Genomic DNA, 140403 nt, shown 5'->3' with positions numbered 1-140403 from the left:
CAATGGTGATTTTTCATATTTATGGGCTGATGTTTTGAGTTTGATGTTTTGGCTGATGAGGAGGAGAGACCCAGCCGCCGGTCCGAGTGTCAGGTGAACTGAACTTCAGGTAAGAAGTTATGACCTGCAGTCTATCTGGGTCAGATATAAACCAAGTTTAGGTGCAGTTTATTTTCGTTATGCTGACTTTTTACAGTCAGTTACAATAACTCGTACTGCATGCTAGCTAGCATGACAGAGTTTCTATACACCTGGGTGGGTGCTGTGATGTTACTGATAGTGAACTTTATTTTATTCATAAGGTTAGTTAGTAGAGTTGCCAACCGTCCCGTAAAAAACGGAATCGTCTTGTATTCAGAGAAAATATTACGTGTTTCGTATTGAGCTGAAAAGAAACACAGTTTGTCCTGTACTTCAGCTAGAAAGACACAAAGCTGGAGTTACTGTCTTTATGCTGTCAGCTGCCTCTTCTTCTCTCATTCTCCCCCCTCCCTCTCCTGTTGCTACGTCAAACATGAAACGGATCAATGATCAGCTGATTGGCTTTTCTCTCTTGTTTGTTTATTGCCCACTTTGCGCCAGAAAGAGGAAACCAGCGGATGTCGCGCTAAACAGCAGCAGCACGTTTAGGCTTGATCAGCTGTTGTTAGAATTTATTTAGTGTTTAATATATTTAATATTTTTCACAATGAAATACAAGAGTACAAAACATAAAAGAAAAACCCACCCAAACAAACAACACCCCTGTTCGCTGTCAAGTAATCAAAAGTTTAAAAGGAAAAACAATTCACATCAATGCAAAATAACACCAGCCAAGGTATACAGAATAAGAAGGAAGAAAAATAAGTAAACAAATATATTTAAAATAAATAAATAAAGGTCACTCCTGAACCTGTGTTGTCATGATCCTGGGTCGTTGACCCAGCGTTTTGTGTTTCATTTTGGTTTCATCTTGTGTTTGGTGTTTATTCTGATTCTGTATTAATTCTTTGGGTTGGTTGTTGTGTTTATTATCCCTACCTGTGTCTCCCCTCTGTGCTCCATTCAGGTCCCTGCGTTTTTTGTTGTAAAACAGTCTGTGTGTTTCCGGTTTTACTTTGTAGGTCTGCTTCTCATCATGTCCATTAATGTCAGCTGTGTCCACCCCTGCATGTCATCTCCTCATTACCTAGTGTGTATTTATAGTGTGTGTTGGCTTCTGTTCGTCATCGGATCGTCTGTGTTTCACGGTGTCCTGTTCCTCGTCTGCGTCTCTCTGCCTCTCACCCTGTTCGTATGATCTCCGATTTGTTATATTAGTTTTCCCAGTTTAGGTTTATTCTGTAAATCCCCTTCCCTCACTGCCTGTTTTTGCCACTCCACCACTTGTAAATAAACGTCACTCGAATCATCAGTCACTGCTTGCATTTTGGGTCCTCCTTTTCCTCCAACACAAGAAAAAAAAAAAAGAAGAAAGCTTGAACACTGCTAGCATAATGGACAGGTTTTTGACGGGGCTCCCACACAAACGCAAAGCAGGAGATGAAGCATCGCCAAATATGTTTCCAAACCAACTTCCTTCCAAGCCAAAGACTAGAAAATATGGTGAAGCATATCTTCCCTTTGGCTTCACCTGCACAAGTGCCAAGGTAGGTCTCCCCTGCAGAATTAATTTTCCCTGAGTCGGGAGCAGCGCTGGGCTCTCCAAATCACGGACAAACAGTATCCCACATTCTTGATTTTTAGTTCACAAACTACTCCTGACATTTTGGACATGTTAGCTCTTTATGCAGTAAAGTTACAGCGGGATACAAATAATATCAGGCTGATCCTGCCGTAATTTGTTCCCCCGGTTCAAATCACGGACAAACAGTATCCCACAGCTGTTTTTGTTTTTGAAACCATTTTGCACAGAGAGGCATTTTTTGAAAAATGTATTGACAGCAATGTTGAAAATTATTACACAGGAAAAAAAAAACAACTACACGTAAAATAATCACACCGTAACGCCTCTGCCTTTCTAAATGGAGGGACAGTAACTGCGTGTGTATTTGTAAGCGTGTAAAACCTGAAGATAGTCAGATTAACAGTAACAGTATTTTGTCTCTATCTGCCATTCTGCAATTCATCTCATGTAAACAATAACGTGGCGCACAGCGTGACGTGAAAAGAGGCACATACTTTTGTCGTTGCGTGACGAACTCTGTAATCCTCGTCCACACATAAACGCAAAAAAAGGAGTTTTAAATAATCTCCGTTTTCGATGAATCGCAACGCCGTTTACGTGTGGAGGAAAGACCCAAACGCATAGAAACAGCTGCATTTTCAAAAATACCCGTGTAGGTGTGGACGCAGCGTAAAAGAGTTAGTAGTATATTTTATTACTACCTGTAATTTATTGCCGTTTACTTGTATTTGCTTAATTGTTTACTAAATGTTTGAGGTGTGAAATAAACCGCAATGGAGCAAAATATGATCCCATTCGATCCCTATACAACCATTGCAAGAGTTTGGTTCGCATTGCCGGCAATAAGTCGGACTCGTTCCCGGTGGGTGATGGGCTCCGCCAGGGCTGCCCTTTGTCACCGGTTCTGTTCATAATTTTTATGGACAGGATTTCTAGGCGCAGCCAAGTGGCGGAGGGCTTTCACTTCGGTGGCGGATGATGTGGTTCTGTTGGCTTCATCAGGTGATGGCCTCCAGCTCGCACTGGAACGGTTCACAGCCGAGTGTGAAGCAGTGGGAATGAGGATCAGCACCTCCAAATCTGAGGCCATGGTTCTCAGCCGGAAAAGGGTGGAGTGCCCACTCCGGGTCGGGGATGAGTTCCTGCCCCAAGTGGAGGAGTTTAAGTATCTCGGGGTCTTGTTCGCGAGTGATGGGAGAAGGGAGCCGGAGATCGACAGATGGATTGGTGCTGTGGCTGCAGTGATGCGGACGCTGCACCGGTCCGTCGTGGTGAAGAGGGAGCTGAGTGTAAAAGCGAAGCTCTCAATTTACCGGTCGATCTACGTCCCTACCCTCACCTATGGCCACGAGCTGTGGGTAGTGACCGAAAGAACGAGATCGCGGATACAAGCGGCAGAAATGAGCTTCCTCCGAAGGGTGGCTGGCCTCTCCCTTAGAGATAGGGTGAGAAGTTCGGCCATCCGGGAGGGGCTCAGAGTAGAGCCGCTGCTCCTCCACATCGAAAGGAGCCAGTTGAGGTGGTTCGGGCATCTGACAAGGATGCCTCCTGGGCGCCTCCTGGGTGAGGTGTTCCGGGCATGTCCCACCGGGAGGAGGCCCCGGGGCAGACCCAGGACACGCTGGAGAGATTATATCTCTCGGCTGGCCTGGGAACGCCTTGTTGTTCCCCCAGACAAGCTGGAGGAGGTGGCTGGGGAGAGGGAGGTCTGGGCTTCTCTGCTTAGGCTGCTGCCCCCGCGACCTGGCCTCGGATAAAGCGGATGAAGATGGATGGATGGATGGATGGATGGAGCAAAATATGGGTGTGTGTGTTTGGAGGATGTGTTTGTGCGGTGGGGGGGCGCGAACATTTTTCCTGTAAAACAAAGGGGGGCCTGGCAAAAAAAGTTTGGGAACCACTGTTCTAAACTATGATTTGTTCGGGTTTTTGAGTTGTGCTGGTTTGATTTTATGCTGTCCTCACTAAAGTTTGTTGCAGGCAACGTAATTTCAGCTATACAGCTATCTTAACATTCTTTATTCCCAGCACTTCATACTCCAAGAAACAGGCCGCTTGTTGTGTTTGGCAGGATTTAATGATGAAAATAAATTCTCTCTCGCTCTTTTTTGTAAAACTGTACAAAGAAAAGGAATACAAAATACACAATGAAGACATGTTCCATTACACTGGGAGAATAACATTGCTCTGGTGAAAGATACATGACCACAGATGAAGCATCTGCTGAAAAAATACAAGCATCTACCTGCCTCCATATGATTTAACTCAAAATAGTGTCAAAACTTACTAATACACATTAACTGTATAGTAACTTATGGATGAAGCCGATATTGTGGACTTTAACACCAGGATTGCAGAGATTGCCATCAGATTACAAATGTTTTCACTGCAGCAGCTAAAGAGCACACTACTTCCTGTAGACCACTTCCTCTACAAAAAAGACATTCTGCTTAGTTACCACTAGGTGGTAGTAACACTTCTTAAACAACTATAATATGTCCGTTCTATGACACTCCCCGCCTGGCATGTTAAAGATATGCCACGTTATGCCACAGTCTTAATCCCCTAGGTTACTGATGAGTCATTGTCCTGTGGTGAAAACAACAAGATTACTTGAGAAACTGGTCTAGAGAAGACCTTCGCTGTCTGGTTCCGTATCACCTTAACTTCGACTTTCCTGACAAGTCCACCTCTGCTGGGAACAACCTTGACAATAATTCCCATAGGCCACTGATTCCTCTTGGGTTGATCGTCCCTGAGCAGAACAATATCTCCTTCTTTGAGATTAGGTTTCTGAGATTGCCATTTGTGCTGACTCTGTAATGTGCTCAAATATTCACGGCGCCACCTAGCCCAGAAGGTATCTGCCAAGGCCTGAACTCTTTTCCACTGATTCTTCAGCAGATCCCCTTTTGAAAACTCAATTACAGTAGGAGAGGGAACGCCCCCCTTCTGGGTCAGCAATATGGAAGGTGTTAGAATGAAAGGCGCCTCAGGATCAGTAGAAACTGGTATTAACGGCCTTGCATTGACAATGGCACTCACCTCAGCCATGAAAGTGGTTAAGACCTCATGAGTGAGTTTTACATGTCCAACCTGAAGAAGCATAGAATCTAAAATCCGTCTTGCCACTCCAATCATGCGCTCCCAAGCGCCGCCCAAATGAGAGGAGTGAGGTGGATTGAAAACCCAAGTGCATTTTTGTTGAAGAAGGTAATCCTCTACGCTCTTATTGCCAGGATCCATCTTCAGCTCTTTGAACGCTCCAGTGAAATTGGTCCCACAGTCCGAGCGAAGCTGTTTGGCATGACCCCTAATGGAGAAAAATCTTCGGAGCGCATTTATAAAGCTTGAGGACGTCATTGTTTCAATAACCTCAATATGTATGGCTCGAGTGGACATACATGTGAAAAGGACAGCCCACCTTTTGTCTTGTGCTTGACCACCTCTGGTACGGCGTGTCACCACTTCCCATGGTCCAAAAACATCAAGGCCAACGTAGGAAAATGGAGGGTCAGCCTGAAGGTGGTCTGTGGGTATCTCTCACATTTGTTGCTGCTCGGTTCTTCCTCTTAGTTTCCTGCATGTAACACACTTGTGAATAATGCTGCTGATGAGATGTTTCCCTCCAACAATCCACAGACCACTGTTGCGAATTGCACCTTCAGTGAAATGCCTGCCCTGGTGCTTTACAGCCTGACGATGATGACAAACAAGCAAGCTTGCTACATGGCTGCGGCTTGGTATTATTAGGGGATGGACTTCACCACCTTCAAGTTGTCCTCGGCCAATGCGTCCACCTATTCTTTACATACCTTCGCTGTCAAGAATGGGTCGAAGTTTGTACAGAGTGCTGGTTTTCGAAAGGTCATGTTTCACTTTGATGCATTTCAGTTCTTCTGAATACATTTCTTCTTGCACACATTTTATGATGATCTGTTCTGCTCTGACAATGTCAATGACTGACAGGCCCCTTTTGCACATATGCCATCCAACACACCTCTGATTCTTTGAGGAGTGAGAGAAACACTGAGCAATATGACACAGACGTGCCACAGTCTTACTGTGTGGTCCAGCTAGAAAAACGCTGGAAGCGTTTTGAGCCAAGCTTGTCTCTACTAACTTGTGTGGTGAGTGAGGTTACTTCAGGACGTACCACAGAATCAGCATCTGGGTTCACAAGGTCAAATGTTGATCCATTATCGCCACTGGCAGCTACCTTTGGTTGTTTCATTAGGAATGCTGGTCCTGTTAGCCATGTGGTGTCGGCAAGCTCGGCGGCTGGAACAGAACGTGACCCATGATCAGCCGGATTTAGTTCTGAAGGAATGTAGTTCCATTGCTCAGGTCGTGTTGACTGCCGGATGCGCTGCACTCTATTGTTCACATACACATAGAACCTCCTAGTCTCGTTGTGTATGTATCCCAATACAACTCTGCTGTCAGTGTAGAATTTCACTGTCTTGAGATCTAGATCAAGCTCCCTGATTACTAGATCGGCTATCTCAACGGCCATGACAGCAGCACACAACTCCAGTCTTGGGATTGTGAGGCCTGGGTTGGGAGCGAGCTTGGATTTCCCAAAACCAAAGCCCACCTCCTGGAGACCTTGTTCATTCGTTGTCTTAAGATAAGCAACTGCAGATATTGCTTTGACAGAGGCATCACAGAAAATCAATAATTTGGCGTGCTGTGCTTTGGAAACAGAGAAAGAGGCATATGCTCGTGGAACATCCAGGTTTTGTAGTGCTGACAATGATTCATTCCATCTTCTCCAACTTTCTTTTTTAGCTTCAGGGAGTTCTGCGTCCCATTCTGCATTCTCGGTTGTTAGCTCTCTTAGAATCAGTCTCCCTGTCACCGCAACAGGAGCTATGAACCCCAAAGGATCAAACAGACTGTTTACTGTTGACAGGACACCACGGCGTGTAAATGGCTTTTGATTCTCAGTAATATTGAATCTGAAAGTGTCAGTCATTATGTTCCAGCTGACTCCAAGACTGCGCTGGACTGGTAAGTCATCCACAAAGAGGTTAAGGTCTTTTACATTGTCTGCTCTTTGATCTGCAGGAAATGCGTTCATTACTTCTGCTCGATTTGAAGCTATTTTGTGCAGAGTGATGTTAGATGCTGCCAACATCTGCGGTGTTCGACGCAGAACATCAGTGGCCTCTGCTGCTGTAGCAAAAGACCGGAGGTCGTCATCTACATAAAAGTCTCTTTCTACAAAGTGCCTCGCATCACTGCCATATTGAACTTCTTGGTGATCTGCTGCTTTCCTCAGACCAAAGATTGCCACTGCAGGTGATGGACTGTTTCCGAAAACATGAACACGCATGCGATAATCCACCACATCCTTACTCAGATCGTTATCCTGGTACCACAGGAACCTAAGGAAATCCCTGCAGTCCTCACGAACAACGAAACAGTAAAACATCTGCTGAATATCTGCAGTTATGGCTACAGGCTCTTTTCTGAATCTGAGGAGGACACCGACGAGACTGTTGTTAAGATCTGGTCCAGACAGCAGCACCTCATTTAGTGAGATTTCGTCATACTGAGCACTGGAATCAAATACCACTCGAATCTTGTTTGGTTTTTTGGGATGGTAAACGCCAAATGTGGGCAAATACCAGCATTCTGCCCCCTCCTGGAGTGGTGGTGCAAGTTCAGCATGTCCCTTGTCTAACACATTTTGCATGAAGTCTGTGAAATGCATTTTCATTTCAGGCTTCTTATCTAAAGTCTTCCGCAGTGACATCAGACGGTGATGAGCATAGCATCTTTTATTTGGTAGACGTTTACCTTGGTGCCGAAAGGGAAGAGGGGCAACCCAGCTTTTTGTCTCATCCTGGAAGAATTCCTCTTCCATGATCTGTAGGAAGACTGAATCCTCAATGGAGTGTGCTAGCTGGTTGTCATTTTCTGTGGCATTGAAGACTGTTTCTCCAAGATTAGTCACTGTCGATGCATTTTGGATGTCTCTATTGGGTGGGGTTCTCTTTTTCTCATCTTTGCCATTAGGACTTTCTTTCACCTTTATCTTATTCTCACACGTGGCAAAGTGATTTGGTCTGCCATTTTCCAGGATGCAGGTTTTCATAGCACTCACTGTAGTCATGTTGTATGCACCTCCTATGCACACCTCTCCAACAATGCCCCACCCGAGGTCTAAGCGTTGGGCATATGGGGCGTTTAGTGGACCATTATACTGGTCTCGAACCTTATGCGCTCTGATAATGTCTCTTCCCAATGGAAGAAGAATGTCTGCATCTGGGTCAAGCGGTGGAACCTTATCTGACACTCTTTTAAGCTGACGGTGGTGACATGCAGCCTCGGGTGTGGGTATCTCTGACCTGTTGTTTGGGATATCATTACACTCTATCAGATCTTTGAGCAGGATTTCCCTTGAAACCCATCCCCACATACCTGGGTACATCTGGATGTGACACTCTGTGCCTCTGTGTCCGACCTCTCCCCGCCATTCTCTGTTGAGGAAGTAGGAACTGCAACTGAGCGTGAAGCTGGTCTGGGGTGCAGAGCGGAAATGTGTTTATCGCTGTCACAATCCCTGCATTTAACGGTGGCCTCACAAGATTTGGCTTGAGGAGTCGTAGAGGCGCAGCAGCGAAAACATATGTTGTTTTCCTGTAAGAACCTTTTCCTCTCTTCCATGAGCATTTTTTGAAAACCTCTGCATTTTTGAAGAGAATGAGGCTTGTGGTGCATGGGGCATAGCTTCTCTGGATTTCCTATTTTGGGCTCTGAAGCCATAGATATGTTCGTCTTGTGCACGGAGACAGGTCTCACTTGACTTGACTTGACTTTTCTTTTCTGTAAGAATTTGTGAAAAGATCTGGATAGTTAAAACTGGGATCATTTCTCTCTTCTGCCTCTCTGCAGATGAATTCTTTGAAGTAGGAGAAAGGAGGAAAGGCAACATGATGATCTCTCTTGTATTTGCACCCGTGTGACAGCCACTTGTCTTTGAGATATAAAGGGAGCTTTTCCACAATTGGCTGCACACCTCTTGATGTATCAAGATAGGCTAGACCTGGCACGTAACCCTCTCGTTTAGCAACGTCAAGTTCAGTAAGCAAGTCAGCCAGTTCTTGTAGTTTTTGACTCTCTCTGTTGTGGATCTTGGGAAAACTCTCAAGTTTACAAAAGAGAGCTCTTTCTATCACCTCTGGAGCACCATATTTTTTATTTAGTCTTTCCCAGATCATTCTAAGTCCCACGTTAGGCTGTCTGATACTCACAGACCGTATTCTGATTGCATGCTCACCAGATTCTTTACCCAGCCATTTGATAAGCAGAACCATTTCTTCACTTGCTGATAGACTCAGACTTTCGATTGTGTTGATCAACGTTTCTCTCCAGGCTTTATAGTGTTCGGGTAAGTCATCAAACTTTGTTAGGCCTGAAGAAACCAGCTGGGATTTAGCAAGGAACTTGACAAGATCTGTAGATGAGTCATTATTGTGGAAGCTGTTTGGATGTGGTTGATTGTCGGGCAGTACCCTGTGCTGGTAGCGCTCATCTTCTTGCTGTGGAAAGTTCATATGGAGTGGCTGAGCATTATTTTGAGGGAAGCTGGCTCCGTTGTCGATGAGCTGGGGATGTGCATTCTGATTGTAGCTTGGAAATGGAGTGGATGTTGGCAGTAAAGTCGAATCATTCTCTACTTTGTGGGAATTGATCTTGTGTCTGCTGTGTAACATAGTGATCAGTCCTTTTCAATGCACTCTCTGGCAAGGGCAGAAAGTCAAATTCTTTGTTGTTGGATTCATTCACATCTCCTGCAGCTGCCTCCAACACCTCAGCTTCAGCTTGGGCAGCCTCAGCTTCTTTCTGTAGATTAATATAATCTATCTTGGCTTCTAGTCTGGCCTTTTCGACTCTTAGTTCACCTTCCTTTTCCGTGAATGCTAGTCTGGTTTTCGCCGCCTCTGCTTTGGCTCGCGCCCTGGCTGCTTCATAGCTTACTCTGGAGCTTCTTGATGAGCGTGAAGAGCGTGACCTCTTTGAGCTGTGGCGTGAATAAATAGACCCCGATTCAACTTCATCTCGTGAGCCTTCAGCTCTGTCTTCCTTTGAAGCTTGTGCTGAGGCGCTTGTGGCCTCCATTGCAGTGTGATGCAGACTGACATTCCTTCACTCTTCTTAACTTCCACGTTGAGTGGTCATCCTTTTACTATACTGTCCTCACTAAAGTTTGTTGCAGGCAATGTAATTTCAGCTATACGGCTATCTTAACATTCTTTATTCCCAGCACTTCATACTTCAAGAAACAGGCCGCTTGTTGTGTTTGGCAGGATTTAATGATGAAAATAAATTCTCTCTCGCTCTTTTTTGTAAAACTGTACAAAGAAAAGGAATACAAAATACACAATGAAGACATGTTCCATTACACTGGGAGAATAACATTGCTCTGGTGAAAGATACATGACCACAGATGAAGCATCTGCTGAAAAAATACAAGCATCTACCTGCCTCCATATGATTTAACTCAAAATAGTGTCAAAACTTACTAATACTCATTAACTGTATAGGAACTTACGGATGAAGCTGGTATTGTGGACTTTAACACCAGGATTGCAGAGATTGCCATCAGATTACAAATGTTTTCACTGCAGCAGCTAAAGAGCACACTACTTCCTGTAGACCACTTCCTCTACAAAAAAGACATTCTGCTTAGTTACCACTAGGTGGTAGTAACACTTCTTAAACAACTATAATATGTCCGTTCTATGACAGATTTTGTATTAAGGGTTATTCTTTGTTTTGTTCTCTTTACATTATTTGGTGTTCTGGCCTTTAGCTTAAGTCACTGTCTTCTGTTTTATGTGTTATATTCTTTCTGTCTACCTCTCAGTGTCAAGTTTGCGTTTTTGTAATTTGTTTCTTTTTTCCTGTTTTACTTTGAAACTTCATGTCTCATGTCAGTGTGTTCAGTTTTACTTCTCCCCTGTCTCGTTAGCCTAATTTTCCCAGCTGTGTCTCCCTCCTGTTGCCCATTCCCTGATTACTCCCCTGTGTATATAAGCCCTGTGTTTTCCTCTGTTCTCTGTTGCGTCGTACCCTCTACATGCTGTGTGTTTGCCTCCTGCGCATGTTCAGTTTCTTTGTCCGTATTCTTAGCACCTTTGTTCAGAGTTTCGATGTGGAGGAGCAGCGGTTCTACTCTGAGCCCCTCCTGGATGGCCAAACTCCTCACCCTGTCTCTAAGGGAGAGTCCAGCCACCCTTCAGAGAAGCCCAGTTCCGCCGCTTGTATCCGCGATCTCGTCCTTTTGGTCACTGCCCACAGCTCGTGACCATAGGTGAGGGTAGGGACATAGATTGACCGATAAATTGAGAGCTTCGCTTTTACACTCAGCTCTCTCATCACCACAACAGACCGGGACAGCATCTGCATCACTGCAGTCGCAGCACCGATCCATCTGTTGATCTCCAGCTCCCTTATCCCGTCACTTGTGAACAAGACCTCGAGATACTTAAACTCCTCCACTTGGGGCAATAACTCGTCCCTGATCCAGAGTGGGCACTCCACCCTTTTCCGGCTGAGGACCATGGCCTCAGATTTGGAGGTGCTGATTCTCATTCCCACTGCTTCACACTTGGCTGCAAACAGCTCCAAAGCAAGGTGGAGGCCATCACCAAATGAAGCCAACAGAACCACATCATCCATGTAAAGCAGAGATGAGATCCTGAGACCACCGGACTCCTTCTTCAGCTTGGTGGCTCCCCACACCTCTGGTGTCCACCATTTGGTTCAGGGGTTACCACCATGACAGGCACCTTGCGGCTGCAGTGCAGTGAAACAGCTTTGGCAATGGGGGTGCTAAACATGGTCCATTCAGACTCAATGTTACTGTTGATGAGGAGGACCCCAAAGACTCTGAGGTCAGATGCACACAAGAGAATTTATTTACAAAGTCCACTGGGTGTATATACAAAAGGTGAGGGGACAGGGCTCCAGGGAAATCAAGGGGCAAAGCACTCGTTCCTCTTCAAACAATTCACACACGCGACCAGACTCTCTCTCCGACACTCACTACACAGGAAACACAGGGGACACAGTCCAGGGAGTCTGTACACAGAGAAACACTGGTTAATACAAAAGCACTAAGACACGAGAGAAAACTTGCTGAGGTTTGACTTAACACGAGTCAACACAACGATCCAGCGAAAAACAGCAGTCACTCCCCGGCTTAGATGTTGGCCACAATAATGAGGCTCAGGTGTTTCTTCCTCCGAGGGCCATGAGTTCTGCTCAAACGAGAGAGAGAGAGAGAGAGCGAGAAAGGCAGAAACTGCTGATCAGTGCCCTGCTGACCCTCCAGGCCGTGACACTCAATGTCCCCAGTCTCCCTCGGAAAGCTGTTGAAGCTCTGCTGGAGGTGTGCGCTGAAGACCTTGTGGACTGAGGCTTCTGCCACGCATTCCCAGCACACCCTCACTATACGTTTAGGCGCGCCAGGTCTGTCGAGCCCCCCCCCCCACCTGATCCAACTCACCACCAGGTGGTGATCAGTTGACAGCTGAGCCCCTCTCTTTACCCGAGTGTCCAGAACATATGGCCGCAGGTCTGGTGATACGATTACAAAATCGATCATCGACCTGCGGCCTTGAGCGTCCTGGTGCCAATTCAAAAATCTGTTTTATTTGTTGTCATCTTTCATTCACCTGGGCCTTACCCACAGTTTCTATTTGACTTCTCAGACTTTTTCTCTCATTTAGTGACCATTTCAGGTAAAAATAATTATAGTTGTTAATGTTAACATCCATGTAGATGCTAAAAATGACAGTCTAAACCCGGCATTTAATCTGTTATTAGACTCAATTGGCTTCTGTCAAAATGTAAAAGAACCCACCCACCACTTTAATCACACTCTAGATCTTGTTTTAACATATTGCATAGAAACTGAACATTTAACAGTGTTTCCTGAAAACCCTCTGCTGTCTGATCATTTCCTGATAACATTTACATTTACAATAATTGATTACACAGCCGTAGTTAGTAAATTTCAACACAATACATGTCTGTAACTACGTTTAAGGAGCATAACAATCCTTAAAATCCCTCCGATGTTGTCCTCTTAAATGCCATGTGTCAACACAATGCAGAGCAGCTATGTGAATTCTACTCCCACAGAGGTCGATTATCTTACATCTTCACTGCATACGACTCTGGATACTGTAACTTCTCTTAAAAAAGAAAGCCTCAAATCAGAAGAATTTGACTACCTGGTATAACTTTCAAACATGCACGTTGAAATAAACAACTTGTTAGCTGGAGAGGAAATGGCATCTCACTAATTTACGAGGTCTTCATTTGGTGCTCTTTAAAAAAAATCCCCCTGTAATGCTAGAAAATCTTACTATTCGTCACTGATTGAAGAAAATAAGAACAACCCCAGGTTTCTCTTCAGCACTGTAGCCAGGCTGACAAACAGTCAGAGCTCTACTGAGCCAACCATCCCTTTAATGTTAACTAGTAATGACTTCATGAACTTCTTCACAAACAACATTTTAACCATTAGAGAAAAAATGACTCATAGCCATCTCTCAGAAGTAACATCATGCACAGATACTATCACTGATATTTATTGAGACTCTTTTTCTCCGGTTGATCTTTCTGAATGTCCAAGAAACTGACCTCACTGCCCATTGTTCATTCAGTGGTGCTAGTTTCAGTCATTGTGCAAATGAGTTAATACAAGTCATACTATTTTGTGTTTTCACTATTAGTGTTTTTTAAACATGGTGCTAAATGTTAAATGTTATTATTTAGGTTACTATAAAAACATGACAATTATGTGCATGTTGACTTTTATTGCAGTGTTCACGTTTATTGCTGTTTCTCTCTTCACAATAACTAATGTAACTTTGTCTTCATAGTTTAGTATATGCCAGTCTTCCTCATTTGTCTCTTTCTTATTCTCATCTCCTTTCATATTTGTCCCGTGTCAGTCCCCCCCAGCCCCCACCTCCACAGGATAATCTGCAGCAGTAATCTACCATCATCTGTCATTGTTTCTCTGGATGGAACATTTGCAGTAAGGCCAGATTAACATCCCATGCTGTGACCTGAGCAGAGAGGAGAGGGTAAAATACGCCCACTCATATACAGATAGATACAAACATAGAGTCATGTTTCAGTCACTCCCAAGGACATGTTAGGCACTTTGTTACTAGCAGCCTATAACAAAAAAATGTTCCAATTTCTTTAGTTGAACCTATGAAAAGGAGCATAAACCTGGTGTAGGACCAGGAAGATGCACTGTTCCCTGAAGCATCATCAGAAATGGTCTCAGTGGCTGTTGAGAAGCTAGAGAATGACTTTAGTGCAGTACTATAAATCATCACCATGAAATGTATTGATATTACAGTCACTAGCCACTTCATTAGGTTCAACCTGCTTGTACTGGGTTAAATCCCCCTATGCCGTGAAGCTCTCTTAATTCTTAATGGCACAAATAGTGCAGGAAACATTACTCAAAGACTGAAATGACCGTCATAGATGCTAGGACTCAAGGTTATCACATTTAGGTGTGCATTTATTTACAGTGCAATCACAAAGTGCTATATACAGTGGTGCAGGTGGGGGGATCGAGACTCCAGGGATCCAGGGAGAGGTAAGAAACATCCAGTCTTCACACACTCTTCACTGGCAGCCACAGGCTCACCAAAGTCCAAAGGAGGGAAAATCCAGGGAGCTCTGCACAGGGAGACTGGGAACATGTTAGCATTCAGAGGCAAGACAACTAGAGCAGATGATGGTCAGTAGCCGGGGCCACACTAACTGGAGAGAGTTTAACGATCCAGCGAAGACTGCAGCTCAGCCACCACCTTGAGTAATGGCTGCGATGATGAGGTCATGAGTCGCAGGTGGCTGATTGTCGGCAGGTGTGTTGGCAAAAGGCAGACCAGCGGCGGAGTATCCTGCTGTATGACGCTAGTATTACCACAATAATCATTGAAGACAGAAAGTCATCACAAAATGAATCATTAATGATCTCATAATTTCATGCAATGTGTCCCTCTCTTTTCTTGAGAACCCCAGTTTCATTATATTAAATCTTAATATATAAAATGAGTAACAGTAGGGTGGACATTAGGTAAGGCTGCACTTTTTGCAGCGATCTCGTATAGAAAACTATTTCTGGTATCAGTCATAGGTTTTCTTTCTGTCTGTTAATAATCATTTGAAATTGCACATGATTATTTGCAGCCAGCAGGTTGTTAATGCTATCCATCAAGTCTAAAAACAGCATGTTAAAACGTCAAATATTAATCACAATTAAATTACGAGGGGATTGCTGCAAAAACTGTGTATACATATATATATATATATATATATATATATATATATATATATATATATATATATATATACACAGTAGTGTGAAAAAGCAAACCACAGTGAGATCCATTAACTAAAATTACCCCAAGAGCACAACAACGACTTCTCAAACGACTTACAAAAGAGCCCAGAACAGCATCCAAAGAACACTTGCCTCAGTAAAGGTCAGTGTTCATGACTCTGCCATAAGAAAGAGACTGGGCAACAATGGCCTACATGTCAGAGTTCAAGACGAAACCCACTGCTGAGCAAAGGGAACATAAGGGCTTGTCTCAGTTTTACCAGAAAACATCTTGATGATCTCCAACACTTCTGGAAAAGCACTCTGGAGTAAAAGTAACACAGCATTTCAGAAAACATCATACCACAGTAACATATGTTGGTGTTAGTGTGGTGGTCTGAGGCTGTTTTGCTGCCTCAACACCTGGAAGACTTGCTGTGGTAAATGGAAGCATGAATTCTGCTGTTTATAAAAACATCCTGAAGGAGAATGTCCGCACAACTGTTCATGACCTCAAGCTGAAGCTCACCTGGTTCTGCTGCAGGAAAATGATCCAAAACACAGCAGAATATCTAAGAATAAGAATAAGAATAACTTTATTTATCCCGAGGGAAATTCTTTTGTCATGTACATGCTCACAGCAGCAGGAGAGACAGAGGAACAGGTGAATAAGATGATATACAATATATACAATAAGAATAGTAGTGTACAGTAATATACAGTAGGATAGTGCAAGACATAGTATCAAATAACTCTAACGAAGTAATACAAATGACTGTATCCTGGAGAATAAATAACTGAACTATGAGTGCAGGCGATTCTAGAAAGTGACAAAGTATTGTGCAATAGAATGAAGGGAGTAGCAGCATATGATGGGGGGATGAAACAAATATTCAATAAGTACTCTTGGGTAATATTGCACGGTCTGACAAGGAACAGAATAACATAGGTAATAGTCTCAGGAGAATCACCTACAGAGTGAGGAAGAGTTAAACAGTCTTATTGCCACCGGTACAAAGGATTTCCTGTGGCGGTCAGTTCTGCATTTCGGGGCAATGAGTCTTTTGCTGCATTTGCTCCGATGGTCCAGCATGGGGGCGTGCATAGGGTGGGAGGGGTTGTCCATGATAGAAAGAAGCTTTTTTAGCATCCTCCTCTCAGACACCTCCTCCAGGTTCTCCAGTCTGACACCCAGGACAGAACCAGCCTTTTTAATCAGTTTGTTCAGCCTGTTGGCATCAGCTGTCTTCACCCCACTTCCCCAGCACACAGCTGCAAAGAACACGACGCTCTCCAACACCGAGTGATAGAACATGGTCAGCATTTTCCTACCAACATTGAAGGAACTGAGTCGCCTCAGTAGGAAAAGCCGACTCTGCCCTTTTTTGAAGATAGCATTGGTGTTCTTGGTCCAGTCCAGTTTACAGTCCAAGTTCAATTCAATTTTCAATTCAATTCAATTTTATTTATATAGCGCCAAATCACAACAAAAGTCGCCTCAAGGCGCTTTATATTGTACAGTAGATAGCACAATAATAAATACAGAGAAAAACCCAACAATCATATGACCCCCTATGAGCAAGCACTTTGGCGACAGTGGGAAGGAAATACTCCCTTTTAACAGGAAGAAACCTCCGGCAGAACCAGGCTCAGGGAGGGGCGGGGCCATCTGCTGCAACCGGTTGGGGTGAAAGAAGGAAGACAGGATGAAAGACATGCTGTGGAAGAGAGACAGAGATTAATAACAGATATGATTCGATGCAGAGAGGTCTATTAACACATAGTGAATGAAAAGGGTGGCTGGAAAGGAAAAACTCAATGCATCATGGGAATCCCCGGCAGCCTACGTCTATTGCAGCATAACTAAGGGAGGATTCAGGGTCACCTGGTCCAGCCCTAACTATATGCTTTAGCAAAAAGGAAAGTTTTAAGCCTAATCTTGAAAGTAGAGATAGTGTCTGTCTCTTGAATCCAAACTGGAAGTTGGTTCCACAGAAGAGGGGCCTGAAAACTGAAGGCTCTGCCTCCCATTCTACTTTTAAATACTCTAGGAACAACAAGTAGGCCTGCAGTGCAAGAGCGAAGTGCTCTAATAGGGTGATATGGTACTACAAGGTCATTAAGATAAGATGGGGCCTGATTATTTAAGACCTTGTATGTGAGGAGCAGGATTTTGAAATCAATTCTGGATTTAACAGGAAGCCAATGAAGGGAAGCCAAAACAGGAGAAATATGCTCTCTCTTTCTAGTCCCTGTCAGGACTCTTGCTGCAGCATTTTGGATTAGCTGAAGGCTTCTCAGCGAGTTTTTAGGACTTCCTGATAATAGTGAATTACAGTAGTCCAGCCTGGAAGTAATAAATGCATGAACTAGTTTTTCAGCATCACTCTGAGACAGGATATTTCTAATTTTAGAGATGTTGCGCAAATGGAAGAAAGCAGTCTTACATATTTGTTTAATATGTGCATTGAAGGACATGTCCTGGTCAAAAATGACTCCAAGGTTTCTCACAGTGTTACTGGAGGCCAAGGTAATGCCATCCAGAGTAAGAATCTGCTTAGATACCATATTTCTAAGATTTTCAGGGCCGAGTACAATAACCTCAGTTTTATCTGAATTAAGAAGCAGAAAGTTAGCGGCCATCCAGGTCTTTATGTCTTTAAGACATTCCTGCAGTTTAACTAATTGGTGTGTGTTACCTGGCTTCATGGATAGATAGAGCTGCGTGTCATCTGCATAGCAGTGAAAATTTATGCTATGTCTTCTAATGATGTTGCCTAGGGGAAGCATGTATAATGTAAACAGAATTGGTCCTAGCACTGAACCCTGTGGAACACCATAATTGACCTTAGTGTCTGAAGAGGACTCTCCATTTACATGTACAAACTGGAGTCTGTTAGATAGATATGATACAAACCACTGCAGTGCAGTACCTGTAATACCTACAGCATGTTCTAATCGCTCTAATAGGATATTATGGTCAACAGTATCGAACGCAGCACTGAGGTCTAGCAGGACAAGCACAGAGATGAGTCCACTGTCAGAGGCCATAAGAAGATCATTTGTAACCTTCACTAAAGCTGTTTCTGTGCTGTGATGAGCTCTGAAACCTGACTGAAACTCTTCAAATAAGCCATTCCTCTGCAGATGATCTGTTAGCTGTTTGACAACTACTCTTTCAAGGATTTTTGATATGAAAGGAAGGTTGGAGATTGGCCTATAATTAGCTAAGAAAGCTGGGTCTAGAGATGGCTTTTTAAGTAAAGGTTTAACTACAGCCAGCTTGAAGGCCTGTGGTACATAGCCGATTATTAGAGATAGGTTGATCATATTTAAGATCGAAGAATTAATTAATGGCAGGACTTCTTTGAGCAGTTTTGTAGGAATGGGGTCTAAAAGACACGTTGATGGTTTGGAGGAATTAATTATTGAAGTTAACTCAGAAAGATCAATTGGAGAAAAAGAGTCTAACTTAACATCGATGGTACTAAAAGTAGCTGTAGATAATATTACATCTGTGGGATGATTATTGGTAATTTTTTCTCTAATGATAAAAATTTTATTTGTGAAGAAGTTCATGAAGTCATTACTAGTTAACGTTAAAGGGATGGTTGGCTCAGTAGAGCTCTGACTGTTTGTCAGCCTGGCTACAGTGCTGAAGAGAAACCTGGGGTTGTTCTTATTTTCTTCAATCAGTGACGAATAGTAAGATGTTCTGGCTTTGCGGAGGGCTTTCTTATAAAGCAGCAAACTATTTCTCCAGGCTAAATGATGATCCTCTAAATTTGTGACACGCCATTTCCTCTCCAGCTTACGAGTTATCTGCTTTAGGCTACGTGTTTGAGAATTATACCACGGAGTCAGGGACTTTGGATTTGAGGCCTTAGTTTTCACAGTGTACCCCCAGGTACCGGTAGTCCTCAACGATCTCCACATCAGCCCCTCTGATGGTGACAGGGTTAGGAGGAGGAGCCTACCTCTGCATGGCTTAGGAAAAACAACATGAAGACTTTGGAGTGGGCGGGTCAAAGATGAGTAAGCCTAAATTACACTTTTTATGTTTACTTGTGTTATTGTTGTCTACTAGTTACATTTGTTTGATGATCTGAAATGTTTAAGTGTGACAAACATAAAGAAAAATAGGAAATCAACAAGGGGCCAAACACTTTTTCACACCACTGTGTGCTCCAGTTTGTGCGATGTATAATGTTAATATGTTTACATGGTTACATACAGTACATGGTTACTGACTTCGACTGGTTATATTCCAGTTTATTGTGACAAAGCCAACACACAGCCATGGTCTTTTCCTTTTTGTTTCATCAAAGTTCTGCTGAACTGTGCCAATGAGCATGGCTGTCTTCTGTTTGCTTTCCACCTCAGCACATTTACAGTTTCCATTCACAGAAAGAGTGATGGTGTCAGAGCAGGGCTGTTTTGGCTAGCAGGGAGGACAAGGCTTTGTCTGGAGCGTTTCTACATGGTTTGAGTGATTATACGAAAGATGGATTAGTTGCTACAAACTTACCTGTTCAACTCGTGTTGCCATTGGCTGCCACCAGGCCTGAAATGGTAATCTGACATGCCAGGTATTTGCCAGGTGGCATGAAGAGCATGTAGGGCAATGGGTCAATATAGTTTTTTTTCTTTCTCAATATAGTTACACAGGCTGCAGGCTAGGTTATAGTGGTCCTGCGCACCAACCCTACAACCACTGACAGCAGCCCATTTGTTCATTTTCATTACTGACACTGGATTACCCAAATCTCTTAACACAACCAGCCCCTCCCCTACCTCCTGTGTGTGCTCATGCATCTTTTGAGTTTATTGTTGAAAACGTGGTTGATACAGATAGACAAATAAAAGTGAAAAGACAGAGAAAGAGAAAGAGAAAAAGAAACTATACATAGATACAGCAAAATGCATGTGATTGGCACATGAGTCAGTACCAACACGACTAAAGGAATGAGGTGACCTTTTTGGTCCAGTGGTGTAAAAATAACAATCAATATTAAAAACATAAGAGCAGTTTCCAGCTGGTTCACCAACTGGCCATTCTGGGCAGGATCCACCCCACCAGCATACATGCCCCCACATGCTCGGCCTGCAGCCATCATCACAGTCCATGGAGCCGATCCCAAGCTCACCTGTCCCAGCCCCACATACTTGTCTTCCTGTGCAGTACCACAGTTCATTCTGTTATAGTTTTCTCTGCATTTATGCCACATTATAAATTTTGAAAAAAGAAATAATGCACGATGCATTACTATTACTAGTTGTATTACAATACTTAGAGTTATTTCTTCTTGTTCAGTATACAAATTCCTTATTGGAAGACTTTTATTCTTATAAAGCTTTTATTTGGTATATCATTGGTTAGCTCTTTAAGACCACATGATGACAAAATGGCATTTAAAAAACTCTATTTAAAATCTGCAACACAAAGTGTGTAGAAATGGTGATTGTGAGGTTATAGGAGAAAGCACTCCTCTACAGTGACATCACTAAAGTTTTTATCAGTAAGAAGCTTTTGGTTCAAATCCTTTCAGTGGTAGTCCAGACATTGTGTGACGACAAACAGATCAACCCTCAGCTCTGACTTCACCACACAGGAGATGGAAAAAATGAGCATAATGAACAAGGAAGGGCTGATAGAAATGCGAAGACAACATGAGAGAGAGTTAATGAAAGACAAGAGGGAAGACATACAGATTGCACCAGAAATAACACAAACAGGAAGCTGGTGTCAACGGCAAAGGAAACCACATCTCTGCACTCGGTAACCACCTTCATCCCTGTCTCTCCCCATTTTCTTTGTCTTTCTGTCTTCTTTAAAATCAACAAAATGTTCAAAGAAAACAATCAGGTCAACTTGGTTGAATCATTTTACTTATGACAAAAAGTTGCACTTAGTATTACAAACAGTACTATATTACCATGTTACACTCCAATTGTTCTTCTTCTGAAAATCTTTTGATGAGGAGAATATTTACAACATGTTGAAGATTGTTCCTGCAGTTCTCAGGGTCATCATTGGTTATTCATACACAAAGAATTCAAGTTGTGAAACTTGTAAGCAAGCAAAGTAAAAAGTATTCAATAAGTGAAAAGTACTGTGAAGCCGCTGAGGCCACTAACTGCACTAACACTAAAGTTATACTCGAACAGACACAACATTTAATAGAATAAAGCACAGAAAGAAAAACATTTATCTGGAAGTTACCATTTAAAAAACTGGAGTGCTTACTTAAAATAGCATTTTCTGTTTTCCATCCTTCTTGATGACTAACTTTCATATTAAACAATAAATAAAAAAACAAAAAACAACTTTAGACATTTCTAATTGCTTAGTGGATTCTTCTGAATCATTGAGTGACGTGAGCCTGACTAAGCCCAGGAGAAGACAGGTTGAATTTTATTTGTTGTTTATGAACACGTCAAAATGTGATGCAATTCAAAACTTTATTCAATTCAGTTATATTTAAACACAGAAGTTGTCTTAAGGTGCTTTACATTGTAAGGTAGAGACCCTTAATTAAAAATGTTTATGTGTTTGAGATATTAATAGATTAAGTGGATTAAACTGAACTAAAACTAAATGGACTGTGATGGAGATAAGGCTCTGCAAAACAGGACAAAGGATTCGGTTAAAGTTTGAGACGATGAGGGCGACAACTCACATGTCAGAGATGTAGAAATGATTTAAATGGTCCTGTCTCTGTCTTATATTTATTTATGGTTAAGTTACAGGCTTTGTACAACATGTATAAATGTGTAACGCCATCTGTTTCAGTGCCGAGAGTCATTTGGACACAGCTCACAGAAACATAGTTACATTCAGACACACAGAAACATGGGGAGCTTTGAACTAAGGTTATATATGACTATTTTGGAATAGATGTGATTTTATAGCTGTGTGATTGAGAAAAAAACTCAACTACATTAATGTAAACTTGGAAATCTAGGTGTGTGTAGACGCACAGCCCTGTGGTACATCCTGTATGTTTTATTGATATAAACTTTACACGACTGGCACGTAAAGCTAAATTCCAGTAAAGCAAACTATAAACAGATGTCTGATTTGATGAAGCTCCTTTTAATGACTTCTTTGTTCTTTTCCAGGGTGGAATGACTGCACAGCATACTCTGACATGACTTTCAAAACAAGAACTGGGTGAATTGATTTGGATTTTATCTACTACAAAATTGTGTGCTGTACAGTCATTCATGAATATTGTGTGTGTGTGTGTGTGTGTGTGTGTGTGTGTGTGTGCTCTACAGTTTTTGGGTTGGTGTTGTAGCTGCACTCTGTAAGGCAAGGATGAGACCCTGTGCAAAGTTTTTGTTCTCTCACAGTGGATCTCTCACAGTGGATCTCTCACAGTGGATCTCTCACAGTGGTGAGGCCACAATGAAACTCACTTTTACATAACTTTGAACCTAAATTTGTGACTTCTTGATAGACTCACAAAATAGGTGAAATATAGCTACAAATGAAAACATACTACATTTCCAGCTCACATAAGACAATGATGACATTGATGTTGATTATGACGGAGGAAGATGATGGAGGAAGATGATGGAGTAAGATGCAAGTCAGAGGTTGTAGTCACTGTTCCTATTGGATGAAGGCTCTCTGCTGTCAGAGATTACCAAACGATCCAGAGCTGTCGGCACACAGGAGAGACGTCAGATTTAAAGCAACAAAATGAACCCTTGTGTACTCTTGTGAACTCGTGTGTGTGTGTATTTATGGCCTTGTGGTGACATCTCATTGACATAATGCTTTCCCTAGCTGCTAACCCTAACCATCAAAAATGAATGCCTAACCCTGACCCTTACCCTAAACCTAACCATAACCTGACTGTAATCCTGACACTAAAACCACATTTTGACTCTCAAAAAGGCCTTCAAACTTGTGGGGACCTGGATTATGGTCCCCACAAAGATGTTAATACCCATCTACACACACACACACACACACACACACGCACACGCACACACACATGTTATTGTTCAGTGCTCCCCTTTTACAGACTGGACCAATAACTGATTTGGACAGTCCTAAAGTTTCCTCTACCTGGGATATTTTTCTTCTGTTTAGCCTAATTATGACCTCTTTTATGACCTTATCAGTGACTTGTCCTATTACTTTTGCACTTGTAAAAATATGTACATGTATGTAACAATGAAATTCTAAAATTTGAAATGCATTTTTGTCAGATATTGTAAAGAATTAAAGGAGGAAATAATCATATATATTTTTTGACTTTGTGTGTGTTACCAGGGTAGGAGTGTCTCTTATCTCCATCATTATTTTTAACTGCAGTTTTCCCTCGATGATAAGACACTGAAAGAGACATAGAGATGGGATATCCATTACTTTTTTATGTCTACATGTTTTTCCTTTATTTTTCTGATCATCAACAAAGCACACAAGCCACCCATGTACATTTATGAGTGCAGTCCTATGAATAAGAAAATTACATAAACTTTATGAGTCAATAGCTTGTGGAACCACCTTTAGCAGCAATAACCTTAAGTAATCATATTGTGTATGACTGTCTCTTGCAGATCCTTATCCTGCCTCTATATTCTTTACAAAGTTGCTTTAGTACACTGAAGGCCTTCAGTGTATTTGCATAAATGTTTCTCTAAGGTCCTGTCACAGAATTTAAAATTCAATTCAATTCAACTTTATTTATATAGTGCCAAATGACAACAACAGTCACCTCAAGGCGCTTTATATTGTACAGTAGATACAGAGAAAAACCCAACAATCATATGACCCCCTGTGAGCAAGCACTTTGGTGACAGTGGGAAGGAAAAACTCCCTTTTAACAGGAAGAAACCTCCGGCAGAACCAGGCTCAGGGAGGGGCGGGGCCATCTGCTGCGACCGGTTGGGGTGAGAGAAGGAAGAGAGACAGAGATTAATAACAGATATGATTCGATGCAGAGAGGTCTATTAACACATAGTGAATGAAAAGGGTGGCTGGAAAGGAAAAACTCAATGCATCATGGGAATCCCCGGCAGCCTACGTCTATTGCAGCATAACTAAGGGAGGATTCAGGGTCACCTGGTCCAGCCCTAACTATATGCTTTAGCAAAAAGGAAAGTTTGAAGCCTAATCTTGAAAGTAGAGATAGTGTCTGTCTCTTGAATCCAAACTGGAAGCTGGTTCCACAGAAGAGGGGCCTGAAAACTGAAGGCTCTGCCTCCCAGTCTACTTTTAAATGCCGCCCCCTCGGCCTGTGCTTCGAGGTTTCTGGTAGAGTGACTCAGGGGTGTTGATTCATTTAAACCAACACAATCATCCTGCTGCAACCAGGTTTCTGTAAAGCAGAGTAAATCGATTTGTTGATCAATTATTAAGTCAGGTACTAACAGAGACTTGGGGGAGAGAGACCTCTTCAAATGCTTTGAAGTCTGGACTTTGTGCCATTGCAACACCTTGATTCTTTTCATAGTAGACCTTTCAGATTTTCTGTTTTCCTCATATTTGACCCAATTTGAGTCACGCTTTACCTGTCATTCGATGGCCTCACATTTGACTCTAGAGTATTATGCTATACAGAGGAGGTTGTGGCGTGGTGATGTGATCGTTTCCATTGTTCTCTCATAGCAAGAAGGCCCTAAGTTATAATTTACTGGCTGAATGGTTGTCTGTCTCTATATATTACAATCAGTCTTATACAGAGTGTTCCCAACCTCTTGCCCTGTGACCAGTGATGGGAATAACGGCGTTACTTTTTTCAGTAACGAGTAACCTAACTAATTACTATTCCTATCGTTACAACGCCGTTACCGTTACTAACAAGAAAATGCGGAGTGGTCGTGTTACTGTTTTCCAACAAACAGACGGTTGAAGCTGTGTTTAGCTTACAGCATCTTATATCAGCTGCATGGAAGTAGCCATAAGTAATCTGGGCGCTACAGCGGCTGATCGCGCTCCCGTGGACGGCAATCACTTTCTGCCTGACGATCACTTTTTGGCACAACACCTGGAGCTAAGGGGGCAAAACAATCGCATGAGTGCTGCTGTTTGACTGAGGAAGAATAAAGTAGTCGTGGTAAGCCAATCACATGACCACTTCAAGATGACAAAGCAACACAGTGATATATACCAGTTTTTAAATTGTGCTGATAGGCCACGTAAAACCAGAGTCATGATAAACAATATGTACGCGGCGTTTTTTCATGAATGGTTTCGTCACATTTAACGTCTAAGCACAGCGCTAGCAAGCACTCTCTGCTTATGACCAAAAAAAACAAAATAAAAAAACCCACCCCTTTCGTGTTGGTGGAAAAATGCACAATGTCGACCAATCAAAAAATGATAGGGCAACCTGACCTTTGGTTGTTTAGGAAGAGGGGGAAGTTTTGGTGATGGTGAGAGAGAGAGAGAGAGAGAGAGCGAGTTTTGAGATGTGAGAGATTTGTGACGTTTAGCGTGTTTGGAGTGTGTAGTTAATGTGTTGTCTTGTGTAGTTAGTGTGTAGTGTTGTGGATAGTTTTGTGTTGTGTGTCAGAATAATGAGGCGACTGCTGTCTCCAGGTAGAAACAGGAGTGATACACCTGCTGCTGTCAGACCTGCAGGTATCAGGCTGTGATGTTCTCCTTTGTAGTGGACACAAAATATTTTTTTGGAGTGGCACAAATAATTTGTGTGGCATCTTATTGAAGAACAGCTGATTGTTCTGTAAATAGTTTGAAATGGTTATTTTAAAAAAGGGTCAAATGTAAATGGCTGCAAATAACTTTGTTTGCGATTTTAAAATTGACAATTTATATTCGCATTTAAAGTTATGAAATATGATTTGTGGTTGTTACAGTAAAAAACCTTTTCTACTTGGAATTTATGTTTTTTGTCTGATTTTAGATCAATTGTGTTAATACAGTATGTCAACATGAAAACATAACTGTAAATTCAGACACGTGAGGTTGTGCTGAAAAGGATGATACCAAACAAGGCAAAGTAAATCGTTTTTATAGGTGAAATGGCCAATTATACCCTGGACCCCAGAGGGTTAATTTTTTTTTTTTAAAGTAATGCAATAGTTACTTTTTAAGTAATTAATTACTTTTAGAATATTGTAATACTAACTCAGTTACTCTTTTGAAGAAGTAACTATAATTAATTACTTTTTCGACGTAACTTGCCCAACACTGCCTGTGACCAATGGAATAAGCCTCTGATTTGGATGGATGGATAGATATGGCTTAGATAGTTCATGGTCCACTCGAGGACTGCAAGATGTCTGGGTTTGCTCAAAGAAATGTCAAAACACCCAGGAGCAACATCTCAGATTAATCTACAGGCTTGTGAAGGCTGATAATAGTACAATATGAAAAAGACTCAACAAGTATAGGTTCTTTGGAAGGATTTCCAGGTAAAACCTCTTTTCCTTTAAAAAGGAACTGTTCCTTCTGGAACAGTATTTGGATCAATGAGACCAAAAATGAAATCCTGGCCACAATGCACAATTCCATATTTGGGAAAAACCAAACACAGCAAAAGTCTGGAAACAATCTAAAGCAACATTGTTACAAACAGGAGTTCCACAAGCCATTGAGTCCTGTGAAACACTTTTTACATGACCATATATCAAACAGGGCACTATTTTGAAATACAGTATGTGATCAATGATATTAGAGCTGAGACTTAGAGTTCATGACTCACCGCTGTGACTCTGTGTAGGTCCTATCCAACGATTCTGCCTCCTGTCTGACACTGGAAATCAACAGTGAACATGTGTGTCAGCACTTTAGCTATGCCATATTCTGGTTTCTCTGTTGTGTACCAATTAAAAACACTGCCAGAAAGTTGATTCTATTCATCAGTACATTTACAAAGTGACCAAATCTAGCACCACTGGCTAACAGTGGGCTTTGAGGTCAGTTTCATGATCATTAATATGCAAATTGTCAATATTCACAGAGAGTTGGGGAATGGCTGCAATCACATCATTGTAAGATGGTGACAGATGTACCCTTAGGCCCCCTCTTTGATTCAGAGATGGTCTTTTCTGGAGATGGTCTCCTTGACTCCTTGATCCTCCTGGCACTTACCAGTGTACTCTATATTACTCTGTTTGTGCCAATGGAACTGATCCTTGGGGTGATTTTTTGCAAAATGATCCTATTGGTCATTGTGCAAATGTACTGTTTATAATGTTGGGGAAACCTGGAGTCAGCTGAGACTAAAGAAGTCACTTGAATTGACGAAATGGTCCCCTCATTGTGATGTGCTGAATGAACTTTCTTGGATTTCATTATCTGAATGACTGAGTATGCATCAATTTGAATCTGAAGTCTTCCAACAGCACGTCATCTATTCTATTTTATTCTGACAAAAACCTGTGGACTGTGTGTGTACTCACATCTCTTCTGCAGGGCTTTTACAGTAGGTCTGGTGAAGCGCATCAGGAAAAGGATGAGCAATATGCAGAAGAGCAACGCTGTCATCACTTTGTAGGTCTTCAGCTGTGTCGCGTCCTTCTCAGCTGGACACACACAAACATGCAAACACACACGTTATCTGAATAGTACATATACTGTATGTATAAAAGCTATACAAATAATAGTTTAGTACAAATAATAGTTTAACGCAATAATATACAGATAATTTATTTACTTGATAATAGTACAAAGGTGTGGCATCATCTTTTTGAAACATGTAACATTTTTGTGAAGAATCTGCATGGAAGCGTATGTTGCTCCTAAACCTGCCATGTAGCATTAATGTGGTTTTACACAGACTGCTCCAAGTTTTTATCAGAGTACAGCATGAAGCCAGTTATACTTTTGGGAAGCTGCTCTGATCAGTTAAGTAGTGGAGGGGGTCATTAATTAGTTTCAGCTGCTATTGTGTTCATGAAATTACCAACATGTTCACTAGAGGGACGACAATGAGACAACCTCCAAAACATGAATGGTTTTACAGGTGGAAGCCAATATTTTTCCTTCCTCATCTTTTCTGACTGTTTTTTCACTAGTTTTGCATTTGGCTAAGGTTAGTGCCACTACTGGTAGCATGAGGTGATACTTGGACCCCACAGAGGTTGTGCGGGTAGTCCAACTCCTCCAGAATGGAACATCAATAAGTGCTACTGCCAAAAGGTTTGCTGTGTCTCCCAGCACAGTCCAAGAGAAAGGCAGATAGGGCTGTAGAAGGGCCTTAATCCAGCAGGAGGACTGGTATCTGCTCCTTTGTGCAAGGAGGAGCAAGATGAGCATTTTACAGAGCTGCAAATGATCCTTCAGCAGGTCACAGATTCTGATTGTTCTGATCAAACAATCAGAAACTGACTTCATGAGGGTGCCCTGAGCAGGCGACATCCTCTAGTTCGCTCTGTGCTCACTGCCTGGCACCATGGAGTTGGACTGGTATTTGCCATAGAACACCAGAATTGGCAGGTCCACCACTGGCACCCTGTGCTTTTCACAGATGAGAGCATGTTCACTGAGCACTTATGACCAATGTGAGAGGGTCTAGAGAAGCACGATGCCTGTAACATTCTTCTGGATGACCGATTTGGTGCTGCATCAGTGATGGTCTAGGGACAGATCTATGTGATATCACAGGCCTCTACAGGCTTGGCAACAGCACCCTGACTCCCATTAGCTATCAGCATGAAATGCTTGGACCCTTGGATCCTACGCTGGTACACATTCCTCCTCATAAGGAGCATGTCGCAATGTTGTCAGGCATGCATACAAACACATGGGGGCTTGTGTGCATGCTTTATTGCTGCAAAGAAATCTAGGTAAAATGGACTAGCCCGCAGCACCCGTCTTTGAATTCAGCCCTCTGTAGGCTGATAATTTACATTTCCATCAAACAGTGTGGGATCCTCTCACTCCCTGGTCCATATCAGTTTAGATATCCAGCATGCTTTGTTTCCCCACCATCACAGAGAGGGTGCCTCCTCTCCTCAGGTCAGAGGACATGGCATTCATGGTTTTCATTCAGTGAAACCACAGCATCATTTCCACCCTAAATGTGTTTGTGAGTGCAGTGACGACCCATGTTTACAGGTAATGTTTGTTAGTGTTTCTGAGGCCTGGCAATAATTACCAATACAGAATCAATATAGAATCCTGTATTTATTTTCCCTCAGTGCTGCCTAGACTCCAAGATCACAACTGGTTTCAATTGTTGATCATAAATTTAAGAGTATCACATGTGTTGCAGTTCTTAAATGCACCACTTGAAGTCTGCAGCGATAGACAGCGGACCAGCCTTTGACCCACAGCACAGGCTGGCATGTTGTTTGCTACTCTCTCAGTAACGCTGTCACCTTGATGATCTCTCCCTTCAGTCCGATCCAGCTGTGTCTCTCTGATCTGACACACATCTTTCAAATGATGCCTGAATTGCGTTTGTTTGTTTTTTTTGACCAAACAGGAAGCAGTGGATAGAAAATGCAGGATTCCCACAACATTACCTTTACATTTGGTTGAAGAAGTGAAGTTATCCACGAAGTTTGTACTTTTAGAGGTGGTGGCAGTTGTCGCAGGACTGCTAGTCAGGGAAATGGAGCTGACAGTGTAGTTTTCAGTTTGGTTATAATCTGGAGTTTGGGTATTTCCTGGAGGACACATATCAGTTAGTATATATAACAAAAGTACAACAATAATGAATGTATCCCTCTGTTGTGGACTTCAGTATGTGGACTAGAGATGCTGTGAATCAAACCTTATACAGACGACCTGCAGGGAAGAATAAAGTTACAAGAAACATGGAACAGAATCACACATTTACAAGAGAAACAAAGATATTCTTTAAGATTAAGTTTGTGTGAAAATAAAAAACAACAAACGAAAAGATTTTTCAAGGAACGACATTCTTAAAGTTTATGTTCCATTGGAAGGTCATTGCTGCGAAGTTGACTATGACCCAGCTAAGCTGCTGCAGTTTACAGCACTATTATGTTTTATAAACCTTGGATCAATAACTGCAGACGCACATTCAGGACCTGCTCTACTCAAAGCACTTTGGAAATTGGTGAAACCAGAAGAAAAGACTTGATGTTACAAATTTTGTAAAGTTTTGTGAATTTTGTCCTGCATGTTGGAAATTTGTGCGAGATGGTTGGTTAGAGATGATTAGAGCCGTAACAAACTGTAAAAAATGACATCAAAGTTCATTGATTGGATATTTAGTTTTTAATCAGTGATGACTTTCTTAGTAAACTAGTAGCAGGGGTACGTGAGCTCTGATGTGTTTTTAGATATCACCTTCTTATTGTCGAAACACCAGAAACTATCTTCTATTTGGTGCCGCTGAGCTGTAGTGGTGACACAAGTTTCAGCGGCATGGATTTCAAAGCCTCTGCAAACAGAAGTGAAACTATGTGCACGACTAAACCGCTGTAGGGAAACATGTACAGATAAGACCTTTTTATATAAAGATGAACAGTACAGACTGACCCACATTTCAAACTTATCTTACTAATAAAATATAATAATTTTATCTGGAATACATACAAAACATTTCATATGTATGTAGGTTATTTTTTATTTATTTTTACTGGTGTTTTTTCTTATTTATTTTATAATCTGGCTTGTGTCACGGTCGAGGTCTGTGTGGATCAGAATGAACAGGAAAGCTAAAAAGCAATCATTTTTAGGGACAACTGGTGGAAGAAACTCTGAGATCCTTTCGGCAGCATCAGAGCAGAAAGAGTAAAGTGTAAATTTACAGTAGTACTACCATTAAAATGTACCCGACGTATCAAACCAGTAAAATTACCCTTTGAGTATATCATACACAGTATCAGTTCATTGGGTGCTACTCCTAAAGCATAATTCAGTGCCCATTTGAATGTTAACTCTACTGTATTTTTGCTAACGATAACAACGACTGTTCGCGCTACGACAAGCAGATCAAAAATGGCCGAAGAGGCTGACGGCCACTCTGAAGCATTTTCTCTTTATTTTCTGCAACAGTGTCGGGCAGTGATCATCCGAGGCCGCCTGTGAGGACCCTGAAAGCACCACAGGTGACCTTTGTAGACGGTCTAAACTAATATTACATCTTGAATTCACCTTGAATTTATTCCCTCTTCCTGTTAAAAACGAGTCTTTGTTAGTATCTCCAACACATTGTCTCATGTTATCGATCCATCGCTCAGGATTATTGTGCTGCTGAAGTATCTGTGGAGGGCATTTAAGTACGTTCTACTTTTCCAGCACTCGCTTTTACACTACAAGCCCCAAACTGTACATTCATACAGTGTTTTCTTCTTCTGTTACCTTTACTACACACACTCGCACCAACAGATAATCAGCAGACTGGGGTTCAGTAACTTGCTCAAGGACATGAAGGAACTCTGCAGAAACCGGGGAGCGATACTCAGATTAGTGGACGAACGCTGTGCTAAAACGTATCTATCAGTAAAACTAGTGTTTAATAAGAGTGTGCTTCTCTCTGTCAGTTAAAGCAGGTTTCAGACTCACTGATGTCATTTCTAGTTTTTGTGTATGAAGAATTCGTTCCAGGTAAATCATTACCTGTAAAAATGGCTCACAGCACATCGCTATCTCTATATATTTACTTTAGTAACTAAACTCATAAAGATTTGTAGACTAAATAAGATCAAAACTTCAGCTGATGGTTGTTTCTGGAGCGCATCATTGATGGCCTGAAATAGGGCAGCTACACCACATCGCACAGGCTGTTAGATGGCTGTAACTGCGCTGTGGTGTCAATGTTGGTGATTACTCAGTTGGTTGTAATAAAAATGAGTTTATGACCTTTTTACAGTTCACAGCAGTTTACCATTAATTTCTTGCATTGGTGTTATGACAGCATTTTTTATTTTGGTTAGAAAAATAGCATTTTCTCATTACTATCCATTCCAAACTAGCGATCGTCACAATAGTGAGCATCACCCTGAATACGCAGTCAACGGTGGACAAACGCTATCGGCCCAGCTGCTGGAATATCACAATATCAGCATGTTGGTGAAGACAAAAGAGTCATGCGAACAGCACGCATTAATGACGAGTCGGCCTCAGAAATACTTTTCCTGTGCTCTGATTAAAATCAGTCCCAAATAAAAGAAAGATGAACTTCTGAAGACAAAGTATGATTTGGGCGATACTTCACTAAAAGCTTCCTAGTTCACTGAGATAACGATGAAGGTTTTGACGCTGAGTAAAACCGGCAGGATTATAACTGCAGGGAGGATTTGTGCTTGTGTCAGTGGCCTTTTTATTTAGCTGTGCTCTGTATTGTTTCCTGCTGAGCTTTGCATCATCACGTACTGCATGAAATAATGTGCAGCACACAACTTGGAATCATCAACATTTAAACTTTGAAATCTCTTATTTTAATGGATGTGAATAACCTGCATCTGGTCTCTTTATTATCATGTTATTTGTAACTATCTTCTGTCTGTTTTTAAAGTGTTATTTTATTTTATTTGTTTTTTACTTCTTTCCCCGTTTAAAAGAAGTTTAAAACCATGTTGCAGTCACGCTTGCTTGGTGCAAACACACAAAATAAAACATTAAAAGTGTAAAATCTATGCTTGAAACTTCCTGCATGCAGTGTGGGTGTCTCCTGTAATTTATATTCAGCATTGTTGTTGCATAATGTTCACAGAACCTAAACGACCATAAAGCAGGTCAAATCTCATTTAAACATCCCACATTGATAGTTTTCATTATTTTTCCAATCGTGTGAGCAATGATGGTTCTAAAACAGACATGAATTAAATGTTTAATAAGAGGCTAAAATATATATTTTAATTTTATTTTAATGTTCAAGTGTTCAACAGTAATTTTCTTATTGTCTTGGTGTTATCGATCTCACGGCTTTATAAGAAAAATAATGCATTTCTCAAGTTTATGACAAACTTTGCAGTGCTTGAATTCAAATACACGCTTCTGGCAGCAGTTTCAGGTCAGGTAACAGCTCTTCATTAAAAAGAAGATTTTAGGTGATGGAAAGATGATGAAGGCCAATCAGACCTGTTAGGCTGTGGCGACAGTCGGCACAAAATCACCTGGATAAAAAGGTGAACTGGAAGAAATGAGTTATGGTCTCAGAGAGCGGGTCAGACGCCACCCTAACCCTAACGTCTTCGTTGGAACAGCGCTCTGCACTCCCATCAGCAGCAGCAAACGGACTGACGCTGGAAGGACAGAGCCACTGACACCGTGCTGTTGTGTCTCTTGTCTGTGTTTTATTTCCCAGAAGCAGTTTTTGTTGCAGTGCATCGTGAGGCTGACTGGGCCACACCGATCATTGATGCTCCTGCATGTTTTCACTGACTGATGGCAAATGACGTGACGCACAGTGTGAGCGTTCCTCTCCAACGCCTGACGTGTGATATGTTAAAATTACTTTGTTGTTGAAAAAAGACTAAACATGCTCAGTACTAGCTTCCTGCTGTTCCTTTTGTTTCCATGTCTACAGTATTTGTGAGTGTTTAGGGTCCCTGGACCACAGCTTTGTGCTGCTGGGAGACACTGAAGCCCACGGCGTCAGTGCACATGTTAAACTCGGTGAACAAATAGGAGTGGGTGGCCAGTATTCACATTATCTTTACTATAATTTTAAGTTTGTGGGGTGAAAATAAGTGTTTGCTGCTGCGGAGGTCTACTTCACGTTTTGAGGAAGCACCTGCTAGTTAAGTTCAGCTCCACAAAGAGGCCTTCAGCAGAGGAGCAGGACGCTGCTGCTCAAAGCTTTGAGTTCTTAGTGACGGTGACAGTATTTAGCTCATTGTTGGTTGTGTGGTATAGGAGACGCTGCCAGTTAGGTGAAACCAATACGATGAGATACAGCAGACTGTCCGGACTGTAAAATATCCAAGTTAATTTTTGGTGACACGGACGTGTTCCCGTGAGTTAGTGCTGGAGCCATGCTTTAGTAACACAGTGACCGCTACCTTTATTCTCATTTAAGCTAAGAAGTTGATCTAAAGGTTACAGTGCAGGTCATCAGCTCAGCTTCAGCTGAAGACTTGAATGTTTTCAGCACAAAGGCAGTGACAGCACACACAACAACAGGGCTGATACTGTAAGCTGGTCGTGTTGTGATAAGGGTTCAGTGCTGTAGTGTGATGCAGTGATCACAGAGTCATCCACGCGCTTACTGCAGCTTCACTCTTTACCTGATGTTTGTTACCATAAAATCAGCTCCAAGTGTTCATTCATCCTCATGGTGAATATATGAAAACATGTCGTTCAGCTGTGACAAACCACGAGCTCCACATTACAGCTCTAAGCTCTCGATTATTGCTCGATCATCAGGGTTTGTCTGATGAAAGCAAAGTTTAATGAAAGGACGGACTTTACTGACCACTCGCACCAAAGTGAGGAGTTTATCTTGTGCCCCTAAGCACTGCGTCTACAATGCATCCACAGTTACAGCAAAATGAGATGAACCGGTCTGACTGAGCTGGGCCTTCTTTGCTTTTAGTATTCAGTTTGCCCCAAAATAAAGCAGACTTACCATTAGTCACAAGAGCGAGCGCCGAGATGATCACAAGAGCCCTCAGATCCATCACAGTATCAACGTGCCACCAGAAGGTAAGTGAGAAGGCAGACAGACGACACAAATCAGATCAAGGCACCAACAACAGCAAACCTCATGTGAAAGGAAATGATGCAGAAGTGTCAAACTCCTCTGCCCTACCCTCCCTCCCCCTTCTCCATGCTGTGAATCACTTCATCCCCAGCCTGCTGCTGCTGCTCGTGCTTGTGCAAAAGTGCAAATTTCCTCCCTTCAAAGCGAGCAGAGTGAAGAAAGGCAGAAAGGGGTGGGGAAAGTAGCACGATAAGAAGGGAGGAAGAAGGAAGGGGTAGGAGGAAGAGGTGAAGGGAAGAGTTACATGCATGTGTGTATTCATTTTCACTTCAGCAGTTCTGACTCACAAGTCTCTGTCGCCCGCCGAGTCCGACTGCAGCAACATAAACCTGTTTTTGGGCGGCGGCGCTCTCTGTTGCTTCAAGCTTTAACAGAAGGTCTGAGGCTGAAATGGAAATCTTACACTAGTGTGTGTCACTCTGATTTTCATAAAGACACCAACACACACACACACACACTGTGAAAGCTTCCTGCGACACCTGACTCAGGTGAATGCCTGACTTTAGGGGTAACAAGCCCACACGTGTTAACATCTATATGTAAACACACATAAAGTACATGTTTACAGTTATGGTCAGACGTTTACATGCACTCATCACATGCTCGAATGTCATGTTAATTTGGGGCTTTTCTTTTTCCAGGGTGGAACGATTGTTCAGCTTTACAAAGAAGAGTTTATTTTGGATTATCCAAAATACATTAACTGTTTCAAAAGTATATATACATACACCCCACTAACATTTGGTTAAGTGTCTCTTAGAAGGTTGTAACTTGACTGGACATTTTTGTAGTCATCAACAACCCGCCTGACATTCGAGGTCTTAAGCAGAGTTCTTTTAAAGTGGCTGGTTTCCCGGCACAGAGCCGGCTTTGGGAAGGCCATTCCAGAAAAACGTGTGGTGAGCTTTGACTGTAATGAACCTGTATGTTGTTCCTATGGCTGACTAACTGATTCAAATACAAACAACACAGTTTACAATGTCTACATTCAGTTCATTCTTTGGACCTTGTCTGCATCTTTTTTCTCCCCCTTGGAAAAATATCCATGCACACAGCACACTTGTAGAAGTAAAATTTATACAACACATTATTCCTGAATAAAGTAGGATTAGCGTGAGGACACGAATCACAGGTTTCCTTTCTGTGCGGGCAGGATGGCTGCGTTTCTGCACCTCCCACATTAAACAATGCTCAAAATAAAATCAATACAAAACACAGAACAGTAGCTGTGTGCTATTCTAAGCTAAACATAGAGGATGAGGTACAGGCATGTCTTTTCTTCACTACCTGTGTTTGACAGATAGTATCATACATGATACTGCACATTGTACATAATCTAATGTATAACAGGCTTACAGCAGTTTTAAGATAAATTTAAATTCTTAAAACACAGCATAAAGTCACATGATGTCTAAAATTCACACAGCATATTTATTCATTTTTATTTTTTCTTCTCTGCATCTTTGTTGTGCATTTATTTATTTTAGTGGTATTTCACATTGTAAAGTACTTTGTGCAGCCTGTTGGTAATGTAAACTTGACAATAATAAAAATATATATTAGAGTAAAATCAAGTGTTGACTTTTTTTAATTCTCTATTTTTAACATGTTTGATTTTATTTTCTGTTTATGTTATTTGTCTATGTTTAGCACAACGTTTGACTTTAAAGTGCTTTATAAATAGAGGTGCTGAGAGTCGTTCACCGTCACCCTCCAAAGGGACGCTGCAGCATGAAGAAGAATAAAAACAGTACAGCCATGTTATTAGCAAACTGTAAAGACAAAAAACCAAACTTACTACAAAGTTTTGACACAAAGTACAAAGTGCTCACAGTACGGCACACTCAGTATGTGTCAGGTGTCAGCACACCATGCTGTGTGCAGACACAGACTGGGGGTGAATACAGTTTGGCTGCTGGAGCAGAGCCGAGCATCAAGTTGGCTGTTTGTGGTCATGAATGTAAACGTTTTCACACATGACAAATTAAAATGTTTATACCAGGTTATAATAAATGTAATGTGTTTATTATAAATATCTATCTATACATATATATATTTACATTTTATTAACAGTGAGCTCTCAGAGTACACGCTGATATGAAGAACTGTAATCGGCTGCACTGGAGAAACACGAGAGCTGTGCTGCTTACAGCGAGCTACAGCTGCAGAACGTAAATATCAAGCACATTGTCAGAAATCTTTCAGTATAAGACATGAAGGCAGTTACAATGTTCCAACGTAAAAATTCATATAATATAAATAGTACAGGTAGGGACGGGGTGGCTGTAGCTCACCAGGTCGAGCTACTCATCTGCTAATGGGACGGCTGGTGGTTTGATCCCGGCTGCTGCCGTCTGCATGCTAAAATGATTTCATCAGAGTGTGAATGTCAGATTCACATAGAGGAAAGTGAGACATGGTGTATAACGTGCTATAATCACTGCGGCTTTTTAAACAATGATGTGTTGTGTACATGTGACAAAAACATCTACATTTCCTCACACAGCCTAAACGTGAGCAGTGACTATCACACAGCAGTATCTGGAGGCCCTTATTAGTGTGTGTGCCGTCATGTTAGCAGCAGATTAGCGTTTCCTTAGACTTCAACATGCGCAAAGATCCGAGCATAAATTATGACACAACAAGATAAGATGATAAGTTTCCACAAACACTGTGAGCGGAACCATGTTTGTGCAGGAACTGTGACTAAGTGAACTCAGACATCATCCTTTGGTTCTGTGACAAACAAAAATATCTTGTGTTGTTGATTCATTTCGGCGTGGACTTTGCACACTACTTTACTCAGTCATCTTCGTCACTCTCGTTTTCTCTCATTCTCCGCCTCTGGTTTACGGCGCCGTAGATACGACAAAAACCCCACAACTTTCAACTCCTACTCCTCTCTGCACTGAATTTCCCAAATGTCTGAGCATTTTCCCCTCACAGGAGCTGGCGTCATGTGCTTCACAAACCATCAACCACAGCACATCCACGAGCTCGTATCAATCTCTTAGGCAAGAACGTGATGTTTGGGAACAGCGTTAGCAGCGTATACAACAAAACTCACTAACCCTTCCATCTCAAAAGAATTGTAAATGAAAAAGTCTTTGAAAAACCGTACTGAAGTGAAGGATGTAACATTTATTGACATATTAGTTCCTCAGACATGATCAGAAGAATGTTTTTTGCACATTGACACTGATCTATGAATCATTCAAGCATGAAAATTGCACCATGTATCATTTTTAAATGTATCTTTAGTAACTTTGTCAAAAAACACATCATGTGTTCCCATTTCTGTACTCGAGTCTATGAGAAATGAAAGAAAACACTTTGACAGCCATAAAATAATAATTTTACACCAATAAGGTGAATCCCAAAGTGCTAAAAAGGGAAACTTGTGAAGTACATCCTTAAAATATCTGAGGAGGCTCTGGCGTCCTTAAGACTGTTTGAGTCCAGCCGCTGTCTGTGAGTGGTGCATGCTGTGGAGTCTTGCGTCCTTCCACAATGGCTCCTCTCCTTCATTCTCAGGTTTCTGCTGTCAGTAAGAACACTACACTTGGACGCCATCTTCCTGTGTTTGTGTTTCCATCCCGGATCCTCTCCAGTCCTCGGCCTCCTTCCTTCCACTTAGCGTGCAGTCTCATGGTCCTGGTGTAAAACCCTCCACTCATGGTAAGGAGCTTCCTTGTCTTGATATCAGTGGCTCCTCATTGATCCAGTTAAAACAGGGTTTTCTTGGTATTAGAGAACTTTACACTCCTAACTTTGTGATGAGTGAATGTTTGGATAACATTTAAGATTCATTTTCATTCTCTACAGCATCCCAACCTTTTGTTAGACTCGATGCACCACACAGAAATTCAATGAATCCTAACGTAATAAAGACTCTGAGCATTTTACTTCAAATCAACTTGTTTAATTATTCACAACCAAAACAAGAAAGAAAACATTGTTTCTCTTTTTCCATCTACATCATCAGTAATATAGAATTCCTCCAGATCAGAACCATTAAATCAATCTGATATTTCCCTCCAGAATATTAATGCTAACTATATTAAGACATCTGCCTTGTGCTTTTTCTAAAACACTGTAAAACTATTATTATTATTGTTGTCATTTTTCCTAACAACACTGAAGTCCTCAGGACAAAGCCACCACCACCATCATCATGTCTTCATTGTATATGAAAGCTCGTCATGCTCGGGGTATTGCAGCATTTCTATGTGAAGCAGTCACCTACTCGTGTTCACGTAAAACCAACTGAAACCAGTGAGACATCTGCTGTTTGTGTGTGTGTGTGTGTGTGTGTGTGTGTGTGTGTGTGTGTGCGCAGTAAGACCCCACAGGTAACACAAGAGGGCGACGTTAGCACCAAGAGAGGTGCAGCATCGGGACGTCAGCTCTCATCCAATCAGACGGCGCCAGTCTGTCAGCTGGTGCCACTGTGTGGACGTCTGAGGTACTGAGAGCTGGGTTCAGGTGAGCCATCACATGCACTCTGTGTCAGCTACAGCCCATATTTACCTATGAGGAGTAAGGCACCCTTTATAAAAGACAAATTCACCTAATGCTGAAATATTTGTTTATATGTTAGTTTCTATCAAGCATTTAATAAATTCAGAGTCCGCAGTAATCTTAAAACCAGGAAAAACAGTGAACTGCCAATTCCATCTACTACTGCCATGAAACATTTAAAACACATTTCCAGTCACTGCCCTCGGGGTACATGGTTCCCTGCAGAGGAGCTAATGCTGGTCTCTTTCCTTCAGTGTCTTTGCTCTGTGACAGACATCAGCATGGTGAGCGAGCTGTTTATAAAGAGAACCTTACTGCCATGGGTTAGCGCTCTGTGGCTAGTAACAGACAGGGCAGGTCACAGTTACACTCAACAGCTGACTGTACCTGTGCCTCACAGTGTTTTCTATGTGCAGATGGTATACGAGTGACCGTTTCATCAGACTCCCTCCTTCTTGTTCAGAACAGCAAACCTTCCATCTTTGTTTCCAGCAGACCTTACAGCAAGTCTGATGCTCGTCTCTGTGGTGGAGCATGTTCTCCTTCACCACAGCGAGCCGTTTTATATTTCTGCTTTCTTTCTGACAGTCAGCCGTCCATCACAGGCTCTTTCAGACAGGCGGAGGACCGAGGTTGGTTATACTAACCTGGTTAAATAAAAAATAAATGACCTCTCCAAACACCATAGAAACCTCTGTGTCACTGAGTGTACAGTGACTGCTCCAGACTTAAGAGTGTTTGCTGACTGACTGAACACAGCACCTGCTACTGCCACTGTAAAAGCCTTTGTGCTAGCAGTCTTAGCGACAGCTCTTAAACCAGGAAGAATGAACAGTGATCTTTGACCTTGGCAGGGAAGTCAGCTGATATCCAACTTCTTCTAAATCATGTGACATCTGAAGAAGCGTGGCTCACACTGGCTACTACGGTAATGACTGAATGTATCCGCACAGTGCTCGCCCTAGCATTAGCCAGCTCTCAGCTGAAGCCTGCACAGCCTGTCTTGAGGTACTGACTGCACAGGTCCGGCCTGCAGCTATGATGCAGATTTACTGTGTTTTGATTAACAGCTGCATCTCGATTAAATAATCCAGCAGGTTCAACTTTGCTCTAAAAGGAAATCTTTAAGTCTCTGACATGCACTGAAACAAAAAGGATTTCTGCATACTGCTCTCCGCTGCACAACCACACTGGGATTCCTCCCCCTCTTTAACAGCATCATCATCATCACTCAGTCGCCTAAACTCTGAGCTCGCTTCACTAATGCAGCTTTCTGGAGCGTTAATAGCGGTGCAGTGTTTCTGAGTCCCAGATCACTTTAGATTCAGTTCAATCACTTCGAGGGACATAAGGTACAGCTCGTCACCAAAGAAATGTGAGATTTACGCGTTTGTCTGTCACAATATTGGCACTTCAGTTTAAAAATACACCCATACTAAATTCCCTTCAACACCTCCACCTCACCTACGATGGTCTACAGCGCCAAAGTGTTTGAAGCCAGCAGGCACACGTACACAAAGCTCGACTTTGGAGAGCCTCCACGGACCAATCAGAGAGGTGCAGGGAGTGCACAGCAACATGAGTGACACCAACTAATCCCTTTGTGTCAGCTTCTCCATGATAAGACATGCTTATAAGGAAATTAAGAGTGTGACCGTTAGTCTCCTGTTAGTGACCGTTCTGACAAGCGACCCTTCCTGGGTTTCCCTTTCAATTACTTATTGGAAACAAAACAAAACAAAGGATCATGAAGATGTGCGGAGAAAACCAGAAACCTGCGTACAGTGTCGGTTCTCCAGCTAGTGCTGCACAAACCAGCCCTGTGAGTCATCTCCAGCTAGGCTTCCACTCACAGAAACAGACATGTTTGTTGACTGTACAGAAAAGTAGGAAAGGACATCACAGTCGGGATCAGGAATCTGAAGAATTTTCCCAAGTCTGCCTGTTTCCTCTTCGAGTGTTTTAAGCAGGGCTGAAAGGAGAAGACGCTGACACAGCTGCAGCTGGGGACGTCACAGCACCAATGTTTACAGTAGCTTCCATACCAAATGCTGTACATGTACTGTGACCTGAAAATACACTTGGTATTTTCTATGTAGTGTACTGTAGGGAACACACTGTGGGCTCTTGTTTTAAAGGGGCAGTGCACACTGAGCAGTGCTCTCGTCTGTCCTTACAAACACTGCTGCTGCTGCTGTCGAGATAGTCACCGGGTGTTTTTACTTGGGTATCTAGAATGCTACTGGCATTGGTGTGCACTACTACAAACGTAGTACTGTGACATCTCTTGCTGCAGTTTGCTTCCTCTGTCAAACACTAATGAAAGGAAGAGGAATGAAAGCAGTGTCATCAGCAGAAGTTTCTTTGGTTAACGGAAACAAAGTGGCCGCATTCACATTCGCCTGCAACTGGAAGAGCTGAATATCCGGGCAGCTACAGATAAGAATATGGGAACTTCAGACCCTGCGCTTTAACTTCATGTAAGAATCTTACTGTGTACCGGCCTTCTCCTTTTTAAGGGCATCGTTTGAGCCCAGAGGTCATCAAAGCAGAACATAAAGCTTCCATATCTCGTCGGTGCTCACAGAAAGCAATGTGAACCACACAGATTATGGCAGGGGATGGGGACACTGTCAGAGTGTGATTCTTGCCATGTATTTGTCATAAGGGGGAGTGCACTTGTGTCTATAAGGACTTTCTGATTGCCAAACAGCAACACACACACACTAATGACACGGAAGAGGAGGGAGGAGACAACGATGTGCAGAAGGAAGAAGGTGAGTGAACCAGAGACAGTGTTTGAACACTTAAACACAAACGCAACAACCTGAGACCAGAGTGGGGGGAGTTAGTGGGTCGACAAAGGAAGGGCAAAGAAATAAACAGAGACAGACTGATATTAGAGAAATAGTGCAACAAAGTAAAGCGAGAGACCTTTTGAGTCTGGGAGCATCGGAGAAAGGACAGGGAGAGCAGGATTAGGGCAAGGAGAGCAGGAGTGAGGGAAGAGAAAATGGTGAGACAGCAAAGGAGGAAAGATTTAAGAAGAAGAGAGACAGTGGAGCAGTAGTGCTTTCAGGAGTACGGCTGTGGAACTCCATATCCCGGTCTGTACATGGGTCTCCCTGGTGCTGACTGAGAATTGGAATAGGCAGGCCCGGATGGGTAGCTGTAGCCCCCGTAGCTGTAGGAGGCCGGGTAGGGCGCAGGGCCACTCTGAGTGTGGCTCGGGGTGTACTGGCCAAATGCTGAGCCCGGATGTGGCGAAGGAAAGGAGGGCTGGGCCGGGTAAGGGCAGCTGGCCGAAGCTGGAGGCCCAAAAGGGGGGCTAGGGCCAGAGTAGCTCCCTGCCGGAGGGAAAGGTGAAGTGGGACCTGGGTAAGGAGGGAACTGTGACGGGGCATTGGCTGGAACAGAACCTGCTGCTGCCACTACAGCAGGAGGAGTAGGGCCCGACACAGGGTATGGACTGTAGGGGAGCCCAGAGGAGCCCCCTGCAGACGCGGACACAGGCTGAGAGGCGTTCTGAGGTTTGGAACTCGGCTGCTGTTGGTTCGTCGTCGTTGCTGTTGTCGTCTGTTGATCCCACGGTGACAGTGGGGTAGCAGAGTCCTCTTTCAGGCATGCTGACGACGTCATGGCGGTGGTATTGCCCTCGCTCCTCTGTCGCAGGATTTCTTGGAGTTTCTCTATCCGTACGCGTCTTTTGTGAGCGAGTGAGCGTAGGGAGAGGAATCGGTCGAGGAAGGAGTCCAGTGGAAGAGATCCCTCCAGAAACTCATCTGCTAGAGCCTGCGGAACGAGACAGGTAAGACGAATGAGCGATGCTTACTGCTGAGCAGGTATCAAACTACCTCTAAGGTCAAATAACTTATAGGAGCCACAGACTAATGATGTGGGCTGTGGGGTGGGACCCACTGCTTCACAACCTGCACATCTAAACTCCATTTAGTGAGAATGTGACGGCACCCTGAAAACAAGCCCAAAGCCGGCCACAGCCCAGATAAACAGCAGCCGCTGTTAAAGGAAGTGCAAAATCCTTCAAAGTAAAAGCATTTCTAGTTCGGATAGGTCTGCACTGCTGAGCTGCCCAACTAGATAACACAGTGTGCCCAGGGGCGCACTTAGTCCAGCTAGTCTTTAGTTGAATTTCCTCATGAATGAAGCAACTAATCCAAAACACAGCACAGAGACACAAGCTGTTCAAACAACACCACAGGTCTCCACTAGGGTTGGGCAATTGGATGAATATATCGACTATCGCCGATAGGCTGAGCCCATTGGCAATCGTTTTCACACGGACGACTTATGTATTTATTTGCCCATGAGTAGGCTTGCTAATAATGATGGAGCTAATAGAAGCAGTCAACAGAAAAAAAAAATAATAATAGCGCTGTTTTAACAGCACCCTCTTTCATCTGTCAGCAAATGCCCACTCCTCAGAGTGCGCCCAAATGCTTGTTGGAGCTGCAGAAGCTGGTGATAGCCCAGCATACTCAGCTGGATGGTGGACACGTACATGCTCATGCAAGTTAGTCATGTTTCAGTACTTTGCTCACACTATATGTCTGCACAAGTGACACACCGCTTTGGTTACATCCTTAGGTTTACCCTTTTCATCCCAAATTGGTGATTTTATATTTTTTTATTGCTGTCAGCGTTAATGCGCTGTCATCACAACAAACGCGATTGTATGACAGACTGAGTCAAAATCCCTGAAATGTCTCTGTCAACGCATTTCGGGCAGTTTGTCCAAAGTTTGTTCATTCTGCACTCCAGATTTTAATCGCGTTAATCATGATGACCGCGTTAATGCAGCGTTAACGCTGACGGCCCTAATTGTTTTTGGAAATTAGTTCGTCCATGTTTGGACTTCTGTGTCGTAAACACGCAAATCAGTCCGTGCATATTTACATTGCTGCGCCCATCAAAAAGTCTGTGCATGCGTGAATATATCACCCATCGTCGATTATTGGACTGACGATTGTCGGTTGGAAAATTTTTACATATTGCCCAACCCTAGTCTCCACCATCCTACCACAAACAGGTGGGTCACATATTTACAGGCATCAGGAGGAGGAGCAGAGATCATGTCGCACACAGTCATCAGGAGGTCACGCGGACCCTCACACTCGCTGCCTGATGGTGACGTTTACGTCATTCACATCTGACTGGAGCATAGTGAGCTCTTGGGAAGTATAATCCCAGCTCACCCATCCATTGCTGCTTATCACGGGCTGGGTACCAGAGGCAGCAGCTCAGATGCCCATCCCTCCAGCTCTTCCACGGGGACAACAAAGTGTTCCCAAGCCAGTTGTAGTCTGATCACTTCAGTGAAAGCTGACCACATCCTGACACCTGTGGCTGTAGCTCAGCTGGCAGAGCAGGTCACCTCCTAAACAGACTAACTAACTTTATACTGGCATAGATGTTCACAGGCTGAGACCTTCTGAACCAAAGACATCATCTGATGGTGATATGTGTGATTCCAAAACCTGCATTTATGTGTCAGCATTAATTGGCTCTTCACTCAGGAGCAAATCACCGTACCATGTGCACTAATGCACAGCCCATCATAGATGCAGAATGCATTGTGTAATGATATCAGACCAGGTGGTCTATCTGTTCCATCTCAGAGACGGTGGAATCAAAAATCATTCTGATTGGTCAGACCACAGAACAGTTCAGTCCATCTGAAACAGCCTCAAAAATCCAAGTTAAAACTCATCAATGTTTCATCAAGTGGTACATGCATTAGTGGGCGAAGCAGGAAACGCTGCTCCTGAGCCCACACACTGACTTCCACCACACTGTCATGTCTGCATGCATGCAGAAACTCATAAGAAACAACACATCCCATCTTCAGGAAACTCTTTAATCTATTCGTGATCGTCGTCGTTTAGAACTGAACTTTAAACTGTTGCCTTTCGTTCATATTACCTGAACATGCTGACCCCACGTTAAAAACATCGAAGCGTCTGCCTGTACATTAAATGATGCACCTGCAACATGTTTGACAGTCCATCACTGACCTCTGACTCTTCTTCTGTTTTGCTGCCCTCTGTCTGTAGTCTTGAGAACAGTGCTTCTGGAGACACCTGACCTGCCATGCCATCTGAGGAGAGCAAGAGTTAGAAAGAGACTGAGTATGAGCCTGGGCGTGTCTGATGATGGAAGCATTAAATCCTCAGACTGATGAGAGCTGTGGAGTCACATTATTATAATGGTGAGAGATTAAAAACAAAGGCAAACTGAGAGGCATGCTGGGAAATTCCCACCTGTGTGTCCCACAAATAGACTTTACCTGGGTGGGCTGCACAGGTACAAGTCCACCTGTTAAGGACAGAGATTCTGCAGGCTGTTTCCAAACAAACATTCAATAACAGTGCTGAAGTGCACACTTTCAGCTTTGAATCAAGAGGGTTTATACAAATTCTGAATGAACCATTTTACACACAGTGCCTCGCTCACTCTGGCTCGGTGGCTGTACACAGACTCAATACTAAAGAGGTACCATGGACTGGACATGGTCCCCTCATGTATTGATCCATCTATCTGACAGCTCCTGCACAGCACTGTGCAGGTGGAGGAAGAACTACGACTCACTACAACACTGCACATTCATCTGGTGCCAGTTTATTAGGATTTGTATGTATTCGGCACATATAGACTGCTTTGCCCTTGACTCAGCTCTCTGAAACTGGCGCTCCCTGCTGTTTTTGATTGGCTTTTTTAAACACAGACACAGATAACCATGTACTGTCACACAATGAGCCACTTTCAAATCACCAGTTAGCCTCCCAAGCAGGTTTTTCATCAGGTTCAAACTGGGAACCCTTCTTCACTGAGGTGATTGTTTATTACTGACTCACTCATTTAACTGCATCTGACTACACTATCAGGTCCATAAGGTTTGTCCCACCCGGTCTTAGTTTAGCCCATGGTACATGGTCTGTCGTTTATAAGGTGTTTTTCACTCTCACCTAACACTTCAAGGACATTTGAACTTTGAGCTGCATCCATGGACACATTTTAACACCCTCACATGCAAACGTAGATGGATGCATGAAAGAGTACCTGGGGTATCTTCTCCAAAGGCACTTCAAACATACGGATGCAGGAGAGAAATGCATCAATAATAAAATCCTGAGTGACATAAAGCAAGGCTTTTAGGGGCCACGGTGAAGAATGGGTCCAGTCCCCACACTGTGTGTACTACTACTACACCCAGGGCCCTGTCACTGCCAGCCTCCTACTAGGAGCACCTGTGGAATAAATGCGAAAATCTTAGGTGATTTTCAGAAAAGCTGACCTCTGATTTTGAGAGTCAAGGTCACCGGGATTCAGAGTCATCTGAGACTTTAATTTTAGTAGATGTCAAACTCATTTTACATTATCACCTGACCCTGACCAGTGACACTCCACTTTGTGTGTTTAACTACACATTAAACGATAGAGAAACACTGCTGTAGTAAATGATGCACGACTCTGAAATTGTCAGAAATAAATGTGTAAAATGACACCAAGTGTACCTATGTAAAAAAAAAAAAGAGAGAGAGAGAAATCCTATAACAGACCGAAAAATAGGAACAGTTTGACAACCACACCCCATCAGATGAAAAACAAAAACAGAGAAACACTTCTCAGTGACACTATAGGTCACTTACTAACCAGAAGATTGGTGGTTCGATCCCTGCCTCCTCCAGTCTGCACGCCAAGATACTCAACCAGGTTCAAGTTCATCCATCAGAGTGTGAATGTGTGTGAATGTGTGTGAATGTTGTATTAAGAGCTCCGAGAGAGGAGAAAAGTGCTGTACATGAATCAGTCCATTTCCCATTTTAGACATTTAAAGTCAACTTCCAAAAAGACAAATCTACTTTAACTTTTTTTTGATAATCATTGTGGCTTTTATGTGTTCATCAGAAGTGATGAAAACTTACTCAGTGACACAGTGAGTCAGGTGCAGTCACTAGTGTGCACAGTGTTCATCCCTCCCCCTACCTTTCAGGGAGCAGTGCTGTCTATAGGTTTCTCTGACTGCCTCTAGTTGAGAATATCTCTCCACCAGCAGCTCCTTCTGTGACTCCAAGCGAGGCTTCATATCCAGGTTTTGCTCAGCCAGGCTGCGATTTGATGCCAAAGCCATTTCTCTCTCCAGCTGGATGTTCTGGATCTGAAACAACAGCATGTAATGCAATGGGAATTATAACTTTAAGTGTTGGCATCAAACACATGTCTATGTAAATTCTTCAGTGTGTCTGCATTACCACATATACAAGTACTGAAATGTGGCATTAAGTAAGACTCAGCAGTCTTCTTTAAAAGACCGAACAATGGACTGACTTGGTGGAAGGATGTCAGCAGATTATCCTCGTGTAGAATATAGAGTCATATCAAAAGTACTACTGCAACCACAGTGACTAACACAGGAGCCTCGTGTGTGCTGGAAATGAGCCGGATGCTCCATCTTGTTCTTGGCTTGTAAAATAACTGCAGTAAATAAGTTTGTTAGGCTGACATAAGTCTGTGCGTTTCCTGTTCCTGTACTGTGTGGCAGAGTACGCATCACAGCCGAGCACAGAGAGGTGTACAGCTGAGAGATATCTTTACAGTTTCAACACGAGCCTGTGTATTTGTGTGTATAGCCCTGTGATGTGAAACACCTGAACAACTTTCCTAATGCTGCGTTCAGTAAAGTCCAGACCAGGATCCAGCCCTGGTCTGGACTTTGGTGGGATCAGGTGGACGGGACAGCTCTGCTGCCCTGACCCGTCTGCTCTCTGCACAGCTTACCAGTTTTATCTGACTGCTGTTTTTCATGCGTTAGTATATAATGTTTATTATTTTGTGACGCACAGCTATGGGGACATTTTTTCCATGATTACGACCCAAAAACATCACTCGACTTTCACAACAGTCTTAATATGAGACGACTAGAACTCAAAGGAAACTGTGTCACAGTGTCATTATTTACTGACTCAATACTACACATTCATCAGTGGAAAACTTCTGTTGGCCTCTGGGATTAACAGCATGTTTGAAAGTGTCTCTGGAGTCAGGCTGGCATAAAGTGTTGTCCAAAAAGCCTTCGCCTCATTTCTTTCCATTTTGCTTCCACGCAGTGTCATTTTCAAAGTGAGCAACAGTTCTCAGGCTTTTCTTTGGACACTGGCTGTTTTCAGTACTTGTACCTGATCATGTTCAGAGGAATGTTATTTTGTTTGTTAAGCCACCTAACTCTGACCTATAAATCACTCAAGCATAAAAATCGCCTAACTCAAGGGATGAACCAGTATTGTGTCTGCACATAACAGGCAGCTTAGTAAAGTTATAAATGACATCTTCAGGCACTTTGTTGCTAGCAGCATGCTGCAAAGCACGTCATTTGTTCCCATTTCTCCCAGTTGAAGTTATGAAAACGTAACACAGTCTGACAACTGACAATGTGATTCTCTACAAGCTTTAACCTGAAAACCTGCTATATCTTGGCGTGCACTCAGTCCTTAAAAATCTGATTAAACTGGATGACAAATGAAGAAATGGCAGATAAACCACTGAGACTGTTCTGCACGTGTTCCTCTCACAGGTGACTGTGCTGTCTCTCTTCACCTTGAGCAGCTCAGGTTTCTGCAAGCTTGTGTCAAATCAGCAGTTGAAAGTCAGTATCTAACCTAATGATTTCAGGAGATTTGCCATCATCAGAACACTTTCACCAAAAACAAAAACACCTGAAGTATTCTGGTCTCAGTTTGACCCAGCTCAGAGACAAGGGGACATGAGTCAGTCGTTTGAAATAGGAGGTGATGAAGAACAGGAAGTTCCTAGGTACAACTCAACTCTACAATTTTGCATAACTGCAAACAAAGCAAAGGTTACAGGGACATAGGCAAATCCCTATTTGCTCACTTCTAGGACAATTATAACTCCTAACTTTATCATTTTGAAGAAGAAAAATATCACACAACTACTGAACACTGTTTTTAAAACTAAAATCCTTCCCACTGACCGCCTAGTCTTTATCACTTTTCACTGAGCTGATGTAACCTTGGCAGGAAGACCATAACTTTATAGACAGTTTGAGATTTAAATTAGAAACCAGTTGTAGGGTCACTGCAATGCCACATAATCAAATTCCTGAATTCTCATTAAGGGAATTTAATCCGCCTTTCGACAAAGGGGAAGAAGAATGAAGCACTAGTTTCACCTCATCGGACTCCAGAGCCATCGATTCCACCCTCTCCGGGCTGTCCAGGAGCTCCTGTAGCTCTGATTGGCTGAGGTCCTGAAGCTTCTCCATTTGATTTGCCAGGATGGCTGTCCAACATAAACAAATCAGGAAAGAGACATTAAAAACGCTCTTTAGAGACAGAAAGTTGACATATACAGTCTCTGAGCAGCAATGAGCCGCTCACACAGCTCTGTGAGCCAGCTCGGAAAATCAAGAAGACATTAACCACGTCCCTCGCTGCTGCTCCCTAAAGAAAGTCACCACGATGTAGGCGATATATGGAAACTGTACTTAGTTATTTTCCCGCAATATGCCATTAGACAAATTATAATACAACAAATTAGCCAATGACGGCTAACAGCTAGCTAGCATAATAAAAGCGCATATGGAGGCAAGTGACTGTAGGCCCCAAAACACAACAAGCTGCCCGGGCGCACAGTGAAGCAGGAACACGGGTGAAAATGAACCGGTACTTACACGACGCTAGCAAACCAATTTCAGTGCGGCACAGAGTGGCGGTGACATCCAACAGCACCTATTTATTCCCACTGACAGGTGACGTGACACGTCCTCAGGATCTGTAATCTGCCCCGGCTCGATCCACAAACACAAACACCAACCGCTTTGTTTCCGACGCTCTTTGGCCGCAAAGCTATCTACTGCTAATCGGCCGACGTCCAACCTCACCTGACGGCTCGGCGCTAAGCGATACGATGACAACAGTCGCTATGATCGCAATGTCAGGCACTCAGCTACCGTCAACTTCGAAGGAAGCTCAGCGATTTGGTGCTCAAAACCGGAGCTAAGAGTCACCCCCTCAGTCCTGGCGACGACTGTCAAACGTCGGTGTCTTCCGAAGATGCCTACTTTAATAAACACTCGACTACAGTCGACAAAATGCTAGAATGGAGGAAGAATTTCGCTAAAAATAGGAAAGTTTCACTCCACACTGACAGAAACCGCCGCCATTTTTGGAAGCCTACACGAATTGCGGGTGGTATTCGGAGAAATCCCAAATATTCTGAATACAGCACTTGTGAACTTTAACAACATCGAAGTTTGTATTTATAAATGCTTCCCGATAATTATCATTTTTGGGCACACTTGGGTGTAATTATTTTAACTGTGTCCGTTTTCCCTAGTGTGTCCCCCATAAGGCAGGGTAATGGTACAGTCCGGTGCTCAGCTGATATAAGGGAAACCCCTGTGTGACGGTAATGTTCCGTCCTCTGCTGTGATCTCCACTTTCCACAGCGGCAAAAACACCACCAAATCCATAAAAGCGAGCTCTCACATATTTGACTCATATCGCATACGAGTTTGTGAGCAGTAATAGCTATATTATTAATACTAATAATAGGCTATTGTAGTATTTTTTCGAGACTTGTCTTCAAATGTTATGTTTTCCTAACTTGTCTGTTGACGACAGCACAGGTGTGTTGTTGATGTCATGGTGTTCCAGGATCAGATGCAGATTTGTCATTAACAGACTAAATAAGACTGTCGTTGCTGCGGTAGAAACTAGATGCACAAATCACTGATGCAGATTTAAAACACACTTTAACTGAAACATAGTTCCAACTGTTCTTATAATGCGGGGGCATTGCTGTGATTTATAAAGTGTCTGCTTATTTTTTACTTGTTCTCTAAATAGCGTCTAAAACGTGCGTCTTAAATCACCGGAGATTATTAGCTCATTTTAACCTTCCGAGCCACGAGGCTAGAATCCCAACTAGAATCATAGCTAGCTACCTGTGATAATGGGAAGCTGCATTCATGTTAACTGGGCATTGCATTGTGATTGTTACCGGGCACAGTGTTGTGGGGAGAGTGGAGTAAGATTTTTTATGCATAGTGGTTCCAGATAAGGCAGCAGTTTATTTGTCAGCGTCTAATCAAATGATTTCAGGAATCATCCGAAGGCCTTTACAAAAAAACAAAAACACAAATGTTCTTGTGACCCAGTTTGTCCCAGCTTATGGAGGTGACACATGTTGCACCACCAAACTGACCGTCTAACTGAATCTGATTCAAAGCCACGAGAAATGTTAAAGCTAGATTTTTCAAAGTTAAATTAATTTCTTTTGTTTTCCTTTTTGCATATTTCTTTTCTTACAGCAAACCTTTACAGATGTAAAGGAAAAGACCATTAGTGCTTGTGCAGCCGAACTGCTAATCCCTGGGTAACTTCAGAAGATCAAGCCATTTCCAACATAATGGATTAAAGTAAAAATTCATCCATGTTTTAACAGCCTATCTAATATGTGGTTATGAAAGTGCACACATAAAGCTGTAAAAGTAAAATATAAATTAGTAAACACTAAATGTTTACTCTCCAACTTGGCTACAGGAATACATGCAGGAAAATTCTAGTTAATAATAATAATAATGGATTGCATTTATATAGCGCTTTTTGAGAACCTCAAAGCATGGTACAAATTCCACTATTCATTCACTCTCACATTCACACACACTGGTGGAGGCAGCTACAGTTGTAGCCACAGCTGCCCTGGGGCAGACTGACAGAAGCAAGGCTGCCATATCGCACCATCGGCCATCACCAGTAGGCGGTAGGTGATGCCCAAGGACACAACAACCGAGGCTATCCAAGCTGGGGCTCGAACCGGCAACCTTCCGATTACAAGACGAACTGCCAACTCTTGAGCCACGATCGCCCCTAACAGGAAACATAACACAGAGACACGGACTTGACAAGGACTTGTCAATGTAAAGCGTAAATATGAAGGATTTCTCTCTATTATTTTATGTGTACTTTTCTGCAGAGAATAAAAGCTACTGTGACATCATCTATTAGTCCTGTTTTAAGGGTAGGATGTGACGAAGAGGGCGGGTCTGACTGTGAAACTGTTTGCCCATTTCCTGATGACTCGTCAATCATAAATCCTCAGTCTAGATTAGATTAGATTAGATGAAACTTTATTAATCCCTCGGGTGGGTTCCTCCGGGAAATTCAGTCTGTGTAATATAATGTAATATATTCCTCCATTGTGAAACATAGTATCAGTACAGAATGCAGGTTTAGGAGCTTTGTATTTTTGCACCCAGAAGCTATTGCAGTGGTTTTGTTTTATAGGTTTTTTTGTTTGTTTCCTTTGGTGTAGAAGTCATATCCTTTAACCCTTAAAGCTCTATCTAACCATCTCTGTTTTATTTATTTTACTTTATTATTCACATTATTATCTGTGCCCTGTGACTGTCCAGGCAAAGAAGAAGGCCAAGCCACCTCAGACCACAACCCCCAGGAGAGCAGGCCAGCAACCATCCAAAACGAGCAACGACGAGTGGGGAATGGTAGGAGGGGAGTCCCCACCCCCACCCTCAATGACAGTTTCTCACAGGGACCAAGGCTCAACGAGCCCCAGACCCAAGTCTAGCTACACACACAGACACACATCCACCACACCCTCTGATTTGCCTGGGTCATCGACCCAGAGTTTTCAGTTTTGTGTTATTTATAAACTTTGATTTTGATATTATTTATCATTTCTAGTGTTTTGGTTTCTTTGTTAGTGTTCTGCGTTCTGGTTTCCGTCTGTGTTCCTTAGTTGCTCTGGCTCCCCTGTCTGCTGTATCCCCTTGTCAAGTCCACGTCTCTGTGTTATGTTTCCTGTTTTACTTGAAGTCCGTGTCTCAGGTTATTGTATCAGGTTTTGCTTCCCCTGTCTCGTTAGCACTGATTTGCCCCAGCTGTGTTTCCCTTCTGTCTCTCATTCACTGATTGCTCCTCTGTGTATTTAATCCCTGTGTTGTGCTCTGTCCGTGTTGTGATCTAACTTCACTCCGTACTGTGTGTTCTGCCTGCTAGCATGCCTGTTTAGTTTTTGGTATTTTTTCAGTTTATTTCATTCCATTTATTTATTTATAAAGCACATTTAATAACAACAGGGAGTTGACCAAAGTGCTGTACAAAATAACAATTAAACAATGACATTAACATCAACATCAACAACAGGTAAGAAAAGTAAAAGAAAATTAGGATAAAAGAATTGGTAACTCTCATGCAGTATCAAAAGCCAAAGTAAAAAAAATGTGTTTTAAGATAAGATTTAAAAAGAGTAACAGTTGGGGCCTTTCTAATGTGGAGAGGTAGATCATTCCACATTTTCGGCGCCACAACCGCAAATGCCCGATCTCCTCTATGAACCATCCTAGACTTATGTAAGCTAAGGAGTAAATGATCACTTGATCGAAGGGCTCTAGAGGGCGTATAAAGCTGCAAAAGGTCAGACAATGAGTGAAAGCAGATGTTATGCTTCTTAAAGATTAGGCCTAGGGGTAACATATAGATTGAAAAAAGAATTGGGCCTAATACAGAACCCCGCGGGACACCACAAGTAAAAGGAGTTGGGGAAGAAATAAAATCATCAAGGCTCACGGAAAAAGTCCTCTCGGAGAGGTAAGACCTAAACCATTCCAAGGGGATACCTTTGATACCACATTGCTCCAAACAGGAGATCAGAATGCTGTGGTCAACAGTATCAAAGGCTGCAGTTAAGTCTAGGAGCAGGAGCACAGCTGAGTCTCCTGAGTCAGTGATTAATAAAATATCATTAAGTATTTTTAGGAGGGCAGTTTCTGTGCTGTGGTGGGTTTTGAAGCTTGACTGGAACTTCTCAAAAATATTATGACTATTTAGAAAGGTTTGTAGCTGCTCAAATACAATCCTTTCTAGAATTTTTGACAGAAACGGAAGCTTGGAAACAGGTCTAAAATTAGCAAGAACAGAGGAGTTAAGGTTTGGTTTTTTAAGTACTGGCTGCACTACAGCGTGCTTGTATCCAGTTGGTACTACTCCAGAGCTAAGACTACTATTAAAGATAGTTAAAATGTCAGGGCCGACTACCTTAATAATCTTTTTTAGAAAATGGGTTGGGACTCCATCTGAGGGGCAGGATGATGTCTTTATGCTATTACAAAGATCTTCCACCTGGTTAAGACATACAGGCTCAAACTGGTCAAAAGCAGTTGAGCAGGTATATGTTAATGAGACATTATACAGAGGTAGGGTAGACGCAGATCGAAGCACTTCTATCTTATTAATAAAAAACTGCAAGAATCTATCGCAAGTTTCAGCGGAGCTATCTATATGGAAGGCGGGGGAGATATTCAAGGCCGAATCAATAATTGAGAAAAGAGTTCAGGGATTATTAGAGTTGTTCTCAATAATGCTTGCGAGAAACTTTTTCAGCTTTTATGATGGCTTGATATCTAGATAGGCTCTCTCTCAGCAGCAGGAAAGAGACTTGTAACTTGTCTTTTTTACATTTTCGTTCAGCCTTCCTGCACTGTCGCCTAGCTGATCGAGTCGACTCGTTTATCCATGGGTCTGAGTAAGTTGTCGATCGCGCTGATTTAAATGGGGCGATCACATCAAGAATAGTCTTGCATTTACTATTAATATTCAATTCCATCTGCTCAATACCATCGCCAAGGGAAGAATTCGACAGTCTTGCAAAGGCAGTGGAAAACTGTTCTGTGGCCGTTGGTTTAAAAACACGATAACGTCGTGTTGAGAATGTAGGTTTAAGATGGCAGTTTAGTTATGGTTTTTAACAATAAAGCTGTTTCAAGTCTACGTCTTGATGCATGCTCAATCATCCAGGTAAGTAAATCTCTAAAAGTTAATTCTGTTCATCTGGACGTTTTCAGTGGGAGAAACGTTTCGTCACTCATCCAAGTGACTTCTTCAGTCTCAGCTGACTGCAGGTTTCCCCAAACCTTATAAACAGTACATTTGCATATTGACTGAAACCAGCCCACTGAAGGAACAATGGGCTGGGAGGTCAGTTCCTACATCATTAATATACAGATTCTCATGACCATTGATCAACAACCACTGATCAAAGCTCACTGATCAACAGCCACTGATCAATGGCCATGAGTCTCATTCACAGAGAGTTGGGGAATGGCTGTAATCACAGCATTGTAAGATGGTGACAGATGTACCCTTAGGCCCCCTCCTCGATTCAGAGATGGTCTTTCCCTCTTCACGTAAATGGCCTCCTTGACTCCGCGCTCCAACCAGCGTTCCTCCCTGTCCAGGATGTGTACATCCTCATCAGTGAAAGAGTGTCCACTGGCCTGTAGGTGTAAATAGACTGCAGAGTCCTGGCCTGACGAGGTAGCTCTCCTGTGTTGTGCCATCCGCTTCGCCAGAGGTTGTTTGGTTTCCCCGATGTATAAATCCTGGCAATCCTCCTGGCACTTAACAGCGTACACTATGTTACTCTGTTTGTGTCGGGGGACCTGATCCTTGGGGTGGACCAATTTTTGGGGCAGAGACCCGGTGTTTAGAAAACATGCGTCTCAACTGCTCCGATACTCCTGACACATATGGGATCACTACAGGTTTTCGCCTGCGCAGCGGTTGTCCTTCTCTCCTGGATCGGCTGGAGCTTTCTTTAGGTGCCTTCCCAGCTTTGACAAAAGTCCAGCTGGGATAACCACATTTACTCAGCGCCTTCTTGATGTGCTGTTCTTCTGCCTCCCTGGCTGCTGTGTCTGTGAGGATGGTGTTCGCTCTGTGTTGTAGCGTCCTGATGACACCCAGTTTGTGCTCCAGTGGATGATGAGAGTCAAACCTTAAATACTGTACCATAAACCTATATGGTACATATCAGATTTTAGATGTCCTACATTACTGATGGAAATCTCACAGTCTAAGAAGGCTAACCTGCCACTTTTCATATCCTCCCTGGTGAATTTGATGTGTCGGTCTACTGAGTTAATGTGACCCGTGAATTGTGGTACGTCCTGAGATCTGATTTCAGGAGATTTGATATCACGCATGAGAAAACTCATGCGTGATATCTAAACTCATATGGACTGGGGAAGGTGTGGAACAAAAGTGAAACAGGCTCTGTGTGATATGGAAGAGTTGACACATGACTGAGAAAATGCAGCAGAAGCTATTAAAAATGAGATTCCTTATTTATTAAAAATAACTATTTAATATAAGTCAGGAAAGATATTGAAAATTAAAATATGTAATAGCATAACTAATACATGGATTAGGGTCACATGATTCAGCCCTGACTAAAGGTGTTATCAAAAAAAGTTTGAAGACTAACAGTGAGGCCATCTGTCTACTGAAAGCAGACTGGAAAAGGGAACAATGGGTACAATGCATGCACTTACAAACTTGTAGCTAGGCCTCCCCATCACCAGGGGCTCAACACAAAATTGGATGGTAACTTTAGTAAAACCAAGCTACCATTCACAAAGAGGTAAAACCTGTGAAGACCACATAATACAGTAACAACCAGTAATCACATTTATTAATGAGGGTCTTTGTTATACAGTGGTTACAAAACATAAGATATAGTGATAGTAGTTGTTTGTACAGAGGGTGGGATCAGTAGATATTCTGACTTGTCAGCAAAGGAAAAGTCAGATTCCATTAAGTTTTCTTACACCAGGAATGAATGACTACTACAATGGTTTTGGTTTGCGTGTCTTAGTTTGTCTTCAGTGTTTTGAAGGCGGAGATAGAGAGGAGACAGTGCATGACCACAGCACCAGTGTCAAAGAGCAGCAGCAGCAGCGTCACACTCCAGGAGTAGTCCTGCAGAGAACAAGAGAGACACGCTGTACTACAATCCACAGGACTTTAAGTTTTAGGATTAGAAAGGGAAAAAATGAAAAGAGAACAATGTGTCAAAATAAGTGAAAGGGCAAAAACCAAAACATAACTGATGACACTGACTGCCAGTAGTTGTGGGAGGCAAACCCTCGAGTAGCCATTATAATGGTCATCCAAGCATGTGACTTTGCTGTGTGATGTGTGGAGGGTGTAGTAATACAGGCCGAAAGCAAGCAACGTCCCCAACAGACCAACCACATTGCTGCAGACACAACCTTGAAGCTGCAGAGGAGACAGACTGATTTTGTGAATCATGTGACATTATGTAATATAAGAAATGCGATATGATCATTTTATCAGGAATGTCATCAGGTATTGTGACATTGTGAGACAATAGTAGTCTTAGTCTTTTGGCATGTTTCTTATACGTACTGTACACGTTTCAGAACAAACTAATTTTAAGATTAGACAAACCTGAGTAAACCATTACTTTAAAAACTGTATTTTTTAAATGTAATGATTTTACACCACATGCAACAGGACTAAAAAAAATTCCAAAACACTTTAGCTTTTGCCTCATCGGTCCACAAAATATTTCTCAAAATGGCATCATCACGATGTTTTTTGGGAAACCTGAGTGCCTTTGTGTTTCTCTTGGTCAGCAGTGGGTTTCTCCTAAGCCTACACCCATGCATTTTTGCCCAGTCTTATTGTTCAACCATGATGTAGATGTAGATGCTGTTCTGGCTTCTTGGAGTAATTTTGCTCTCACTGTCGTTTACTGGAGTCCCAAAGCATTAGAAATGTGTTTGTAACATTTTCTAAACAATGTGTGGGGAACTCCAGGCCTTGAGGGCCAGTGTTCTGCAGGTTGTAGATGCGAAACGGCTAAATGACCTCCTCAACATGTCTTCATGTTCTCTAGAGGCCTGGCAATGAACTAATCATGTGATTCAGGTGTGTTGACCCAGGGTGAGATCTAAAACCTGCAGGACACTGACCCTCGAGGCCTGGAGTTCCCCACCCCTGGTCTAGACCGACAGACGTTGATGACTGTAAATGACCTCATTAATATTTTGTGAAGTAGTTTGTAAAGTTATGAGTGACTATTATATTGTTGGAGCGGATGCTTTTATTTTGAAAGTCACAGAGCGACAAGGTGCCGTAAATTAAGTGGTGTAAATCTTATAGCAGAAGTGCGGGTTTTAATGCACAGAGAGAAGGTGTGCTCTATGGTTAATGGACGGAAATGGGGAAAAGGAATGGCTATTAAGGTGCAATCCTGAGTTGAAAGCAGTTTCTTAGCACCTGGTTGATGAGGGAACAAGGTTTGTAACAAAGTTTGTCCTGTGGATATGTACTTTGTTGTTTTACGGAGCATATAGCTGCTGACCGCTACTAAGGATAAAGGCTAAGTTTTCACCCACTAGAGGGTGCTAACGTACCTCGTCATGTTTAGGCAGCGATGCAACGATTTCGCTGTTATATGCAATAATTTACAAGTTTCAGTGTTATTTGTTATGTAAGGTAAAGAGAATTGATTTGTGATTAATAAATAAGTCAAAAGGTTAAAGGTAACACACTGTTTGATTTACTAATAGTCTTTTATTCTGTATGTTGTAGCTCTTACGGTGTGTTCACATACACGGCTGTTTAATAAAAGGATTGTGAACCATCAGTTTGAGAGACCATCTTTTCAACCGGGGATGCTACAATGACTATTGTCTCAGCTGTTTCTTTTGATCGTTGCTTGCTGTGTTACTTTTTAAGGTCTTTCAGGCGACGTCACAAAAAAAAAAAAGAGTGCTCAATCCCAGTTATGCCATTTCAGGACACACACACACACACACACACACACACAGTAGTGTATTTGCTGTTAGAAAACCTGTCTCATGTGATACTTTAGTTTTTGGCTTTTTGGTTTCTTTTTTTTTCAAATCTGACCTTCACATTAGCATTTTATGCCAACTCACTAGTAGTCTGCTAGGGTTCTTTTCATTGGCCATTGTGAAGGACCCCCCTGCCATAACCTGCAAGACACACAAGAAATATAACTGGAAGGTTAATGTTGCTTCAATGATAAATGATAGCAAGCATGAGCGCACAAATCAAACAAAATGCAGCAGTGTACAAGTTTGAATGATGAGAGATTCCAGTTGTTCTACAGTTTGTGGCCTCCTTTACTGTATGACCTCTTATGAGGCACCATGCTTTTGGAGTACATGTAGGACAGGATTCACACAAGGCCTTCTCTGAACAAAAACAACATGCATACTGTATGTATATAGAGGCAATGGGCAACTTTTTAGCTCTTTTCTACTGTACTTGATCACTTAAAGCACTTTATACAACATGCCTCATTCATACAAGCACTTTTTTTCTACTCAAGTGCTTTATATACAACATTCACGCACTCCAATGGACACATTGTACACTCTGTTAGTTTCCATCAGGCTGCAGGCCAAAAGACAATTTAGTCTGCAGGCTGGAGCCACAAGAAATCAAAGCACCTACTTTCCAGTTAGTAGTAGAACTGGTCTAATATGAGGGACTAAATAGATCATATTAAGATTAAAAGATGTTCAGTCTCATGCCCCCCCCCAAACGTGCAACAATGTGATTCTTGCCATGATAAAGTTAGTTACATTGTGGCAAGACCCCAATGCACACAAGGTGTGTAGGGTGAGAGTCCATTTAGTCCCAATAGCCACAATGACAACAACCACAGTAAAAATTATGATTTTATACTGCGGTGGCTTTTCAGTCGAGGTGAACTCAGTCCTCCTTCTCTGACCTCTCTCACAGACAGTTTTGGGTTAATGTAGACAACAGGGCTGTCGACCCAAAACAGCCCCCAGGCTTCTGTTCAAGGCATCCATCTACAGATGAAAAGTAAGGGTGTGGAGTAGGGGTTCCCCACAGGGAACTGGTAAAATGCCACGTGGGACTGGTCCATCTGTCACAAAGTGAAAATTTGTGTTTGTTTTATGGTTTGTTGTTTTGATCATACTGGTTTTATCCTGATATTTATATTGCCTGTTTTGGTGTTGTTGCACGATATTCTTTTAATCCACTGTGGACTAGGCGGACAATAGCAGGCACCTGTTGAGGTTTAGGCGTTCCCTGAGGCGGCGTGCAAGCCAGCGTGAGCAAAGAAGGACCTGCTGCCTGATCATGTGGTGTGACGGGTCATTTGGTGGACTGGCCAGCATAACATGGCAACCCAGTCCCGAGAGCAAGAAGAGTAATGGGGGAGGCGACGTGTGTAATCGACAGCAGGCCTTCCAGCCTTAGCGGCTACACATCCACTGAACTGGATCTGAGGCACCTTTGTGAGTGAGATCAGATAAGTTGCTGGTCAGCACCACGAAACCAAGCATGAACTAGCAGTAGTTGCCAGTCAGACCCAAAAACTGCTTCACCTCTTTTTTGGTTCTGGGACAATGGCTGTAGTTTTCTCTCTGCAGGCGCACCTACCTGCCTCCCAGGTGATGCTCCAGATAGGGTGCCGCCCTCCATCAATGTGCTCCCTTCTTTTTGGGTTGGCTATGAACCCTCCTGCCTCAGGGACTCCAGGACTACAGTAGCCCTTGGTAAATCCAGCATTGTGAAAAAACAAGCAGTGCCTAACTGGACCAGTAGCTTGTCAAACTGGGGCATGGAATAAACATCAACCTGACAGCTGGTGGTATTCCACACAGAGCCATAAAGACCCATTTCTCTTCACCACAAGTACTATGGGGCAACACCAGGTGCTATAGGGCTCTATCATTTCCATCTCCAGCATAGGAGCCACCTCCTTCTGATAAATTTGTCTTTCATGTTCAGGTAACCAATAGGTGCATGACTGAACCACCACACCAGAGCACATTTCAACAGTGCTCTGAGTGTAGTACAACCAGGCAGGGGGAGAACACATCTGCAAAATGCTGTTGCAGTACAGCAACATCTGCTATGTGGGCCTGTGTGAGATGGTCATCACAGTGGAGGAAGACAGGAATGGTGGGATCTGGCACCTCTGACTAACTCATCTTTCCTTCACCAGTCTCACCTGAGAAGCTGTTCCAGCCTCTCTATACACTTTGACTTAGTGGTATATCTGCGTGTCCCCACCCCTGTCCAATCGCACTACTTTATAGTCAAGATCACCCAATCGCTGTGTGACCACAAAGGGTCCTTGCCTTTAGCAAGGATCCTTGAGCTAGAAGAAAGGAGCAATACATGCAAAACTGTCTGAGCCTAGCCCCTCTGTTGTACAAGCTCTGCTGACGTTCCTGGGCCTGGAGCAAATTTTCCCGGGACAATCTTCCATATGGGTGTAGCTTTGCTCTCAGGTTCTGAACGTACGCCCTAGAGCAGGACATCTACATATTAGAATTGGATGTCTCGAGACCGGTTTTGAGACCACTTTTACGTGGTCTTGGTCTTGTCTTGGTCTCAACGGATTTTGGTCTTGGTCTTGTCTTGGTCTCGGATCCCTCGGTCTTGTCTTGGTTGCGCTGTCTCGGTCTTGCTGTCTCAGATCGACATAGTGGTCGGGAGATTTGGAGTCAACAGTATCCATGACAGACAATGTAACGTTCCATAATGTGTCATGTGCAAAAGCATCAGCTCTAAGAGCCGTGCTTAGAGAGTGCTTTGTAGTGAATCAGAAGAGTCGACTCCCATTGAGCGAGAGCCGGCTCCTCACTTAATTTCCTTTGGCTGCTCAGCTCTCACACAGTGGCTCAGCTATGCTCCGATCCCTCCATATTGTGGCCAATCAAATGCAAGGATATAGGATAATATCATTATGTGAAAAAAAAAAAAGAAAAAAGAGGGTGAGAGACGCGACATTCAAGTGGAGCATCCGTCTGTCCTCTCAGTGAGTGAGACAGTAGACAGCGGTGAGGAGGGCTGTGCGAGTGCATCGCAGAAACACATAAATATGTCTGACACCCGTAAACGAAGCAGCATCTGGCTGCAGTTTAAAGAATTTTTTGTCTCGGTCTCGTCTCGACTTTGTCCTGATCTTGACTCGGTCTGTCTTGGTCTTGGTCTTGTCTTGGTCTCAATACCCTCTGGTCTTGGTCTTGGTTTAGGCGGTCTTGACTACAAGTCTACTACACATTGGAAGGTTGGTGGTTCAATCCTTGGTTCCTCCAGTCTGTGTGTCAAATATCCTGGGCAAGATACTAAACTAAAGTTGTTCTCTGAAACGTCCATCAGAGTGTGAATGTGTGTGAATGTTACGTTATAGCTGCAAATTTGTGGAGGAATCATGAAGTACATACCACAATTCCTAAGACTAGTGGCAGTATGAAGAGTTTTGGAAAACTTTGGTCAATGTAAGCAAACGGGGCAGAGAACAGCACCTGGAACAGCCCCAACAGGATGGTGAGCACCTGTGCAAACAAAGACGTGCAAAAGACAACCACTGAATAATATATATGAAGTTACAAGTGAGCTTCAGATACACAGCTTAGTTGTGCCTAAATCTCACCGCAACACTTTCAGGGTCAAACCAGGCAAAGAGGCGACGTAACCTTGCTCCCTCAGAAGCCATGTCACTGCAAAACAGGAAACGATATATCAAACTGCAGTATATCAATAGTACAAACAGTTCAAAAATAATAATATGACTAGGAGCTTCAGTAAGTGTTACTGGTAGACTAACCTAAACATGGTAACACTGGAGCACTCATTATTAGTGTCAAATCATGTATTTAAACAGGTAGTCCAATAAAGATCAAGATTCGTGTTAAAACACATAAAACATTGATACAAACGGCTACATAGTAAAAGTAAAGATTATACATTACACACAAATTAACTATGTACAAAATACAAATTCCTATAAACAATATCTCCATAATAAAACACAGATAACACTGTAGATGTACAATGATCTTTTGACTTGTGAATTAGTGTGGTTTTTTTGTTTGTTTGTTTTTGTTTTTGTTCCCCCCCCCTCCCAATTTTTATCTATAATTTTCTTGAAAGGGCTTCCAGATGGTTTTCAAACGGGGGTCTATTACCCAACCTGGGTCTAAAGTATTTATAACTGTCAACATTTTGACTTTTATGACCATGAAAGATTTGGACTTTAGGTTGGATATGTTGACCTTCTCAAATATAAAACAATAAAACTAGTGTAACAGTATGATTAAGGTTAACATAAATATGATAAACTGTTATAAACACATGCACCTGAAATCTTTACAAAACATTAAAAACAAACTAATCCACTGTCAAAAGAGAAGCCTTGGATACACGGAAGTAAACAAGATACCACTTCATTTTGCAGACAAAGTCTCTAACCCTAACCCCTTACCTGGTACTCTGCATGCTGTCTTATGCTTATATGAAGATCAGAACTATGATGAGTCATTACTAGCCTAATTTGTGAAGTCTACTAATCACAAAGTCGTCACAAAGGGCAATAAGAAAATGTAAGGTAAAATGGGGTCAGTCTACAAGACATGGGGCACAATCTGGAGGCCTAATGGAGAACATTAGGAACACGCTATGATGTTCCCAAACGTTCAGTTGTTAATGTACTTTTGCTGTTCAGGGATTTATTCTTCCCGATTTCTTTTTTTCTGCTAGAAAAACAAACAAACAAAAAAATCAGTTCTGTTCTGGTCAGAACTCAAAGTCAGATTTATTCTTAATCCCACAAAAAAAATAAACCAAGTGCGGCAAAATAAAAATAAAAATAAAAACATACACAACCAGACGATAAAGCAGATTAAAAAAGAAAAAGGCTATGCACAGACCCACATACATATGTGTGTGTATGTGCTGTTTGTTTGGAAAGGCTCTCATGCATCGAAGAACAGAGAACACAATGAGATAGGGAAAGATAAAAGTAACTGCATGTTAGTTCATTAAAAGCACATGTCAGAATCCTCTTGGGAAGAACAGGAATGCTGCAGGACAAGAAACAGATGGTGGTGAGAAGAAGGAGAAGAGAGAAGGAAAAAGAGGAAAAGGCATGAAGAGGGAAAAACAGATTGATAGGCAGGTTACAACAATGTTTTCTCCTTCACTATTCTGCAAACATTCACTCCTTTGTTCATGTGATGTATTCTTACCAACGTGGGGATCCCATATATACACAGGTTTAGAAGACAGTACATTTTTGCCAAAGAAGCAGAACTTTGGGGAAATGGGATTCCAGTTTTATATTTAGTAGAAGTGGTTTTATTCTTTGTATAGTATTAGTATTGAAAAATCATGAACAAAAGCATAGCCTGCAGTGTGAGGGCGAAGTGCTCTAATAGGGTGATATGGTACTACAAGGTCATTAAGATCAGATGGGGCCTGATTATTTAAGACCTTGTATGTGAGGAGCAGGATTTTGAATTCTGGATTTAACAGGAACAGGGGCGGATCTAGAAGGGTGGCATGGGGTGGCAAGTGCCACCCTAAAATCATCCCTTGCCACCCCAAGTGCCACCCCAGTTTTGCATATGACAGTGTTGTTTATTAAAATAAGATAGCATTAACAGTTTGAGCGTAGTTACAGTCAGCAGTGAATATAAATGCTAAAACTGAATATATTGCATAGTGTTCCCCCCCTCCACCATTAACAAATGGTTCAGCCCATAGCAGGACCGGCTTTTTTCTTGTTTTCAGTACCAAGCCATGCTTATGATTGTGCCAGAGCACATTTTGAACAACACCATGGGAATTTTGGATTTTACACAGGTGGTTGGATGTTACACTCTGGAAATGGAAGGAAGGTGAGTGTTATTAACCCTCTGTGGTCCACGGACACGCTGCACCTCCAAATCACATGACTGATGTAAGCTGACACAGCAACAAGCTGCAGCCAGGCTGAGTCTCTATTTCAGCCCACACTGAAAGTTCAGACTTCAAAGTTTTTACATTTTAATTACAGACCAGTAAATCCAGAGTTATGATAATATATATAAGCCACGCTTTTTTCTAAATACTGTCGTCATGTTTTTGTGTGTGTGTGTTTTAAGCGTTTTCTAAGGACAGCGCGAAAACAGTAAAGAAAGGAAAAAAAGCCACCTCTTTCCTATCGGTGGAAAAATGCACCATGTCAACCAATTTAAAAAAAAAAGTCAACACGTGGGATTTGGTTGTTTAGGGAGAGGGGAGAGTTTTTAGAGTGACGGTAACGGCAGCGAGACAGAGCGAGTGAGTGAGAGAGAGAGTGAGCGAGAGAGTTTTTAGATGTGGGAGATTTGTGACGTTTAGTGTGGAGTGTATACTTAGTGTGTTGTGTTGTCTTGTGTAGTTGTTCTGTTGTGTAGTCGTTGTTTTGTGTGTCAGTGAGGGCACTAATGAATGTCACTAAGGCACATTTGCAATGTAAACACTGTCACTAAGTAGAAAACCAGCAGAGTGATACACCTCCTGCTGTCAGGCCTGCAGGTTTGTCCCTGTGCTGCTCTCCTCTGTCTTTTGGTGGACAAACTTGTTTTTTTACTGGCACACATCATTTGTGGGGAATCTTATTGCGACACCTGATTGTTCTCTCATTTTAGTTTTAGTAATATTTTTAAATGGTTGTACAAAATGAAAGAAACAGCAGGTGTATTGGCTGCATTTTTAGATAAATAGTTGTATATGTTTACAAAATGTACAATTTATATTTGCATTTCAAGTTATAAAAATTTACTCAACATGTCTGTGGTTTTTTTTTTTACAGTAAAAAAAATACTACTAGGATTTTAAGTTCTTTGTGTGATTTCAGATCAGTGATACTAATGCAGTATGTCAGTGAAAAAAACAACTAAATTCAGTTGAGCTGAAAAGATACCAAACAAGGCAAAGGGGGAAAAAATAAAATGAAACAATTTGAGCATGAAATACAAACGTAAACTCAAAAGGAGTCAAAAATGGCCGGTTGTATTTCAGACCTCAGAGGGTTAATCCAACAAATGATGAAAAATTAGGTTTAAATTTGTGTTCATGACAGTGCAGATTTCTGACATTTTGTGTAATTTAAGCTGTAACAATGTGATTGTTTTCTAACAAAAAACAGTGAAACTTAAGTTAGACTTGTGATTGTAAATGAACCACCCCATGTTGTGTAGCTTTCTGGGTTTTATACTTATTGGGCTACATATTTATTTATTATACAGGCTATACAGTACATAAAATCCAAACTCACATGTTTTATGTAACTAAAGTGTTTAATTATGTGGGCTACAGACAATAATTAAGTTATAGACTATATTTATATGAAAAACGTGTATACTTACTGCATTTGAATCATTTTAACCATACGTAACCACCTGCATATGTGTTTGGGAAAAAAAGGCTTTGATTTTGCCACCCCATTTGATTTCTTTGCCACCCTCATGCCACCCTAAAAAAATTTCTCTAGATCCGCCCCTGAACAGGAAGCCAATGAAGGGAAGCCAAAACAGGAGAAATCTGCTCTCTCTTTCTAGTCCCTGTCTGGACTCTTGCTGCAGCATTTTGGATCAGCTGAAGGCTTTTCAGGGAGTTTTTAGGACATCCTGATAATAATGAATTACAGTAGTCCAGCCTGGAAGTAATAAATGCATGAACTAGTTTTTCAGCATCACTCTGAGACAGGATATTTCTGATTTTAGAGATGTTGGGCCTCGATCTTAAAATACAGTGAGACAGCTCGATCACTGAGAACAGCATTTCCCGTACTGATGCAGTGTTTTTAAACAGACATGTGATCTGTTGACTTTCTTTTCATTTCATCTGTACAATCGTTCCACACTCTGACACCTGCGACTGTGATGCTCTGATATTTTACATTAGTCCTTACTGCCAGCGTGCTGAACATGATGATTTGGTGATATTTGGAACAAGTTCTGAACATTGTGGGGTAAAGAGTGTGTGAAAAGGTGTTTTAATGTAAGCATTTAACGTGATAAAAAGTTTTTTGGACGTTTCTTTATTCTCTGTTATTCATGTATATGTGGTGTCCAGCGACTGACAATGTGTATTACAGTTCAGACAATGGGTACAGACAAGATACAGACAAGTGGAAAATGTAGTGAATATGGGCAGCTATAGACAGAACACATACAAAGCTCTGTCAAGCATACTGCTTAAAGCTTCTAGTGTTCTTGGTCTATATGAGTTTTGTACACTTTGACTGTGGAACCTCATTATTTTCATCCTTCAGACCAGATTGGATGCGAGTCTCCATCTTTAGATATCATATACTTTAATCTGCTAAAGCTCCAAAACTGTGGAAAAGCAAACTACCCACTCCTCACACCTTAAACAGGTTTAAACTCTGTCACAGTGCCTGGGTAGGGTCTGACTGGTTCATGTGTGTCAATTTTAACTTTGACTGTTTTATTTTACTTTTATTTTTTAAATCCTTAAATATAATCCTTCACTATATAAATACATTTAAACGTGTGTGTGTGTGTGTGTGTGTGTGTGTGTGTGTGTGTCAAAATTGGGGTCTTCTATCAGCTCACACACCAGTCAATTGGGGGCACCTGTCCCTTTGGGGACCAAAACCACCATCCCCAATTAGATTTACCTCTAACAACATTCAGCATGCTCTAAAACATATTTTAATCCAAAAATCTCACCTGTGCCCACAAGTGACATTTTTTTGGATTTTTTTTTTTGTGTGTATGTGTATGACCTTGCCTCCAAAATTTTTCTCAATCTGTGTATAACTCTATGTTGCCCCTAGTGGAAGTGTGTGAAATTGCAAAAATTTCTACTGTCCCCAAAAGTGACATTTCTTGGATTTTGATTTTTGATTTTTTTTGTGTGTGTGTATGACCTCTCGCTAACCCTTATAATATTGTATTTGTAGAAATGTTTAGCTTATTTTAGAGTTTAGACATGTAGGAATGTTTAGTTTGTTTTAGAGTTTAGAAATGTGTTAAGATAGAATGTAGAATTATGGTAGAGACACTGACACTGCCCTGGATATAAATAAAGGCCTCACTGTGTCATGAACTTAGGAGTAGATCTTAGGAGACCCTCCCCAGTTGAACTGTGAAAGTAAGACAAAGAGGAGTTAATGCTGAGTGGAAATTCCCCAGAGGATACCTGTGTGGGGGTCTCAATATTTGTTACTTGATAACTGTGGTTTGGAGGGGAGATGGTATTTATGGCCCCTAGGAAGAGACACACACCCACAGTGTTTTAACTGATATACTCACACATCCACATGCACACAGTCATTCACGTGCACTCACATAGACACGCGGGTTCACGCACACCCAGGCACTCACGTGCTCGTGCACATAGACACAGACACAGAGTTTGCAGCACATTGTGGGGGATTTATGATGGGGTCGCTGCTATAAAGCTGGGTGTAACTAACAAAGAGGTGAAGATTGTTTCAGAGGGACACCGGCCTCGTCTTCCCTTCTAGGCATGCTTAAAGAATGAGTAAAGAATAAAGAATAAGTAAAGATGAATAAAGATGAGTAAAGATGAAGATGAATAAAGATTTTGTAAAAATGACTACTGGGTCCGGTGCATCTCTGGAGGCCCGAGGAATAAAAAAGAACCGGGGTAAAACTGATTTCCCAACATAGTGTAAGACTTCTCTTAATATACTGATCTTTGTTGAGGATCTTTTTCAACATTCTATTGTATGAATGGTTTTATATAAATAAACTGTTATTTTCTTGACTAAAAAATAGAAATCAGTAGATTATTTGTTAGAAAGTAGATTGTATTTTCAAAAGATAAACAGCACACTAGAAAATACAAAAGAGTCATATTTGATGTAATTATGATACAAATATTTTTAATATTTTTTTTAAAGAGTCATTTGGCATGATCTGAAGCAGTTACATAAAAATATCAGAGCACTTTAGGTTCATATTTGCTTTCTAAGCTGCAGCTTGACATAAATTACTCTTGGTGTTGCAACATATTTGAGATGTTTCTTGAATTTCTGTTGAATCGTGCATGGATCCAAAATGTGGTGAAAGAGCTGAGCTAAATTTAAATTTCAACCCTAATACCTTTTAGGCAGTATGTAAAATTGGGAGATAAAACTTAATTCTCACCAAAGTCTCTTTAAGGGCTGATCAAAGACTGTGGTAATTAGATATGGATAATGACAGAAAAAATTATATCCTGGATGCAAGCGGGATAAATTAGCTTCTGTAGCGTGGTTGGACTGGGCCTTAGCGATATCTGCAGAGCTTGACTCAAGTCAAAGTCAGCTTTATTGTCAAGACCCATATGTACAGATCATACTCAGGAATTTGAAATTGCAATGCTCCGACAGCCCTCGGTGTACAATGAACAACTTAAAGATAAAAACAAAACAAAAGTCTTATATACAACACAATACAATACAATCTTACATAAACAACAGTGTGCTTGTGGGCAATAGTTCATGTGCAAGTGGGGGTGGGGCAGTCAGTGAAAGGGCGATGTTTTGTGTCTGTCGGGTGGGGGGTTCAGAGGAAAGAGGTGAATGCAGGTCCAGAGTTTGTGTGTGTGACAGTCGAGATGGACAGAGCAGGGACAGCCTAAAGGCAGGGGAGGTGAGGTAAGGTCACCATAGGCCTCGATCGCAGCCATGGAGGTGTGCACTGGGGAGCAGCAGCATGTAGAGCAGCTTTAAAGGTAGGGATAGTAATTAAAACTTTTTTAGCTTCTTATAGCTATATCTTAAGGTTTCTGCTGTAAAGGAAAAATCCACCAAAAATCTAAGTTTTAGCATTTTCTGTCTGAATGTAAGAAAGTTATTTAGCAATAAATGCTAATATTGGTTAGCTAGATGTGCCCTTGATAATTTGGAAAATAAGCTTTAGCTACTTAGCCAGAATAAACTCGCCACATATAAATTAGAAATTCAGAGCTGTCTTAGATTGCAAATCAAGGCATGTTTGATTAAACTTTTCTGTGAGGTTTATTAGCGTCCTTAAGTTTTTCATGTGCAAGCTAACAATGAGGATTAGCTTGTTAATTAAGAGGTGCTAATCAAACTGAAAAACTAAGCTTCATACAAACGAATATTCTGATATTTGTTTAATTTATTTATTTACTGTTCTTAAATAAAGAAACATACATAGGCTGCAGGTTTTTGAATGTCCCCATTTAGGTTAAAGCGGAGTGTATTTGTGTTAGAAACGTCCCCAGAAGTCATAAGAGTCGAGCGTCTCTTTTGGCAGTTTTCAATTGTCTTGTCTATATATTTCTTTTTCTTTCTTTTTTTTGTTTTCATGTTAAATCTACTCGTAACATCAGTGAAAATTAAAATTAAGAAATCCATTCTAAAATCGTACAGCTTGTCTTATCCCTCACAGATCTTTAATACTGTACTTATTGGTGCCCTGAGGTAAAGGAGGTTAAAGCAGTGTGTTTATTAATAATTAAATTAAATCTGTTATGATAGTTTTGCTTCAAAGTTTGGATAGTTTCTGCAAATGAAATGAACCCTTAGTAATTATGTACAAATTATGTGTGGTAACAATTCATAGTTGAAATTAGAAATTTCTTTTTTCATTTAAATAGAATATAAACTAGGTTAACTGTCTAATGTTTGCCTATTTAACTTGTGTTTATTTACTCATGAACAACCAAGCTGCGGCAGCATCATGAGAAATGCCTGAAACGTCACAAAAATTTGATCTGCAAATTCTGGATTCCTCAAGCAATGAGAGTGAGTCTCTTCTTTCAGGTATGGAGGCAACAAAAACACAATGGGATAAGAAAACAGATCAACATGAAGACAGGGGACCAGGGACTTCTTCCCAGTGAGCATATTTGGAAGCAAAGTTCTTGCCTTACAATTTGCTGGTAACAAACACTCAATAGTACAGATGTTTTAGCTGTTTTTTTTTTCTTGTTGTAAGTTTCTCTGCATAAATGATGTGCATGTAAAGTCCCAAAACAACACAGTAGTAATAAATGAAGTAGAAAATTTAAATTGTTCTGTGGCCGAGAAGTTGTACATAGTTTTGATTTCTTCAAGATAAATAGAGACCTTAATTTTAAGTTCTTTCAAATCCCTTGGATGTTATAGTTATACTTAATTGCAAAATGATTATTGTTAGATTGGATAGTTAAATCATAATCTGCCTTTAAGGGAAGTAATATCCCCAAAACTGAAGTAAAATAATTAGCGTATCTGTGTATCGCTGAAGACCCCAAAGGGGACATTAAACATTCCCAGTCCCCAATAGGAAGGTAAAAATACTGTCTGGATAAATGTTGCTTAAAATGAAAGCAAATAAAATTTTGTAAAATTCAGTTGCCAGCTTGCTTCTAAACCATACCGAAAGTGTTGTCCCCAAAGTGTGGGAGTTAAGAAATGCAACCTGAAATGGGACTCAAGCGTGTGTGTGTGTGTGTGTGTGTGTGTGTGTGTGTGTGTGTGTGTGCGCGTGTGTTAGGGAGGGTTGGGTTCTTCTAGTTTCCTGTAGCTGAGCAGATTGTCACATTAAAAGAAGGGACTGGATTCACAGTGAGCACCAGGGCATTAACAACTGCCCAACATTTGTTTAATTTCTGCCTTTTTCTCTACTTATTTTTTGCCATGTTGAATTAAAGTATGAAAGGAACTGAGAAGTTGGTAATGAGTCACTGCTTCCCCATTTGGACTTTCAGGCATGACAGGAAAGGATTTCATCAGCAGCCAGGGCATTCTTCCTCTTCTGTCTCATTCAGCTAAGACCAGTTTCAGAAATCAGCATTACAATAAAATAGAGCAGTTAAGTTGGAATAAAATCAGGTGATTTAATCATGTGATTCCTATTATTTGCTTTAATAAAATAATTTGCACTTTAAAGTCCAAATTTGTGGACATTTGTAAAACTTTAATAGTAAAAGTTAAAACTTGTTAAAAAAAAAAATAGTATTGCATCTTTTTCTTACCAGTTGCTCTAGGTCCTATTCCTTTCCTTGCCACTCAAGTATTAACCTAGCCTTTCCTCCCTCTATAATCAGGAGGGCTACTTGCACTTGGGTAGATTTTCATCATCTAGATGGATCTACTCACCAGTTTCTGCACTTGCTGTTGGGGTACACCCTTTGGAATCAGAAACTCAGACCCTTCAAAGGGAGAGTCAGTCCAGACTTCCTGTACAGGAGTGAATGGCTGATCCACATTTTACAGTTGTAAACTGGAGCCATAGAGGTACTCCAGAGTATATAACCACAGCACAGTACAGACAGGGAAAACTGTTGTTTTGGGTAATCAGCTGCATGAAGCCATTTCAAGTCATTTTCCTGGGCTGTTTGTTTTGTGGAGCTATAAGGCATCACTCCATTTTCACTTATTCTAGAGTGTGCACTACTAACTTTTACCATATACTTCTCCATCTATTCCCATGTTTATGCTTTTTTTTTTCCTCTTTTAAATATCTAAAAATTAAAAATTCAGTGCAAATAAAGTGTACTTTGTACACTCACTGTGTGTGTGTGTACACATTCTTTCTAATATGTCAACATGCTGAACTTATGGATGACATTCACATAAATAGCACCAAAACAGCAGAACATGTATTGTGAAAGGCGCGTGGGCTTGTGTATCCTATTCAACTGTCAAAGATGAAGACATAAAAACAAAAAGCAGGCCAACCTTACCTCCCGTAAAAGTCTGAGGGGTCTCAGGATTATACCACAAAGGCACAAAGGTCTATGTGTCGCTGCTTCTCTGGAATGTAGGAAAACAGAACAGGAAGCGAAGGAGGCGCTCTGCTGGATAGCAGCCAGAGACAGAGAACAAGTTCCCTCTGCCCCTCCCCGTCTCCCACCAGCTTGTTTGCTCTTATAAACGTCCCCTCAGACACTGGTCTGAAAAACAGGAGGCGCATTAAAAGAAGAAGTATTCAACTGAAGGCTAAAGTGATCAGCAGAAAGGGTAGGAATGACACAATTTGATGCTTTTTAATAACTGCAGGGCTTCTTAAAAATACAACAGAGGTATTTGGTGTTAGGCTTGTTTTATAGGAGATGACTGGTAGATCGCGCAGAGCACAGAAGTGTTTTCGCTTAACACAAATCAAAATACGGAAGAAACAGCCTTAGGCAGGATGGCACAGTATCCTTTTGCATCTGATCTGATCACTTCCTTTATAGTAGAATGTGAGTGCACGCTGTTTTAACTTTTAATTCTAACTTTACTTCTTTGGATTGCTATATAACAGAGGTAGGTACCACTAGTCACCTTCTAAAGTTTATATTTAATACTCTGGCTGTTCTTTTAAAATTTAATTAATTAATTAAAATTTGAAATTGGTTAAATGTATCTGTACTGTTGTCTCTGTGTTGAACTCCCTGAGCGTGAACATAGATAAACAGCCAGCCAGCCAAACTCCTTTTCAAGAGCCGGGAAGGTGAGCGTACTCGCTCCTTTAATGACTTCGAACATAGCAATCAATCATGTTGAACTGACATCACTGAACTGGAGTGAAACTAGAAAAACACATAAAATAAAACTCTTAATGGATTGTCATATAATCAGCAGGTAAGTATATTTAGGCACTAACATAGGAGACGACAAAATATCCTGTAGATATACAATCTGATATTAATACAAAGAACAATAGCATAAGCATAAACTTGTATTATTAGCTCAGAAGCTACGACCTATAACTACTGCACTTCAAGGAAGGTACAAAATGTCTCAAAACACCCTATTATTAATTGCCTAATATACAAAGAACTGACAGAGCCACCTCGTCAGGCCAGGACTCTGCAGTCTATTTACACCTACAGGCCAGTGGACACTCTTTCGATGATGAGGATGTACACATCCTGGACAGGGAGGAACGCTGGTTTGAGCACGGAGTCAAGGAGGTCATTTACGTGAAAAGGGAAAGACCATCTCTGAATGGAGGAGGGGGGCCTAAGGGTACATCTGTCACCATCTTACAATGCTGTGATTGCAGCCATTCCCCAACTCTCTGTGAATGGGACTCATGGCCATTGACCAGTGGCTGTTGAGCAACGGTCGTGGCAATTTGCATATTAATGATCATGTAACTGTTTCCTCCATTTTGGGGAGTTTGAGAACAGATTTAGTGACTTTGAGGTACTTGGAACATGTTTGTTATTCATTTTAAATCCTTTGATGCAAGTGGAAATGATCTAAAACAAACTAAAATAATATGCAAAAATGTTCAGTGGAAGACAAATGATAGGAGAAGAAAGAACATTGGTGGCACTTACTATGTGGGTCACCACACTGGGAAAGGATTGCCACTGCCCCACAGTCACAAGTGTGTAACTCCACAAACTGTTTGTGTGAGTCAGGTTGGATCAAAATAGGAGTGGAGCTGTCTCAGTTTCCTTGTCTACATCTGCTGTTCATACAAAGCAACAGTGTGAAAATCACACTTTTCTGCCTTGACACATGCTGATACAAACCAACCTTACATGCTCACAATACTGCTCCTTAGAGAAGATGAGAATATCATCAAGGTATACAAACACAAAACGACTGTAAAACATATTGTTTACTAGGGCCTGGAAGACTGCGGGAGCATTCGATATCTTAAAAACCATGACCAGGGATCCAACGCTTACAGTGCCAGAATGAACGGAAGACTAGACAAGGTCAGGGTAGTTCTTTTCTTTAGCATGTTCACAGAGTACATTATCAATTCTTAATCCCAGTGAAATGATTTTGACGCATGCTCAATCATCTAGGTAAGGAAATCCCAAAAAGTTGATTCTGTGAAACAGTTCCTCATGGGCCTGAGGCTCATCCCTTTCAACAGGTGGAATGTTTGACCAGGTTACCAAAGAGTGGGCAAGTTTGCAAATTGCAGATACAAACAGTGGTAGAGAGTGGGCAGGCAGGTAAGTTACTGCATTGTCCTTCTCTTTACAGATTGGGGCTTCTAGATGTGGTTTCAGAGGAAAGTGGCAAACTCTTTGGACAGACTCAGACACAGATTCAAGAGAGAGGGGAAGAACGAACACAAACCCCCAACCCTGACAATCAAACCATAACATGCTTGAATAATTTGACACATTCGATTCTTGTTTTCGTTTCCTATCAGCAATGATCATCAAAATTACATACAAATGAACTTCTTCATATCATTCAAATTTCTTGAGATCCACTAGTACAGAGACAATGGTGATTGCTCACTGGAACACAGACCAGACTACAGCTCTGTTGCTTCTAATATCTTAATACTTGCTCATTTTCATGCTTTGTGCAGACTCAAAGTCAAAACCAGTGTTCCTGTCTTAAGTCTGTAGTAGTCACAGAGGACAGGTAGTTCTCTGTTAGTACTTATAGTAACTGCAGGTAAGGCTTTGATTTCTGGATCTTTTATAGCATCTTGCAGTGTTCATGAACCCGATGCTAAATGCAACCAGTGATGGGAATAACGGCGTTACTTTTTTCAGTAAAGAGCAATCTAACTAATTACTATTCCTATCGTTACAACGCCGTTACCGTTAATAACAGGAAAATGCGGTGTGGTCGCGTTACTGTTTGTCAACAAACAGACAGTTGAAGCTGTGTTCAGCTTACTGCATCTTATATCAGCTGCACAGAAGTAGCTGTAAGTAATCCGGGCGCTACAGCTTTAAGCAGCTGAGCGCGCTCCCGCGGACGGCAATCACTTTCTGGCACAACACCTGGAGCTAAGGGGGCAAAACAATTGCATGAGTGCTGCTGTTTGACTGAGGAAGAATAAAGTAGTCGTGGTAAGCCAATCACATGACCACTTAAAGATGACAAAGCAACAAGGTGATATATACCAATTTTAAATTGTGCTGATAGGCCACGTAAAACCAGCGTCATGATAAACAATATGTACGCGGCTTTTTTTCATGAATAGTTTCACGTTTAATGTCTAAGCACAGCGCTAACAAGCACTCTCTGCTTATGACCAAAAAATTTTAAAAAACAAAACAAAAACAGCCCGTTTGTGTTGGTGGAAAAATGCACCATGTCGACCAATCAAAAAATGATAGGGCAACATGACATTTGGTTGTTTAGGAAAAGGGGGAAGTTTTAGGAGTGACGGCGAGAGAGAGAGAGAGAGAGCAGAAAAAGAGAGAGAGAGCGAGTTTTGAGATGTGAGAGATTTGTGACGTTTAGCGTGTTTGGAGTGTGTAGTTAATGTGTTGTCTTGTGTAGTTAGTGTGTAGTGTTGTGGATAGTTGTGTGCTATGTGTCAGAACAATGAGGTATAGTGTGGCATCTTCTTGAATGTAGAACAGCTGATTGTTATGTAAATAGTTTGAAATGGCTGCAAATAACTTTGTTGTTTGCAAAACTTGTGCATAAGATTTTAAAATTGACAATTTATATTCGTATTTAAAGTTATGAAATATGATTAAATAAACATGTTTGTGGTTGTTACAGTAAAAAATATAACTTTTTCTACTTGGATTTTATGGGGGTTTTTTGCCTGATTTTAGATCAATTGTGTTAATACAGTATGTCAAAATGAAAACATAACTGTAAATTCAGACACGTGAGGTTGTGCTGAAAAGGATGATACCAAACAAGGCAAAGTAAATCGTTTTTAAAGGTGAAATGTAGACGGAAAATCAAAAGTAGTTAAAAATAGCCAATTATACCCTGGACCCCACAGGGTTAAACATTTTTTTTTTTTTAAAGTAACACAATAGTTACTTTTCAAGTAATTAATTACTTTTAGAATCTTGTAACTCAGTTACTAACTCAGTTACTTTTTTGAAGAAGTAACTAGTAACTATAATTAATTACTTTTTCAAAGTAACTTGCCCAACACTAATTGCAACTATGCTACACCTCTGAGTTTGCATTTTGCAACACCATGTACACAGTTTTAAAAATGATGGTGAGTCGTTGTTTTGCCTTTTTTCCAGGAGATGGTAGTAAAGAGACAAATATCTGCTGTCTACACACTTTGTTGGGATATAATTAAATGGAACATAGACTACTAAAAGTCTACATATGTGATGTAGGAAAGTTCTGCAGCTCCCCCAGTGTTCCCTGCACAACTCTGCAGGGCATGTGTTTTGATTTGCAAGATGAGTGCAGTGAGTGCTTTGCTGCTCATTTGCTCATTGCAGGTGATGGCAGTGTCAGTTTCCAGGGATCTCACAGTACGGGTGCTGGAAGACCCGAATACTCTCAAGCTTGCGGAGAGACAGCAGGCACTGAAGATTGCCATCCAGAAAGGAGAACCCAAATGTCTGGGGGTGAGTTTTGACCTCTGTGTAGTTGTGTTTGTATATGTGTGGATACAGAACGTCTGTATTTTGATTTCTTTTCCCTCCCCATGCATTTATATGCCACTTCTACATGTCATTAGCTTTTGTCCTTTCCACTCCATAGTGTGTATTTTGTCCTTGATTCCCTTTGCAATCCTTACTCTACAGCCAGTCTTGGCAGACGGCTGCCCCTAAATTGGTCAAGTTCTTTTGGTGGTTGCATCCTATTAAAAGGGAATCCTTTCTTTACATCTTTGCTAAGTGCTTGTTCACAGAGGTCGTCCGTATTGTTAGAGATGTCTCTGCAATGCTGTAAATGGCTTGTATTTGTATAGCGCTTTATTTAGTCCCTAAGCACCACAGATGCCCTGGGGCGCACTGACAGAGGTGGTCTTTACCTTGCAAGGTCTTTACCTTGCAATATGAAGCAACTTAATTCAGTTGTCTTTGTTATTACTGGTGTACAAATGGAATTCAATGGAATTACCACCTCCATGTTTCACAGATCAGATGAGGATGCAGCATGTTCCTGTGTCATAACAGAAAGTCTCTTATTAATGTGTTTAATTTAGCACAAACACTAAGCATAAAGGGGCTGCTGTGCAAATATGTGCATTTGTATACAGTGATAGAGACTACACAATGCAGCACCGGCACTTCTTTCTGCTATCTTGTGTCAGAGAGCTGGTTGATAGTATTCTGTGTGTGTGTGTGTGTGTGTGTGTGCACGCATCCCAGGTTAGTCAGGTGATGCTAGGACTGATGGTCATGTCCTACTCCATTCCTCTGCTCTTCACTGAGTTCACAGAGGTGGTCGCCCTGGGAGTTCCTTGGTGGAGCGGCCTGATGGTGAGTTTGTGCGTGCGTGTGCATGTGCACGTGGGGGGGAATGGTATATTAATAAATGAATTTTCCTGCTCGCAGTTCATCACAGCAGGAGCAGTCTCAATATTCTTGGACAAACACTGCACCATGAAGATTGTGAGTCTCTTCTAAAACTTGAAACATCATTGTTTCAGCTAAGTTGAAAATAACTGAACAACAGCACCTGATTTAGAAAAAGCTAATATACTAAAGTAAAATGTTTATTGGGGGGCGGGGTTTCAGCTGCAGCTGTGTCTCATGATGAGCATGGTGTCTGTTATGCTGTCAGTGGTGGCTGTGATCATCTACTCTGTGGACATGAACAAGAATCCTGAGGAACCTTGCATGAAAACTACAGAAGACAAAAGATGTGACGAAAAGCACTACGAGACGGTTGGTGCTTAATGTATTCTGGGTGTCTTTCGGTACCTGTCATTCTGGATTTCCTTGTACTTAATTTGCACATTTTTGTTGTGCTCCAACCTTTTTCTCGTCTCTGTAGTCTTTTTCTCTATCATTTTGTACACTCATCTTTTTCTCTTTGTAGAGTTTTGTGTGTTACTTTGTATTTATTTTGTTTACTCTTCGTATGTGTTTCAGTTTGTAGTTGTTTTCTGTCTTTTTGTAATTATGTTATGCATGATGCTCTTTTTTTTTCCTTTTGCCCTCACATCCTGATTAATAGTGACATGTCCAGTGTATGGATTGCATATTTAAGCACTTAGCCATCCCCATAATATATAAAATATCATTAGAAATAAATTAAGATGAAGTGTTTCTATAGTATAGTGAGATCTACAGTGTTGGGAAGGTTACTTTTAAAATGTATTCCACTACAGAATACTGAATACATGCCCCAAAATGTATTCTGTAACGTATTCCGTTACGTTACTCAATGAGAGTAATGTATTCTGAATACTTTGGAATACTTAATATATTATCATGCTGTTTACAACTACATGAATGTCCTATTGCTGTGATTTATTACCAGTGTTGGGTAAGTTACTTTAAATTAGTAACTTAGTTACATTACTAGTTACTTCCATCAAAAGTAACTCAGTTACTTCAAGTTACTCGTTACTTTCAAAGTAACTAGTTACTAGGGAAAGTAACTTTGGTTTTACTCAGAATTCTCTTGTTAATGTGTTGCTTCCCTAACTGGATACCCAGCCAGACTGCCAGTCTTCTAGCTTGCTTACTTGCCACAAGTGCACTGTGCCACCTACCAATAGAAAGGAAAAAATAATGTGCACATTTCCACGAGAGAAATCCCACGCCTGGACCGTTGTTGACCGCCGCCATGATTCTAGCCTATGTCACAGCGTCATGTGCGCTTTTAACATCCAACACAAAAACTGCAGTCGTGGTGCTTTCGATTGTACTCAGAACTTGGAAATTCTGCCTTCTGAACAGGAAGATGTAGGTAACACCAGACTGCAGATGAGCTGCATCCAGGGCTGGACTGGGACAAAAACATTGGCCCGGGCATTTTCACTAGAGACCGGCCCACCATTATAGGAAAAATCATAAAGCCTTTGAATGAAAATAAACACTGTTGTGACAGTGATGTACACTGTTCTGATGGTATATATGTATCAATCTATCAATTGTTTGTTGTAAGACTCAGATAATTATTTAATAAAAGCGAGACATTTTAAATGAGAATAAGAATGAAAAGTATTTCCTTGTGCCCCCCTCTCCCTGTTAATGCCCTACCTGGCCCCCTGGCATCACTTTGCTAGATCCGCCCCTGCACAGTTACCAGCTGTGAGCTACATAGAAAAGGATCCTGGTGTTATTTGTCTCTCAGAAACAGTTCATAACTTCAACTCATTCATGTCACCTAAAAGGTAAACCTGTTTCTCCATCACCTGTTCAGCTCTGATGATTCAGTAAGGACATCTCCGGTTTCATCTGCATGTTTCCCTCTCACCACATATCCAAACCGACATCATGACCAGCAGCTTTACAGCTGTGGCTCCAGCAAACATCAGCTGATACTAGAAATTAATATTAAATAAATTCTAACAACAGCTCATCAAGCTTAAACGTGCTGCTGTTGTTCAGCCTGACATCCGCTGGTTTCCTCTTTCTGGTGCAAAGTGGGCGATAAACAAACAGACAGAAAAGCCGATCAGCTGATCATTGATCAGTTTCATGATTGAAGTAGAAACAGGAGAGGGAGGGGGAGAGAATGAGAGAAGAAGAGGCAGCTGTGCAGCTCCAGCTTTGTGTCTTTTTCATTGTAGCTGAAGTCCGGGACAAACTGTGTTCCTTTTCACCTCAATATGAAACACATAATATTTTCTCTGAATACGAGACGATTCTGTTTTTTAGGGCACGTTTGGCAACTCTAATAATTAACCGTATGAATAAAATAAAGTTCAACATCAGTAACATAGCACCCACACAGCTGTATAGAAACTCCGTCATGCTAGCTAGCACGCAGTACGAAAAAGTCAGCATAACGAAAATAAACTCCACCTAAACTTGGTTTATATCTGACTCAGATAGACTGCAGGGGCCTGTTCTTCGTACCTCGCTAAGTAAGTTAGCCGGATTTGAATGTTGACGATTTCGCGTGATCTTGGATCGTTCGGTTCTCCGAAGCTCATCTGGGACTTGCTGTCATAGCAACAGATCCGTAAGCGTAAACCTGCTCGGGAGCAGGTTTACTTTATGTAAACAGGATTAGATCGCGGCCTCTCAGGTATGTCCGCTGCAGTTATATGAAAGCAAGAGCGATATTTCGCCACTATTTTACCATAAATAAATATTATCAATGTAACTAAAGATAATGTATTTGATTCTTTTATTGATTTCATACAGATACATACAGGTCATTTCCGAAAAAAAGGGAAATGTACTATTAATCATTCTATTACATGTAGTAGATCATGTCAGATGTAATTCATATTTTAGAGTAGTAATAGTAAATTACTACGTGCAATCAAGATGACAGACCACGGCTAAAAAAGCGAAGGTGGATTTGGGAAGTCTGTCGCAGCCATGTCCTGTCCGTTTGTACGCGAGCAAGGAAGGTGCAAGATTGATAAGGAGGGTTTACAGAATTTAGCGTATATTGCGGGATAGATATATATATACACACATACATACATACATACATACATACATACATACACTGTACTGTATATACTTACTCCCGACATATATATATATATATATATATATATATATATATATATATATATATATATATATATATATATATATATATATATATATATATACACACACTGTACTGTATATACTTACTCCCGACTTACTGTGCATGCTTCAGTCACCCCTTGCATGGGAACAGGTAAAAGTGATGGAGTGTTATGTCAAACTACACACAAAAAAACCCACAATGTCAATAAATGTCACAGTACAAAAAGGGGTGTGACGAGGGGGTGCAGGACCACCACCTGTCTTTATTTGCTCTGCCCTTTTCTTGGTTGCTGTTATAAACAAACAAACAGATTATTTCAGGGTCTCTTGTCATAGACTAAAAGCAATATAAGTGATAAATATTACCAGTCTGTGGAATATTTTTATATTTCACTTTTACTTTTTCCCATGTTCTAGTGGGTCCTGTTGTGGCTCTAATGTGAAAGAGGATATGATGTAATATAATATAATGTGGAATAAAATAATATCACATGATATAATGTAATATCATGGATCACTTACGAGTTTAATTTGTCAGCAACTTTCTGCCAGCCCTCTCTCCTTGCTTTTGCAGCCTTTGCAGTGTTCCCCTGCGTTTTACTTAAACTCTGAAACTCCTGATATCCCTCAATCAACAGTTCTTGCTCTGCTGCCGTGAAATACTGTGCGCACTCCTTCGACATCTTCGCCGACCAATCACAGGGTTGCCGATCAATGTTTCTACTATCGATGCGTAGCCCCTTTTAAGCCACCCAGTGATCTCAGATTACTTCATCCAGCTATACTAATCGTCAACAACAGGTGTGTTCGGAGAACCGGATTAGCGAGCTCAAAGTTAGCGGGATGATTTGATCTTGGATGTGTCATTTGATCTTGGATGTAGTAAGCGAGGTACGAAGAACGGGCCCCTGAAGTTCAGTTCACCTGACACTCGGACCGGCGGCCGCTTCGGGTCTCTCCTCTTGCCTCCCTTTTCCTTCATCCACCTGCTGGCTTCCACCACTTGCTAATGTTACTAAATCTGTGGAAGCTCCGCGATAGCCACCACACGAAGTAACGAGTAACGAGCCTATCTAAATCCCAGTAACGAGTAATGCGTTCCTGGTTTTGGCATAATAACTAGTTACCGTGCTCGTTACCACAATAATAACGTAGTTACTGTAACGCGTTACTTAATAACGCGTTAGTCCCAACACTGTTTATTACTGTTACTGAAGGTACGTAGTACGAAACGTAGTAAAGGGACCTCTGGCTAATACGTCCGGTTCCGTGTCGGGCTGGTAACCGAAAACTAGCTTTACTTTGTTGTCTGGGTCAACTTTGCTTGCGGGAGACAGAGAGAGGCGTTGAAAGGCTTCTCCAACGGAACTTATTTTTTCCGGAGGAAAACACGAACACAGTGTACCGTTGAGTCTTAATAGCTTACTTACAAATGGGCTCGTCAGGCACTCTTCTTGGCTGCTGTGGTTATTATTATATTTACATGCTTCCAGCTCCCGTTTTTGCTCCGTGACAGTTCGGACTTTTCCTTTCTCTCCCTCCCTCGCTCACAGACACATAACGGGTATGGCAGTCCATTCTCCCTGCAGCACGGACTACACTGCCTATCAGGCTACATGCTTTAGCGCTATGCCTGTAGCATTCTGCCTTTTAGCTTAGCACAACAACAACAACAAAGCACTCTCTCACCCAGGAAACACGCAGAGAGAGAGAGCGCGTCACCCTGTAACCATGGCAACCGTAACGCTGCCGCCTGGAACAACAGAACGTAGCTGTCAAACAAACCCAAATAATCCTGACCCGCGACAATATGAAACAGGAAAGTACCGCCGTGTAATCCATTTATTTCAACAACGTAACTGTATTCTGAATACCACCTTTTTAAACGGTAACTGTAACGGAATACAGTTACTCATATTTTGTATTCTGAATACGTAACGGCGGTACATGTATTCCGTTACTCCCCAACACTGGAGATCTATACGTAAAAACAGTTCCAAACAATCCGTGCTCCAACACACACACTTCCCTCTTGTGCTCCCAATCCGTGACTCCGTCCAAGTGAAGAAAAAGGCTCCGCCCCTGACCCCTGGTGACAAAAACAAACACACGTCGGCAAAGGTATCCACAACAAGCGAGGTTCAAAAAAACACCGAGGAACACAGCCATACTAACAAGGGTAAACTCAATAACACAGCATTGACTGTAGCTCAGCCGCACTGCTAAATAGGACACCCATGGAGAAGGTAATCAGTGCAGCTGGTGATGGCTTGATGAGCTGCAGGTGCGGCTGCATGTTAAGCACTAAAAGCAAAAACTGAAATCTCTAATTTGCAGAAATATTCAAAGTAGAGTTCCCAGCCTCAATGCCGTTGGAGCCCTGAGTCTTCTTTTAGTTTCCACAAACATGGTTTTAAGGTTTTATTGGACTTCTCTTGTACAACACCATGATTTATACAATACTACACTGTACGAAGTATGAGTGAATGGTTTATGATGTGTGAATGTATGGCTCACTCAAGAAAAGTAGCTGGATAGTCTAGTGGTAAGTGTCTTGGGCTAAGTTTCCATTCAGCTTAAACACTCCCAAAAACTCCAGGACACAGACGGTTCAATTCCAGGAGGTTTACTGGGCATTTGTGAAACTGTAAACACAATACAATGAAATATATGAAATATGAAATGTATTATCAGTGCGATAAACTCAAAGCATCTGGCTAATTATCACAGCTTGCCAGACTAGCCGCATAGCTTATATGAGACACAACAAAGCTAACCGAATAACAGACAACAGTTCAAAACGCTTCGCCGCTTAATTGTACAAAATGAATTATACTCACAGACTTTGCCTTAGCAGAGGGAAAAAGGATTAAACCTGTAACTGTGGAGCTGACGACTGCGTGAGCCCACACAACAATATCCAGAGCCACACGGTAAATTTACTTCCTGACTCCCAGCGTGCACTGCTTCTATGTTGTCATGGTTACGAAAATAAACAAGTCACTCTAAACTGTGATAACAAGGTAGAAAACACATTTCTGGAGGCATAACACTCCCCGCTTGGGGTCTTTAAAGAGCCCACATTAATTGGCAGAATCAGACTTTGGAGAAAGAAGCAGAACTACTTCTGTAATGGGACGAGAGAATCCTTTCCTATCTCCATCCTTGACGACTTCCACTTCGACTTTCCGGACCAATCCATCCTTCCCTGGAAAGGTTTTCGTGATGATGCCCATGGGCCACTCATTTCTCTCTGCTTGATTATCTTTTAGGAGAACTATGTCCCCTTCTTGAAGGCTCGGCTGTTTCCCTTGCCACTTGTGCCGAAGTTGCAGTGTTTTGAGGTATTCACGCCTCCACCTGTTCCAAAACATGTCTGCTAAGCCCTGAACTTGTTTCCACTCCTCTCTGAAGAGATCTGCTTCCTCGAACTTGCCTGACGGTAAAGGAGGCGTGGGACCTGTTTTAAGAGTGCACCCAGGTGCAGCTCTGTTTGTTGAGGTACTTCTCCACACTGTCAAAACCTGGATTTATCTTGTCCATCTCCAGCTCACGGGAGGCGCCGACGAAGTTAGTTCCGCAGTCCGAGCGTATCTGCTTCGCGGGGCCCCTGACCGCAAAGAATCTCCTCAAGGCATTGATAAAGCTGCTAGCACTCATCGCTTCAATCACCTCAATATGCACTGCCCTGGAACACATGCACGAGAACATCACCGCCCATCGCTTGGAGTTGGAGACTCCTCCTCTTGTGCGGCGTGAAACGACGTCCCATGGTCCAAAGACATCGACACCTACGTAGGTGAAGGGAGGCGCTACTTGTAGCCGTTCTGCCGGTAGGGCTGCCATCTGTTGATGTTCGGCCTTCCCTCTCAGTTTCCTACAAGTGATACATCTGTAAAGCAGACTGCTGATACAGCGTTTGGCTCCCACGAGCCAAAACCCTGCAGCTCGAATGGCACCTTCAGTAAGATGTCTCCCTTGGTGTTTCACTGCTTCGTGATAGTGAGACACAAGCACAGTGGCGAGGTGATGCCGGCCAGGAATGATGATGGGATGAGTCTCGTTCATGCCTAAGCCTGACTGCTCGATCCGACCTCCTACCCTAAGTAGTCGATCTTGGTCTACAATGGGGTGCAATCTCCACAAGCTGCTAGAAGATGGTATGTTGGTTCCCGAGTTGATGCACTTGAGCTCCTCTGCGTAACACTCACCCTGGACACTCTTTACAATGCACACTTCGGCTTTCAGCAGCTCTTCTTCTGTAGGACAACAAATGTGCCAGCCTTGACATTCGTTCCGAATCAAGCGAGCAGAGGAGCGAGCTACGTGGATCAAGTGTGCGATGGCTACACGGAGTGTGCTGAACTTGGAGAAGCGTTCAAAGCGTTGTGGGCGTACCACACCTTTGGCAACATGGGTGAGTCTTGTCGTCACCTGTGGACGCACTTCGGCATTGATGTCAGGGTCGACAAGATTGTAAGTCTCTTGAAGCTCAGATGGATGCCCTGATGCGTCACAGAGAAAGGCTGGTCCTTTGAGCCATGGTGTGCTGCTAAGCAGGGCTGATGCTACAGTTCTTGACCCAACGTCAGCTGGGTTGAGATGCGTTGGGATGTACTTCCACTGGCCGGGACAAGGTGACTGAAGAATTCGTTGAACCCTGTTGTGTACGTAGACATAAAATCTCCTTGACTGGTTGTGGATGTACCCCAGTACAACTTTGCTATCTGTGTAATAGGTGATGTTATCAAATGTTGTGTCCATCTCTGCAACTATCATCTCGGCGATCTCGACAGCGAGCACAGCGGCGCAAAGTTCAAGTCTAGGGATAGTTAAGCCAGGTTGGGGAGCCAACTTTGCCTTCCCAAAGACAAAGCCAATCTCAGTCTGTCCCTGCTTGCTGGTTACCCTGATGTAGGCCACGGCTGCTATTGCTTTGACCGATGCGTCCGCGAAGACACAGAGTTCTCTTCTTAGGGCACCTGTGGTGGAGAGGGACGTATAAGGGCGTGGTATTTGGAGCCCCTCCAGGTCTTGGAGTGACTGTTTCCATCTAGTCCACTCAATCTCCATGTCTTTGGGGAGAGGTGCGTCCCAATCCTCCGCTTGCATGGTGAGTTCTCTGAGTATCAGTCTTCCATTAACTGTGATGGGTGCGAGAAACCCTAGGGGGTCGTAGAGGCTGTTCACGGTTGAGAGTACCCCTCTGCGGGTGAACGGCTTCTGATCGACCTCGATCTGAAACGTGAAGGTGTCTGTGCGCATGTTCCAGAACAGTCCCAGGCTACGCTGGATAGGCAGATCATCAATGAAGAGATCTAGGCTATTGAAATCCTGAGAGTGATCCTGGGGGGGGAATGCTCTGATGACTGCAGACCGATTTGATGCAATCTTGTGCAGCCTGAGGTTAGAAGCCGCAAGCATCTTCTGCGCTCGTTGGAGAACTGCGATGCCTTCTTCCTCTGTGCTGAAGGACTTTAAGGCATCGTCGACATAGAAATCGCGGTCGATGAATCTCCTTGCATCACTGCCGTAGTCAGCCTCTGCTGCCTTAGCCACCCGCCGCAAGCCATACACTGCAACCGCGGGCGAGGGGCTGTTACCAAAACGATGAACCCGCATCCTGTAGTCCACGATGTCGCAGGTAGGGTCATTGTCTCTATACCACAGGAAACGGAGAAAATCCCGGTGGTCCTCTTTCACGATGAAGCAGTGGAACATGTGCTCGATGTCGGCAGTGATTGCAACCTGTTCCTTCCTAAACCTCATAAGAACACCTAGTAGGCTGTTATTAAGATCGGGACCAGTGAGTAAAACATCATTGAGCGATACTCCCTCATAAGATGCACTGCTGTCGAAGACCACGCGGATCTTGTCTGGCTTCCGAGGGTGATACACACCGAACAGGGGCAAGTACCAACACTCCTGTCCAGGTTGCATGGGTGGGGCAACTTCTGCGTGTGCCTTCTTGAGCATCTTCTCCATAAACTCTAGGAAATCAGCTTTCATCCGTGGTCGTTTTTCCAGTGAGCGCCGAAGTGAGACGAGGCGTTCAAGAACCTGTTTCCTGTTGTTGGGGAGTCGCCGTCTCGGTGACCTAAACGGCAAAGGTGCGACCCAACTTTTGGAGCTGTCCTGGTAACACTCGGCTTCCATTATTTTCAGAAACTCTAGATCTTCCATGGATGGAGCAAGTTTGTGGTCGTTGGGAGTGCGAGCAAAGACAGTTTGCCCCAAGTTGTCTCCAATTAGCATCGTCGAGGTTAGCGCTGGATGATGTTGATGGTTACGTGATTGTCCAAACACCTCTGTCACTTTGATCTGGTTGTTGCATGGCTGGAAATGACTTGTACGACCGTTTCCTAGAACGGCTGTTTTGTAACTTCTCACCTCCAGTGGTCTGTGAGCACCTCCAAGGCACACATCCCCAACGACGACCCACCCTAGGTCAAGCCTTTGGGCAAAGGGTGCATCTCCTGGGCCACTTATCTGCTCTCGGACCTTGTGGACCCGTAAGATATCTCTGCCCAGTAAGAGAAGAATGTTGGCGTCTGGGTCCGGAGGTGGTATCTTGTCAGCGATGCGTTTTAGGTGGGCATGATGGTAGGCTGCATCGGGGGTAGGAATCTCCGCACGGACATTAGGGATTTGGTTGCGCTCGAGGAGTGTAGGCAGAGAAATACTCAATTTCTTATCCACTGGCTCTATGGTGTAGCCGCTGGCTCTCCTCCCTGATGTCTCCGTACGTCCTGCGCAGGTCTTTAGTGTGTATGAGTAAGAGCGCCCGGAGATCTTAAAGGCTTCGAAGAACTCTGACCGCGCGAGGGAGCGGTTACTCTGCTCATCCAATATAGCGTACATTCTCTTGGATTCCCCTCTGCGTCCGTTTGGGAACACCCTGACGAGGCAGATCTTAGCACACGCTCTGGCACTCAGACCTTCCCCACATACCTGTGTGCACGTTGACTTGACCTCCTGGTTATCCGCTTTGTCCTCCTCCCCGCTATCCTCTGAAGTGGAAGGGAACGACTTCACTGTCACGTGAGCGGTGCTCCCACACTCAGTACATGTTATCTCGGCTGTGCAGTTCTTTGCAAGATTGTCTGTTGACGAGCAACAGCGAAAGCAGACGTAGTGTTCTTTCAAAAGCTGTTTGCGATCATCTAAGCTCTTCTCACGGAAACCTCTGCATTTCCTCAGAGGATGGGGCTTTTTGTGCAGGGGGCCATGTTTATTCGGGTCGATACGTTCCCTGCTTTCTTTAGACTCAGACTTGGCAGTTCCTGAGACCTGTGTCTTGTGGACGTGAACGGACGTCTTCGTGGGCCTCTCCCATTTATTCCTTCTCTCGGCTGGAGCTTGCATGAAGAGGTTGAAACTTGGGTTCGTACGTGCTTTCGCCTCGGTGCAGATGAAGTTCACCAACACAGAGAAAGGTGGGAAGCTGACGAAGTGTTCTTGTTTGTATCTTGTCCCGTGGTATAGCCACTTTTCTTGTATATTGTATGGGAGTTTCTCGATGATGGGCTTAATTCCTCTGGAGGTATCCAAGTACGACAGGCCTGCGAGGTAGCCATCTTCCTTGGCGACTTGTAGCTCTGACAACAGGTCAGCTAGATCCCGGAGCCTCTGTGGATCCTTTGTTGTGAGCTTTGGAAAGCTTTCTAGTTTGCTGAACAGAGCTTGTTCAACGGCTTCTGGCGAGCCATATACTTCGTCGAGGCGCCCCCATGCCGTGTACAGTCCAGTAGTTGGATTCCTAATGTTGACTGCTTTTATTCTTCTTACCTGTTCTGCTGACTCTTTTCCCAAGTGTTTGGTTAGGAGGTTGAGTTCTTCTGCGGCAGACAGGTCTAGATTGGCAATGGCGTTCTGGAACGATGTTTTCCAGGCCCAGTAGTTTATTGGCTGGTCGTCATATGTGGTGAGACCTGAAGTCACCAAGTGGTTGCGAGCAAGATATTTGATGAGGTCCCCGGTGGTTGTAGAATGGTCGTGGTCACCTCTGTAAAGCGTCCCATGAACGGGCTGGTGCGCAGGAGACGTGAAATCCTGACTGGGGTTCTGCTGCGGAAGTGTTCCACTAAATTGGGGAGTTGGAGGGGGGTAGAAGGGCGACTTGAAGCCTTGTCGTAACGGTGCCTCGCTTTTCCGAGGGGCCTGAAGAGCATGGTGTGGCATAATAGCAGCAGAAGCGGCAGCTTGGGTTTGGCCCGCATTATGTGGGTGGGTGACTGGTCGAGAAGGTGGAAGGTTATCTCCTGTAGCTGATAAACCCTTGTTGCATAGGCTGGCTTGCTCGGAGACAAAGGCAGCGACGCGCTGGTCTTTGATAGACTGGGAGACCAGGCTGTTAGCTTCGCTGCGTACTTCGAGACCCATATCTTGTAAACCAGCTACTAGGGAGTTCACCTCTGCCACAGCGGCATCCTTTTCGTTGATTAATGCGTCAAGGCTGGCTTGAATACGTGCTTGCTCCACTTTAAGCTCAATTTCCCTTTTTGAATGTGCCGCTCTAGCTTGCGCGGCTTCAGCTTTTGCCTTTGCCATGGCGATGGCTATGCTGATTTTTGAGCCAGACGATGTACCAGATGAGCGACTGCTCCTTGAGCGCACACACTCTGACTGGTTGTCTCCATTTCCTTTGTTAGCATTGCTACGTTGTGACATTACGTATCGCTGGGTCTCCAGTATCGGGAGAAGAAGGCTGTTGCGAAGCTCTCTAGAAGCTGTAGTGGAAGCCGCTTATCTCTTGGTATTGAGTAGCTCCGTATGGTGGCGATCCTCGTATGCCCTGTTAGCTGCGTTGCAGTCTTTTCACTGTCTTGGGCTAAGTTTCCATTCAGCTTAAACACTCCCAAAAACTCCAGGACACAGACGGTTCAATTCCAGGAGGTTTACTGGGCATTTGTGAAACTGTAAACACAATACAATGAAATATGAAATGTATTATCAATGCGATAAACTCAAAGCATCTGGCTAATTATCACAGCTTGCCAGACTAGCCGCATAGCTTATATGAGACACAACAAAGCTAACCGAATAACAGACAACAGTTCAAAACGCTTCGCCGCTTAATTGTACAAAATGAATTATACTCACAGACTTTGCCTTAGCAGAGGGAAAAAGGATTAAACCTGTAACTGTGGAGCTGACGACTGCGTGAGCCCACACAACAATATCCAGAGCCACACGGTAAATTTACTTCCTGACTCCCAGCGTGCACTGCTTCTATGTTGTCATGGTTACGAAAATAAACAAGTCACTCTAAACTGTGATAACAAGGTAGAAAACACATTTCTGGAGGCATAACAGTAAGACTACAAACCTTCGGAGCGGGAGTTACAAGTTCAGTTCCCACCCAGTAGCTGGTAAGGGTCTATGCTAAAAAACCAAGCCCTGGAATGGTGAGGCTATGTCCGAAGCTCGGGCCCAAGCATTTCACTGCATGGTGGACTCCATATGATTGTGTATGTGACAAATAACGCTTGTTTGTTGAAGAGAAACTTGCCCTGGGGCCACCGGTGAGCTGTAAAATGACATTCTGTTATTGATCACATAATCGTTTTCCTTAATGTGGTGGCGCGATTGAGGAATAACCGGGAACGGTATCTAAGATGTTGACAACGCCACCTGGAGGAGGGAGTTACACCCCAGGAAAGATTTCTCTAGCCAATGTAAATGTTACACTGGCAACTAAAGCCCACAGACTCGTTATTAACAGCAGAGGTGAGGCAGGTGAATTTTTACAAATCAAAGTTTATTAAGAAGAACTACTAAAAACAGAATTATAAAATCAAAAAGGCACCTAAGGTAGCAGGGTTGAGATGGCAAAATAGATCATTAAGACACTTTATTAACAACCGATGATGAAAACGACCAGACTCCCTACCACGATGCTACCCTAAAAACAATCACAACATGATAAAAGAATAACTAAAAATGGTGGAGACTGGCCACTTGAGGAGGCAACCTACAGGGAGGAGTGCCCAAGCGTGCCACCAATTACTCACCCGTGTGATTTCACTGCAGACCTCACTCACACTAAACTCTAAATGGTGCAGTCTACCTATGCCCGGTGTGTACGCTCGCATGCATCGGGGAGGGGATTCCACCTCACGTGCCTAGCCCCTCAACAAGCGGCCACACCTCCACTAAAGCAATAAAAGAAAGGATAAAACGTTAAACAAATTAGTAAAAGATCTACATAAAACAAATACAACCCAAATTACTGTTCATTATAAAAGCATTGCATAACAAACAAAACAGTATATGACAAGACAGCAGCAGTATAGTGCACACCTGCAACAAAAGAGGGAAACAGTTGTCAAAGTCCACCCTACTACATGCCACATTATGATAACGCAAGAGTCCCACTTACCACTCTCTAAAGGGCAATACTAAACTGAGTAGCTTTCCTGGAGAGATCTGCAGCGCTTAGCTGCCTAATGCTTGCAGCCACCTCGGATGGACAAGACTGCCAAATGCCTCCTTCTGGTAGTGAAGCGCAGCTGTTTCTTATAAGCCTGCTAATTGTTAACTGGGAAGGTGTGGATGTCAGTGGTGCGTTTGTGGACATCATGTAAAATCCCTACCGCCTACTGGTGATGGCCAGAGGGGCTGATGGCCCGATATGGCAGCCTCGCTTCTGTCAGTCTGCCCCAGGGCAGCTGTGGCTACAACTGTAGCTGCCTCCACCAGTGTGTGAATGTGAGAGTGAATGAATAGTGGAATTGTAAAGTGCTTTGGGTGCCTAGAAAAGCGCTATATAAATGCAATCCATTATTATTATTTTTAATTAAACACCAAACCTTAAACAAGCTTTCTTTGTTTTTCATCTCTGCAAGGGGCTGTGTTAGAGCGACCTTAGAGTTCTCACCATGTCCTAACCAAGGCCCTTCTTGCCATGTTAAAGGGTCTGACTGGAGGGCCAGTTCTGTGGAGTGTTTTACTGGTTGACGAAACATTTCTGTTAGGCCAAGGACAATGCTGACTACTAATATGAAATAGTGGCGATATTAAAAACAGATACAAGCCTGTGTTGGAAATCACTGTGTGGGCTCAGAAAGATTCATGCAACAACTGGCAGTTAACACAGTACACTATAACCACAAATGCAAGTTAAAATTGTTCCATGCAAAGAAAAAACAGATGTAAACACAGTTGAGACATTTCTCCAACTTCCCTGGACCTAAGCTGATTCAAGATGGACTGATAAGAATTGGAAAACTGTCTTATGACATACCAAATTTACCAAACATTTTTTCAATGGGGAAGTTATCTTGTTAGAGGACACAGACTATAGACGGCGTCTCTGACGGTATAGGAGTGCAATAGTGCACCTATGTTTAGGTTTTACATCTGTGAAGGACCAACTCATTCTGAACATACATCTAGGTTTTGCAGCAACAAATGCTGCCATGCAGATAATGTTTGTTTTGGGGGGTTTCTCAGATGATGCTTATTTACCAAACCCCATTCTGCACATATCCAAGACACAGCTTCATAGTAAATGAGCACTAAACTAGCCTGTCTGGAGTCCAAACACAGGAAACATTTGGACCATTATGAAACAAGAAATATGATAAAGAATTTCAAAATAAGAATTTCCCACTTGTAACACTTGCCTTCATACTCTTTTCAATAAAATATAGAATATATAAAATAATTCATCATTCATGTTAATGATCCATCTATTCATCTATCGAACCATCCATCCAGACATTTATTCATTAGTTTAAGTAGATAGATGGATGGATTACTTTGCTTGTATACAGCAAAAGCAAAAGTAATGGCACCGAGCATGGATAAATGTAAAACAGCATTATGCAATCATTAATGCATCTTGTGTGAAATGTATGTCTCTTACTTTTTACAACAGAGGCTGAGCAGGGGAGTGAAGTCGTCCCTCCTTGTCTTCACTGTGGCCCAGACAGTCATCGCTGCCATTCTCTGTGTCCTTCTCTTCAGGCAGAGGCGTAGCTTTGTATCATACACTGTAGGTATCTAGCTCTCAAACTCTTCATACTCTTCATATTCAAAGTGCATCTAGATTGGAGGAGATTTTAATCAAATACTGGATCAAGACCTAGATAGATCACTTCCTAGGAGAGGCACAGAGAGTAAATCTGTAGTTGCCATAAGGCAGATGACCTCAGATTTAGGTCTGAATGATATTTGGCGGACAATGCATCTAGAAGGCAGGGAATATTCCTTTTACTCTCCGCCTCATAATGTTTATACTAGAATCGACTACTTTCTTATCTCTGAAGCCTTAGTCAATAATTCTATATATTCAAGTATTGGTAATATAGTAATCTCAGACCATGCACCAATTTTTCTATGTCTTGGAAATATTTTACAGATCCCCCAAAGCCGCAGATGGCGTTTAAATGTGTCCTTAATTAAAGACTCTGGGTTTATTAAATTGATAAGAGATGAAATACAATTCTGCAAACAGACAAATAATCGAGAGGACACTACATTGGCTACTTGGTGGGATGCTATGAAGGCATACTTAAGGGGGAGGATAATTTCTTACGCTTCCTTTAAAAAGAAGGCAGCTAACAAGAATATTATTATGTTAGAAGCCAAATTAAAGGCACTTGAGGCAGTACATTCCCATACAAAAGACAGAGTTACGTTGAATAAAATCGTTAAAGTTAAATATAAGTTGAATGTACTGTACAACAGAAAGGCAGAATATGCTTTATTTCGCATTAATCAAGCATATTGGGAAATGGGAGAAAAGCCGAGCCGTTTATTAGCATACCGTCTTAAACAGAAAGACAGTATGAACCATATCCCAGGCATACGACAATCAGAAGGGGTTATTTCAACTTCTATTAGACATATAAATGATGGATTCAGGGCCTTTTACAATAATCTTTATTCAACACAAGGCAGTTTAGATAAACAGAAATTCAAAGCATTCTTTACTGATTTAAATCTGCCACAGCTTTCTGCTATTGACCAGCAGACTATAGCTGCTCCAATTACAGTGGAGGAGATTACCCGTGCAATTAACAGTATGCCACTTAATAAAGCTCCAGGATTAGACGGGTTACCATTGGATTTCTATAGAGCATTTAAAGATATGTTAAGTCCCCTGTTGCTCGATGTTTATAATGAGGCGTTTAAAGTAGGCTCATTACCTCAGTCAATGCACTCTGGACCTATAACATTTATTCCTAAAACTGGGAAAGACCCTTTAGACCCAAGTGGTTACCGCCCCATATCTTTGCTTAACTCTGACCAAAAAATCTTGGCAAAGGTCTTAGCAGGTCGATTAAAAGTAGTAATGGCGAAAATAATACATGCAGACCAATCTGGTTTTGTTCCAAACCACTATGGTTCAGATAATATTAGGCGGTTGGTTAATTTGCAAAATTATGTATATGATTCAGTAAATCCAACAGTGGCCCTATCGCTGGATGCTGCTAAAGCTTTTGATTATGTTGAGTGGGATTATCTGTTTAAGACATTAGAAAAGTTTGGTTTTGGTGACAATTTTATTAGGTGGATAAAGATATTATATGATTTGCCTTCAGTGCCAGTATTGACGAATGGGCTCATATCAGATCTATTCCTTTTACAGAGATCCACAAGACAGGGTTGTCCCCTTAGCCCCGGGCTTTTTGTAATTGCTATAGAGCCTTTGGCACAAAAACTGAGAAATAATGTAAATATATTTGGAATTTCGATGGGTAATAGTCAACATAAGCTTCTATTATATGCAGATGATATGTTGTTACTTATGACCCAGCCTGGGAAGTCAATTCCAGCCCTATTAGAATGTATAGAAAGCTTTACGCTGCTTTCAGGGTATCGCGTCAACTGGGATAAATCAGAGGCAATGCCTATGTCAGGACACTGCCCTCATACTTTATTTAAACAGTGGGAGTTTCGGTGGTCCGTGAATGGTTTGAGGTATTTAGGGATACAAATTACCTTGGATTACACTAAGATGGTTCGAGCAAATATGGAGCCAATGTTTGAAAGAATAAAAATGGAATTTGGTAGATGGTCCAGAGCAGGGGTGCCCAATCCTAGTCCTCGAGAGCTACCGTCCTGCAGCTTTTAGATTCATCCTTGTTCCAACACACCTGAATCAAATGAATGTCTTGTTATCAGGCCTTTGCCAAACTTGATGGCATGCTGAAGAGGTCATCAAACCATTTGATTCAGCTGTGTCGGAGTAGGGATGCATCTAAAAGCTGCAGGACAGTAGCTCTCGAGGACTAGGATTGGGCACCCCTGGTCCAGAGTATGTCTCACAATATGGGGTAAAATTAGCTCTATTAAGATGATGACTGCACCCATGATCTTTTATATTTTATCCAATATTCCATTACACATTCCAGATAAGTATTTCAAAGATCTAGATTTTTTGATCCGGCAGTTTCTTTGGGGTAGCTCACCACATTGTTTAAGTATTAAGAAACTTCAAGCGAGTGCAAAACAAGGAGGTTTTTCATTGCCTAATTTCGAATGGTATTATTGGGTGATGAATGTGAAACAACTGAGAGCTTGGTTACCTACTGCACCAATTAAACCCATCTGGTCCCATATAGAGACGGAAGTTAATGGTGGTATTTCTCCTTGGAGGGAGCTGTTTGATACCAGTCATAAACTTACCCATCCTATAATTGCAAATGCGAAGACATTGTGGTGTAAATTACATAGGGCGGGTCGCTGGGACTTTATTAAATCTCATTCGGCAACCTTACGGGGGAATAAAAGAATTTTAATTGGAGGGACATCGGTTGACTGGTTACAGTGGCGTAAGGCAGGCATCCTTTATGTATCAGATTTATTTGACTGTGGGACTAAATGTTTTTTAAGCTTTGATAAAATTGTGGAGTTATATAAGTTGCAGCGTAATCAATTCTGGAGATATGTCCAAATACATAGTTCATTATCGAAGTGGCTGGGAACCCCCTTGAGTTGTCCTGTGGGCAGCCCTGTGGAAGTCCTGCTCTCAAGATCATCCTTGGGTAAAGGTATCACCTCTAAGATTTATCATTTATTGCAAGAATGGTCAGCTGTCCCTCTCCTTAAAGTTAAGGGCTACTGGGCCCAGGACATGGCATTGGACATATCTTCAGTTGAATGGGATTCATGTTTTCAAAATGTTAATACTATGTATAAAGAAACAGGCAGTAGATTTATTCAACTTAAGATAATCCATAGGTGGCATCGAACACCGCAACAATTGTATAAATGGAACCTGGCCCCTACGGACCAATGTTGGAGATGTGACGGTCAAAATGCTTTGATTTTACATATCTTATGGAGCTGTTCGGCACTTCGGGATTGGTGGGAAAACATAATGGAGGTAATTTTCAGTGTTTTGAAAAGGAGATTTGGTATCTCACCAAAACTGTCCATACTTGGTATAACCACAGAACTTTCTGATGGAGATTTTTCCAGTTATACAAAAAGATGGATTATTCTGGCTCTTACTAAGGCCAAACGGGTCCTGCTAAGACATTGGCGGAAAAAGAACCCCCCTCCCTATGAAGAGTGGCTAATGACAATGGCTAAGTTGGCGTCTTACGAAAAAGTGACTTATGGTTTATTAGACAAATTGCATCAATATGATTGTATTTGGTCCCCCTTTACAAGCTGGCTTTCTGTAACTTGAAGAACAGAGGAGTAATGACAGAGTGGTGGTGTGGGGATTGGTGTGCGAAGAAAGAATAGGATAACTTCCCTTTGTTTTTGTTTTTTGTTGTTTTTTGTTGTTGTTGTTTTGTTTTTGTTTATCTAGATGCAAAGTGCATCTAGATAAAATCAGCAACAATGTCAGCTACAATACCCATCTCAAGATTTTGTATGCTGCATGACAATCCTCTCCAGGTTAGTGCAGGAGAAACAGGTTGGTTTGCTGCACTGTGATTGATGGTTTCAAAGTAAAGACCAGTGTGTGACTGGTGCACAGTGGCTGTGGCTTCATGGTCAGAGATTCATATGAATTTTAGCTGATGATGCTGAGATCCATTGACTGAATTCCACCTTCACATCAACTTTATGCTTTGCACAAAAATAGAAACGCCCTCCAAAGAACTACTATTTGCTGTCTTACTTTGAGTACATTTTGGAGCCTGTACTATTTACTTTTACTCGAGTAAATAACTTGAATCAGTACTTCAACCTTTACTGGAGTATTTTTTAACAGTATTATCTGTACTTCTACTTAAGTACAGAATGTCTGTACTTTTGCCAACTCTGTTGTGATTTGGAAAGATGTCTGAAACACTGACTCTCTCTACTTCTTTTTTAGCCTCTCGGTCAAGCAGCTCCACCCACTTCAACTCTGCTTACGTCCCCCGACCTGAACTGATCAGTCATCCATTGACTGATTGATCAGCTGTGTCCTGATGATTGAAAGTCTTGAATTTGTCTATCCACTTACATCTACCACTTATTTACTCTGCTACCTGGCATCTTTGCACAAGTGTGCCAGTTCTGTCAAAGGGCCTTTCACACAGACGTAATAACTGTTCAACACTGGATTAATGGTTCATGGACAGTACATCAGAGTCTACACAACCGTACTTTTTATGTGTGACAGATGATGTCACATATTATGTATGTGGAGCTTTCTGCTATGTCCAGTCACAACTGCTGAAGAGCATACAGGGACCATATAGAAATGCACTGCCTTGAAAGAAAAAATGGATCATGGCTTTTGTATCTGAAGAATTTCATAGTTGAAAGATCCTGATTTTGTAATCAAGAGAAAAGGTTCTGCAATTTTCAAATGACATAAACAAGAAACTTCACTAAATGTTGAAGAAACGTACCTGCATGAAGAAGGCACCCAGTCAGAAACAAACCCTGTGACTTCTTTTTCACAGTCCAGTCCAGTTTTTTTTCCTCTTTCAGTTTTAAACGCATGTATGGCGCATAGGATACAATATTGTGTGCAGTGTTTAGACTATGTTTAAAATAAAAATATGTTATTATGATAAGATTGTGTTAAGAGAATTGCTCATGCCATCTTTGACAGTATTTTGTGTAAAATTAGAAAACAAAGTCATAAATGAATAAACACATCAAACCCACTGTGTGAAACAAAAAGGCACACTGTCAACATTTGTGTTAGCATTCTCACTTGAGACTAATTTTATAGCTCATAGGTATGTATGTAAAGTGCTCTGAGTGGTCAAAAAGACCAGAAAGTGTTCTATACTAAAGTCAATTTAACAACTTGCCCAGAGGTTAAAGTGGGATTTGAATAGTGGGAGAACCCAAGCTTCCAGTGTAGCAGTGCTGCACAGGGGAATGAGCCACATTGTAATCCCTGTTGTGAGTTTCTGTCACAGTCCTCCTGTGTTCTCTCAGTTTCCCTTGGGGCTTTTTTTCTCACTTTTGTTATTCACCTTAGCTTCTCTGTGGAGATAGACTTTACAGTATTATTGTTTCAGTATTTGTTAGTTTGGTCAAGTTTGTTGTTACAGCTTGGTTGATAAGGCTTTGGAGGCGTACCAGTCCAGGGTGTCGTCTGGCCAGCTCCAAAGACGGACGCAGGGCCAACACAGAGAGATGTTTTCAAACCTGTGTGTGTGCAGCAGAGGGGCGCTTACATGGTGGTTTGTGAAGGACAAGTACTCACTTGTTAACCATTTTATCTTGCTGTATATACTGCAGATCTGCAGTGTTGGCATTTCCTGTTCTATTAAAAATGACCAACCTGCAGGCCTTCTTTGTAAATAAAGAATAACCAGTTCTTTCTATGGTGAGAATTAAAGTTTATAAGATGACAAAAAAGACATTAAAAACATTACGAGGGCACTTACAGGGCCTCTGCTGCCATCTTCAGGCCAAAAAGCTAAAGCATTTCAGAACATTTTGGAATAAAATATGCTCTATTCATATTTTTTCTATATTTATTTGGTTTTTATTGCCTGGATTTGTTTGGATAATTTTCCATTTTTTACTGGGTTCTTAACAGTTAGTAGTCTACAGTAGTAGTAGTCAGTGAAAAACAAGATAGAAAAGTGACTTCATATTTTTCACAAAGCTAAAGAAAGGAGGCCCAACTGTCCGTGAGAGCTTAATTTGTAGTTTACTTTGGGTGCCAGAATGTATGCTTAAGTCTTGAAGATGTATCCATACATTGATCCATTGATCATACCTCCACAGCAAAGGAAAAACCTCTAATCTGATGCTCAGCATTACAAAAAGTACTACACTCAGTATAACAGTCACCAGTCTCTATGGGAGGCCGAGCACTTCAGAAGGTTGACAGACCAAGACTCTACTAATCCAGCTGGCTGTGTGGTCAAGCTCAGCAGTCCAGAACTATCCACACTGGATGTAGAGGTGGTGTGATCCCTGGCTGCTCCACTCTGCATGCCAAAGTATTTCTGGGCGGGCAAGACACTGAACTCCACATTGTTCTCTGATGTGTTCACTGCAATGTGAATGTCACATGGAAAGCACTTTCATTCATTCATACAACACAAACGTGCTCATATGAATGAGTGAGTGAGTGATGTTGCATGAAGTGATTAAAGTGCTCTGGTACAATACATAAGTGCTGTATTAGAACCAGTGTGTTCCCACTGAAGGATTTTGGATGTCCTGCCAAACAGATACCAATGAATACGTTGAGGAATCTTTCTGTGTTATTTTTACTGCCGTATGGCAAAATGTGTGTTACATGTTAAAGCTTGTTACCTTTTCAAACAAACATAACACTTATCTTAGTTAGGGCTGGATCAGGTGACCCTGAATCCTCCCTTAGTTATGCAATAGGTGTAGGCTGCTGGGGGACTCCCATGATGCACTGGGTGTTTCTTCTTCTCTCACTATGTGTTAATAGACCTCTCTGCATTAAATTGTACTTGTTATTAATCTCTTTCTCTCGTCCACAGCATGTCTTTATCCTGTCTCCCTCCTCTCACTCGCAGCAGATGGCCCCGCCCCTCCCTGAGCCTGGTTCTGCCGGAGGTTTCTTCCTGTTAAAAGGGAGTTTTTCCTTCCCACTGTCGCCAAAGTGCTTGCTCATACAGGCTCATATGATTGTTGGGTTTTCCTCTGTATGTATTATTGTAGGGTCTACCTTACAACATAAAGCACCTTGAGGCGACTGTTGTTGTGATTTGGGGCTGTATAAATGAAACTGAATTGAATGATCTGGGGGGTTTTTTCAGTGCATACATTGAATTTATTGCAGTCATTTGTGTAAAAGGTTATTAGACTTTTTGCTTACATTGTAGAGGTTGTGTAAAGGTAAAATACTTTGATTGTATCTGTAGATTATGACCTGGTTCTGCTGGAGGTTTCTTCCTGTTAAAAGAGAGTTTTTCCTTCCCACTGTTGCCAAAGTGCTCGCTCAAAGGGGCATGTCTGATTGTTGGGGTTTTTTCTCTTTAGCCTAAAATGTAAAGCACCTTGAGGTGACTGTTGTTGTGAACTGGTCCTGTATAAATAAAACTGAACTGGAATTGAATGCGCTGTTTATTATTGTTACTGAACCACAGCTCTACTAGCTCTCTGGCGCTGCTTCAGACTCTATGGGGTGCTCAGCACTAATAGGTACTAATAGGTCAGCATCTTTGTGAAGTAAATTGTAACAGAGCTGGTTCAACATGCATTTTGATTTCTCACACCCTCCATTTATTGTGAAGATTTACAGGATATCAAGCCAACCTTTTATTTCCAGCCATGTTTAGTGTAATATGTAACCTGTTAAACGCTACCATTTGTATCATAAGCTACTGAAATGCACCCATGAAATGCATGTCAGGTTATTTTGAGAAAAATCGTTTTTCCAGCTAACTGCACTATTTGTCCGCTCACCTGGTTCTTCCTGCTCTTGTACAGACTCTGTTGTCTCGCTCTCCATCCTCCTTCTTTGCACTGACAATCACACATTAATATTTTGAACTAGAATGACAAACCATGCTTTGGAGGTACACAGCGCCTCTGTGTGAGCGCTCTGACGTCATCACATCAAAAACACTGAACAGTATTTTCATTCTGTCCTGTACCTTCTCCAGTACATGAGTTAGCAAAATATGACAAGGTAATATCAGAAAATAATACTCAACTAAATTATTAGTGTAGTCATTTCTATAGTAGAGTTGCTGTGATGAAATTTAGGGGTGTCTGAGCACCCCCAAAAAAGGTCTAAACTTGCCTGTTGGGGTAGCCATCGACCACAACCAGTTTGTAGCTGAGCAGAAAGAGAAGAGAGAAAAGGAGAGCATAAGAACAAAACACAAGAACAAACATCCAGTGGCATATACTTCTTCCCCGTCCTCGTTCCTGCTTCTTTGAACTGTTTTATAAAACTGTGTCAGCTGCCAGAGGTTTTTACGAGTGTTCCTGTGAGGTCTGCTACACCATCCCGTTTGAGCATTGAATTTAAATATTCTGTAAATACACCCTAACACTACCAACATGGGAGAGAACAGACTTTTCACCTGCACAGATAAACAATGGCAACAAACCACCGCAGCTCAGTCCGTGTGCAGTGACGTACAGCAGAGTACTGTGATGTGTAATAGAGTACAGTGTTGTACTGTAGCGTACATAAAACTTTCATGTTGCATGCAGCTGCACACTCGTACCAGCAGGGGGCAGACGTCCTTCCTCATTCATACGGACTTTTTCCACATCCTGTTGGAAAAACTTGTGACTGTGTACTTGTAGCTTGATGTAGTTTACTTTGTAGTTCTTCGGAGTAGACAGTGTGATTAAGAAGCAGTGCTCGCGGAAGCTGCTCGCGGAAGCAAGCGTTTTTGTTTTTGTGCTTTCAGTTTAGGGGGAGACGGTGTTTGAGACGCTACCGGAGACCATGCAGGAACTCCGGGACAACCTGGCTGACTTGGCCGAGCAGGGCACGACCTACCTGGGCAGGGTGGTCGGAGAACAGACGCTGCTGTCGGTGCAGAAGGTAAGAAGTAGTCCGGTTTACTTGGAGCGGATTCCCGGCTTCCAGTTTTCAACTTGTGTGTACATGATCAGGTTTTATTACCACATTAGCCTTGATCAGAAATAATAATAATTAGACATAACCAGTGTAGGTTCAGAGAGAGGAAACTGTTCGCTCTTACTGACAGTCACATCAGTGAACTAAGGCTGTAAGTGTGATAGATGCCTGGCTTCTTTTCACTGTGTTCTTACCCTCACTGTTGTCTGAAACAAACCTCCCTCTGCAGGCTTTCTCTCAGGTCCTAGCTGTGGTTGCAGGCAGTGTGGCCGGTGCTCTCAATGTCCTGCTCCCCTGCATCTCACAGTTACTGCAGGCCTCTGGGATCCAAGGTGAGCATCGTTTGTTTCTGGGCTGCACTAAAGACAACTTAAAATATGGCAGAAGTAGGTGCTGCCACCTTGTGGTGTCATCAAAGCCAGAGACTGTGGGCAGAGAGCCTTGTTTTTCCAGCCTTGACTCTTCTTTTGGATAAAAATGATTGGTAGGTGCTTAACCTGCTACACATAAACCTTTTAATCAGAGATCCATGGAGCCTTTGACCTGTATCTGTTGGATGGATCCAGGTGAATAGAGACGAGACTCTCAATATGAGCGGTTCAGTACAAGAACCGGTTCTTTCCAGTAGTTTAACTCCTTGGCACTGTTAGTCTGCCTGCCTGTTGATCCTGGTTATTGGTTCTCCAATCAGCTGATTTCAGTTGGTGTGCAGGAGGAGGAAAATAATGGCTGAGTCTGCAGCGTGAACATGGATGTTACTTTAATTATTATTGCACAAAGGACGAGAGCGTGATGGTAAAGTGTAAACTGCATCCAGGACACATCAGCTGCATTATGCTGCTAACACAACATCAGCTGCACAGACAGCATGCTAACCCCATGTTTGCTCTGTGCTCAGACCTGAATACTGAGACACAGATCACATGTGTGTGTCCTGATCTATGTTGGTGTGTGGCCTACAAACCAGCACCTGGGTTTATGTGGTTAAATGAGACAGTGAGTTTCAGGTCATTGTGTTGTACTTCAGGAAAAGAGTAATGTGAAATTAGTGTAATACGTAACTTTATAGAGTAACTTTATAGAGGAAACACCTTCAGCATGCACAAACATTTGACCAGACAGCGTGTAATTAATCTGCATGATGTAATGTCTTTGATAGGCTGCTTAGAGATGGTGGAGCCTCTCAAAGCAGAGCCAATGAGAACCCAGTGATAGTCAATCAAATGTATAAGTGATACTGATAAATAATTTTCAGTTCCCATCTGTAGCTTCACAGTAAAACTGTCAGTGGAAATGAGCAGTTTTGTATTAAATGTAATTTCTGGTGCTTTTTTCCCACAGTTAGCCTCCCCACCAACAAAGTGACTCCAGAGGGCCTGATCTTCGTCATTCAGTGGGTCCTCGCAGCTCTCATCTGCTACTGGCTGATTTCTCTTGCCTTCCGATTGGTTGCCTCCACTCTAATGTCCGCCCTGTGGTTTCTGAAAGTCGGAGTCGCTTTAACCTGTTTTGTGCTCATCCTGAGCGACTACAACGTGGGCACGGAGGTGATGGCCATCCGACTGGCTGTCCTGCTGTGTGTCTGCGTCCTGCTGGACGTTGGGACTTGGGGAGGTTTCAGTGCGGCTAATCAAACTGCTCGCCTCGAGGAGCAGGTGAAGATCCTGGAGAGACGGCTGAGGGAGATGGAGAGGTGGACGAGGACAGAAGAGTGACGGAGAGAATTTTCTGACATCCAAGTCAAACGACAGTCGCCCGAGGATCTGTTGTTCTTCAAATTCACAGAAAGCATGGCACATTACAAACAGACTGCTGAGCGGGAGCAGATGGCGCTCGTAGATGAGCTGAATGTATGCAGCTCCCTCCCAGATAGGCCCACATATTTGGATGAAGTTTACTTTAATGAGAAACACTTTCTCCTCTTCCACCATTCCTCTCCCTAAACACAGTGCTGTCCCAGAGCCCATCGCCTCAGCTCACTTCTGTTAGATTTGCCCTGCGAGCAGCAGCTGGTGGAGGAGTTCCTGCGCTCGTTACACCACCAGCTGCATCCACTGCCTCTGGCTCCTCTGTGTGTGGTCCTGTCGGATCACAGAGACGTCACAAAGAGCTTTACAGGTTTTCCTCTCACTGAATATAGTTGCACTTCAGCTGCAGCGACTCAGGAGGAGGTGCAGGACAAACTGGGACACATCAATCAGGTGATAAACTCCTAATCTCAGGCCTGTTTTCAGTCATTTCACTAATAAATAACTTTTCAAAGACATGTGCTCCTTTTTCTTTTCACCAAGTAAAAAAACCAAGTTTGAGCATGACGTCCCCTCACACAGTCTCTCGCTCAGTGTGGTGGACGTGCTGGAAGTAGGGCCTTGGTTCTGGTTGGACTGGTGCGTATTTACTTGTACTTTAACTACATTTAAAAATGGGGATGTTGAACCTGTAGCGTCTGAGCTACCTGTGGCTCTGTGCAGCTTTATCAAAGAAACAAATGAAAATGATAAATGGTGCTGGAGTGATGTAAATGTCAGGTCTGCTCCTGAGTCTCCCAGGCTCAAATCCATGCTGTGGAGGAAAAGGTGCAGGTAGCGTGGACACTTTCAGGATGTCTGATCTGCTGCAGGACTATAGTCCCAGGCTACTAGTCTGTTATTTGTATTAATTTTTTAATCAGCGTAGGCTCTTTTGAATCATTTGCACAGGAACAGATGGGGCCTGCACACCTCTGACTGTTTCACAGACAACATTCACGTGCTGAGAGAGAGTTTGTCCTCCACGTCACAAATGTTCCATTGTTCTTGTGATGGGAATAAGTAAATAATTAGTAAACAGTTCTAGTTATGGTTGTTTTGTAGCTTCAACACAAACATGGAAATGTAATCAAAGCACCAAATAATGATAAATGCACTGCAGGATAGGTGTGGTGAAAGATGAGAGCAGGCTCAGTCATACTGCCATCTTTGACATGAGAATAAACTCATTTGTTACAGATGTGTAACAAATGGCTTAAATAAGCAGACTCAAATATATTTTGGGTCTAAGCAGTCCCTGCTGGAGAGTCAAGGACAGTCATCCTCCATGAGGGTGGGGTTGTGCTGACAGTGATGAAGCAGAGACCTGGTGAAGTAGGCACTGGGCAGCCTGGCCTGTGATGGAGTGCTGGGTGGGGAGCGTGCCAGCGATGCTGGGAGTGCCCCCTCCTCCACCCCTGAACATGTGCTTCATGGTACTGTGAGGTCGGTCGGGACTGTGACAGCTCTGCTGCTGGGTCTGCTCAGACTGGCTCGTTCATGCATCAGAGGGACAGCAGGTCACAAGGTCTCGCTGCATACACATTCTTCACAGGAGACTGCTGCCTGCTCTGTTATCACTCAGGCCTCCGTTACAGTCCCCCCTCCCCACCTGCTTACCGGGCGCTGCACCGACTCCTCCCAGACTTGCAGACATCATCCTTATTCATGGTGCTTTGTGTTAATACAAATAATAAGACACAGTAATATTACATCTTAAGACAAAGGCCAACTTCTGTTTTCCTTTCCAAAGAGAAAATCCACAGGCTGCCGTGTGGGAGGAGGGACCAGGAAGAGGTTTATCATGGTCAACACTGTCGTCCTAATCCGCTCTTAGAGGATAGAGGCTTAGTGGGACCTCAGGTTAGGTTGATCACAACTTGTCTCAGACACAACCATCCATACGAGCAAGGCATTCATTGGTGTGCACGCATGAGTTATTTCACCTCACCCTCAGACGTCTGTCTTCTTCTTAGTTCTGCTGGATTCATTAAAGGAAGCAAACATTTGTCTGGGCAGGTTTAGAGGCTGTTTCAGCAGCTCTGTAGACCTCAGAAAGCACACCTGCCACACTCCAGCTACACACTAGCTGTTTCTTTTTTTGTATTTCTTTAATTCAACCAAGACTTCTGAAGATGAAAGACCGACTGGCTCAGCTGAAGGAGGTAAGCAGGACTTCTCCTCTATGGCGCCTGTGTTGTTCGCACGGGGCCTGACTACAGTAGTACTATAGATGTCATGGTGCGAGGCGACTGCCCCCACTGTGGAGCTTAACTGAATATCAGAGATATTAGCCCGCAGATGTGAAACTCAAACAAACTCATATTTCAAAAAGATACAGAAACTGCTTTCTTCTCATTCTTTTATATTCTGACTGAATTTTTAGTGAAATCAATAAGTCCTCATTAATCTTTATTTAATGTGAAGAGGTGCTAATCACACAAATGACAATTAATCATAGTTTATTTTAGACGTGTCAGGCACTGATTCAAAGTGCAGCTGGTGTCATGTGACTCTGAAACACAGGAAGTCGTTTCAGGCTCCGTGCAAATGTTCTTCTCTTATCTCAGAGACAGAAAATGTCAGTTAATAATGTGTGTACACTTTGGAAATAACAGCAAATGTCCTGTAGGTCACGTGGGTTTAAACGTGTGTGTGTGTGTTTAACAGAAGAGCGATGCAGGTGGTGATGATATTGAGGTTCCTGTGGAGAGTGAGGCTTTCATGGATGATTTCTTTGCTCAGGTATGCAGTGTGTCTGTCTGCTCCACTCTACATGCATCATAACACAAAATGCATTTCTACTCTTTGATGCCTCTGTGTGTGTGTGTGTGTGTGTGTGTGTGTGTCTGACAGATTGAAGATATCCGCAGCAGTATTGACAAGATTGACGAAAGTGTTACAGAAATCAAAAAACTCTACTCCACCATCCTGTCTGCACCGACCTCCGACCAGAGTAACGCAGATAAACATGTTCAAGTGTGCTGCCTGTGATTCTCAGTGTGTGTGCATGATGCTCCATTTCCCCCTCTTGCAGAAACACAGGATGATGTCGAAGCCCTCACCAATGAGATTAAAAAGTCGGCCAACAACGCAAGAAACAAACTGAAGAGTCGGTATTGGTTTGGTTTCCTTCTCCGGCACACTCTCTGGTTCCCGTTTGTACAAACATACGTGTGATCAGAATGTCTCTGTAGCACGCCTAATGTTGTGTTTACATGTGTGAGTAAAAGCAGCGGTGAACATTGTCTGTGTGTGCGTCAGGTATCGAGCGCCAGCTGGAGTCAAACGCAGATGAGAGGGCCTCGGCCGACCTCAGGATACGCAAGTCACAGGTCAGACAGTCGTACAGTAGCTCTGATTCACCCGACCCAACGACACAGACGAGAGCGGAGCACGCTGCTGTTTCTCTTTTGAAGCCTAAAACATCCACACATGTCACGTTCAGGTTCACCGAGTGTAGCAAGCTGCACACACACACACACATCCTTTTACATTCAGTGCGTGTCTCACTCGCGTGTGTAAATGAGTCAACAGTGCAGTCCTCTGTCCTCACGCTCGACTGTAAAGAGGGCAGCTTTAACTTACCGTGTGTGTGAGAGCCTGTCATTGGAGTGTCTGTGTTCTTATCTCCCCTAGCACGCAATTCTGGCCAAAAAGTTTGTAGAGGTGATGACAAAGTACAACGAGGCTCAGGTGGACTTCAGAGACAAGAGCAAGGGACGGATCGCCCGCCAGCTGGAGATCAGTGAGTGCCAGCTGCTGAATGGATGATATGGTTACATTCAAGCTTGATGTGGAGGAAACCTCAGCTTCAGGATCCATTATATTTTCCATTTTTTTGATGTGATATATGAACAGATTCACAGCATAAATGATCTAAATGCTCCTTAAAACCTCACAGTACCCTGGTCACGGTGCTATCACTGCCTTCTCCTGTCCTATATCGTAGGTTTTATCACAGTTTCAGGCCGTCAGACTAAAGAGAATTCGACTTTCTTTTAGCACTGACAACTGCTAGGCTTTAAATATGTTTATGTGCCAACTTATTGTTGTGTACTGTGCTCAGATACATGCTTTAGTTTTTAAATAAAATGACAACGATGAGTCCAAAGAGCTGTGTGTGTAAAATTAGCCAATGTGGTGTTTTTATGGTTTTACTGTGTCACCACGTCAGCCCTGAGGGCAAACAATCACCTTTTACATCAATCAAAGTATTAGTACAACAGGCACCTCGTAGCATTCTCAGTGTAATCACATGCTGTTGTGTGTACAGTGATGTTTTTACTGACTGATGCATGAACAAGTTCTTGTCTCTGTGATCCGTTCTGCTGTCTTTGAGCTGCATGACTGTCCTCTGTTTCTGCCAGCTGGGAAAACAACAACTGATGAGGAGCTGGATGAGATGCTGGAGGGAGGAAACTCTGCTGTCTTCACAGCAGGGGTAAGCCTACATGCATGGGCACGCATGGGCACACAAACACCTGCAGCAAACCAGCATCTTTGGTCAGAGGCACGAACTCTTAGCGGGTTGTTGAGCGCAGAGGCTGTTACAGCTGTCTACAAACCAGGAACTATTATCATAGTCCTGCTGGTTTGTTTTTGATGGTGTCACTGTGAGCTCCACTCTGTCGCCAGCTGGTCGCCTTTTTCATATTATCTGATATATCTCATTTAATGACATCTCCATATGAATTACAATGACGTCTCTCTGTGAGTTACATGAAAACTTGCCAGGGAAATGTCCCCTCACCCCCAACCGTGGCCGCCCTCCCTGAGCCTGGTTCTGCTGGAGGGTTTTTCCTGTTAAAAGGGAGTTTTTCCTTCCCACTGTCGCCAAAGTGCTTGTTCATAGGGGGTCATATGACCGTGGCAGTTTTCTGTCTGTTATTGTAGGAATTCTACTTTAAAGTGTAAAGCACCTTGAGGTGACTGTTGTTGTGATTTGGAGCTGTAGACTGTTCTAGCACACGGGTCAGCACAACCTTCATTTCACAACTATTTTTAACTATAAGGATAAATATTTAAGTCAGCTAATCAATAGAAAAGACATTGTTATGTATTTGATAGCCAGTGAAGTCATTTCTCATCAAAATGTCTCCATTAAACTCTCGGCTTTTCAAATGCGGTGATTTTCTGCTTGTCTGGGTGTGTGTTTGTTATGTAGGCACATTTCTTACTATTTAGTGTTGTTACACCAAACTGGGAGATATTAGCTGGACTTACAGATAGATGTATCTTCTGCTAACCTGTAGTTTGGCACTAGCAGACCCTCTGTTTGTGAACGTCCACTTGTTTGTGGTGTATTCTTTTAACTTGTGTGTCTCTGGTCACCTCACACTCCCTCCCCCACAGATCATGGACTCTAAGATCAACCAGCAGGCCCTGAATGAGATCGAGGCTCGTCACAAAGACATTATGAGGCTGGAGAGCAGCATTAAAGAACTCCACGACATGTTTGTTGATATTGCCATGCTGGTTGAGAACCAGGTTTGTGAGATCCTGAACAGAAGTGTTCTCGAGCATTCACAGTTCTCGATTACCTTACGTGGTGACACAGACTATTCTCACCCTCTGAGCTGCACTTCTTCCATCTTAGCCGTGTTATAAAACATGCAGGCTTGCCTTCTCCTGTAAAAAGGAACTGTGCCTTCCACTTTCTGCTGACTTGCATGATTTATAAAATTGAATAGTAGCCCTGTTTAGTTCTACATAGAGTCGTGCACAGCACGAGTTATTCTTTTAAAGTTTTTAAACAGTAACTCTCGCCTTGTTTCCCCAAAAAGCCCTTTCATGACTTAGGCTTCAGTGTGCAGCCGATAAGAAAAATCATGTGTAATAAAACACATGTGCCCATGTTTCTGACACAGTGGGGTACGCTCCCACTTCCTGTGTAAACAGCAGACAGGCACAAATCTTACTTTCCTAAACTTTGTGTTGTCTCTCGTGTTGTGTGCCCTGCTAGGGTGGGATGATTGACAGAATCGAAAGCAACATGGACCAGTCGGTGGGCTTTGTAGAGAGAGCCGTGGCCGACACCAAGAAGGCTGCCAAATACCAGCAGGAGGCACGCAGGGTGAGTGCAGAGAGCAGAGAGAGGCCGTGGGAATGTGTTAGTGCTCTGGGTCAGTGTTTCCTCTAATGATGGCATCGGCCTATCCTCGAGCAGAGAGCCCACTAGTGAAGGTTAGATGCTGAAGTTGCACACGCTGACTGTCTGCTGACTGTACACCTGAGTAAGAAACACCTGCTGCTGTTTAGGATCCTGCTACAGTGCGTCTCTGAGTAGTGTACCATCTGAGCCATGTCCCTGCTACAGCATGTTACAGCGTGGTGCAGCCACGTTCAGATACTCCTGGGGAAAAATGTCTTTTTGTGAAGCAAACGGGTTAAACCTCACTGACTTGTGTGCTCCAGTTACTTTGAGACTGTTGTGTTTTGGGCACTTTAGGAGACTGTTGAGACCCTGGGGGCCTGGGCTGTAGATGTAGGGTGTGCTTTAGTCTCACTCGGGCTGACCGAGAGTCATCTCGTTTAACACCACCTTCTGTCTCTGACCCCTCCTCCCTCCCCAAACCAACCTGTCTCTCCAGAAACAAATGATGATCTTCTGCTGCTGCGTGATTTTGGCCGTCGTCCTCGGTTCATTTGTCTACAGCTTCATCAAATAGAGACCCTAATAAAGAAAGTCTCCCCACCATCTGAGTCCACGGGAGGCCGCAGGACACGTCTGCACTCAGTTTGCTCTCATTTCATTACATATCAGGAACAAAGCGCCACATTCATGATCAGTTCAATCAGAAAAACATGACGACAGCTTTCTTCTTCACGGTCTCGCTCCAGTCTGTGTTCCTAACCTGTCCAATAACAAACTGAATATGACTGTGTGCACAAAACAGAAAAGAAATGCTGGAGACCTTTCAGTGCAGCGACCGACACGTCCATAATCCCACCAAGAATGTAGACATTATAGGGCTACATACATGTTTAATGTGTTTGCATTAGTTCATCTTAGCTGTGCTCAGAGAAGTGCAAATGTGTGTGATACGTCTTACCCTAACCCTGCTACAGTTGTTCTGCTGTGGAGCGATTTTTCAGAACCAAACTTGGAATTTGAAAACGTGCAGTATGAAAGGTCACCAACAATCAGGTCCAAGGCCTGTGAATTACTGAGTGTGACTGCTAGCCTGCTCCATTTCATTTTCATTCACTGATTTGTCCACTTATCATATCCATATTCAGGAAAGTGCACCTGATTTGTAAACAACTTTTGAATAACGCAGCCATGAAAAGCTTTTATTAGGAAGATTAACTGTTGTGTTACTGTGTAAGGAATAAAAAGCAGAGGGTGTCCATTAATATTAGAGTGAAGTGATTACAGCAGGTGCTGGTACCTGACACACCTGTGCTGCAGACTGCATCCTGCCCCGTGTCCACAGCAGGCCTGTCTAGAGGCCTTTAGGATTCTCAGTAAAAATCCATGTAGTGAGCTTTTAACCTTGAAGTGATTAAAAATGGCTTATCTTAGACGCTGTGCAACCAGGAATTGATGTTCATTTTGAAAGTGTTAGATTAGAAATACAAATCATTTGATGATTCAGGTATTTGGTTTAGATCTTTGTTATTTGTGTGACGACGGAATTCTCATATTTGTATAATGTGCTTGTGTGTCTCCTTAAAGGACTGTTTCTATGCTTGTTATTCTGACACTTGCTCTGACCCACACTTTGGTGTTGGATGCAGTGCAGCCCACTCATGAACTGAGAGCCTGCTTTCCTATATCAAGATTTTGGAAAATGTGTATTCCAATAAAATTCCAATTGGAAGTTTTCTGAGGCATCTAAACAAACTGATGGCAGACTCTTTAGTTGCACAGTGTGTTCAGAAAAATATGAACAAATAAAATTGTCTTCCTGGGAGAGGTCATCGACAGTCCACAGGCAGCTGTTGTGTGACAATGAACTATCATAGATTTTATTCATCTTCAGATTTGATCCTAGGACCGTTAAATATCAAATTCCGGGGAGTGAGGTGTGCATTCACAGGGCCACGCTGTATGGTCTGGTCTGCCGATGCTTCCAGCTCTTCATCGTTAGCTTCTTTGTACACGCTGTGTGTTTGTGTCTGCTGCTGACTGAAGGCTGTGGCTTTGAGCACGGCGAACTATTTGTAAAAGTGCATCGTTTGTAGTTTTCTTCACTTTTTGAATAAAAATCAATCTGTCATTTACAACACTTCCATTTTATTTCACCTAAGCGTTTGCCGACGTTTTCCTCTCGCTCGCCGTACTCAAGCTGTACGCGTTTGACAAACAGTCCCTGCCACCAATCACGAGCGCTACGCAACATTTTCCAGCCAATCAACAGTAAGCTGTTCAAAGTGCACTTCCATTTATGGGGCTGCGGGCACTTCCTTGTTGGGTTGAAGGCTACAAAACGTGTCCGTCCGCCGTGTGCCTCTGGGAGAAGGAAACAGGCCACAGAGGGCGTAATACGTCTCAGATTACGGCAGGTGTTTGTAAGTGGACGGATCTCCGTTGCGATGGGGGTAGGCATTTAAAACGCATTATTTTTGTGTAATTGTGTTATTTGAAAGTAATGACTAGTTGTATTGAGTGATAGGCGGTGGTTATTGTGATAACTGTTAGCGCGATTGGCTAGTTCTTTTAACTGATTACGCATTTGTCCACTAGTTGACCTGTTTTGACTATATCAACCAATTAGATGTGAGTTTGTTTTGGATGTGTGCTGTTATTGGTCCCTTCCCAATTTCTTTATTTGTTGATTGGTTGGCCCTATCCAATCAGAAATTACAGCTCTTTCACGTGAGTGGCACAGCTGTAGTCCAATGAAAGGGTCGTGGGCATGTTTGTGAATGGTCCAGTGTCCGTTTGTGGGCGGGGTATAGTGAAAATGGCGGCTGTTCGGTGAAGGAACTAACTTTATTACCATGCTAGGACTAAAGCCAGTAATAGTGCCAGCTTGTTGTTGGTTTTTTTTTTTTTTAATGTTGATAACCGTTTCGGAGTCATGTCGACTTTGTGTCTGTAGGGTAGTGACAGGGCAGCTACATAAGCTAGAGACGAGTGCGGATGTTAAAAAGCAGATAAAGAAGCTCGAACATTAAACGGTCCTGTTGGATTTTCTAAAAGCCAGCGAGTCCGGCTCTGTATCCGACTAAGCTGTAAGAAGTGAATTAGGCAGAGAGCCCTGCCAGGACAGGCCACGCCACAGAGACGGCTCCTGTGGGACCATCACTCCCCATTGGTTTCTGTAGGGAGCATTGGCACTCAGGACCCGCGTTTGGTTCCATGAATGAAAATGGATGATTCCAAACCGCGCTACAGCAAAAGACTGGTAAGTGTCGGGCAGATTCCAACACACTGGTTCTGCTACCTCAGCATGAGCCCTGTTTTCTGTTACAGCGCGAGACCACTGCAGGATGCAGGGACACAGGCTCTGGTTCAAGAGCAGTCTCAACACTCAGTGTCTGCCTTCAGTCAAATCACTGCAACTTTATCCCTGAGCTTCAGGTTCACGTGCGTCTTGTGCAGCACCATATCTCTGACAAAGCTGCATCACAGTATGCCCTGGGTCTGTGAGGGTGAAGCACAGAGGGTGGCATTGTTGGAAGATATGCTGTAGAGCAGGGGTGTCCAACTGAGGAGAGGTGTGGGCCACTGCTGGCACTGTCGTCTCTTTGGATGACCACTTTGGTGTTTAAGTAATACAAACAGGAAAACACCCACAAATATTTGTTTGTTTTTAAATTTCAAATATTGTATAAGAAGACAAAACTGCAAACTCCCTCTTAAGTAACTGAATCCTTTCATTGATCTACCAAATAAACACACTGGTCCTCTCTCTGTCCGACACATGGCAGCACGTCGCTATCATTGTGTTCATATTTAACAAAATAAAATGTGTGCACATTAGTTTGTGACTCTCTCACTGACCTAACACAGCCAGTCCCTCCGCATGTTAGTACTCTCTGCTCATGTTGCCTTCATATTCAATTATGTGGGTGCATTTCTGTAGCCTCCATCACATTCACATTTCTTTTGTTAACACGTGTGGGGCTGTGAGGTTGTTGGCATCGACCTTCAGACTTCATGTGAGCTCTTTTTCTTCAACTGATATTTCTGTCTTTTTTTTGTAGGATAAGTAGAATAGACTTTATTGGGGTTATAAAGGTACAACAACATCTTGGCTACCATCTTTTCTGTGCCCATTTGGCTATAAAAAACGAGACCCAATTACGTCACGGACAGGTCTTTAAGGTGTCGCGGATACAACAAAATAAAACCAGTACCAGTTCCAAAAAAAAGATTTATTCATAACAAACGAGAAAAGACCCAGGGAAACAGAGTTAACGATAAAAACAATTTAAAAAAAAAATAACAATAAAAACCCTGAAAACTATAAATTTCACAGCTCAACACTGTGCTGGTCCGTGTCCCGGGGGTTGGGTCTGCTGGGCTAAGGAGCTCGGAAAGAAAAGCATCTCGACTTTAAGTTTGAAAACTTATGTCCGTTCTAATTATGTCTCATTAGAACTGAAGAAGCTTCTTGCATGAAACGTCTTCGAGACACTTGAAGTCGAGATGCTTTTCTTTCCGAGCTCCTTAGACTACGATGAGCTGGATGACTGAGAAACTTCAGACGTACAGTTTTTGGTGGGTTTTTGATTCAAGTCAGCTGTTTGGACCAGGTGCCCTCACAGAACTGTGGAGTGTCCACATTCTGTGCATAAAGTGGTCTCTAAGATACTTTTTGTTTTGCCTTTAAATGACCCATAAGGGGACAAATGGGGGTGCAAGCCATGATACAACAGGCCAACAGCTGCTATACACACACTGAAATCTGACTGCTGTGCAGAGAAAATGATCTGTACAAGCCCATGAACATGGAAAATATATTGAGTAGATTTATTTTTTTATTGTATTGCGTCTACATCCGAATGGAGTACAGCATAAACATGTTTTTTCAAGCTTTCATCAGGAGTTAACATACACACATTTCTGTATGGAGAGGAAGCCGGTGTGGAGTGGTGATAACCAGCACTTTGCTTTAATGTCCAAATTCTTTTCTTTTCTTTTGAATATGTTTTTGAATAAACAGACACACTTGCTGCTTGCAGTTTTGTGTACCTGCAGAATTACTGTTCATGTTCCTTAGAAGGGTTTTGAAATCGTAGGCAAATTCATATACAGGAATTTTATTTACTATGAAAATACAGCTAATAAGGAGGTTATTGAGGGGAAACTATATAGTTAACCTTTTAGTTCTTGTACGTTATACAAAGGAAAATGCTGAATGACTTATAATGACCAACAAATGGCCAAAAGTACTAATGAATCTGTGCCTGAGGCATTAGTTAATGAAGAGTGTGTGTATCTTAGTATGAGGGGTTAGGATAAGATGGCACCCAGTGCCTTTTTCCCATCATTTTCAACTCCAGAATACTCTACAGTAGTCCTGTTTATTTTCTTTAAAAAGGACCTAATAAGGTAGGAGTCCTGAGAAAATGAAGACAGTGATGGATGTTTCACATGCAGGTTCAGTGTGCGTGTGTTATCAGTATATACCCCCAAGTATTTGTTTGACATCACCATAATAATGATAATAATGCTGCAGGGCCAGGATAAATGTTGCAGCCAGCCAATGACGTCGCCTGCGCTTTCAGTTAGCATTATAAAAGAAGTCAGCAGGTGTTTATAAAGACTAACACTAGCAAACCAACATCAGTGAAATAAGTTGGCTGTTATCCTAATTTATCTTGATAACTTGTTTATTAACACTTAGGCTACGTTCACACTGCAGGCGAAAGCGCATCAAATCCGATTTTTTTCGCCCCTATGCGACCCGTATCCGATCTTGGTATGACAGTGTGAACGGCACAAATCCGATATTTTCAAATCCGATCTGGGTCACTTTCGTATGTGGTACTGAATCCGATACATATCCGATGTTTTAGAAAGCGACTGCTGTGTGAACGGTCAAGTCGCATTAAATCAGTCTTTTACGTCACTGACACAAGACAGACGCCAATTATCAGCGCCAGAGAAGCGCCCGATAGGACATCGCGAACGATTTCCTACCATCCGGTGAAACCGTTAGGAAGACCACGTTGGAGAAATGTGAACATTTTATTTTTACTGTATTTTCTGCAGATTCTGACAGAAATCTGCAACTATCCTTTGAAGCACCGCTCCTCTAAAACAGCAAAAAGGATCATTATTAGGTTATTTGCATTATTATGTAAATAACAAAATAACTTAAAGCAAAAATCTGGAAACATAAAGTCCGAAGTCTTTATATTAAGGGCCGTCAGTCAAACAATATTGTTTGCTCTGGGTCTAAACAGAGCGAGTTGTGTGTGACATCTTCTTTTGCGCATGCGGGCCGCTTTGAGCGTTCACACTAGAGCGCGTTTGATGTCGCATTTTATGTGTAGTGTGAACAAGCAGACAAAAAAATCGGATTTGATCAAAAAATCGGAATTGAGCATTAAGACCTGCAGTGTGAACGTAGCCTTAGAGAGCTTGTGGTTTGCTCCAGAAGACGCTGATATAAACAACTATGATATTACAACAATGTGATGGTCAGTTGCAGTCTCGATCCTGGACTAACAATATGATGATGATGATGCAGAATACAGCACCAGCTGTCCTTGATGTACACACATGCCTCTGCCTCCCTTTCTTTGCTGCAGTTCACATCTGTCTGAATGTCACATCTGTACACGTGAACCCGAATAAGTTCTGTGACGCGACAGCTGCAACCAGAAGTCTCACATGAAGTGTGACCTGAGTGTGTGCTTGTCTCCGTGTGTCAGCCCCGTGGTGGGCTGGTGTCCTCTCGGTGTCTGCTGAGGGAGGCTGCAGCCTCGGGCCCAAAGTTGGTGCTGATTTTATAGTTCCTAGTGTGTCACAATGAAGCCGTTTTCATCTTCTTAGTCAAAAAGAATTGAGGTGGGCCCTAATGTGGCCTGCCGTTCAAGTTGGTCCCATTTCATTTATACCCATTCAGTACTCAGTAGCTGCTATGTCAGGCCTACAATACAACAGGGGTGATCCCTGTGAGTGAACACTTGGCAGTGCTGGGAAGGATCACCTACAGAACCTCATGAACCATAATTAGAGTTTTCAGATATTTGGCACGAGGCTATAGAAATGGTTACTTATTATCCTTTTAGCTGCCACTCTGTGAAGTGCCACTTTGAAACACCTTTATGGACTTTTTCTTTTGCGGTTGGTTTAATAAGGAGGACTGTCCAATGTCCATCCAAAAGACTTCAGTCCTCTGTCTTTTACCATCCCTCTTACTCTGTTCTCCTCTCTAGCGTGCTCGTAATCAGCAGCGTTACCATGATGATGGCATCTCGGATGAGGAGATTGATGGGAGGAGGATGTTTGACCTGGAGGAGAAGGTTAACAGTGAGAGGTTCAGCTCTGACAGAGTGCTTCGCATGGATGGAAAAGGTTGGTGTGAACACTGCCGTCTGCATCGTTCTCTCCCAAAGGGAGGCAGTATGTCCTGGGTTCTGTCCGTCCAGCAGTCCAACAGCCAAACCCACATCAACATATTACATTCAATGTTTGTGTGACAGTAGACACCGATATCAGCTGATTTAACTGGGTCAAGGTTGTATCAAATGGTAAAAGCACTACATTTTATACTACCCATAATTTTTGTGAATAGTCTTTAAACTAAGACGTGGCTACGTGTTTGATGTTAACCTTCATTTTTTTGCCGCCCAAGGTCAAAGTTGACCTGTCAAGAAACCATTGTGAGATATGTCAAAGGAGCATTTTCTGTACATTCAATGAATAGTTCAAAGTACTATTTTACTTTTTTACATGAAAGTTAAATGATGTAAAGTGAAATGAATATGGGCCTTGCATGGCGTTATCCTGTAGCAGCTCACACTAGGTGACCCCTGTGGTCGGGCTTCCCTGAGGCCTTATTACTGCTCCCGTATGGTCGTCAGAAACTATCCTGTCTGCAGAGAGTCTGTGCACTGTTAAGCTCTTACAGGGTGCGTTGTTCAGCTCGTCCAAATACCTGTTGTTACAGCATTGCAGATTGGCTTGATACTCGGAATATAAACTAGGCCACTCCCTTTGTCAAATCAAATAACTTTTATTGTCACATCACATGTGCAGGTACACTGGTACAGCACATGCAAGTGAAATTCTTGTGTGCAAAATACAATAACAGAAGAACAAGCAAAATATAAGAATGGGAATGTGAGAATTATAAGAACAAACATATGTACAAATGTAAGAATGTATGTGCACAAACACCTATATATAAAAACAAACATCTATCTTATCTAATCTATCTGGTTGCACCGGTGCGACCAAATATTTTCGGGTAACAAAAAAAAAAAAAAAAAAAATCTCTGCAACTCTCCGTGTGGTCAACAACAGACACACATTATGCCCCTATCGTGGACTAAACCAATCAGAGATAGTCAGGGGCGGGACCTCTCTGATTGGCCGTGGTCCAGTTGAAAGTGCAGGTGGAAGAGAGAGGTGAGTAGCTTGAATAAAGTGATATCAATTCATTAACGGATTCCACACAAAGACGTAAACACAGAGCGGACCCGACGCATCAGAATCAACTTTGTCTTTCTCGGCTTTCTCACCCGATGGCACGTACACGGACACGCTGTCGGAGCTCAGCGATTCTGATGCGTCGGGTCCGCGCTGTGTTTCCTCTTTTTTGCACTAGATTCTGAGCTGCAGGTTTTGTCTCTCCAACCAAAATTCGCTGAGCCAGCAGCAAAAGAAGCAGCAAACTAGCTTCACATTTGATCAATGTCGTCATGAATTCCCTCTGACTTTTGCTGTTTTTCTGGAAAACAGCAGTGTATCCAGAAAACACATTATATGCTGCAATAAATGCACTGCCCAAGTGTCCCCTCTCCCCACTGCCTTTCAGCAGCAGGCAGCAGCAAACAGGTCGTCAGAGGAGCCACGATGGTGATTAAGTTTAACATTTTCTGCAATATTGACAAAGCACTTTAAGCACAAGTTTGTTAGTTAATAATTTAGAAATGAATATTGTCTGTATGGACTTCCCCCCAAAGAAAGTGCACATGTAAAACTGCGGTGTTAAGCGATGCGGTTGAAAAATTTGAGTGCGCCTAACTTTTGTGCCGGTACGCCTAAATTTTTAAAGTTGGGCGCACCGGTGCGCCCATGTCAAAAATTTAGTCTAGAGGCCTCTGTGTCTGTGTGTGTGTGTGTGTGTGTGTGTGTGTGTATATACACAGTGTTGGGAAGGTTACTTTTAAAATGTATTCCACTACAGAATACTGAATACATGCCCCAAAATGTATTCTGTAACGTATTCCGTTACGTTACTCAATGAGAGTAACGTATTCTGAATACTTTGGATTACTTAATATATTATCGTGCTGTTTACAACTACGTGAATGTACTATTGCTGTGATTTATTACTGATACTGAAGGTCCGCGGCTCTGAACCGTAGTAAAGGGACCTCTGGCTAATACAGTGGGTTCCGTGTCGGGCTGGTAGCTGAAAACTAGCTTTACTTTGTTGTCTGGGTCAACTTTGCTTGCCAGAGACAGAGAGAGGCGTTGAAAGGCTGCTCCAACGGAACTTATTTTTTCCGGAGGAAAACACGAACACAGTGTACAGTTGAGTCTTAATAGCTTACTTACAGCTGGGCTCGTCAGGCACTCTTCTTGGCTGCAGTGGTTATTATTATATTTACATGCTTCCAGCTCCCGTTTTTGCTCCGTGACAGCTCGGACTTTTCCTTTCTCTCCCTCCCTCGCTCACAGACACATAACGGGTATGGTAGTCCATTCTCCCTGCAGCACGGACTACACTGCCTATGAAGCTACATTCTTTAGAGCCATGCCTGTAGCATTCTGCCTATTAGCTTAGCACAACAACAACAACAAAGCACTCTCTCACCCAGGAAACACGCAGAGAGAGAGAGCGCGTCACCCTGTAACCATGGCAACCGTAACGCTGCCGCCTGGAACAACAGAACGTAGCTGTCAAACAAACCCAAACAGTCCTGACCCGCGACAATATGAAACAGGAAAGTACCGCCGTGTAATCCATTTATTTCAACAAAGTAACTGTATTCTGAATACCACCTTTTTAAACGGTAACTGTAACGGAATACAGTTACTCATATTTTGTATTCTAAATACGTAACGGCGGTACATGTATTCCGTTACTCCCCAACACACACACACACACACACACACACACACACACACACACACACGTGTGAAGTGTTTTGGCTGGACATGTACCTGCCTTCCATGACCAATGCACAAAGACCCTGTATTCATAGATATAGTGTCTTTGTGTTTCTTATATGGGGTGCTGTTCTAAGCTTTGAGTCTGAGGTCTATTTTCAGAGCCTGACGCTTTTTTCTTTGCTTCTTAAAATCTTATAGCGAGGGAATATTTAAATGAAAAAGCATGTCATATAAAGCAACAGTCATTGCTGCACTGAGGTGGTGTCACAGAAATTTAAGAGATCGTGCTTGAAGAGTGCGACATGCCAGTTTATTAGGAATGCCACACAAAGATGTGCTTTCAGGACCCTGGACAGTGCACATGGTGTTCACCGTGATCTCATGAGCTGTGCTCTAACATGTGACCTGTAAAAAGTCAGCTGCATGCACTCTGACATCACCTCCCCCATGAAATCTACAAATCCCAGCGTACGAAACGTAACACACCAGTTACAGAGTGTAGAAATAAACTGTCAATCAGGCATTTGTGGAGGATTTTATCTGTTGAAAGGATGGAAGCTGTCCTAATATAAGAAACAACAACAATACTGTTAAATTCTTGTCCTATGGATTATAGTCCTGTATTGAATGACGCTTGTATATTTCTCTGCAGACTTTACATATGCATTCATTCAGAGAGGTGGTCTGAGGGACCCCATCATTTTTGAGAAGCCTGATGGACTGGGAATCAAGTAGGCCCCCCTGTGTAACTTCAGTGTTATTAAATACGCCAGCGTCTATAAACTAAATGAGCTGATGTAATAATGTTGTGTCCTTTGGTTCTGCAGGATGCCAGATCCTGACTTCAGTGTCAATGATGTCAAGATGTTTGTCGGTAAGACTTGTTCAGTTACACACTGCTGCTAAGCATCAGCTTCAGTCCTGGCTTTGCCTCGCTGTACAAAGTTATTTAGGTAATAAATGCTGAAATTACACACGTATTTAAAATACAGGGTTTTCTATTAACAACAAAGATGAAATTGATCCTAATTGTTGAAAATTAATTTCAGTAATACTAATTAGTGACGATTTCTAACTGAATCATGTACATAGGTGTACAGTTAGCTTCAGATTAGCACCAACTGAATTTTATTCATATAGAGCCAAATCATCCAATGAGCCTGTATGTGAAACACACTCACTGCTGATTAACTTAAGGACAAAATAATAAATAAAGTCATTACTTTGAACGTTGCCATTGTCTCGACGTTCCTCAGTCAGTGAGGTTTCTGGAGAAGCTTGACGTCCGTCCAGCTGTTGTGAGCAGCCTCTTCTGTCACGCTGTGTCTAACAGAAGGCTCCCCTCTCAGGTAGCAGACGCATGATAGATGTGATGGACGTGAGCACTCAGAAGGGGACCGAGATGTCCATGGCCCAGTGGACACGTTACTATGAGACCCCCCCGTGTCAGAGAGAGAAGCTCTATAATGTTATCAGCCTGGAGTTCAGCCACACCAAACTGGAGAACTGGGTCAAGAGACCTGCCACAGTAAGTACCTGCAGGCTTATTTGACTGGAACTGCTGACACAAAATAAAAACCTTTAAAGTGAATTTAATCTGTTTGTTTGTTTGGTTTTTTTTTCTCACTGTTTGTATTTTGTCTTACGTTTGCACGTGTAGGTTGATCTGATCGACTGGGTGGACAACATGTGGCCTCGGCATCTGAAAGAGAGACAGAGAGACTCGACTAACTCTATCAATGACATGCAGTACCCCAAAGTACAGAAGTAAGTGTCCTGCTGTATGTAAGTGTGACGGTAGGATGTAAGCCGTGATGATGATGATGTGTCTCCACAGATACTGTCTGATGAGTGTTGAGGGCTGCTACACAGACTTCCACATCGACTTTGGTGGGACTTCAGTATGGTACCACATACTGAGAGGGAGCAAGGTGAGGCCACGAGGGGTCAGCTAACGTAGGGAGACGATCTCTTTCCCGTTACAGCTTCGGGTCAACGCATGAGTCCTGTTAAGTATAAAGAACATGCTAGAAGGGGAGGGGCCACCTGAAAGAGTGTCTGTTTTGTCCCGTCCCAGAGCAGAGCACAGTGAATTGCACTTTTGTTTTCAGGTGTTTTGGCTGATTCCTCCGACTCCTCAGAACCTGGAGCTCTATGAGAACTGGGTACTGTCAGGGAAACAAGGAGATGTGTTCTTGGGAGACCGAGCATCTGACTGTCAGAGGATTGAACTGAAGCAGGGCTGCACCTTCATCATACCCTCAGGTACACACTAACGTGCACTCACAACCTGCAGAAGCATTCCGGTGGTATTATAATCACCTGTGTGCTACAGGTTGGATCCATGCCGTTTACACCCCGGTGGACTCGATGGTCTTTGGAGGAAACTTCTTGCACAGCTTTAACATCCCCATGCAGCTCAACATCTGTAGTATAGAGGACAGAACGCGGGTAGGTGAACAGGCTCTGCATGAGCTGCTGAATGACAGAGGAAAGTGAATAGACTTTAATCCTTTAACCTCCTCTGCAGGTTCCAGCAAAGTTTCGTTACCCCTTCTACTATGAGATGTGCTGGTACGTGCTGGAACGCTACGTCTTCAGCCTGACGAAGACCTCCTACCTCACCCCAGAGTTTCAGAAACACTCCCTGGGCATTGGTATGTACACGGCTCTGTTTGTAACGCCTCCTCGTTACTTTCAACCCCCAGTCACTGCCCACTGGGGGACACGCAACCGTGTTGTGTGGTCCATAGTGGTCGGTTCTGAGTCTTTCTTATTTCCTTTGTGAAGGTCTGAAGAATCCGTGTGGCTCAGATCCAGTCAGTGAGCAGCTGAAGACTGAGGGGGAGGGTGTTGGCAGTGAGGAAGACTCTGAGAAACTTCCACTTAAGGTCCACCTGACCCCCCTTGAACTGGAGGGACTCTGGAACCTGCTGGGTAAACTGGAAGCTCTACCCTCTAACAAGAAGTGTGTCCCAGCAGGGATACACAATGCCCCAGCGCTCATTACACACATCAAGGTATCGCTCCTCTGTATGTCATCGTGGAGGTCCACGTGAGCATCGCTGTTCTTTCTGTCACGCTCATGTCTCTGCTGTCCTGCAGGCACTACTGAAGGAGCACGCTAATGACAATCCCAGCATGTCATACACAGGACGGCCCATCGTCAGGTGGCCAAAGAGGGTAAGTGGTGTTTATTCACCAACAGACTGCACACTCGTCATGGTAACCCTGCCTCCGGTCCGTGGACCACTCAGTCTTTGCAGAGAGAGATTGAGTCAGATGAAGGAGGTTTATGATCCTCTCCACAGTCCTGTGAAGTACACCTCATGATTCAGTAGTTTTTAAAAAAAGCACCTTTAACACACATAACTGGAAGCAGTTTCTGTATGTACTGTTTATGGACACGTGGCTCCACATCTGACTCTGCGTTACAGACACTGATTGCAAATCCTCAGCTCTCCACTCTGAGGTGTTCATGCCGACTGTGGTCATAATACACAGCACCAAGTTTGGACACGTCCTAACATGTCCACTCTGGTCTCGTCTGTCCAGCAGAGCTAACAGTGCATACGTGCAAAGTTGTGTGTAAATCGAGCGGACATTACAAACAATCGTAAAAGTCCCTGTGACCAGCCGTGCAAGCGGATCACAGCCGGGCTGCCTCGGGAATTTAAACAACAATAATAATAACAGTAATAATTATTATTATTTATATAACAATAACATGCACATAAAGCAAACCCAATATTCAGCTTTTTTTTTCCATTTGTTTTCTTCTGCTTCACGGGGGTGGGTGGGGTGGGTGACTCCACGTCACCTGGAGGTAAATGTTTCCTTATACAGCCAAACTGGGACAGGGTAGGATGACTACCATTTGTTTAGTTGTTCGCACACTTGTTCTGTCCTGCAATTTAAAAGCGATTGATGGTGCATAAGCTAGGATGAGAAGAGAGTGCAGGATGATGGAGCAGGAGGGAACAGGAAGGCCTCAGAGGAGGTTCATGGATGTAGTGAAGGAGGACATGCAGGGGGACAGGGTGAGATGGGGGCTGATGGTCCGCTGTGGCGGCTTCTGAAGGCAGCATATATACTTCCTGTGTCATCGTACCAGTTTACACTGCTAATGTCCGTCCCAGTGTGCTGGACTGCTGGTAACTGAATTTGAACAATCCATCAAGTCCAAGTGATAAAAGTCATTTTCTAGTGTAAATGATTAAAATGTTTTTCCACCTGTACCTATCTGTTTTTCTCTTATACTTCCAGCCGTCATGGTACCAACCTCCTCCCCCTCCCCCACCACCACCTCGCCCTAAACTGTCCTCCACTCCCATCACTCCACGACCTCAAAAACCAGCGTCTTCCATGTCCGTGTTGAGACGACGCAGGGTTAGGTAAAGAAGTCGTACCTGCATCAAACCTTTTGTTACTTCAGTTTATGCAGTTTTTTGCAATTTATTAAACTTCATATTTAAAACATTTGATATGTTGTCTTAACTATTTACAGTGAAATGATTTTCACATTTGGATTTCATTCTGTCCCTCCCACAGCTGCGTGCTTTGTTTTAAGCCATCCTGTTCTGTCATTGTGTGTGTGTGTGCGCGCGCAGGTGTAAACGCTGTGAAGCCTGCATGAGACCTGAGTGTGGAGACTGCAACTTCTGCAGAGACATGAAGAAGTTTGGAGGCCCAGGGAAGTTAAAGCAGACCTGTGTTCTACGACAGTGTCTCTCTGTTAGTAACTCGGTCCTTGTTTTTATTAGTAGAGTTATTGTCTTTGTAATTAGCAACATGTAGGTGTGTGTGAGATACTTGAAGACCCCGTCTCTTCCAGCCGGGCCTGCCTCTGTCTGCGGTGTGTGAGATCTGCAAAGAGCCCAATCAGGAGGAAACCGGAGACCCCTCCCTCACTCTGATGGAATGCTCCAATTGTGCCCAGATCGTCCACCCTGCCTGCCTCACGGTACGACACACACACGGAGCATATAGGAACTCAGCTCAGTGGGATGTACTCTTCTTGTTGTTGACAGTTCAGGGCTCGTAGCCTCGCTACATCTTATGTTTTCACTTTGTTTTATTGATTTCAATGATGACATACAAAGTTAGCAAAATATACCTATTCAATATTGAATATTCCGCTAGAAAAAAAAATTGAGGAACTAGGATGTATCTTACTATACAAAAACAGACAAAAGAAAAGCACAAAAAAAGGCAGGCTGAGGTATTGTTGTCCACCATTTGTGCACGGCAAGAATCAGACTGTAGGAGAAGTAATAATGATGAAAGAATGTGTGTTTATATAAAGTAAAACAGTATACACATATATGTACGTAGCAGACTAGCATACCAACAGCGGCATTAGAGCAAGGTATAAACAGGGGTATTGTAAAGGAAAATATGAAAAAAACAGAGAAAAACAATGAGGTTAGAAATACTCGTACCATACTGTCCTCTAGGTAGCAAACCTCGCTACATCTTAAATAGAAGCTGGATCCTTAGTAACTATGACAGCATGTCATATCTGAAGGATGGGCACAAACATGAAGGTTCCAGGTTGTATTTAGATTGTGACAAAGGCAGACCCAGGCATAAACTGTGTTTTTTTTTTTTTTTTGTTTGTTTGTTTTTTTCTTATCATTAATCCTGTGTGCTAGCATGAGTAACTGTCTGCATGTTTGTCTGCAGGTTCAGGGGGAAGGAGTGGTGAATAAAGACCTGCCAAGCTGCTGGGAGTGCCCGAAGTGTGTGCAGGGCATCACTGATCCAGAGGTACACAATACATTAATTAGCCACTGTTATCAGCCTGGGTGCATACACGCACACACGCGCGCACACACACACACAGTGTGAGAGATCTAATGGGTTTATGTCTCTTGTTTGTTTTCATTATTATTTAATTTTGACTTTGATTTAATTCCGTCACAGTCATCAGGCAGTGATGAATCGCTGGCTGCTGGCCACCAACAGCGTATCCGTCCCCACGGCCCCCTGGTCCTCAGGCTGGGTCCGGGGCCCTCTCCTAGCATAGGGGGTCCTGTGGGCCCCCATCAGGACGGGGAGGTTGTCCGCTGTGGTTTCTTCCCTGCTCCTTCTCTTCCTTCCTGCTCTTCCTCCTCCTCAGCGTCACTTCTCTTGGTGGCGGCCCCTCTGCCTTCTCAGCCAATCAGCTCGAGACTGGTGAGAGGTGCCGCCTGTTTGTGCATAAATCCACCCATCTGTCGCTTACATCACTCCTTTTTCTTTGCCATCTTTTTTCTTTCTTTGTTAAGAGAAGAGACACAAAGCTTGGTCTAAAGGATGTCAGCGACTCAGTGCCCTGGGCTTAGTGTCTGTGCTGGGACGCAGTCAGGGTCTCATCCTGACTTCAGCTGTAAAGCAGCAAATATCCATTTATGGCTGGACACATATGTTATACTGCAGGGTCTGTATAATTAACATATGACACACTGAGGTGTTTCATATAAATACAAACGAACAGAATATGTGGTTGTTGGTGTTCTGTGGTCCTGCTGACTCAGCACTGACTGACGTTCTGTGAACAGGAAATGGATATTTTGAACCATTTTCTGTGAGCGTGCTAATCATTCTGCTGCTCCCAGCATCGGAGAGCAGTAAACAAACACGAGTACCCTCTGCATCGTCTCATTGCGCTTGTGTTCAGTGATAAATGTCCTTTCTCTGAAGCTAGAGAGGTACTGAGTTAAGAATGAGTGTCTGAGCTTCAGCGCTAACTTGGTGGTTGTGGTGGAGGTCGCTGTGAGCTCGTAAAACGCCGACTGTGACAGGATTTCATGTAAATGTCTGATGGTGTGCACACCGTGAGCACTGATTGGTCGATGTAAAAGCATGCTGATGTGTGGACGGGGAGTTTGTGAGGGATTAAAAAAACACGTATCTGATGTTTGTGTTGCTCCAGTGTTTAATCGAGGTTTTGAGTTGAGCTGTTGGTCGTTTCTACTCTAAAAGAATCCGTTTTGTCTTTGCAGCAGTCTAAAGGTGACCGAGGTGACAGCCTTCCACTGGTGAGTGTTCCTCAGATCCCTACTCTAAGATTGGGAACGACCATAGTCCTCCTTTTTCATTCGTTATGTCTCCCATCGCTTTGATTATTCCTCCCACGGTGTCCAGAAAAGGAAGTCCTCCTCTCTGCTTGACGCTCGTATGGCTAAGATCTACAGACGCCAGCGCCACAGCCGCGATGGAGAAGACTCTGTCAGTGACGATGACGATGAAGGTTTGTGGCTGTTAAAATCTGTTTTCATCGATTCAGTCAGCGACAGCATCAAGAAAACAGAGTTGATTTCTTTGTTCTTCCATGTGCAGCCTCTCAGAGAAGCAAGATGGCACTTCACGCTCGGGGTGGGACTCACTCTTCCAAGAGGGCCTTTGGCGCTAACAGGAGAGGCCTGCTGAGAGGAGGCTTGGCCCACAGAGGCAGCAGAGCAGGGCTGAGTCCGGGATCGTCTTCTGTCCTCAAGCTTAAGCGAGGTGTTGGCATGAGGGACGCTGGACGCCGAGGACGAGGGGTCAGGTTGCGTGGAGGCTCAAGAATGCAACGAAGAGGAGACGAGTCTGACGAATCTGACGAGGACGACGATGATGACGAGGACGATGACGAGGACGACGAGGATGACGACGATGAAGAGGATGAGGAAGAGGAGGACAGCGAGGATGGAGATAAAGAACAGCATCGTCGACACAGGAGACGGCGCAGGACTGACGATGATGAGGATGAAGACATAGACAGTGAGGGGCAGTTTGACCCTGAAGAGGAGGAGATGGACACTCTGGAGGATGATGAGGAAGAAGAGGTGGAGGAGGAAGGACGCTGGGATTCGGACCCAGAACCTCCGGTCCTGCTGGTGTCTGATCTGAGTGATGACCTGCTGAGTGGCTCCTACCTGACGGTGACTCTACAGCGCCCCAACAAGGCCAAGAGACAGTGTGGTAAGAAACCAGCACAGCAACTTAGGATTGGCTCACATCTGCAGGCGCAGCATGAATAACAGAAGACTCTTTTCATGCCGCAGGCTCCATAGTTCCAAAGCTGGAAGCAGCCATGGGCCCGAGGGCTGCTGCAGGGCCTCAGGGCTTTATTCAGAGAAAGGGCGCTCTGTCCAAACCTGCACGGCTCCGGTGCACAGACTCCATGGCTGACAGCATAACCCCACGAGGACCCGGCAGGTAGACTTTAGCACATATTGAGCTTTCATGTCACGTGTTGGTGTTCCATCCATGATTCAATGATGTCCGATACCTCTGAGCAGTCCTGGGACAGTCAGCTGCTGTGATTGGGCGTCTGCTGTTGGCCAGCTCAATTCAATTCAATTCAATTTTATTTATATAGCGCCAAATCACAACAAAAGTCTCCTCAAGGCGCTTTATATTGTACAGTAGATAGCACAATAATAAATACAGAGAAAAAAGCTCTGCACAATCCACTGTTTAAAATATTAAATCAAAGCACAGAAAACTTACATTTCTTATAGTAGCAGAGGCCAGAGTGAAGATCTTATTGGGAAGATTTCCATCAGTCTGTCAGTAACAGACTGCTCATAAGGCTGTTTGTATGTATGTTGAACATTAGATGACCAGACTCGGTACATAAGGGAGCGATTCAGCTTTTTCCTGCCTGTGTCAAATGTGCGTGATTGCATAGCACCTAAGAACTACGTTGTGCTGTGTTGTCATAGGCCTCGCCTGCGTGGTAGCCGTGGTGAGAGAGGCGCTCGAACTCGCTCTGTGTCTTCTTCAGAGGAAGAGGAAGCTGCTCCTCACCCTGCGTCCTCCACCCTGTCTTCCCCAGCGTTGCCATCTCTGCTCTCCTTTAAGGATGTGGGCAATGAGAGAGGCGGGGAGAAGGAGGTTTGGGTGTCTGTGTTCAGATACTTGAACAGAGCTGAGCTGCTGGCATGCATGACTGTCTGTAAGGCCTGGTACAAGTGGTACGTTACACTCGCTTCACCTTGTTCTGTACATGCAAAGCTCTGCGCTGCTTGTGAAACGACCACCGCTTCCTCCCCTGTGCAGGAGTTGTGACAAACGTCTGTGGAGCCACTTGGATGTGAGTCGGTGCAGCCCGCTCAGCAACCAGGCCCTCGCAGGCATTATCAAACGACAGCCCACCTCTCTGGACCTTTCCTGGACGCCCATGGCCAAGAGACAGCTGAACTGCCTGCTAACGAGACTCCCAGGTATGAATGCGCAGTGTCCCAAAGAGAATGTCTCCTGTCCTGAAGAGTCTCATTAAACCTTTGTTTGTGTTCAGGCCTGAGAGAGCTGAGTGTGACAGGTCTGCCCTGGTCCTGTCTGTCGGCGATGGTTTCTCCCACTCTGCCCCATCTACGGCTGCTAGACCTGCGCTGGTGCGACGGCGTCAAAGACGCCCAGATTAAAGAGATCATCACGCTGCCTGGTCAGTGGCACGGTGGGCTCAGTGAGCTGTGTTTCACCCCCCTCGCCCCCTCCTGTGGAGGGGGTGCAGCGCCAGTGCTTGTAGTTCAGTGGCCATGCTGCCGAGCAGCTCGGGACGTGTTCTTTAGTCACTGATTGTGATCAGCTGAAAACTGCTGATTGGGTTTGTTTCATCAAGCACAAAATGTTTTCAGGTGTAACCCGCAGAGAGAGAAGCACAGAAATCTTCATCCAGATACAAATGTAACCAAATCCAAATAAAAAGCAGTAGTAGTAGTACACCTGTACAGTTCATGGGATACTGTGTGATCAGAATACAAGCTATAATCTGCTGTACTGGTGTGTGTGTGTGTGTGTGTGTGTGTGTGTGTAGGTTTGGAGTCGTCCCGCAGCAGACTGAGGAACATGGTGACGCTCCGCCTGTCCGGTCTGGAGATCACGGAGTCCACTCTGAGGCTCCTGCAGCGCCACATGCCACAGCTGGAGAGGCTGGACCTGGCTCACTGCAAGGATTTAACAGACTCCTCCGTCGCCCTGTTGGCAGCAGCTGGGACTCACACACGCAATAACCTCACCGAGCTCACGCTGGCAGGTTTGAATAAACACACTGATCACTGTTGGCTTTTTCACACACCCGAGTATAGGAAGCCTTCTGTTCCATTGGCAGACCCTCATCCCTTTGATTCCTGCAGGAAACAACTTCTGTTGGCCACTAATAATGACACGTGGTCGTTCATAATTGCTCTTCTTTCTTGATCCAAAGCCTGAAAATCATATAAAGACATTAAATGTGTGTCTGTGTGTGTGTTTGAAGGCTGCAATGAGCTGACCGATGGCTGCCTGTCCTATCTGAAGCGTCTCTCCTCTCTGACCCTGCTCGACCTCAGAGGCTGTAAAGGCGTCAGCAGACGAGCCTGTGACGCCTTCATCTCCGACCTGTCCCACGTGGCTGTCTACTGTATGATGGAGGAGAAACTCATCCAGCGCCTGGATTAACATGAGCACACACTAAACACGAACATTTTATTTATGATCACACAAGCTGCCAACGTTGGACTGAAGCATTAAAGCTGCCAAAAGGCTTACTTTAAGTCCCCATGTCATCTGATGTCAGTTAAATCATTTCTGTTAGTCTCTGGTCTACAAGAAACACTCGTACGCTTGAAAATTGTTATCTGCAAATGCTGCCAAAATGTTACCAGGAGATCAGATTGTTCCCTGAATCTCGAGTTACTGCCTGAATACGAAGCTCTGTTACAGTTGTATTTCCTTTATGTCTAAAATGTTCACCTAACCTAGAACCACAGATCTTATTTCTTATGAAACATTTGCACTGTTTTGTTTTTTTTAGGGGACTTGGGAAGGAAAAGTCTTGGTGGTCAGTGTTTTGCTCTTCTGCGTCTTAACACTTATTCCCTGTGTACATATGTTGTTTGTTTCATATATGATAGTGTAGCATATAAAAGAGTCCAAGTTTCTGTGTCCATTTGTTAAGCACTGTGTTTACAGATGTGCCAAAACATCCTGTGTATCTGATGAACTGTGTCCCACATATGGAAACGTTGTATCATGCAGCTGCAGCGTGGCCACCAGCACATACGCACTTGACACTCCTTCATATCTGGTTAGTTGGGCTGTTGTCTGAGTTTGCAGTGTGTCAAGACTAATGCAGGTTCAAAATTATAAGGGTGAGGTGTTCTGATAACAGACTTTCCAAGAACCGTCTGTCAGTCTTCATCCTCCTATCCAGTGGTAGAAGTCCAGACCTCCATCTTATCCAGGTGAACACCAATGAGTTCCCAGGCCAGCTGAGAACTCTCTCCAGCATGTTCTCGGTCTACCACAGGGTCTCCCCGAGTAGGACACGCCTGGCAACAGGTTAGGCTTCAGAGGGTTAAAGATGGGAACCGTCCCAGTCTGCTAATACAGAGAGCTTCAGCCCATCCAGGGCCCAGACACTCATGTCGGCACCAACTTATTTAATGTCTTCTCTTATATAGTGCTTTTCTACTCTGCTTCATGCAACATGCCTCAGTCACACGTGCACTATTACTACCCTCACCTGCTTTCTATCAAACATTCATAGAGCAACCTGGAGTTTGTATCGTGCAGCCTGGAGCAGCTGGTGATTGAACCACCAACCTTCTGGTTAGTACCTGCCATTAGCCATCACATGTCAAGTCTGTAACACCCACTCCCCTGCACCGCTTTCCCCTCCTGAATCAGCTGACAGTCTGCCAGACTCCCTTGATAACAAAGAGCGCTAAATGAATGTTTGGTTACCTGTAAAGCGCTTTGAGTGGTCAGTGAACACAGAAAAGCACTTTATTGACACCACTAAGAAAAGGTACAAAGAGATTATGAAAAGTGACACTTTTCATATAAAACTAATGTAAAGTAGCTTTACCATGAATGCACACATCCACTGTATGAGCCAGAGCTGCTCCCTCAGACCAGACGGAGGTACATGAACACACCGATGCTGACAGCATCACTGTTTGCTTGTCAGAACACAGCAGAGTTCTTCACAAACACACACGTTCCAATTTCAACTTTTATTACAAACCAAAAACTCAGTTACATCTCGTTTCAGCGGTCAGAACACAGTCACTGCTGGATGTGTGCGTCTCTAATAGCTCTTAGTGGTCTCGTAGGTCTCTGGGAAAGGTATGCTGACGTGTCCACTTCCAGCCACCAGGGGCAGGATTCCAGCGTTGGGAACTACATTCCAGGACAATGTCAAGGTGATGTTCTTATTGGCCCTGAAGACGAGAAATAATGACAATCAGCCAATCATGTCCAACGTGTGTGAAGAGCATGTGAAATACGAGACGACAAAGGCTCCGGGAAAAACTGGACTGCATTATGGGAAACAAATCTCCTTGTCAGAATACTCAGGATGTTTTAAATTTCATACTTGATGCCATTTTTGATGCAATGGGGGAAATAATAAAAAAAAAATAAAAATGAAGACGTATCATTTTTTTTAAACTCAAGACTGGGACTCGACTCTGAGACTGTTACCATTTCCATTAAGCTGCTAGTAGACCTGTCTCTACATCAATCGGGGACTTTAAACATGATCGATCCTACCGTCTGTAACATCAAACATTTTGGGTTCAAATGCTTTTTCTTAAAGCCAAGCTCCAACATTACAGCTTTATTAGGAGCCATTGCTGCTAAACGCTATCTTTGATTCAGTTCAGTTTTATTTATTTAGTGCCAAACAACATCACAGCTGTCACCTCAACATGCTTTATATTGCAAGTTAAAGACCCTACAATAATACAGAAAAAACCCCAACAGTCATATGAGCCCGTATGAGCAAGCACTTTGGCGACAGTGGGAAGGAAAAACTCCCTTTTAACAGGAAGAAACCTCAGGCAGAACCAGGCTCCGGGAGGGGGCGGGGCCATCTGTGAGTGAGAGAAGGAAGACAGGACAAAGACGCACTGTGGACGAGAGCCAGAGATAATAACTAAGGATTAAATCCAGAGCGATGTATTAACACATAGTGAGTGAAGAAGAAGCAGTGCATCATGGGAATCCCCCCAGCAGCTGAGGCCTATTAGTAAGTAAGGGAGGACTGAGGGTCACCATATCCAGCCCTGCTTTATCATAAAAGAACATGTGTGAGGGAGGGACTGTGTTTGCGTGTCAGCTGAAGGTGGCAGGAAAAAAAAATGAATGGAAGTCCAAGTTAAAGCCTGTACAGTGATGAACATGTCATCGGAGGTTCACGCCTGCCTGTTCTTTGTGACCGTGTGGAGCCAAGAACCAAGCAGACTTGGCCCCCTAACCCCTGTTGGCATTTAATGAGGCCCACCTACTACCAAAGAAGATAAAGCAATATGATGATGTGAGCTTGATCGTAAAAGCCTATCAGGTAACATGTTTAGCATTAGGAAACACTGGTTACAATTATGCACAGAGAGAAAAATAGAGGTCAGTGTAATGAACAGTTAATGATAATAATAATAATAATAATAATAATAATAATAATAACAACAATAATAATAATAACAATAAATTTGATTTATAAAGCACCTTTCAAGACACCCAAGGACAATGTACAATAGATAAAAACACATAATAGAACAATGACACAATGAAGAACAATAAAACAAAAGCACAAGATAAAATTACCAAACAGTGGGTTCACAGTGAATATGCAGATTTGAACAGATGAGTTTTGAGTTGCGATTTAAACTGGGGGAGAGAACCAATGTTTCTTATATCTGTGGGTAGAGAGTTCCACAGCCTGGGAGCAGAGCAGCTAAAAGCTCTGCTTCCCATGGTGCTGAGGCAGAAGGAAGGCACAGCAAGCTGGATAGAAGAAGAAGATTGAAGTGAGCGGGCAGAAAAGGCAGTGCTTAACAGGTCAGAAAGGTAAGGAGGTGCGAGGTTATGAAGGGCCTTGAAGGTGAGCAGAAGAAGTTTGTATATTATCTGGAATTTCACTGGGAGCCCTGAAGAACAGGGGTGATGTGCTGGTAGGAGGGAGTTCTGGTGATAATGCAAGCAGCAGAGTTTTGAACCAGTTGAAGCTTATGGAGGGATTTTGGGGGAGACCATGCAAGAGAGAGTTGCAGTAGTCAATACGGGAGGTAACAAGACGGTGGACAAGAATGGACGTAGACTGGGTGGAAAGAGAAGGACGTAATCTGTTAATGTTGCGTAGATGGAAATAGGCAGAACGGGTGAGATTACTGATGTGAGATTTATAGGAAAGTGAACTGTCTAGGATGACACCAAGGCTCTTAACCTGAGGAGAAGGGAAAACTGTGGAGTTATCGATACTGAGTGAGTAATGGTTGGCCTTCAAAAGGTTGGATTTGGAACCAATAAGAAAGATTTCTGTTTTATTGTTTTATCCTCATTGAGCTTTAGAAAATTAGAACTAAACCAGGATTTTAATTTGGATAGGCATTCTGTGAAGGAAGAAGGTAGGAGGGAGGAATCAGGCCTTCAGGAGAGATATAACTGGGTGTCATCAGCAAAACAGTGGAAGTGAAGATCAAATTTGTGGAAAATGGTACCTAGAGGGAGGATGTATATTATGAAGAGAAGAGGGCCTAAGACTGAACCTTGGGGTACACCAGAAGTGACCGGGAATAGGCGAGAGCGGAATGATTTCAGTTGAATAAACTGGGAGCGGTCAGGGAGATATGACTGAAACCAGGCTAGAGGTCTGTTTGAAATGCCAAGAGAGGAAAGTCTGCTTAGAAGGACAGAGTGAGAGATGGTGAGAAGACCAGAGTCAGCTCCGATTAGAAGATCATTAGTGACTTTAAGTAAAGCAGTTTCTGTACTGTGACATGAACGAAAACCAGTTTGAAATCTCTTGTAGATGTTATTATTAACCAGGTGTGAATGTATTTGAGCTGCAACTACTTTTTAGAGTATTTTAGAGATGAAGGGTAGATTAGAAATCGGACGGAGGTTGTTAAAGATGTTAGGATCTAAACAAGGTTTTTCAGTATGGGAGTGACTGAAGCAATCTTGAATAAGGAGGGAACGATACTGGTGGTGAGTGAAGAGTGAATGATAGCAGAGGTGAGTGGGAGTAAGGAAGAGAGGCAGGATTTCACAAGCCCTGTAGGCATAGGGTCAATATGACACGTGGCAGGCTTTGATTTACATATAAACTCAGAAATATCTGATAATTCAGGAAGATGAAAAGTGAAAAACTGCTCAAAATAGAGAAAAGGTTCTGGAGAGGGGGTAGACACAACATTTGAACTGAGTTGCTGGTGGATGTTATTGATTTTAGTAGTCCAGAACATGTGTTGATACACATCTGGTATCTCACCTCAGTCCGTTTCCATCGTCAAAGAAGAAGTACTTGGACTTCATGTCTCTGAGGTTCAGCTTGGTGTTCTCACCTCGAAGAACGATCTTATCCCACAGGACGACCTGGTTCAGAGACTGACACACACACACAGATTATTTATACTGCAGGACCTCCATCCATGGTCAGGCAGCGGTTCATCTACCAATCAGGCTGGTGGTTTGACCCCTGCCTCCTCCGGGCTAAAAGGTCCTTTGCGTGAATGTAGCCTGTAGTTAAAAGAGCATGGTACAATGTATGATTGTTAGGGGCTTTCTCTCATGTATGTATGAGGACATAAAGCAGCCTTTGAGATGAATGCTGACACTGAATGCTGAATCTCCATCCCTCAGAATCACTGAATTAAAGTCTCATTTTAACTGAAGATCTAATCCACCCTTCTGCTGTAGGTTACCTTTACAGCCGTGTTCCTCACAGCTACAGTCACACATTTCCAAAACACTGACGTATGACAATGTTGTGGTTACACTGTTACAGACACACCAGCTGATCCTATTAAAGTTGTTACGAGACTGTCTGAGCTCCACATAGACGCACACGCTTACACACAGATCCTGCTGCTGTTTGCAGTTACACACCTTCAGGGAACTTCTGGAAACAGCTGGGAGACTTGGGCTCATCTTAATCCTGTCAAACTCGGATTAGATGAACTACCGAGTTTTGTTGTTTTTACACACACACACTCTGCAAACACCTTTCACATACTCTCTTGCTCACTGTTACATATCAAAGCAGTCCTACAGTTCCAATCCTCTGACAGCTAAAACCCACCCAGCTGTGTGTTGTTTGCCGTCGGTGATCTGTATGGACCGCTGTCACTGACTTGTGCAAAAACCCTCATGCTCAGCATTCTCATAACAACGTGATGATGATGATGATGATGATGATGAGGTGAGATGAGTGACTGAATGCTTAAAGTGATCCATCAGAGTGCTGGCGTGCATTCATGCATCAGACTTGCAGTTTCACCTGTGCACTAACCGTCAGACACAATGTGATGCTTTGATAAGCCATATGTAGCATGCTTCATGTCTGCTTCTTACTAAAAGGTCGACGTGTGTGTGCATTAGGACTTACATTGCTCTTTGTGGCATACTCAGCAGACAGATAGAGAAACAGCTGCTTCACATTCCAATCAAAAATTGGCTGCAAATGTGGGAAAAGTTAAGGACCATCGACAGAACCGAGAGAGGAAAATAAAAATGAATCCGAGCATCTTCACTGCATTGTCAGTGCCTAAAACAATGGTGTACATCGCCATGGTAACCAGGGCTAATGTGAATGATTCAGCAATGGGCGTGCAGGGTTAGTTTGGTTTAAAAATCAATGTGATGACTGTATAATTACAAACCTTTGGCTGAAATCTCTGTCAGACCTACTAGCATTCATTCAGATTCCCAGTTAAGTAACGCCCAAGAAACACAGCTGCTTGAAACTGTTCTTTTGTCTCAGGATGTAGTTTTTATAAAAGACGACAAAAAGCCTACAAAGAACTGAATGAATGCACAATCATGAGCAGCCACACAGTGCACTCTTATTGCAAAGATTCTCTGAAGCAGCTGCAACACATGGCAAGAAGAAAAGATCAAAGACAGCAATGCTTTAACAGGAAGGATATCAGCTGAAAGGTCAAAGGTGATGAAACCCAGGTCACTTCGTTCTCGGGGTCCGGTGAAGTCGTCAACGTTCTTCCTGTGAGGGAGAGAGAAGTTACAAACTTCACTCGATATGTAGAAGTTGGGACGGACGCATGCAAAGGTGAAAGAAACGACTGCTGTTCCTCACATGACCCTAAATGCTTCTGTGTTTACCTCTGTGGTACAGTACATATCTGTACTATAGTACAGAGCTGTGTACTGTACCACAGCTCTGAACTGTACTACAGCTCTGTACCCCTTCCAGGCACAGTGAGTATCCCGAGGCTGAGGATGCTGTCCAGGCTCAGGACCGTAGGCCACAGAGCGGCTCCCACCAAACAGCTAGCATGTAAACCAGCCACCAGCCTCTGCTACACGGAACAAAGACACGACAGAACCTGGTGTGATACTAACAGCTGTTGAAAGCAGAGACTTACAGCATGACTTTAGAGACATGGATGTCCACAGGAACTCTTCTGTCTTTAAACGCTGTGGTGATGAAGCAGCCGAAAGTCAGAGCCGCCATGACGCTCAGGGAGAAGGCAAACAGCGAGTTAGCTCTCGACAGGACCGTGTTCATGTTGGGATCCAGCAAGTACCACACAGACACTAATTCAAACGACAGACTTGTTCCAAGCCCTGCAGCGGATGTAGAGTTAGCGCAAACCGGAAACGTGAAGTTGCGTGAATTAACACATACTTCCGGTTAAGGCTTTTCAAAATAAAACTGTATAAAAATAAAATTTGAAGCGTTTTCCGCCAGAAGAGAGTTTAAAAAGAATCACAGTCTAAGTGAAGCAGCATAGGTGTGTAGGCCAACATGGCTCTGATTCACATTAAACATGGATCAGTGTTTGTGACTCTCGGCCGGGTTTAAACATGTGCACATGTGTGCTCGCTCAACTCGCGCGGCGGCAGGAACCGGAAAGAGCTGTGGAACGATGAGTAAGCGGAAGCTCTCACTTCCTTATTCAAAACGTTCCGTCGGTTTAAAATAAGGCAGGTGAACTACAACCTCTGTAACACACACACACTCGTTTTCATATCTCAGTGAGGACATTCCTTTGACAATGCCTAACCTTAACCATCAGCCTAAACCTAACCATAACCATAACCTAACTGTAACCATAACCATTAACCCTGATAATAAAACCACATTTTGAGCCTCAAAACTGTCTTCAGGCTCGTGGGGATGGACATTTTGTCCCCATAAGGTCTGTTGGTCCCCACAAGTATAGTAGCGTGCCAATTTTTTTCTGTCCTCACAAAGATGTCTAAATATGTACACACACACACCGCATACAATTCAAAGACAGACTTTCAACAAAGAAAATAACTTTTTTCCTCTTTTCCGTTCTCTTAAACCTAGTGAGCAGCACTCTCAGCCCTTCTGTGATTCTCACAAACGAGAATGATTGATTGATGTGTTAATAATCCTTGACATCCACATCAATCAATCATTCTCATTTGTGATCACAGGTTTTTCATGTGAAAGGAGCCAGACATTTTTGCTGCAGACTTATGATCTATAAGAAGGTTCTTCCATTGTACAACATTTATACTTGTTTTTGATTTCCAACATCAAAATGTGACCTTCTTGGCAATAGTAAGGCCTGGTCTTTCCCATCTACCCCATCAGACAGTCCTGTCCTATAATGCAAGAATAAATCTGTGTGCAGTGAAGGAAAATCTCAAATAAATATTGTTTTTGCCTTTCACACCCTCAGCCCCTAGTAATGTACACTGCTCAGTGAGTAAGCAAGAGAAAAGTCAAAGAGTCAAATGCTTCCTTCTGAGGTGTCTCCCACTGGGACTTAAAGTCCACATGAGCACAGATGTTCCTGTACACTATCCCAGCCACTTCTGAGTGTACACTGTCCTAGCATGCCTTTTACATCCTGCTGCTATGTATTAGATAGTCTCCAAGGCACTTTTGCACAGCCTGCAGCTTGGGTTAGAGAGTATCTTCCTGATACTCTCGTGGATATGCCATGTTTCGTCCAGGATTATGGCTGTAACACTCACCAATCCTCGCCATCCCAATTTCCTCCTCGTAGAGCTTCAGTGTGTTGGACTTCAGGTGGGGCCTCCTTCCAGTCGGACATGCCCAGAACACGACACTCCTAATCAGATGTAGGAACTACCTCAACCGGCTCCTTTTAATGTGGAAGCGTAGCAGCTGTGTGGAAGACAGAACTCCTCATCCGATCCCTAAGGGAGACCCACCCTTCAGAGAGAACTCACTACCCAGTGCTTGTGACCATTAGTGAGAGTAGGGCCATATGCTATATTGCCAAAAGTACTCACTTTATAGACCTTGCTTTCTACGCAGTCGTGTCTTTCACTCTAGAGGACACATCTATCTCTGTTACTGCCACTGTTACTGACAGTGTGGCTTACACCACTGCCTCTGATATTTTGATTTTACTTGGTGATGCAAGGCTTGGATCAGCTTCATGGAAACCGATTCCATGAAGCTCTCTGTGCACTTTTCTTAAGCTAATCTGAAGATGAAGTGTGGAGATCTGTAGTGATTGACTCTGCACAAAGTTGCTTAGCTTTGCACACTGTGCGCCTCAGCATCCACTGACTCCACTGTGATTTTACAATGCCTACCACTTTGTGGCTGAGTTGCTGTCGTTCACGTCCACTTTGTCCTCTCACAGCACCACGCTGGACTTCACTGAGCTCCTGAGAGTGAGTCATTCTTTCACAAATGTTTGTGGAAGCAGTCTGCATGCAATGGTGATAGCCTGATTTTGTACACCTGTGGTCATGGAAGTGATGGAACACCTGAATTCAATGATGTGGCTGGCTAAATAAATACTTTTAGTAATATAGTGTATTGTCTTGAGGAATTCTGGACTGAGACAATATTTTAGTGCTGCATATCTTTAAAAAGGTCCTCTATGCTGTTGCATTCTGGGGCAGCAGGCTGAGGGTCGCAGATGCCAACAGACTCAATAAAGTGATCTGCAAGTCCAGTAATGTTGTGGGGATGTTGTCCAAGATAAGGATAATGTTAGACAACACCTCCCACCCACTCCATGAAGTCCTGGCCACAGGAGCAGGCTCAGTGAGAGACTGAGATTACCCATAATGCACCACCGAACGACAGGAAATCATTCCTGCTGATATCTCTGTACCACTCCTCCATCAGCAGGCAGTGCAGCAGTCACAACCTTCTGCACACCTCCACAGTGAAAATAACAAACACCAACGTTTTTTAGTATGTTGTAACACTGTAATATATTGTATTGTTTAATTTAGTTCAGTCTGTTACTGTTCTTATTGTCTCGGAGCCACTGTTACCACATCATTTCTTCAGGGATTGATAAAGTATTGTGACTGTGACCAAGCAATAATGACAC

General features: G+C 42.9%; 10 protein-coding genes and 1 long non-coding RNA gene across 26 annotated transcripts; 4 read left to right on the top strand and 7 right to left on the bottom strand.

Annotated features, from left to right (window-relative positions):
- Window positions 1-8431: 8431 nt before the first annotated feature.
- LOC112847035 (uncharacterized) lies at window positions 8432-10411 on the bottom strand. The gene is made up of 2 exons (XM_025907653.1): window positions 10230-10411; window positions 8432-10029 (listed from the first exon to the last, which is right to left on the bottom strand). The coding sequence occupies exon 2, from the start codon at window positions 9388-9390 to the stop codon at window positions 8473-8475; it is 918 nt and encodes a 305-aa protein (XP_025763438.1). The 5' UTR covers window positions 9391-10029; window positions 10230-10411; the 3' UTR covers window positions 8432-8472.
- Window positions 10412-20910: 10499 nt separating this feature from the next.
- Window positions 20911-34801, bottom strand: cd5 (CD5 molecule). Its single transcript, XM_005461345.4, has 6 exons — window positions 34511-34801; window positions 29490-29633; window positions 27423-27545; window positions 26723-26773; window positions 23323-23388; window positions 20911-22705 (listed from the first exon to the last, which is right to left on the bottom strand). Exons 1-6 carry the CDS (start codon window positions 34560-34562, stop codon window positions 22635-22637), a joined length of 507 nt encoding a protein of 168 aa, XP_005461402.1. The 5' UTR covers window positions 34563-34801; the 3' UTR covers window positions 20911-22634.
- Window positions 34802-38551: 3750 nt separating this feature from the next.
- On the bottom strand, window positions 38552-50412 carry vps37c (VPS37C subunit of ESCRT-I). Its single transcript, XM_003456535.5, has 5 exons — window positions 49875-50412; window positions 49374-49483; window positions 47171-47342; window positions 45199-45281; window positions 38552-42958 (listed from the first exon to the last, which is right to left on the bottom strand). Exons 2-5 carry the CDS (start codon window positions 49464-49466, stop codon window positions 42242-42244), a joined length of 1065 nt encoding a protein of 354 aa, XP_003456583.1. The 5' UTR covers window positions 49467-49483; window positions 49875-50412; the 3' UTR covers window positions 38552-42241.
- Window positions 50413-56668: 6256 nt separating this feature from the next.
- si:dkey-9i23.16 (uncharacterized) lies at window positions 56669-71964 on the bottom strand. Its single transcript, XM_025908043.1, has 6 exons — window positions 71942-71964; window positions 62483-62549; window positions 62274-62384; window positions 58974-59030; window positions 57124-57282; window positions 56669-56982 (listed from the first exon to the last, which is right to left on the bottom strand). Exons 2-6 carry the CDS (start codon window positions 62543-62545, stop codon window positions 56875-56877), a joined length of 498 nt encoding a protein of 165 aa, XP_025763828.1. The 5' UTR covers window positions 62546-62549; window positions 71942-71964; the 3' UTR covers window positions 56669-56874.
- Window positions 71965-72532: 568 nt separating this feature from the next.
- On the top strand, window positions 72533-99024 carry tmem176 (transmembrane protein 176). Of its 2 annotated transcripts, XM_019360482.2 has the most exons (7): window positions 72533-72805; window positions 76969-77097; window positions 77848-77958; window positions 78034-78090; window positions 78217-78366; window positions 93026-93142; window positions 97430-99024. In XM_019360482.2, the coding sequence occupies exons 2-7, from the start codon at window positions 76972-76974 to the stop codon at window positions 97487-97489; spliced, it is 621 nt and encodes a 206-aa protein (XP_019216027.1). In that variant the 5' UTR covers window positions 72533-72805; window positions 76969-76971; the 3' UTR covers window positions 97490-99024. The 2 variants fall into 2 exon arrangements, 1 of the variants encoding a protein (XP_019216027.1); XR_003220499.1 differs by lacking the exons at window positions 72533-72805; window positions 76969-77097; window positions 77848-77958; ... (1 more) ...; window positions 78217-78366; window positions 93026-93142 and adding an exon at window positions 93150-95429.
- On the bottom strand, window positions 83008-91819 carry LOC109202645 (uncharacterized). 6 transcript variants are annotated; one of them, XR_003220498.1, is made up of 2 exons: window positions 83985-91819; window positions 83008-83789 (listed from the first exon to the last, which is right to left on the bottom strand). XR_003220498.1 is itself a non-coding variant. In XM_025908039.1 (2 exons), exon 2 carries the CDS (start codon window positions 89812-89814, stop codon window positions 84610-84612), a length of 5205 nt encoding a protein of 1734 aa, XP_025763824.1. In that variant the 5' UTR covers window positions 89815-90060; window positions 90247-91819; the 3' UTR covers window positions 83755-84609. The 6 variants fall into 6 exon arrangements, 5 of the variants coding, with proteins under 5 accessions (XP_025763824.1, XP_025763825.1, XP_025763826.1 ...); XM_025908039.1 differs by having other exon boundaries at window positions 83755-90060; window positions 90247-91819; XM_025908040.1 differs by having other exon boundaries at window positions 83755-90673; window positions 91158-91819.
- Window positions 99025-101720: 2696 nt separating the features above from the next.
- On the top strand, window positions 101721-104198 carry tmem109 (transmembrane protein 109). The gene is made up of 3 exons (XM_003456538.5): window positions 101721-102055; window positions 102321-102423; window positions 103433-104198. The coding sequence occupies exons 1-3, from the start codon at window positions 101957-101959 to the stop codon at window positions 103804-103806; spliced, it is 576 nt and encodes a 191-aa protein (XP_003456586.1). The 5' UTR covers window positions 101721-101956; the 3' UTR covers window positions 103807-104198.
- LOC112847141 (uncharacterized) lies at window positions 101919-102405 on the bottom strand. Its single transcript, XR_003220514.1, has 2 exons — window positions 102286-102405; window positions 101919-102145 (listed from the first exon to the last, which is right to left on the bottom strand). It is a non-coding gene; the product is annotated as an uncharacterized LOC112847141 (long non-coding RNA).
- A 142-nt stretch (window positions 104199-104340) lies between the features above and the next one.
- On the top strand, window positions 104341-112107 carry stx3a (syntaxin 3a). Of its 6 annotated transcripts, XM_025908111.1 has the most exons (12): window positions 104341-104478; window positions 105632-105741; window positions 105855-106043; window positions 106549-106623; window positions 106735-106834; window positions 106916-106990; window positions 107143-107213; window positions 107518-107626; window positions 108249-108322; window positions 109234-109368; window positions 109844-109954; window positions 110472-112107. In XM_025908111.1, exons 3-12 carry the CDS (start codon window positions 106014-106016, stop codon window positions 110547-110549), a joined length of 858 nt encoding a protein of 285 aa, XP_025763896.1. In that variant the 5' UTR covers window positions 104341-104478; window positions 105632-105741; window positions 105855-106013; the 3' UTR covers window positions 110550-112107. The 6 variants fall into 6 exon arrangements, with proteins under 6 accessions (XP_025763896.1, XP_003456587.1, XP_019216021.1 ...); XM_003456539.5 differs by having other exon boundaries at window positions 105632-106043; XM_019360475.1 differs by lacking the exon at window positions 105632-105741 and having other exon boundaries at window positions 104385-104478; window positions 106004-106043.
- Window positions 112108-112267: 160 nt separating this feature from the next.
- Window positions 112268-132228, top strand: kdm2aa (lysine (K)-specific demethylase 2Aa). 5 transcript variants are annotated; one of them, XM_025908108.1, is made up of 27 exons: window positions 112276-112425; window positions 113030-113234; window positions 117223-117361; window positions 120783-120861; window positions 120958-121004; window positions 121480-121658; window positions 121791-121897; window positions 121968-122061; window positions 122242-122395; window positions 122466-122581; window positions 122661-122787; window positions 122921-123150; window positions 123236-123313; window positions 124397-124524; window positions 124741-124864; window positions 124965-125093; window positions 125816-125899; window positions 126056-126307; window positions 127117-127152; window positions 127259-127364; window positions 127454-128077; window positions 128161-128314; window positions 128824-129075; window positions 129161-129324; window positions 129399-129545; window positions 129918-130136; window positions 130359-132228. In XM_025908108.1, the coding sequence occupies exons 2-27, from the start codon at window positions 113193-113195 to the stop codon at window positions 130538-130540; spliced, it is 3993 nt and encodes a 1330-aa protein (XP_025763893.1). In that variant the 5' UTR covers window positions 112276-112425; window positions 113030-113192; the 3' UTR covers window positions 130541-132228. The 5 variants fall into 5 exon arrangements, with proteins under 5 accessions (XP_025763895.1, XP_025763893.1, XP_025763894.1 ...); XM_025908109.1 differs by having other exon boundaries at window positions 112277-112425; window positions 113034-113234; XM_025908110.1 differs by lacking the exon at window positions 113030-113234 and having other exon boundaries at window positions 112268-112425.
- On the bottom strand, window positions 132081-137719 carry spcs3 (signal peptidase complex subunit 3). Its single transcript, XM_003456551.5, has 5 exons — window positions 137470-137719; window positions 137014-137087; window positions 136473-136549; window positions 135357-135472; window positions 132081-132306 (listed from the first exon to the last, which is right to left on the bottom strand). Exons 1-5 carry the CDS (start codon window positions 137610-137612, stop codon window positions 132174-132176), a joined length of 543 nt encoding a protein of 180 aa, XP_003456599.1. The 5' UTR covers window positions 137613-137719; the 3' UTR covers window positions 132081-132173.
- Between the last annotated feature and the right edge of the window lie 2684 nt (window positions 137720-140403).

Source organism: Oreochromis niloticus, linkage group LG6 (assembly GCF_001858045.2).
Source record: "Oreochromis niloticus isolate F11D_XX linkage group LG6, O_niloticus_UMD_NMBU, whole genome shotgun sequence".
NCBI lineage: Eukaryota > Metazoa > Chordata > Actinopteri > Cichliformes > Cichlidae > Oreochromis > Oreochromis niloticus.
Note: the sequence above shows the minus strand (reverse complement) of the source record. Positions and strands in the feature narration are given on the sequence as shown.

Coding starts and splice junctions, on each gene's coding strand:
- LOC112847035 (XM_025907653.1), bottom strand. CDS start 9,390: ATGTTACACAGCAGACACAAGATCAATTCCCACAAAGTAGAGAATGAT.
- cd5 (XM_005461345.4), bottom strand. CDS start 34,562: ATGGATCTGAGGGCTCTTGTGATCATCTCGGCGCTCGCTCTTGTGACT. Junction 29,634..34,510: donor GCTCGCTCTTGTGACTAATG/GTAAGTCTGCTT, acceptor TGTGTCCTCCAG/GAAATACCCAAACTCCAGAT. Junction 22,706..23,322: donor TAAGAGACACTCCTACCCTG/GTAACACACACA, acceptor GTGTGCCGACAG/CTCTGGATCGTTTGGTAATC.
- vps37c (XM_003456535.5), bottom strand. CDS start 49,466: ATGGAGAAGCTTCAGGACCTCAGCCAATCAGAGCTACAGGAGCTCCTG. Junction 45,282..47,170: donor ACAGCACTGCTCCCTGAAAG/GTAGGGGGAGGG, acceptor TGCTCTCCTCAG/ATGGCATGGCAGGTCAGGTG. Junction 42,959..45,198: donor AAACAGAAGAAGAGTCAGAG/GTCAGTGATGGA, acceptor CTCGTTCCGCAG/GCTCTAGCAGATGAGTTTCT.
- si:dkey-9i23.16 (XM_025908043.1), bottom strand. CDS start 62,545: ATGGCTTCTGAGGGAGCAAGGTTACGTCGCCTCTTTGCCTGGTTTGAC. Junction 62,385..62,482: donor TTGACCCTGAAAGTGTTGCG/GTGAGATTTAGG, acceptor TTGTTTGCACAG/GTGCTCACCATCCTGTTGGG. Junction 56,983..57,123: donor GCCTCCCACAACTACTGGCA/GTCAGTGTCATC, acceptor TGTTCTCTGCAG/GACTACTCCTGGAGTGTGAC.
- tmem176 (XM_019360482.2), top strand. CDS start 76,972: ATGGCAGTGTCAGTTTCCAGGGATCTCACAGTACGGGTGCTGGAAGAC. Junction 77,959..78,033: donor CTTGGTGGAGCGGCCTGATG/GTGAGTTTGTGC, acceptor TCCTGCTCGCAG/TTCATCACAGCAGGAGCAGT. Junction 93,143..97,429: donor GTAGCTTTGTATCATACACT/GTAGGTATCTAG, acceptor CTTCTTTTTTAG/CCTCTCGGTCAAGCAGCTCC.
- LOC109202645 (XM_025908039.1), bottom strand. CDS start 89,814: ATGTCACAACGTAGCAATGCTAACAAAGGAAATGGAGACAACCAGTCA.
- tmem109 (XM_003456538.5), top strand. CDS start 101,957: ATGCAGGAACTCCGGGACAACCTGGCTGACTTGGCCGAGCAGGGCACG. Junction 102,056..102,320: donor CGCTGCTGTCGGTGCAGAAG/GTAAGAAGTAGT, acceptor CTCCCTCTGCAG/GCTTTCTCTCAGGTCCTAGC. Junction 102,424..103,432: donor GCAGGCCTCTGGGATCCAAG/GTGAGCATCGTT, acceptor TTTTTCCCACAG/TTAGCCTCCCCACCAACAAA.
- stx3a (XM_025908111.1), top strand. CDS start 106,014: ATGAAAGACCGACTGGCTCAGCTGAAGGAG. Junction 106,835..106,915: donor TGCACCGACCTCCGACCAGA/GTAACGCAGATA, acceptor CCCCTCTTGCAG/AAACACAGGATGATGTCGAA. Junction 107,627..108,248: donor CGCCCGCCAGCTGGAGATCA/GTGAGTGCCAGC, acceptor TGTTTCTGCCAG/CTGGGAAAACAACAACTGAT.
- kdm2aa (XM_025908108.1), top strand. CDS start 113,193: ATGAAAATGGATGATTCCAAACCGCGCTACAGCAAAAGACTG. Junction 122,788..122,920: donor GAAACACTCCCTGGGCATTG/GTATGTACACGG, acceptor TCCTTTGTGAAG/GTCTGAAGAATCCGTGTGGC. Junction 124,865..124,964: donor TTCTACGACAGTGTCTCTCT/GTTAGTAACTCG, acceptor CGTCTCTTCCAG/CCGGGCCTGCCTCTGTCTGC.
- spcs3 (XM_003456551.5), bottom strand. CDS start 137,612: ATGAACACGGTCCTGTCGAGAGCTAACTCGCTGTTTGCCTTCTCCCTG. Junction 135,473..136,472: donor AGTATGCCACAAAGAGCAAT/GTAAGTCCTAAT, acceptor TGTGTGTGTCAG/TCTCTGAACCAGGTCGTCCT. Junction 132,307..135,356: donor GACGATGGAAACGGACTGAG/GTGAGATACCAG, acceptor TCTCGTCTTCAG/GGCCAATAAGAACATCACCT.